This window comes from Gossypium raimondii, chromosome 7, assembly GCF_025698545.1.
Source record: "Gossypium raimondii isolate GPD5lz chromosome 7, ASM2569854v1, whole genome shotgun sequence".
In the NCBI taxonomy this organism is placed as follows: Eukaryota; Viridiplantae; Streptophyta; class Magnoliopsida; order Malvales; family Malvaceae; genus Gossypium; species Gossypium raimondii.
The window spans coordinates 14,238,286-14,382,464 of NC_068571.1; the positions used below are offsets into that span (position 1 = coordinate 14,238,286).

The 144,179-nt window shown below is 34.8% G+C and overlaps 3 protein-coding genes and 1 non-coding gene across 4 annotated transcripts; all 4 read left to right on the forward strand.

The window, feature by feature from the left end:
• The first annotated feature begins 52,894 nt into the window (after positions 1–52,894).
• LOC105763753 (uncharacterized) lies at positions 52,895–55,166 on the forward strand. The gene is made up of 3 exons (XM_012582092.1): positions 52,895–53,368; positions 53,505–53,689; positions 54,908–55,166. Exons 1-3 carry the CDS (start codon positions 52,895–52,897, stop codon positions 55,164–55,166), a joined length of 918 nt encoding a protein of 305 aa, XP_012437546.1.
• A 12,210-nt stretch (positions 55,167–67,376) lies between these two features.
• On the forward strand, positions 67,377–68,236 carry LOC105763744 (uncharacterized). The gene is made up of 2 exons (XM_012582082.1): positions 67,377–67,623; positions 67,734–68,236. Exons 1-2 carry the CDS (start codon positions 67,377–67,379, stop codon positions 68,234–68,236), a joined length of 750 nt encoding a protein of 249 aa, XP_012437536.1.
• A 21,494-nt stretch (positions 68,237–89,730) lies between these two features.
• Positions 89,731–89,836, forward strand: LOC128042734 (small nucleolar RNA R71). Its single transcript, XR_008198246.1, has one exon. It is a non-coding gene; the product is annotated as a small nucleolar RNA R71 (small nucleolar RNA).
• Positions 89,837–109,768: 19,932 nt separating this feature from the next.
• On the forward strand, positions 109,769–110,305 carry LOC128042499 (uncharacterized). The gene has a single exon (XM_052633852.1). It carries the CDS (start codon positions 109,769–109,771, stop codon positions 110,303–110,305), a length of 537 nt encoding a protein of 178 aa, XP_052489812.1.
• The last annotated feature ends 33,874 nt before the right edge of the window (positions 110,306–144,179 follow it).

The following is a 144,179-nucleotide window of genomic DNA, read 5'->3' on the forward strand; positions in this document are numbered from 1 at the left end:
ATTTAATTGATATAAATATTGATATTAATATAATAATTTATCTTACTATTTATAAGTTGAGGATAAATTATAAGTAGTTTTAGATATTATAACAAAAATAGTTTATTTAGTCAAATCTATAATAAATTATTCAAAAACTTTAATTTTTGAGTTTTTTTCATTACTCAATAATAATAATAAGTTATATTTATTGACTTTTTATTTTTATAAATTTAAATTTTATTAAAATTTAAAATGATAAATTTATAAATTTAAACATTTATCACTGACAAACTTTACATGTATATATAATTATTAGGTTGAATTATTTTTAAAATAATGAGTATTTATCATTTATGATGTATGTAATAATGGTGCTAGAGGAAAGAATTTCTTAAATTTGTTAGAAATATTATTATATGAAAATTTATTAAAATAATATCTAATTCTATTTTTGATACAAAGTAAAGTTTAAAATTCTAAAGATATTAACCATCGCTCCCCTTACATAAAGTTTGAAGTTTAGAAAATGAGAAGAAACTAAAGGTAGGTTGGGTGGTGACAAACAAACAAGTGGTGAGAGGGGTAGATACGTCAATGGCACTTTAAGCATGAGGAGGCACATGAAATTGAGTGTTGGAGGGCCCAGCAAAGTATGTGTAATACGATGGCTAAGTTGGCAAAGGCAAGTATAATTTTGCGGCTTTCTACTCTTTTGCCTTTCTTCTTTTTTGTTTTTTTTCAAGTTGCTACTCTTTTAATTTCTAAAGAAACAATTTCAAAAATAAAAATAAAAATTTAAAGAAACATAAAACCTCTTTTCCCCTTTATTTTATGGCGAAAAGACGAGAAGAAAATTCCAAAATCAGGAAAAAATAAATTCAATATATAAGGAAAAAATTATTTAAGTGTTATAAAATAAAGAGAGATGGAGAGAATAAAGAACAAAGAAGATATGAAAGCAATAGATAATGTACTTTATTGATCAAAAGGGATGATTACAATGCTTCTTCAGAGTCTCTATTTATAGGTATAAGAAGTATAAAAGAAGTAGAGATCTAACTCTAATTAGGGGTGAGCGTTCGATCGAATCGAATAAAAAAATTTCGAGTTAATCGAGTGGACAAATCATATTTTATCATCCTAATTTGATTTGAAATTTTCTCGAATCAAGTCGAGTGAGATGGAATTCGAATCGAATCAAATCAAATATTTTTGTTCGAGTTAAATTTTAAAAAATAATTTTGGGTCCTTGTAACCATTATCACCCACCGTAATAAAATTTTTCCACCGTAATCAAATTTTTTATTAACTTTCATCACCTCATAATTTATTTATTAATCTTTTATATACGGGTTAACTTCTTTGCTTGCTTAGTTGTTTCAATTATCTTGATTCTTGTCACTATGTATTTTGGAATTAAAAATATATTAAATGTAAAATGTGTTTTTTATGAAAGTTATTTTAAAGATAAAATGAGAAATTGATACCAATATAAAATTGTAACACGAATATTTTATAGCATCATTAATAATTCAATTTTAATATAAATATTCAATATGACTAAACAATTCAATAATATAAATAATATAAAATGTGAAATTTAATTTAATAATATAAATAGTAGATATAAATAAAATTATTATTATTTATGTTTAGGGATTTTTTTGAATAATTTTGATTTTTTATTTGGGAATAAAGGGTGAGAAGTAAAAGTTTAGGGAGAAAATAAAAAGTTTTGGAAAGTAAAAGTTTGAGGGAAAGTAAATAGGGGGTAAAATTTTGGAGGGAAAATATTTAAAAAATTAGGGGGGGATGGGTTTGGGGTAGATGGAAGGTGGGATGGAAAGGGAGTAAAAGTTTTAGGGGGAAAGTGGAAGGGAGTAAAAATTTTGGGAGAAAATAAAAAGTTATGAGGGTTTTTGGGAGTAAAATTTTGAGGAAAAGTAAATTGGAAAGTAAAATTTTGGTGGGAAATGGATTTTGGGTAGATGTGGGGTTGGGATGGGAGGGGAGTAAAAGTTTTGGGGGGAAAGTGTGAAGGAGTAAAAGTTTTTAGGAAAAAATAAAAAAGTTTGGGAGTTTAGGGTAAAAATGTAAAATATTATAGTTTGATATTCGATTTATTCGAATTCGAAAACTCAACTCAATTCGAACTCGAAATTTGAAAAAATTCGAGTTGACTCGAATAACTCGATTCGTTTAACTTGAAATTCGAATTTTTTTCGATTTTTTCGAGTTGAATCGAGTTTTGCTCACCTCTAATTCTAAATAACTATTGGAATTAAAATACATTAAAACTTTCACCATTGGATGTCCATTGGTAAATAATGTACCTCGTTAAAACCTTATTAGGAAAAACCATGTGGGATAAAAACCTAATGAAGGGAAAAAAGTACACAATCTATAATACGCATAATATGTTGCCTCATTAAAAACCTTACCAGGAAAACCTAATGACACAAAACCTCGATTAAGGGAAAAAGAGTGCAACGCGAATTTACTCCCCCTCATGAAAACATGACATATTTTCTCGTATTCTACGTATTCAATCTTGAATACTAATTTTTCAAATGACTATTTGAAAAGCATTTATATTACTATTCTTTTAAAAGCCATTAGTGAGGGAAATTTATATTACCATTCTTCAGGAGATTCACCAATAATCATAACAAACTTTAATCATGATTCTTTTATAAAAACACAAATAGGTATTTTGGATAATTTTATAATCCTCATTCAACTACTATTCACTAAGTCAAAATTACCACATATGTTCAAATTATTTCAATTCATATAAATGAACAATTTCTAGAATTTCAATATGCTTCTAGCATCCTAAATCCTTCAAGGATTTTAATATAAACTTTACTCTATAATGATTTATAAAAGGTTGTAACAATAACCATTAGATGCAAGTTAAATCTTTTATGAATTGTCAATTTAATAATATATCGAAAGGTTATTACATCCACCACAAAAGAATATTATATATTTTCATAATCAATGTTAGGACTTAGCGAAAAACTACATATTTTTATTTCACTTTTGCAAAACTACTTCAATTGCATCCTTACTGGCTTTATTCCTTTAGATACTTGGACTACTGGTCCAAAAACTTCACGAATTTAATTATACTTGAGTTGCGTCTTTCTATTTTGATCAATTTATTCCATATCTATGTTTCTCAATAGATTTATTCAAGATCTTCCTTTTATTTCATTATTTCAATAAAATATTGCATGCAAAATCATTGTCAACCACTTTTATTATTCGATTCCACATTTTCTCAAATTGATATAACTTATCAATATCTCTTATTTTCATTATTTTAAAATTAAGTTTCAAGTACCTGAATATCTTCTGGAGTTTTATTTATTAGTTATGTCTTGGGTCTCTTCTAGAGCATTCACCTCCATATATGACGATCTAGAAGAATTTTCATTTTGAAACCAATCAATCTATTATTTTTCTAACTGATTGTCCTACTAGGACTTTAATTCAAATTAAAATATAACTTGGTTATTCTCATTAAGTTTGTAAATACATCTAACAGCTTAACTTGTAATGAGTTATCCTTGTTGAACTTCTAGTTCAAATTACTCTCCCTAACTCATTATATGTTATTATTTCTCCCCCTAATTTCGAGAAAACTATCAAATCAAAATTGTAATCACAAATCATGTCATAATAGAATCTCCAATGCATTAAAAACATCTAATTATACAAAGAGACTTGTAATTAATATATACTTCCAACTTTCTTTAAGAATTCAGTCATCTTTATTAGTTGTGGTGGAGAAATTGGAACATATACACACATACAAAAATTCAAAGATGAGAAATAGTTAACTCTTGATAAAAAACCAATTGTAATGGGAGTATTTATAACTTATTGGCTTGATGCATAAAACACGTAAATCAAAATAATCTCATGTTGAAATAGGAAGTTTAGTTCTCATAAGTAATGGTTTACACATTAATCAGAGGCGTTCAACCAATAATTTCTCTAAATCATTATGTGCATAAATAACAAAATTTTACAAAAAATTTTAAACTCAACCAATAAAAGACCGAGATATAAACTTATCAGTATTAGCAAGATGAATTGTCTTAATTGCATGATCTGAAATTAATCACTTAAACAAGTAATCTTGCAAACGACAGGTTGCAAGTTGATAACACATACATGATTATTTTGTAGATGCATCTACCAAAATCATATAATATTAAAACCATCCACATGGTGGATGAATGAGCCCATATTCATTTCAGAAAAGCAAGACATTAAATATCAACTTTAGCTAGTGAGTTTCTAACAATCAATTTTCATTGAGAACAAGCAACAAATGAGAATTCTTTAAATTAAAGAATCTTCTAGTTCTTTAAATTAAATAATAATGTCCATATGAATTCTCAATTAATTTTCGCATCATATATGATCCAGGATGGTCTAACTGGCCACGCCAAGTAGTAAATACATTTGTATCAATAAACTTCTAGTTTACTTTAACATGCATTTCAATTGTAGTAAATTGTAACAAATTGATAACTTACTATTATTATTTTTACTTTGTATCCACAAATAAGTGCTATTGTGACATTTACTACTGGAAATGTCTAAATCAATGTGAATATTATAATGTCACTAAGTCAAGAAAATAAATATAATTTCCAAACAATTATATTGAACATTCGCTTGTGAATATGCCAAAATCTTTAAATATCTAAAAAATTTGCAACTTCAGTGCATCTGACCATAACGAGCTTTAGATAAAATTATCATATTTTATTACTCATAAATATATCTTTCAAAGTCAAATATTTTGCTTCCAACCCTTAATGGGGATGATGACAAAAGTAGATCACAAAGATTATAAAATAAATATAAATTATAAACCCAAGTCTCTCTTTTCATCCTTTCAAAATAGATATTTATAGCAATAGTGATTCATATGAAATATAATATTTTCCTCATTCGAATTTCAATATAAGATCAATTATAAACATCTTTTAAAACCAATGGGTTAACCATCACAAGATATTAATATATTAACTCTTCTAGAGTTTTCGACTAATTTTGTACTATCAAATATTGAAATAATATTTGTTTGTTTTAGTACCAAATAAGATAAATATTTTTATCTATAATGATAGAATTTATTACTATATTCTCATATCCTTTCTCAAAGAATATTAACAGAAACAAAATATTTGGGCATACGCCACATATGTGGCCAATAATCTTTCATATCATATTGTTAACATAAGTTATCTTTACCCTTTGAAGAGTTATCTTGAAAACTCTCATTGTTCTATTATTTATTACTATGTTCCCACTTTTAGTGTAACACCCCAAACTCAGCCCAGACGTTATGGCCGGATCTAGCGATGTCGCATGATAGGGTGTTGGAAAACCGTGTCATCGCGTTAAAACCATTTCCATTGAATTCCTTATCTTAATATCTTATTAGTTTCAAATTTGTGTTGCTCATCTAATCGATAGTTTCAAAACTTTATTCATTTGTGGAAGCTTTTAAAACAGATTAAATAATCGTGGGTTTAGGAAAAACATTTTGTTTCTATTGAAAACCGAGGTTTCCTACTACTAGCAGTTGTAATCCATAAGGTAAAGATAATTAAAACCCAAAAATAAAGTCTGAAAGTCCAATTACAACCCAAAAACTTAGCCAGTAAAAATAAAATAGAAATAAAACCAATTATTGTAAATATGGGTTAAAAACCATGATAGTCCAAAATCGTGGTCACTGCTAAGTCCTCCGCCGCACCGATCCGTCTAGATCTGGGGATTACTGGTGCACATTTAAACAAAAGGGGTGAGTTTTACGAAAACTCAGTGTGTAATCCTACAGAAAACAAACAATAGCAAATCACAGTGCACAATTAAAGCAGTCTTGGGCCTAAGCCCTTTTTCAATATCAATAACAGTTTGGTCCTTAGCCCATCTCAGTACAGTATCAAATATGCAGTAGGGCCTTAGCCCATCACAGTATCAATAGTAGTCATACAGTATTCAGTAATAAAGTCCTATCTAACCAACCTTTACACACCATCTTCATCCAACCCTACACTCCACGTGGGGATCAAATCAATCCACCCATCCCTACATACCAGGTAGTACCAAATGCGGCACAAAACAGTAATTTGCAGCTAAGCTGCCAGTATGTTAGGCTTAAGAGCCTTCCAGTACACTTCCTCCAAATATAATTAACCCAAACTCATGCAATGCAATATACAAGTCATGACATGTTATCTCAGGATATCAGTAAATATAACCAGTTCAGTATACAAGCATACTATCATCATGCTCAACACATATATAAATCAAACAGTCAGTTCGTACAATTAGGGGTCTAAGTGATGCTTACCGACCCTACAGTAGGTTCACAGTCAACTTGGGCGGCCTATGCAACCTTAACAATCAATTCAGTAAAAATGGGATCACACACCCATGTGGTTTGCCCTGTGGCCCACTTGGCCCAAATTGGCCTTGGCCGCGTGGTCCATTTTTAATGTAACCCATGCTAGCTAAATATTCAAATATGTTTTCACTATTTACCGATGTTCTTCAATCATGACTACCTCCATATCCTCCTCGGTGATTTTCGTCTTTTCGACCAGGGCAGAAAGATCTCACTCCCTCTGCGGGGCTATCAGAACTCTCAAATCATCTCTGAGCCCATCCTCAAAGCAGACACATCACTCATACTCAAATGCCACCACACCTCGCGCATAGCTGCTCAGTCTCTGAAACTCGGTCTCATACTCGGCCACTGTTCGATCCCCCTGTGTAAGATTCAGAAACTCCCACCTACCTGCATCCACATAACTAGCTCCGACATATTTCCCCTGGAAGGCAGTCTTAAAGAACTCCCAGGTCAGACGTTCGGGCTGAGTGCCCTCCTTAACGGTCAACCATCACTGATAAGCCTCGTCCGGCAGTAGCGAGACTACACCCTTTAATTTCTACTTAGGGGTGCAATCTAGATCATCCATGATCCTCTCCGTGGCCTTAATCCAGTACTCGACCATATTAGGGGAGACCCCGGTAACACCCCTGAAGAGCTCAGCTCCATTAGACCAGAGTCGTTCCGTAACCGACCCTCGGGCCCCAAATCCAGTATTGGGCCCAACGACCCTCTCCAAAATCTTTAGCATAGCCTGGGTCAATGTATCGTCCCCAGCCATGCTATCTTGAGACCCAGTCTTAGTAGCGGTGACACTGGCGTCTCACTTGTATCCAAATTTGGCAGGCTGCCCGATGACGTGGACTCAGCTCGAGCCCTTCCACGGCCTTTACCTTGGCCTCTAGTACCTTTTCTATGGACACCTCGTATGCTCATATCTAATCACATTTATCTGGTATTATAAGTTTTATGAATCAATTACAGTTCCAGTGTTTATTAACATATGTTTTTTGTAAAATAGTATCAGTTATTCAGAGTTCGTTTTCGTAAATCGCAGTCTCACTACAGTTTCTAGTTTCTCTACAATTTTCAGTATACACTAACTAAAATGTTTTCAGTATAATTTACTACCTATAGTAGTTTCAGAATATACTATCCATAACAGTTTTAGTTTAAAACAAATTACAGTTCAGAGTACTTACAGGATCGGGGCCGGAGACTTAGTGTACCACTTACTCAATAAAAACATTTCAAATCATTTGGAAATCAATCAATTTTTCGAAAGCCCAATTTTTATAAAACCCATAATCCACAGTCGAGTTTTGCAACCTGGCTCTGATACCATTAAATATAACACCCCAAACCCGGCCCAAACGTTATGGCCGAATCTAGCAATGTCACATGATAGGGTGTTTGAAAACTGATTTGTCGTGTTAAAACCATTTCCATTGAATTCCTTATCTTAATATCTTATTAGTTCCAAAATTGTCTTGCTCATTTAATCGATAGTTTCAAAACGTTATTTGTTTGCGGAAGCTTTTAAAATAGATTAAACAATCGCTCGTTTAGGAAAAACATTTGTTTCTTTTGGAAACTAAGGTTTCCTACTACTAGCAGTTGTAATCCATAAGGTAAAGATAATTAAAATCCAAAACTAAAGTCCGAAAGTCCAATTACAACCCAAAAACTTAGCCAGTAAAAATAGAATAGAAATAAAACCAATTATCGTAAATATAGGTTAAAAACCATGATAGTCCAAAATTGTGTCACTGCCGAGTCCTCCACCGCACCGATCCGTCTACATCTGGGGATTACCGGTGCACATTTAAACAAAAGGGGTGAGTTTATGAAAACTCAGTGTGTAATCCTACAGAAAATAAACAATAGCAAATCATAGTGAACAATTAAAGCAGTCTTGGGCCTAAGCCCTTTTTCAGTATCAATACAGTTTGGTCCTTAGCCCATCTCAGTACAGTATCAAATATGCAGTAGGGCCTTAGCCCATCATAGTATCAGTAGCAGTCATACAGTATTCAGTAATAAAGTCCTACCCAACCAGCCTCTACATACCATCTTCATCCAACCCTACACTCCACGTGGGGATCAAATCAACCCACCTATCCCTACACTTCAGGTAATACCGAATGCGGCATAAAACAGTAATTTGAGCTAAGCTACCAGTATGTTAGGCTTAAGATCCTTCCAGTACACTTCCTCCAAATATAATTAACCCAACCCTATGCAATGCAATATACAAGTCATGACATGCTATCTCAGGATATCAGTACATATAACCAGTTCAGTATACAAGTAAACTATCATCATGCTCAACACATATATAAATCAAACAGTCAGTTCGTACAATTAGGGGTCTAAGTGATGCTTACAGACCCTACAGTAGGTTCATAGTCAACTTGGGCGACCTGTGCACCCTTAACAATCAATTCAGTGAAAATGGGCCCACACGCCCATGTGGTTTGCCCGTGTGGGCCCACACGCCCGTGTGGCCCACTCAGCCCAAATTGGCCTTGGCCACGTGGTCCATTTTTAATGTAACCCATGTTAGCTAAATATTCAAATAAGTTTTCACTATTTACTTATATGCTCCTTCAAAGTTGTCTACTTGAGTCAGTGTTACTAAATGATTTATATCTTAAGCTACAAAATTCCAAATTAAGGTCCGCTTGATGTCTTTGAAACTAGACTCAAATACCTTTCTACCATAAAATTTTCAGAACTTTTGGTTTAGCCAATAAGTATAGTAAAATCTTCAATCTTACCCTTGTTCTGTTGTCTGACAGCTTCGACCTTTCTTTGCTAAAAATTAATTATCTCTTAGTACAAAATTTGGATAATGTTACCATTTTTATTGAAAATAGACTCATTAATAATTTAAACATGTAAGTTTTAACCCCTAATTATTTTTTTCCAATTTTTTATTATTTTCCAAAGTTAGAATAGGGGAACCCGAATTCATTCTAACCTTGTCTCATAAAACTTATTATATCTCACGATTTACAATTCCATTACTTACACCGTTTCTTCTATGAGAAACTAGACTTAATAAGCTTTAATTCAATGTTTTGTTCATCCTCTAATTCGATTTCCACATTTTATGGTGATTTTTCAAATTTAGCCTACTGCTGCTGTCCAAATAGCAAGCAATTTTGGCTTTTAGCCGAATCCCATTTTCTGCGTTTTGGGTACACACTTGGTTTTTTTTATGCTAAAACAGTCACCGAGCACTCAAAAGTCTATAATTGAACAAATAACACTAATTTAATCTCACATAATGTGATCCCAAATCGAACTCGTATCGAGGTTTTAACCCATAAGCGACTAAACCTTACCTTCAACCGATGAACAGTAATTCCCACACAAACTAAGACTCCGATTGGTGATTACGAGCCCTTGAATCCTCCCCTAATTGGCATATACAAAAAACTTCAGAAGAAAGTTAGCAAACAGAGGCAGATCACTTATCTAAAACTTACTGAACGATTGTTGACAAAAGTGGAGCGACACGAGGTAGAGTGGGAAAAGAAAAATCAAGAAGATGAAGGGTGAAAGAGAGCAGAAATTTGACAACAATGAAGAGAAAAACAACAAGAGGGTGGAGAGATTTTGGAGAAAGTAAAAAAAGAAAAAGAAAAAAAAGATGAATAGAATATATTTGATAACCACCCCAATCCCTTATTTCTCTCCATCAAACTCCTCACTAAATCCACTACTCAGAATTTTAGTCCGTCTCAAATTCTTCTGGACGCACGAGTAAAAATAATGCCCATGATAAGATTCGAACACAGGACCTTCTTCACACCAACACTCCACTTATCCACTTGACCAGCAAGCCCATTCTATTAATTATTTGCCAGCTTTTACTTAAAAGCCTACTGACCAAAGATAGAGCTTATTCATAAAAATACCAAAATTTGCCCAAGTCTTGGCTTGAACTTGGGACCTCCCAAACACACCTAAAACACATAACCACTAAAGCAGACAAATATTTTGTGTCACACATTCACAATACCCAAAATTAAAATTTTGGGGCGTTACATTTAGTGGTCCATGATTATATCTTTTATTTTCTTTATATTTGCATTCATTTCAGGGAATGCAATAAATCTAGTAGGATAGACTTCTAAACGCCTCCATTGATTCTTTATTTCATAATCACCATCACAAAACATGCATGGATTTCAAATCAAAATCTATCTATTCATGTTGTCATGATTAGTCTCCAATCACATCCTCAATTACAACAACAAAAATGATCTCTATATTTTCATTTTCCATAATTGTTATGTACTGCTACATTCACTTCAGGGAATAAAGCAAAACTAGTGGGAAAAATTTCATAGTTTTTCATTAATAACTTATTATTTTGCTTAGCCACTAGAAGATATGAGATAATTCGAAAATACTGTTAAAGTCATTTTCACAATATTGCTATTGTAGGAGCACATTAGATATTTCAATCATACATTCGAAAATACTGTTAAAGTCATTTTCACAATATTGCTACTTGTAGGAGCACATTAGATATTTCAATCATACAAAGGTAATAAATTCCTTCTGGGAATATATATAATACAAATACATGAGTATCTCATGTTATTTATATATATGGTTTTAATGTAAAACATATAAAGGTTTTATTCAACATATATCTTCTTGATTTGAAAAATAATATTATGTTTTATAAAATTTTGCATCATAAAGAGCTAAAATATAAGCTCTTAAAGATCTTTTACGCTTTGATGCAATATTAGCTCTTTAAGAGCATATAATCATTTTATTATATAACCTTAATGAATGCTTAATTTATTTTAAATAAAATTTTATTTATTCATATAAAAATAAAATGAATAGATATAAATAAAAGATATATTAAACGTAACAAATAATAAATTCATTTCACTAATAAATCATTGTGGTTAGATAATATATATATATTGCAACTATAAAAGTTTAAACATAAACAATTTCTAACCTCCACCTCTTATAACATAATTTCATCTCAAATTTTAAAATGATATGAAATTATCATAGACAGGTGAATATCCCAAAGTTCATGACAAGTAAGTATTTTTACTCACATGCCGCAATAATCATATATCTTAATTAAAATCAAAATTAAACCAATCAATTCTATTAAAAATGAAAAATATTTATCTCCACATAAAAATCCTAATAACTAAATGCGTGAAGGGTTTATAAATTCATAGAGATACGGATAGTGAATTATATAAATTGAACTTTTTAGTAGAAATCAAATAAAATTTCAAAAGAAGTTGATTAGATTGACTTACGTTAGTATGGATGAGAAGTAGTGATTATAAACAACATCCTTTGTTGATTCCTAAGCTTGAAGAATTGTGGCCCAGTCTCCCTTATTGATTCCTAGAATCAACCATTTAAACTTGCAATTCATAGCAACACACTGGTAAGTTCAATTGAACCTAGTGAGCAATCCATACCTGGCAACAATACAGCGTCATTAGACTGATTCTTTAAACATTCAGAAATCACATGACTTTGCTTGTGCCAAAAACACATCCGTTTAATCTTGTTGGCGTAGTCTTAACTATGTAATGATCCAATGATGATATTTTAATGGTGTACAATAACGGATGCCCAAATAAAGAAACTGATATATTTTGGTTGGTTAATTTCCGCTAATCCTTTCTTTAGTAGTTTTCCTTGCAAACACTTTTGTAGTTACTAGATGATCTCTTCAACCACGAACCATTATTAGTGCTTGCTTTGACAATTCCAGTGGGTGGATCCTTTTCTTCTATCACATGGTCAGATACCGATCTTTCGTACTGCGTCTCAAACAAAAAACTTTCTTGGATAAATCATTCATACCTTCCAAAAGCATAAAGGGATACTCTAATATTGTCCCTAACAAGAACTTGATGGATTGTCATATATAATATGACTTCCCTACAATTTGTCTACGAACTTATTATTAGCAGACCTGTAAAATCAGATTTGAATACTCGGAGCATATTGAATTTCGTAACTACAGTAGATATAAAAATGTAAGAAAAGAGCCAGGTGCAGAGCCAGCTTGCCTTTATAACTTGAACTCGCCTCATTATAACCATTAACATAGGTTAAGTCACCTTCTCATAATAGTAAATCATCTTTTTGGTGGACTCTTACAAACAGATGTGGTGTAAAATCATATTTACAAGATAGTTCTGGCAAACTTTCCTCACAACATGATGGAAGTCGAGTCCACCAATATAAATCTACGCCTAATTTGCAATTTGAGCAGTTTAGGGAGTAGGGTCGATCCCTCAGAGACTGGGTCTACTGCAAATTGTTGCTCTCTTGGCCAGATTTATGTCGGGGCAGTTTTCGTGCCCAAGATATTAGGGGGAGGATAAAATCGAAAACCTGGAACCTGAAATAAATAAATAAAACGTGTAAAAATTAAAAGTTGAAAATGAAATAATAAAAAACAGTTAAATAAATTTGAAGAAAAATTAATTAGAATAAGCTCAGCTTTAGGCACAGATTTTTCCTCGTCTTTAAACCAATCCTCAAAATTAGATGAACTCTCCTTTTCCAATAAGCTAGTTATAGCTACTAAGGACGCCTTGGACACCAACTCTTCCTTGTGTAAATTAGTTATGGAACGTCCAATAATTAACCCTTACCGATTGAACAACCACGAAACGTTCGTGATTTAGAACTCTGACAGCTTTGCATTCTAGAAGAGACTAGCTCGAACCAATGCCCTCAACCGCGTGGGACATTTAAATCCGATTACTACTTTCCTTAACGGAACCAAACAGCAATCTCCACTTGGCACGCCAATGTGTTCACAGAAAATCGATTAGAATCGATCCTTTTGGAATTCCAACTGTACGTCTAACCACACTAAATCAAGTCTCTTTTGACTTAATGTTGATCTGACTTTGTGAGTTGACAAAATCATACTCTTAATCCGGAGAAATAATAAGTATTGGAATTTAGGAGTTAATTTGCTCGGGTTCGTAACTCACGGGTCTTGACGAGGCTAATTCCGACCTAAAGTTGAAAATAGATTTAGTTGGCTAAGGTTTGGGGCATGTTGGTATTGGATAAATTAAATAAGGTAAAAATGAGTGAAAAAGATGGGTGGCGTGATTGAGTATGAGGGGTTAGAATTTTTGTGATGTATTAAAGTGGGTTAGCTACTGGGAGTGAAAAGAAAGTTTGAAAAAGGAATTGTAAATGGTCTAAGAGGTAACAAGCTGGAAAGGAATTGAAAGTAAAGGAAACTAAATACTACAAATAAATTCGTTGGTAGAGAGGAGAGAATGTATTCAAGGATAAAAGCTTGATTTCTTGCTTGATGAATAAATGAACAATGTAGCCTGTATTTATACTAGTGGCTTTACTAAATTAGGAGCCAACTAGTTATAGAAAATTAAGGCAAATATTCCATGATATACAAAAAAAATCCCAACATAATCTCCTACTAAGTCAACAAAAATTTTAGCTAATTAATCTTGGAAAATTTCTGCTTTGGCCCTCCTTCTTTGTTTCTTTCTGCAATCTAGCTCAATTGTTTCCTTTTTCTTCTATTTAGCCCCAAATTGCATCCCTGCACAAAATTCAATATAAACATGGAAAAATTAGTGGTGCACTCTCATAAATTAACCAATTTAATTACATAAAATATGTAACTTTAGCTTTTAATCAAATCCCCCTACTTAGTTCATGCTAGTCCTCGAGCATTATGCATGTATCTGCAAAAGGAAAAATTTTCTCCAAAATAGGACTTGACTACCATGGTTTGCACAATTCAACAATTGCATCTCAAATAACCTAGCCTAAGGAGTAAGTAAATATATTTCAGAATTTATTAGAGATAGACTTACCCTTCATTTTATTTTATTATTTATTTATTTTTGTACTTAGGACATTTTCGAATTTTTTTACGCGAGACATAATGACAACCCAAGCACCATGTTCCGGTTACTCAATTCGGACGTCTCTAAGCGGGTTATTTCGCCCTACTCAGAGTGAGTGAGTGCAAAGAAATTGGACAGCCACACGAACCTTTTTATGCGAGATGTGATGACAACCCAAGCACCACGTTCCGGTTACTCAGCCTGATGTACAGCCCCAATTTCTCACTCTTAACATTCGTATCAGAGGAGTATTATTATTTTTATTCTTTTTTTTGTACAGATTTGACATATGATAAAAGGTAAGCATCAAGCAAACTCATAATTCCCAAAAATTTCTTACCCACTAAGTCTAGGTTATTGAAAAGTTTCATGTGTAAAAAATTAAATAGCTAAATAGGTCAAACCATAAGTATACCATCAAAAGAAAAATTTTACCTTTTGCCGAAAACATGCAAAAATAGCGATGATAGATAAGCAAATTAGAACCAATTTATGTTTCCCTCCCCTTACTTATTTTACATTGTCCCAATGTAATTCAAAGAATAAAAGTAAAGATAAGTAGGAGAAAGAGAGAAAAAAGAAACTCCCAATGTATTTCAACATCGTGGAGGGTGGTCTCGTAGGTGTGTGAGAACGTCTGTCACTAAAGTGCTCAAAGATTTGAGTCCTTCCTCGATTCGGGTCAAACGAGAGTCGACAGAGGTTGGGGTTTCCGCTCCATACTGGTGTCTACGTCAGAACACTCTGTTCGGCCGATCTGTTCTCGTACCTGGAGGTACAAAATAAAAAGAAGAAGGGGTACCAACAAGTAACCCCATAGAATCCAAGCAGTACATATCCAAAGAGTCTGTTTTGTACGCCAAATTTAAAGAACTAAAATTGATAGTTGATGGATTCAAATTGGAGGCTAAACGGGTGATATAAGTACCCAAAATTAGTGGCCGATTCGACCGCAAAATATGCTGAAACTGTATAGCAAACCAATATCCTAAATTTACCTTTCTTCTCGAATGCATGCACCATAGAAAAAATAATTCAGTCCTAGTTAAAGAGGCAGACGCATCATTACGTCCCGAAAAATTGAAGGCAAGGAATCGGTGTATATATCGAAGTGTAGGACTATGAATTCCTATGTCCTTGCAACGTTTCAGATCGTACGAAATCTGTCTCATTTCAGTTAACAATGCTAAGGCTTCATTAGCATCAAAGTTAGGTGGTATGTCAAGAAAGGAGTCATAATAGTCATCAGTTGCTAAATAGTCCTCACAACAAATCCCAAGGCAACTTTAAACTCAGAAATAGACAGATTATAATGCACACCTAGCAAGCGAAAATTGACAGCACGGGACACGTCTATAGTGTTAGTAGAGCTGTTGAAGTAGAACGTGGAATAAAATTCAAAAACCAATTCATAATATGCAGGTTCATCAATGGCAGCAAAATCAATCCACCCAATAGCATCAAAATATTGATTAACAGATTCTTCAATTTCTAAAGAATATAATGAGAATGGGTCTACGTGCTTACATATCGGAAGAGGACGATGTTGAATTTGTTCGAATTGTGATTGGTGTGCCGGGCTCGTGAACGTAAGATACCCGTTGAATTTATTCTCTGGGGGCATGAATCCTCTTCCTTATCGAAACTGGCCACGCTCTAGTGGGCGAAAGTCAGTGTCATGTTTCGAGGATTTCTTTTTCCTCCTTCTCTTTCTTATCCTTTGCGAGTCTCCCTGGAAAAGGAGGTGGCATCACGACTGGTTTCTGAATTTTTGATTCCGATCTGACTTTTGGATCAGAAATGTGTTTTTCCCGTTCCTTGTCTTGCCCATGACTTTTGTCTGGAACTATTTCCAAAACTTTTCTGCTATGAAGAGTTATTGCACTTGCATTCTACCGAGGATTCGGCTTTGTCTGAGAAGGTAATTTACCTTGAGACTCCAAACAATTAACTGCCATCGAGAGTTTACTAACTTGATTAGTTAACTCTTGTATTGATGCGTCTGTCCTCTGTTGGTATTTTGCAGCATCGACAGTAAGTCTTTCCATAATAGCTTCTAAAGATGTGCTCGGCTTGGGTGGCGGTTGCGGTGGTTGCAGAGGTCTCGGTTGGTATGATGGATTATATCGCGGATTAGATCTGTCATTCAAGTTGGGATGATCCTTCCACCCAGGACTGTAGGTGTTGGAGAAAGGATCATAGCGTCTTTGCGGAGGTCCCAGAAAACCTCCGACAGCATCAACATGTGCCGTAGAATTTTCGTTAATGATTGGGCACAAATCCGTCGGATGTTCAGGCGTAGTACATATTCCACACAGTTGGGTCAGATTCTTCTTTTTTGTAAGCATAGATTGAACAATATTAGTAAGCTTATCCAACTTATCTTCTAAGGATGAAATGTTTACCCCATTAACTCGTCTTGTGGGTTCTGAATTCGGCCGATACTGTTGAGAATTTGCCACCGTGGTGGATATCAGTTCTCTTGCCCTTTGAGGAGTCATATTGACAAGCGCCCCTCCACTAGCAGCGTCAATCATCTTCATTTCCATAGGGAGCAAACCCTCGTAGAAATATTGAAGACGTGATTGTTAGGTCAAACCGTGTTGAGGACAACTTGCACACAGTTTTTTTATCGCTCCCAATAGTCGTAGAACGATTCACTCTCCATTTGGCGAATTCCCACTATGTCTCTCCTAAGTTCAGTTGCTCGCGATGCTGGAAAAAATCTGTGAAGAAAAACACGAGATAAGTCATCCCATGTTGTAATAGAATCGGGGGGTAAGTAAAATAACCATTCTCTTGCTGTATCAACTAAAGAAAAAGGAAAGGCCCGAAGTTTGATTTCATCTTCGGTTACTCCCTGTGGTTTCAGGCTTGAGTAGACCATGTGGAATTCTCTCAAGTGGGTATGTGGATTTTCGTTCTTCAAGCCTCGAAAAGTGGGCAAAAGGTGAATAAGTCCTGACTTCAACTCGAACGAGGTTTCTCTGGCTGGATAGTCGATGCATAACGGTGTTTGCTCATTAGTAGCAGCGGCTAGTTGACGAATGGTTCGGTTCGCCATCCTTTCTAGTTCAACGACTTCTGCTTCTTTTGTTTCAAAAAGTGGTTTGGTCTCAGGTTCGACCACTTCGACTTGTTTCCCACGCCGAATTGCCTCTACACGAATTGCTTGTCTCAACTTTTCGACGTCAGATTCTAGGATCCCTTGTCCTAGCTCAAATTCTGTTTTACTTGCACGTTCAAGAGCTTCTGTCTCTTTTCATCGTGCTCGTGCTGATTTCTCGATCTCTGGGTCGTATTCGAGATCTCCGGATGAAGATCTGGCATGAAGATGATTTAAACAATTTGTAAGTGTTGCCAGTCCCCTACAACAGCGCCAAAACTGATGGGAGTCGAGTCCACCAATATAAACCTACGCCTAATTTGCAATTTAAGCAGTATAGGGGGTAGGGTCGATTCCTTAGAGATTGGGTTTACTACAAATTGTTGCTCTCTTGACCAGATTTATGTCGGGGCAGTTGTCTTGCCCAAGATATTAGGGGGAGGATAAAATCGAAAACCTGGAACCTGAAATAAATAAATAAAACGCGTAAAAAGTAAAAGTTGAAAATGAAATAATAAAAAACAGTTAAATAAATTCGAAGAAAAATTAATTAGAATAAGCTCAACTTTAGGTACAGATTTTTCCTCGTCTTTAAACCGATCCTCGAAATTAGATGAACTCCTCTTTTCCAATAAGCTAGTTATAGCTACCAAGGACGCCTAGGACACCAACTCTTCCTTGTGTAAATTAGTTATGGAACATCCAATAACTAACCCTTACCGATCGAACAACCATGAAACGTTCGTGATTTAGAACTCTGGCAGCTTTGCGTTCTAGAAGAGCCTAGCTCGAACCAATGCCCTCAACTGCATGGGACATTTAAAACCGGTTACTACTTTCCTTGATGGAACCAAACAACAATCTCCACTTGGCACGCTAATGTGTTCACAGAAAACCGATTAGAATCGATCCTTTCGGAATTCCAACTGTACGTCTAACCACACTAAACCAAGTCTTTTTTTACTTAATGTTGATCTGACTTTGTGAGTTGACAAAATCATACTCTTAATCCGGAGAAATAATAAGTATTAGAATTTAGGAGTTAATTTGCTCGGGTTCGTAACTCACGGGTCTTGACGAGGCTAATTCTGACCTAAAGTTGAAAATAGATTTAGTTGGCTAAGGTTTGAGGCATGTTGGTATTGGATAAATTAAATAAGGTAAAAATGGGTGAAAAATATGGGTGGCGTGATTGAGTATGAGGGGCTAGAATTTTGGTGATGTATTAAAGTGGGTTAGCTACTGGGAGTGAAAAGGAAGTTTGAAAAAGGAATTGTAAATGGTCTAAGAGGTAACAAGCTGGAAAGGCATTGAAAGTAAAGGAAACTAAATACTACAAATAAATTCGTTGGTAGAGAGGAGAGAATGTATTCAAGGATAAAAGCTTGATTTCTTGCTTAATGAATAAATGAACAATGTAGCCTGTATTTATACTAGTGGCTTTACTAAATTAGGAGCCAACTAGTCATAGAAAATTAAGGAAAAATATTCCATGATATACAAAAAAAATCCCAACATAATCTCCCACTAAGTCAACAAAAATTTCAGCTAATTAATCTTGGAAAAATTCTACTTTGGCCCTCCTTTTTTGCTTCTTTCTTCAATCTAGCCCAATTGTTTCCTTTTTGTTCTATTTAGCCCCAAATTGCATCCCTGCACAAAATTCAATATAAACATGGAAAAATTAGTCGTGCACTCTCATAAATTAACCAATTTAATTACATAAAATATGTAACTTTAGCATTTAATCATAACGATAGTATTGACGGACTTTCCCCATATTTGATAGTCCTCATGGACTTCCACATAAGACAGTCATGATGGACCTCCACATATTAGGTAGTCTTGACAGCCTTCTCACATTAGATAAGTAAGCTAAAGAAGCTTAGTAAGCTCATAGTATAACATCAAACTAACTTACCTCATTGAAAATAAATATTCAAAGAGATAATTTATTAATCTTGATAACAAAATACAAATTCACAAATCACATTAGTAATTGTTCACATATTCAAATATACCATAATAACTCCCTTCTCAAAGGAGTTACTCACACCATAATTCAAATTTTCTTAATAAAGCAATCCATAAATGAAATCAAGGAATTCATTGTGATATTTTTCACTTAAGAGTACTATGATTATGCAATAACATTTTAACATATAGATAAATTGTAATTCAATTATTTTTTGGCCCGATGAACTAGTAACTTGACTCGAATACTCGGGTAACTACACCACACCAGACGCATCATAGATGTGTAACAAAGGCATTGAAGTGCAGACAAAGGCACGGTAGTGCAATCAGAGGCACCAAAGTGAAAACAGAGACACCAAAGTGAAAACAGAGGCACCGAAGTCCAATCCCATACATGCGCGCATACTAAACCTATTAACAGGTTTATTGTATCCTAAGCGTGTACTACGTTCAACCTGGCATTATGCATAAATTTGTTACGTTTATACACAATCATCTTTCGAAGGCACTTCATCATCTTCGTATATTTACAATAAATCTAATACATTCATATCAATAGTGTGAAAGCAGAAGGAATGCTATCAACAACTATTCAATCTCAAATGTACTAATTTGTAATAACCAATATCCAATAATAACAAGTGAAATTTCACATACATATATTCAACTATCTAACAAACAATTATATCATAAAAAGATATTTATATTTAAAATTACATATCAAAACACTATGAACTTAACTACGATTCACTTCCGGTTAAAACATAGAGACTACTCCGCAATTTCCCCCTTTCCTCGATTATTGTCTTTTTAACTTGGTTCTTGATATGCAAGAGCAGTGTGATGGCTGAACCTAAAGTTCCGTGAAATGGTGTTCTTCCCTTTCAATTTTTGGCTAACCCTTGTGGAAGATGATGATACTAATTTTTATTATTATTTTACTTTAGTTTTAATTTATTAAATTACCAAATTATCCTTAATCATAAACTTATAATTACATTTTAAAAGGCCACTAACCGTCCATTTATATATCTAATGGACTAATTACATCATAAGTCCTCTTTCTTTAATAATTAAGTTATCAAATCAATACAATTCAATAATTACTAAATTTTGTGTCATTCACAATTTAGTCATTTTATTCAATTAACTAACTAAACATTAAAATTTCTTTTCCAAAATTTAGTATGACTTTAATGTAACTCCATAAATATTAATTAAATAAAAAAACACAATCACACCTGTTGGAGTCGTGGTCCTGAAACTATTGTTTTTGACACCACTGAAAAATAGGATATTACACCGATGTTCTTTCTTGACTCAAATGAATCCAAAATGTACGCCAAGTAAGTGTCTATGCCTTTAACTAACAATTTTCTAGCTGGTAGAACAGAAATTATCTTATTCGCCAAACCAGTCTATATGCCAGATATTAATACTTCCTTACCCTCAGTAGTCAACAAACTCACACCTCTAGCACAACAATCCACCACGACATTATGTCTAGTCAGCTAATCGAATCCTAAGATAGCATTAAATTCATGGAAACTCAGTAACAATAAGTTTGCCAAGAAAGTGTACTCACAAACACCAACGAACAATTCTTTATCATCTTATTAACCATAGTACTCTAACCTAGAGGACCAGTCACTAACATATTCGTTTCAGAATATGCAACCTCACGACTTAGACCCTCTACAAATTTAGTACAAATATAAGAATGATTTGTTCTGGATCTACCAATACATAAATACTATTTTCTTAGAAAGAAAATTTACCTGTTATAACTTCTGGTAGATCAACATCTTCTTTTTCCTTCATTACTTATGCTCAGACAGATACTCCAGAACTTGGCTTAGTAAAACTTTTTCTTGGTGTCCCCTGCACTAATCCAGACTTTGCTACCAGTCTAGACTTGGCATCTTGTTGAAACTTTTGAGGCCCACGAACATACTACTCTCTACTTCTATCTTGGAGGGACAATCCTTAACCAGATGATCATTGTATCCGCATCCAAAGCATGCTCTAGGAGCCTCCAACATTCTCCTCCATGGCTTTTTCCACAGTGCTCATAGTTAACAATTCCCATTACTCTAGATCCACCAGAGCTCGCCATCGGAACAACTGGTCTACTAAATCCTTCATGCCTTGAACTCATAGGCTGTGAATCCTTCATGTCTTGAAATTTGTTAGAGGTGGAGGGCTAGACATTCCTTGCTTCATTCTTTCTCTTTCAAAGTTCCTATTTCTATCTCGAATAATTGTTTCCATTTTATGAGCTTTGGCTATCACATTTGTTAAACTTGTACATTCTGAAGTTACTACCATATCATGAATTTTATCTTTTAATCCCCACTCAAACTTATCACACATTTCTTTCTCTGATTGGAACATATTCTTAGCATAACGACTGAGTTTAACAAACTCTCATTCATATTCCATCATTGACATCCTTTCTTATTTAAGATACAAAAATTCTTTCTTCATTTGTTCTACATAAATTTGGTTCACGTATCTTTCTCTGAACTTCTATAGAAAGAACTCCCAATCAATCATCTCTTCAGGTGTCACGCTAGTTAATGTTTCCCACCACTGGTAGGCTTATCCTTCCAGCAACAAGATGGCATATAAGAGAATATCTTCTGGCATGCATTTCAGTTCCTTTATCACTCTGCAAACCCGATACACTCATTGCTCAACCACAGTGGGATCATCACCTTTGTCACCTAGAAATTCCTTAGCACCTCTTTTATGAATGTCCTTTATAGGATCTTCTTTAGATGGAGTTACAACCGGTACTGGTGGTGCATGTGGTACTGGGCGTACCACTTCTTGTTGCGGTTGTTGAGGTTGGGGTGCTTGAGCATTCCCATAAACTGGTCAAACATTTGCATCATCATCGTAAATAAGACATTTATGAAAGCATTACTAGCTGCTCCCGAACCATCTACAGGTGCTTACTTTGGAATAGGGGGCACATGGCTTTTAATTTATTCTTCGGTCACTTTTCTAGATCCTTCAGATATTGTTATCACACTACAAGAAAATTTAGATTAGTTTAAATCACAAGGACTATGCTAGAGGCATATCATGCATGATGGGGTGTGACACAACCTTTAGTTTTTTAAGAATTGACTCAACCTTGACTCTAATACAAAACTTATAACACGCCAAACCCGACCCAATAATTGGTTTCAAGTATGATGTGTCACAACTTAAAATTTGACTAACTTATAACAAAATATTTGGTGGAAGCTTTATAAAATTTTTACAAAGTTTTCAATATAAAATGTATGTCTGTTGATTTACTAAAGTAGGAATGTCATCATTGGCAGTTTAAAATAACATTAAAACTAATTAGCATACAAGTTCAAATAAATAACTTCATTGAACAAAATATAATAACTCAAAACAAAACATTGTAATTTGATATGGTTTTCATAAAAACATCTTTTTGTCAAAGTAGTAGTTCTTTATACAGATCATTTCCAAAATAAATTTATATGCCACTCCCACAAGTCATGCATGATACAGAACAAAGTAGTCAACTCACAACAACATCAGCACTCTGGCATAGTCCTTTTAACAAAGTCATCCTCTAGTCAACAAGCCTGAGAAGGAAAAGATAATGGAGTAAGTTCATATGAACTTAGTGAGTTCCAAAGAGAAATCATACATATCATTACTCACTATACAATTGAACTTTTTGTAGTGACTTACTTACGATAATCATAGTACACGCAATGGCATGTACAGGACACAAATAGACTTAGCACGCCAACTTACTTAACATATGGTCGTATACAGTATGCCAACTTAACACATAAGATAACCCATTTTCATGCTAGCCACGTACACAAAATTCATAATCAGAAGCATATCATACAGTCTCATTCACATACATACTTTCTCTTAACTCTTTATATCATTTTCATTTAGATTAGCATGTTTTATTGTGATCTGCCAATCTGGTTTACAATACAGTTGCCCTATCGAAGGCTACACAAGCTATCTCCTCTTCTCCATCACAACAAATTAGATCACATCTCACGTATTAGAAGCAGATGGTACTAGCTTGGGCATGAAAGATGGCGTTTGTTAGAGTATGCCCAAATACCAATCATGAGATGATTATAATTACACACTTGTTTTATCTTGTTTATTAATATAAGGCATTGCCATTATTATTTCAGTTTCTTTATGTGTATATAAATAAACTGTTTTATAATAATGTCTTGAGAATAATATGATTATTCTTAAAAGGTCCTTAGTAGAGTATTATTGTGGGCTTGGACAACAATAATACATTAAGACTAACGTTTAGTTTATTGATGACAAAGTGTTGTCATTGACTTGGGATGTCAAAATCAATACATGCGTATGTGTGTTAGAGAACAACATATTGGACCGACTAACTATGAGTATGTTTCTTGGATTATTATGTAATAGTCACAACAACCCTCAAACTTGAGATCATAATTATCCCAACATTGTGAGTCGTATATTTTGATACAACCAAATGTTCTCCGTAACTGGTTGTTCTATAAAGGTTGATGTTGGATATAACACAATCTATGTAGTGGGATATGGTTGATCAATATAGGATTTGTGCCTACTACATAATGGGAGTAATATCTTAGACCACTTGATTGAGTAAGACTAGAAATGCATGGCCATGCTCGAATAAGTTGATATGAGATATCATACTTATTTTTTTATCATAGTCTACTCAGGATATCGAGAAACATTAGATGGACTATGCAAGTGTGACTATTCCATGACTTGTGTCCATTCTAGATATAAAGGACAAAAGGATTTAATACATGAAGGGTTAATCAAAACAGGGTTAATCACAATGAGGTTATGTTGAATCATGACTTATTGTAACTTAGATAGCAATGATGCCTTGCTAGATGCCAATCATTGTTTGTAATATTAGAATCGTTCTAGTATTATTGCTAACTTTACAAGAACACACAAGGTCACACTCTATGGTTGAAATGAACGGGATCCAAATATAGTTGGTATTGTTTTTAACTGTCACATGAATTAAATTGATTATAGAATTAATTTAATTGGGTAGTTAAATATCGAACTAATTATATGTACAAGTATGTTGTACACATAATAAGAACATGGTTAAATTAATATATATAAATTTGATTCGTATAAAATTTAAGTAAACATAATTTATCGAAATCCTTGTTATAATTATTGTAATTATAATTTACGATCGAATATTATTATAATTATTGTAATTGTAATTTTTCGGTCAAGCATTATTATAATTATGGTAATTATAATTATTATATTCGATTAATTAATATAATGAATTTTGATTCATATTAAAATATCAACTATTCCCGAACTAGGAAATATAGGGTTTTTAAGAAAACCTAATATACCTGAAATAAAAAAGAGTGAGGTCTATTAGCCATTATATAGTTAATTATCTCTGAAAAGTTTAAGAGAGTTCTTGCCGTTCGTTGTCACACGAGGTGGATTACGTAGAGGCCAAAACTTTTCGTAGTGGCTTGGAATTGGCATACAATTGCTTAATAAGTTCCACAACAATTATCTTTGGTTTTCCAAATAATTAAAAGTAATCGTTCATACCTTTCTCACCCTATTTCATTCCTCACACATGGATCCCTGGATGTGATCGTCGGATTTAATTTTTTTGCTACTCCATGGGGTGTACCGGTGTTCTTATAGCGTTTACTTGATATCACATTAAGACTAAACTCAGACTGACAACATTGGACAACCATTATCCATACAAAAACCTTTCATCCATTACAAAGGAATATTACTTACGTTACACAAATTATAAAATAATGAAATTTACAACACATGGAAGTAAGAAGGAACTCACTAGAAATTCTAGCACAAATCTATAAAGCAGGTCCATTGCCTTTATGGCTTGGACCCTCGATAGCTTCTTGAGCTAAAAGAAAGATAATTATACATCTAAGATTATCAATTTATTAAATTTTAACATGCATGCAAGAATCAACAACACTTAATCTAGAATCAAGAAGTTTCCTTCCTCACACACCATTCTAACATATATGCATGCAGTACGAAAAGCTCATAAATCACTTCGATGATAACCTAATAGTTCATCAATAATTACCAGTGAATTGGTACTAACGTAGAAGTTAGCTAGATACTGTGAACCTTCACTTTGATGAAGTTTTTCTAAACTTAAGTTTTCAGAGAGTTTTAGAGGAAATCAAGAAAGAAGAAGAAAAATAAAGGTGTTTCAAAAAGACCACCGTTATCCTTATATACTTAAACAACAGAGACAAGGATTAGTGGAAAAATTAGATAATTCCACTAACACTCTTGATTCTTGTGAATAAGTGCAGTTAATAAAATTTAGGTCTTATCATCTACAATAGTCTAATTCTGTTTTAAATATATATCAACTTAACTACTCACATCACCATACACTAAAATAATAAACAAATCTAAAAAAATGCGAACTTAACAAGTTCGCCCAAAGCATTTGGGATGGGCAAATAATTAACAGAAGAGTCCGTCAAACCATAGAGCTCATCAAGCTAGGAGTTTTCCAAATGGCGAATTATACAAAAAAAATTTACTTAGCTACAATAAATACTTTACTTACTCAAATCTATCCTTAATTTACCATCTAAATTCCAAACATTAACCAAATACGGAGACTCCACTGGGTGGGCTATTACAAAAATGATCAACGGTGCATGAACTTGGTGTTGCATTCCCTCTTGCCATCCATTGAATTTGGAGGAAAACAAACGGTCAGTAGTGCATGAACTTTGTATAAGTGTGTAAGTGTGAAAATGTGGCCGACCAATGTATCTACAAAATATATAAATAGGGCTTCATTGAACTCAAAGAAAACCATTTATATCATAGAACTTTGACGCATGTAGGAAGAACACTAAAGAAAATGATTTAGACTTGATACATTTAGACACAAACAAGAACCCAACATGACACTTTAAAACATGAACACATAATAATATTATAAACAAACAATTATAAAACATATAGTGACACATGAAAATAGTTAAACATAAAACATAAAATAAGACACAAAGTATTGGGACTCAAAAGCACATGAAAATATGATGACATTAAAACATGAATAAAAACATAACATACTTAGACACAAAATAAACAAAAATACATAAATAGACACACAATACTTGCATAAAAATAAATATTAAAACAAACACTTATAAACAGTAGGAAACACAATGTTAGAATGTGACAGAAGACGTTGAGAAACAAAAGTAAAATATGAAAATATTAGCACATAAAGTATGACATAGAAACACTAAGGAGCATATTTAACAAAGAACTTAATTTTGAATGTTACATTTCATTTGGAACATGGGCTTCACACGTGGGGCCCAAATAGTTAGACTCGGACCATGGTTGGCCTCTTTAAGCCCAACGTATCTATCTCTAGATGAAATGTTAACAATGTTGATCTTCATCTTGCACTTGATCCCCTTACACTTGGGCCAATCTTCATAGATGGTGTAACAACCCGTTATCAATGGTGTCGAAAATAATGATTTTATGACCACAGTTCTGATGTACGAGTATGTAAATATTATTTACGAGGTTATTATAGGGTTGTATTAAAGTTTGGATAGGTAATTTTGATGTTTGAATAGTTAATTAATGAAAAAAGACTAAATCGTAAAAGTTGTAAAAGTTAATCGATATTGATTTTCATTAACTAAAGGGTTTAAATAGTCAAAGTGGGAGGATTTATGTCGTAATTAGACCATGATGAATGTTAATGGACCACTAAAGACTATTGTTTAATGAAATTTAAAAGATTTACTTAAGGTTAATTTGGTAATTAGGTAAATGTTTAACAGAAACAAAAGAAACAAATTATCATCTTCTTCATTTTGTTCTCTCCCACCGAAAACTCCATGGTTGATAGCTAAAGAATTTCAGCTAACTTGTGTCTTTGCATGTAAGTTCTCCGGCTATTGGTTTTTCATAAATTTTAAGTGTTTGAGAATGTATAGCTTAATCTAGCTAGACCAGGGACTATTTTGAAATACTGTCAAAGTTTTTAAAACTCACCATTAATGTTTGAAACTTTTTAGATGTTAATGCTTGAGTTTGAAGCTTGATGATGAAATAGGACTATTTTGTAAAGTGATTTTCAATACTTTTTAAGTTTAGGGATTAAATTGAAACTATGTTAAATTTAGTATAGATTTCTTGTAAAAATTTAGTACTTGAGGGCTTAATTATGGTTTTGGAAATATGGTTTTGGGCTTAATTATGAAAAATCAGCTCGTTTTAGTTTTAGGGACTAAATTGAACAAAATGCAAAACTTTAGGAAATTGTAAAAATATTAATAGGAAGTCATATGCATCAATTTGAATGTTATAATGTAATTGAGGCTAATAAATTGAAATAGAATTACTGTATAGATCAATAACTGGTAGATAATCGTGGAAAAGAGAAAATTTTAGACTAGTCCCTAATACTCCTATCTTTGTTGTTTGGCCTTGGTAAGTTCATATGATATTATCTTGTGTATTTTAGTAATGTTTTTTTTGAATTCTGTATTTTGGGGATATTGAATGTAACCTTAATTGTTGCAATTGGTACAAGGTGAGAAAATGGATTGAAATGGAAATTGTCATATTGTTATATGTAGCGAGCCCGGATGAACATAGTATAATTGACATGCCAATAGGTTAATTTCCGCACTGTACAGGATTGATATGTGATGAGATGAAGATATATGACATGTTACACTAAATATACCCGAATCCAACATTTGTTACGGATTATCGAGTTATATTTATAATGCTCCTCGTGTTTCTAGGGGAGGATGTGAAGCTTACGGGCTTAGCAGTTGGTGCCCAGGAATGTTATTGGAGGAATGTTATTGTAGGATGTTCTTTGTTGGATTAGATCGGTTCAGCATTCTGGCATGTGTTGGGTGGATAACTGCGTATCCGTATCTATTCATATTAGTTCATCGGGCTGAATTGTGATTGTAAATGAAATAATGACTTGTATTGATATGTGGTAATAATTAATTATTGAAGGACTTGAAAATGTTTCCATATTATAGATATTATATCTTGATTGGATATTAAATCAACTTGTTCACTTGGAAGATTATATTGTTTGTATGTGATGAACTCACCTCTTGATATGGTTGTAGTGATAGGGTTAATTATAGTTATTTTTTTGTTAATTTTTAACTGTGACATTAAGGTATGTCATATCATTTTTCTACCTATGAACTTACTAAGCTCGATTGAAGCTTACTCGGTGTCGTTTCCCTGTTTACTTGTAGATATCGTATTACGAAATCGGGCGATTGGATTAACTTAAAGATCACACTATCCAACTATGTTTTGCTAGACTTTGAAAGGTAATATGAGTAAATTGTATATTGACTTATGTGGTTGTAATGTATACATGTTTTTGCTTGTCTAAATGAAGTATGCTTAATGGTTAAATGGTATGGATGCTGATGGTTTAATGTGGTAAATTTGAGGTGAATTGACCTTAGTATATGATAAAATAAAATAGGTAGTTGGTATGTAACACCCCCTCACCTGGCCCGACCAACGGGCCCCGGGTACTGGATGCTACAACAACTCAAATTAATACAATAAATTACTTTGAGATATTATCACAAATAGGTTGATACTAACAATATACAATTTAAGATGTCATGCCATTAAAGAATTGGGTCCCTACATATTTGCTAATTTAACTAATTTAGTAGTGTTTACAACTCTACAAAACTTAATACAAACTCTTCCGAATTAATCCTTGAGGCGTTGCCTCTAACTATGTTCCACCTAGCTCCAAGCTAAAACCGAATTGGTCCCTCTCGTTTTTCTGGAATTTTTACTAACCCGCATATAAGCAAAAAACTTATAAGTTCGAGCAAACTTAATGAGAACCACATATATATAAAAAAAGTAAAAACAAATGTGAAACATTCAACATAGATTTTATCTCCCTGATAATCATATTTGTTATTTCTAACAACCGATGATTGGCCACTGCCCAGGAGATTTCCACAACTACGGTCTTCCTCCAAATTTCCATGTCTTCACAGCCTCAGAGCACTAGGGCTCACTATTACTACCGTGGCCCTTACCCTTACCACAATATGCCTAAAGAAGGCTACTTTACGTCTATAACTCCAGTCCTGAGAGCTCAACGAAATCCATGCCCCCTTAACTAGATTTATCCTCTGGTTTCCCTTAGGGTGGGCTTTGCTAGCCATCCATCCTTGGTATTCACTTCCTCTTAAGATAACCCGATTTGGCCTATTAAACCCTTCGGCTGACCCTTTTATCCATGTTATGTACACAACTGCGTGCTAGTGTCACATGGCTAGACCTTTCGTCTCGTAATCCGTGAGGCCTTAGGCAATCTGTTCATCCAAACTCGCCTAAGTCAGCCTTCACTCAAGTGAGGGTTCCTTAAGAACTCCTCCAAGGCATTAAATTAAAGAGCGGAAGCGATTTATGCCAAAAGAAGAACAACAAAGAATAACAGAAAGAGCGCACGCAAAGTGTTTGAGTAAATGCTCTCAATTCTCTTATTAACAAACAATAATGAAACAATAACTGGAGAGTACAACTGAGGGGGAGGCTCTCTATTTATAGTTGAGCTCCCCCAAAACCGACAGTCAAGATACATTTACATCGACGGATGAGATTAACCATATCCCTTTATTTTAAGGATTTTACAAGATATGCCATATCAAATCTAATCTAATCATTACAATATATGATTCCCTCTATCTTCTAAGATTAGTTACCATATTAGCCTATGTTGCCATGTCTTCATTATCGGGCCAACTGAGCTTTAATTTGACAGGCTTCTCTAATAGCTCTTTGAATTGTGCCAGTTCTCATGGGCCAAATGATCCCCATCTAAGCAATAGATCTCCATTGGGTGCATTTGGTGAGATGGTCATGGGCTTTGAACTGCTGCTCGTGACATTCTCCCCCACTCAGTCTCGCAACATCCTCGTTGTGACTTCCGAATGGCACTGACTTGATTCACCTCGGTCTCGTGTAAACGCCTTAGCCTTTCCCTTCCTTCGAGACTTTTCCCTTGACTTACATCGCTTCTTAACTCGAACTGTCCTACTCGTTTGTACATCTCAGCGACAAGAAGTTATATGACTCTCTTGCTCACATTCTAACTTGACTCGAACAAAATCCTCTTGATTCACCACACTTGGCTTTACTTTACCCACAGTCTCTCGGCCTTTTTGCTCATGAACTTCGAAAGGGCCCCTACATTCTTGCCAAGTACAAAAGTTAGAATGCAACACACTATCAAAGTGTTCGGAATGTACCTTTGCATTTACTCTGGTCAACTGTCCCACATGCATCATTTCTTTTTCCTTGAAGTCCGATGCACCACCCACCTCTCCCATAGGTAGAAGCCCTGTCAATGACTCGGCCAACTCTGTCGCTTCACTCAATTCGAGCCTCATTGGTCCCAGCTTCACTTTTTTCATCGCAACTTTTCCCTCTAAGTCTAATGACCAACTCACCTCTTCCTTCGGTGGAAGCCCCTCTAATGACTCACCAAGCTCAGATGTTGCCTTTCCTTTGACTACGACTTTCTTTGGATAGTTCTGCAACTCATGCGGACCACAGCACAAGAAGCACTTTACTCGCTGCTTTTTACTCCTCTTTACCCTCTTGGCTTCGGCTTTTCCCTTGCTCGAACCAAGCATCTTGGGTTCTTTGTCTGTTCCATTATTCTCTTTGATGACAAACTTTCTCGGACACTTTCGCAACCTATGCGGACCATGACACAAGAAGATCTCTATTGGCTTTTTCTCATTTTCAGCCTCCTTAGCTTCGACACCCCTTTCGCTCGAACCAAGTACCAAGGCCTTACCCACCGACTTCTCCTTAAGCGTGAATTTTTTAGACATTTCTACAACATGTGTGGACCGTCGCAAAGAAAACATTTTAGCTTGTCCCTTTTCCTTTTGGGTTTCTTCTTCCCAACTCGTGGTTTTCCATTACCACTATTGTCACCGTTGCCATTGCCATCAACAATATCTTCCTTGTGATCCATTTTACATACGTCCCTTTTCTCGGGCTTGGAAGACCCAAGCTTGTCTTTCCCTAGACCAAGCTTGACCACGGACTCAACTACTGTCATGGCTTCTGACAGCTTTTAAACACCTCTTTGTTCCACCTCTTGTCTGACCCATGGCTTCAATCCCTTCTGAAAAGCAAGCAATGCTTCTTTCTAGGTCACATTTGAAACTTGGAGCATGAGTTCCTTAAACTCTCGAACATACTCCCCCACTGTGCCCCGTTGCGTTATCCTTTACAACTTTGCCCGAGCTTCTTCCTCAGTAAATTGTAGGTAAAACTGTCCCTTCAACTCATATTGAAACTCTTGCCACGTCCCAATCTCACCTTGCCTTTTATCTGTGGTCCTGCCTCGCCACCATAAAAGCGCAATGTCAATAAGAAACATTGAAGCAATGTTTACCTTAACTGCATCATCCACGATGCCTTTGGCACGGAAGTAGTTTTCCATCCTCCACAAGAAATTATCCACATCGCATGCAGATCTTGTCCCCACAAACTCTTTTGGCTTTGGGACATCCTCATTACTGAGTGCTACACTTGACACTCCTTTCCCTGGGGCTGCTCGGTACAAGGCCAGCTCTCCCTCGAGCTCCTCTATTCTTGTGCTCAAAGCCCTCGTCGTGGCCATTATTTCCTCCTTCAAAGCCATCATCATGGCCTCGAGAGCATTGTTTCTTTCCGACAGCTTATCCCTATGTGAATTAAACAACTCGTTTACCTTATCCCTGGTGGAATCAAGAGACATCTTTACATAGTCTCTGGACTGCTCCTTCTAGTTTACTATGCAATCCTTGACCCCATCGAGTGCCTCATTTACGTCCTCCATGGATACCTCGAGTTTACCCACACATTCCTCTACTATCGATAATGTTTCCCTCAAAGATCTTCTTGCCCACCTTTGTTCGAACTCTTCTTTCAACATCCCAACGGTGCATTCGAACCAATAACTCAGATATCACTTGGTTTGAACCAACAACTCGGATACCACTTGTCATGGGGCTAGACCTTTCGTCTCGCAATTTGTGTGGCCTTAGGTGATCGTTCCTCCAAACTCCCCTAAGTCAGCCTTAACTCAAGTGAGGGTTCTTTACGAAGTCCTCCAAGGCACCAAATTGAAGAGCGGAAGCGATTTATGCCAAAAGAAGAACAACAAAGAATAACAGAAAGAGCGCACGCAAAGTGTTTGAGTAAATGCTCTCAATTATCTTATCCACAAAGAATAATGAAACAATAATTGGAGAGTACAACTGAGAGGGAGGCTCTCTATTTATAGTTGAGCTCCCCCAAAACCGACGGTCAAGATACATTTACATCGACGGACGAGATTAACTATATCCCTTTATTTTAGGGATTTTACAAGATATGCCATATCAAATCTAATCTAAGAGTCTTTACAAGATATGATTCCCTCTATCTTCTAAGATTAGTTACCATATTAGCCTAAGTTGCCATGTCTTCATTATTGGGACAACCAGGCTTAAATCTGACAGGCTTCTTCAATGGCTCTTTGAATTGGGCCAATTCTCGTGGGCCAAATGATCCCCATTTGAGCAATAGACCTACATTGGGTGCATTTGGTGCAATGGTCATGGGCTTTAAACTGCGGCTCGTGACACTAGTGTGTACTTGCCCATGCCTATTAACTTTGCATGGAATTTGTAGCTTTCCTGGTGGACTAATATATGTGTATATTACGAATACCCCTTTTTTTAGGGATTTTCTTTTCTTTCCACCGAATTTGGGTTGAGACGTAGCATTGGCTTCCCTTATTATTCTCGTGGTCTATATTCCTTGGTCACACCAACTCAATTCTTTATATGATTTATCACTCCCGTCACCTTCAAAATCCACTTTCACCTTTGACATTCTTCTTGAATTGAGGGCTTTCCAATTACAAATCCCATGTCGTTACTCATTTTATCTTGATACCATAGCATCTTTTAGCTATGGTCTTACTCATTTTAGGCCTATGGCCTTCGATCGGTCTCATGGCCTAACCATGATCTTTTTATTCACTCTCCCAGTCACATTCCATCCATTTCCCCATTTTTCATCCTATACCTTGATACTCGAACACCGTAGTGTCCCCTTCGTAAGGCCCGAAGCTTCGCACATCACGATTTGCACTTAGTAAGGCTGCATGGTGGTATCTAACAGAGTCACCCCTTTTCCTTTTCCTAACTTTGTCTAGCTCAATGTTAATCCTTGTAACACCTTAATTTAGTGGGTACAAGGTTTGACGAATAGTCCTAAGGTATTATGTTTGGTAGAGTGGTATTCGGCCAAATACATTTTTGGGGTATAAGGTGGAAAGATACAATTATGTGTTTCAATTAAAGAAAACATTATGTCAAATGGCTATGTCAATTAGAATAAAGTAATGACCAAGAGGAAGGGTATTGAGAGTGTTAGTTCACGTAAGAAGAATAATGTGCTTTAATCGTGGTCCTATGCAAGTTATGTTGCAAGATAAGCTAGTTAGGAACCAACTGAATGTAAACCGAAATAGTTAAAAGATAAAGGGTACTCAAGTGGGTGATGTGAACTGGCTTGGTGATGTTGAGTTGAATCACTTTAATTTCCCGATCGTCGACGAGAAGAGTCGTTCGTTTAGTAAAAAGATGGATTTTAGTTAACGTATAAACAAAAGTTGGTAATGGGGTTCAAATGATAGGCTAGGTTTGATATTTGATAGGCTCGGTCTAACAAAGAAATAAAGTAAATAGTTGATAGATATGATGGAATGGATAAGTGAACTCAAGCTTCAAGATCGATTTAATACTATAGTGAGTGTTGCCCCGGGACTTATATCGCTTAAGGTGGGTTAATGAAATATAGAAGATGGGCCTTGACCCATTACCTAAAGAGGTAGGAACCAAAGGTATAATTTGATAGATGAACACCACACCAAGGTTGGTGATAAGTTCAAAGAGTTCAGGTTGACGCCACTAGCAAGCTAGATAAGTCAATTCGAGACTCAAACAAAATAGAGAGGAAGAAACCTCATAAGAACAATAGTTCATTCAATAATTTGGTAAAAAGTTCCTTCAAATGTTTACAAGAAAGCTATTTATAGACACAAAGATGACTACTCAAATTCGGCATCTATGTGTTCACACTAAAGCATTAAAATTCGGTTCATGTTTGAAGATGGTGCATGAATTGGCCAAACCATCATGTTGCTTCACTTGATGCATTCATGCATACTTAGCCTTGAAGAATAGCCATAATTCTATGAATATGCAACCCTTTAATGCTCTTACATCTCCTTTGGCCGAATGAAGCTATAATGTGCCTTGAATACTTGATGATCATCTTGAATATGCATGGAGCATGCATGAAAACATCCCAATGCATGTTCCTTCATAAATACGGTCCATGAATCTTCAAATGCATGAACACTCAACAGCTCCCTCTTGCATGAATGTTCCAAATACATGTGCTTTTTTAAATGCCATCCATTGAACCTCAATTGTGCATACACCCTTCCATACTTTGCACCAAGCCGTACATGAATCTTGTATTAAATACATCTTCACATTCGACTGAACCTAGTTCATATAATATCAAGACACATTAATTAACATACTAAGATAAATTAAAAACAATTAATTATGGACTAGCTAGTATATTAAGTTCGGCTAGCTAAAACATGTGAAAACAATAATGAACTGATTTGAGCTAGGGAATTCGGTCATGAGCTGTATCAAATTGAATAAATTAAAACTAATACTTAATTTAAGTAAATGATAAAAGGGACGAGCTGAAAGTAAGCTAAATTGAGCTCAAATGAGCTAAAATAAGCTCTAGTGAGCTGGTTTGAGCCGAGTGGAGCTCAGAAAGCTAGCAATGAGCTAAGTTTAGCTTTCCCTAAGGTGCAAGGAGTCTTTAAGGAGCTTGCTCGAACTTCTCCATTAACAACGAGTTTGTTTTCTTCCCAAAATTGAGTGAATAAAGCTGAAACAGCTTCTTGAAGATGCCTAGCTCAATCTCGAGTTATTGTGCCTTTAGGAAGCTCAATGGGATCTTGGCTCGAAGTCGTTGAGCTCCCAGCCGTGCTTACATCAGTAGGTTTCTCAAAAATTGTGGACTTTTAGATAAGGCAATTGTAATAGCCCATTTTTAGAGAAATAAGAATAGTGGTTTTGGGACCACAAATTTGAAGTCAAAAAATTTATTTTATGGTTATTTTATATCCTATAGTATGATAGTAATACCGTATAAAAATTTCGTTAAGAAATTTTACCGTTTACATGCACAATTTGATAAAAAGGACTAAATCATGTAAAGTGCAAAAGTTGAGTTCTAATAGCTAAATGTATTACATAGCTATAGAACTTTAAAGTGGAAGTCCTTATATGATAATTAGATCATTTATATGTTAGTGGATGAGAATGGTTTTGCAATATTAAAATTTTGATTAATTTTAAAGGTTAATTAAGTAATTAAGTAATTAAATGATAATTAAAATGGGTAAAATGCTTTCATCTTCTTCAGAAAAACATTTCAACCAATTTTAGGAAGGAGAAACCATAGCTAGGTTCGACCATGCTTGTCTTTCTTGATTAGGTATGCATTTTTGTCCCTTCTTTAATGAGTTCTATGTTTTTAGGCTCATTGTAGCTTAATCTAGCTAGCTCGAGGACTAATTTGTGAAATTGTTAAACTATTAGGGTTTTACCATTAATTAATATACATGAGTTTTGATGTTTGATGATAGAAAATGGATGGTTGTTGTTAGATAAACAACTTTTGTTCAGAGATTTTTGATGAAATTATCAATTAGGGATTTAATTGAAAAATAGAAATTTTACATGGTGAAATTGTGAAATAAATGAAATATAGGGCATGCTAGGGACCTAATTGATATTCGAACATAGTGGGTTGTGTTGGAATTTCATGAATTTCCATTTTTATGAGCTAGGGACTAAATTGTAAAAAAATTAAAAGTATAGGGGTAAAATGATAATTTTGCTAAAATATGACTTTGGGGTTAAATTGAATGAAATATATTTTGAATTGGGTTAATTTTATCCGTATAGATCAAGATAGACCTAATACGGCTTTAGATCAGGGCAAAGAGAAAATCTTGGATTAATTGCCTTTATATCTACATATACTCGTCGAGGCAAGTTCGTGAGATTAAATTGTGATTATATGTTTTATTTTGAAATATGCATGAATTGTAAATTTTCTACATGTATACATGTTTGCATATCCAATGACGTATGACTACCGAGCCCCATTCAAACCTTAGGAATTTGTAGGATACAAATACAATAGCTCATTTTCAGTGAAATTAGAATAGTGGTTTTGGGACAACAAATTTGAGGTCAAAAATTTATTTTATTATTATTTTGTGGTCTACAACATGATAGTATTGCCGTATAAAAATTTCGTTAAGAAATTTTACCGTTTCCTTGCTCAATTTGATAAAAAGGACTAAATTGCGTAAAGTATAAAAGTTGAGTTTTAACAGCTAAAGGTATTAAATAGCTATGGAACTTTAAAGTGGAGGTCCTTATATGGTAATTGGACCATTAGTATGTTAGTGGATGATAATGGCTTGGCAATTTTGTAATTTGGATTAATTTGAAAGGTTGATTAAGTAATTAAATAATAAATGATAAGTTAAAATAAAATCAAATTTGCTATCACCCTTCTTCATCAATGTTCAACCGAATATTGAAGGGAAAGAAGCCATTTTTTTCTCATCTAGGGTTTGGCTACTTTGAAGCTCAATTGGTGAGTGATTTTTGTCCCGTTTTTAATGATTTCTATGTTTCGAGGATCATTGTAGCTTAATCTAGCTAGCCCAAGGACTAATTTGAAAAAAAATTTAAACTATTAGGGTTTTACCATTGATGTACATGCTTGAGTTTTGAAGTTGAAAAATAGAAAATGAATGGTTGTTGTTAGATAAACAACTTTTGTAAAGGAATTTTTAGTAAAATTGTGAAATAGGGACTAAGTTGAAAAATAAAAAATAATATGTGGTAAATTTGTGAATGTGAAAAATATGGGTTGCTATTAGTATGTATAGAAAGCGTCAGGGCTTAGGTAAGGGGAGAAATTGCATTAATTTTGCCAAAATTACATGTTGGACTAATTGAATGTGAAAAATTCAATTGAATTAAATTTATCCATATAGATCAAGATAGACCTTGTACGGAGTTAGATTGAGGCAAAAGAAAAATCTCAGATTAACCGCCTCTGTATCTACCTATACTCATCGAGGTAAGTTCGTATAATTAAATTGTGTAATTATATGCTTTAATTGAATTATATGTATGTGATTTGCATTACTGTCATATATTAATACCGATCACATATCTAAAGACGTACGATGATTATCAAGTCCCATTTGAACCTTAGGAATTCATAAGATACAAATGACATGTTATTAGGGTTACTGATTCTCAACTCGAGAGAGCTTATCGATATTCAGCTTGCATGAGCTTACCGATATTTAGCTCGTATGAGCTTACTGTTTACAGCTAATAAGAGCATACCGATTCAGAGCTCGTATGAGCATACATGTACAAGAATTGATGGATTACAATTCAGTACACCTTATGTGTGCTAGCCGAGTATCCAACGATATTCTAAATGGTTCAACAGGCGCAGTTCTATTACGAGATTATATGAGTTCGATACGAACTACTACATGTATTTACATGAAATACATGGAAATAATGTTACATGATACATTGATATATGAAATAGATGATACATGTTTAGGCAACTTGAATAATTGTTGAGTTCATCCATGTGTATTGGCTATTATATGTGTTTCAAAAGACTAATGTTGGTGAATATGTGCTTAGGCATTAGGCCAAATTGAGTTGGGGTATGCTATGTTACTTCCCTAAATTGTGATTAAATGGTGAGTTAAATTCTATGTTATACGAACTTACCAAGCTTAAATGCTTACTCTGTGTTATTTTTCGTGTTTTATAGTGATTCAAAAGCTCGTTCGGGTTGGAAGCTTGTCGGAGCTATACCACATTATCCATCAGCTCTTTTAGTACTCTTAGTTAGATACATTTTGGTTATAATGGCATGTATAGGTTATTTTGGCTAAATGTTGGCCTATATGTGTTTTGTTGACATTAGCCACTTATTTGGCTTGTGTTTTGGTATTTTGGTATGTGCATAATTTGCCCTATAAGGTTGATGTGTGGATTGATGTATGGTTGAATGATGAAAGGTAAAATATTAGTTGAATATGCATATTAGGTTTGTTTTAATACTTGTTGTGATTTGGTGCTATGCTATGGTAAGCAGATATGTGTGTTTGATGCTATTAAATAAGTGGTACAATTGATACCAAGTGGTAAGTTTTCGTATATAATTTACATGTTGTGTATTGATGCAACTATACATAAAAGTTGGTTGATTACTTGGTTACATGCAATTATACAATATATATGATTTTGATTAGTTTTATTATGAATATTGATAAGTTATGAAATGATTGAAATTCTATTTGTTTGTAATGTGAAATCCGGTAATACTCCATTACCTTGTTTTGGCGACGGATACGGGTTAGGGGTGTTACAACAAATGACATGTCTTTAGGGCTTACATGATTCGAGTGCTGGTCCTGAACGTCCTATTGATGACTAAGGTCTGACATGTGTTGCAGATACTTCACAACTCGTGTGAATAGCATCGTGTAGCTACATTTTGACCCTCAGCTCGTGTGAGCAGGCCCATTTCCACAGCTCATGTGAGCTAACTGATTTACAGCTCGTGTGAGCATACCAATTTATAGCTCGTGTGAGCATATCGTTTCATACTCGTGTGAGCATACATGTACAGGATTTGACGGATTATAGTTATATGAGTTAGCACACTATGTGTGAGCTATCCTGGGTATGCAACGGTATTCTAATGGTTCAACGGGCAATGTTTTGATACAAAATGGTAAGTGTTAGGTTCGAACTATTACAGGGATACATATGAATTACATGAAAATGTTGTTACATGGTATATGGAAAATATAATTGGATGATACATGTATATGAAACTTAATCAATTGTTGTACTCATCCATGATTATTGGTTTATATATGTATTTATATAACTAACATGGTTGATGTATATGTGCTTAGGCATTTGGCCAATTATGTTGGGATATCCTATGTTTACTTACTTATTATGTGACTAAATGGTATGTTATATGAACTTACTAAGCTTAAATGCTTACTCTGTGTTATTTTTTGTGTTTTATAGTGAATCGAAAGCTCGTTCAGGTTGGAAGCTTGTCAGAGCTATATCACACTATCCATCGACTCTTTCGGTACTTTCGGTTGTTTAATTTTTGTTATAATGGCATGTATAGGTATTTTTGGCTAATGTTGGCCATGTGTTTGGTTGTTGGAAATGACCATTTAGTTCGACTTGTGATATAGCACTATGATGATGATATGAGCTTAGTTTATGACATGTAAATACAAGCCTTATAATGGTTGATGAATGACTTAATATGGTTGAATGATGGAATATGAAATGATAGATGAATATGCATAATATATATGTCTTATAACTTGTTGTGAATTGGTACTTTGTTATGGAAGACATATGTGTATATTGAGGCTAGTATTTGAGTGGCATGTTTAGTACCATTTGGTATGTTTTGGTAAGTAGATTCAATGGTGTGTTTTAATGCAAACTTGGTTAGAAGTTAATGGATCATTTTGGCCAAATTGAACACATGATTTTACATGTTTAAATGTTGTCATTTGAGGTGCCTAAGGGCATATTGGTTGTATGTGATTATACCATGTTTATGAAGATAGAATATGCATGATTTTAGTTCCTTGTTATGGCTTGTATATATGTACATTTTTGGTTGTAGGTATATGTCTTATTGGGTGAGAAAAGTGGCTTGTAAAATGCCCTATTTTCATCCACACGGGCAGAGACATGGGCGTGTATCTCAGCTGTACATGACACATGGTCAGGTGGCACGACCGTGTGTCCCTTATAGCTTTCAAAGGGTTGCAAGTTAGGTTGTCACACGGCCTAGAACACGGCCTGGCATACGGGTATGTGGGTTTATTTTGAAGGGTATACGACTTGGCACACGAGCGTGTAGCTTTGCTGTGTGACCCAAGTTAGTGAGTTACATAGGCATGGACACGGGTTGGGACATGACCATATCTCCCTACTTCGAATGCCCACACGGCCTGAGACACGGCGTGTCTTTTGGCTGTGTGAACCTTGCAGTGTTAAAAATTTTCAATGTTTTCTAAAAAATTCTCTGAGTTTTCGATTTAGTCCCGACTTTTTTAACGCATATGTAGGGTCTCGAGGGCTTATATAAGGGACAATATGCATGTTTTGAATTGATTTTAATATGTTTATTGATATGATTTAAAAATTTTGAAATTTAGGTTCGTTTGATTTGAAAACTCTGGTAATGCTCCATAACCGTGTTCTGGCGACAGATATGGGTTAGGGGTGTTATAGTAATAAAGTAAAATGTGACATATGTTAAGTTCCAATAGAGACTTATATTATATTAATAGATATTCAAGATTTTGATAAGGGAGTTCTCTTTTTCATTCTTCTAGAATATTGTTATCAGGGGCTGGAGAAGCAAACAAGTATTTCTTTAAGTTGAAGATGAAATTCTGGATTATATGGATGATTCTCCATGTCAAGGTAAGATTTATGGCTTTATGTGTTATGAAATATTAGGCCTTTAAGAATGTATGAACCATAAGATGAAGAAGTATGGCTTTTTATGTAGGTTATCTGGGTTAGAAATGATGACAATGTTATTTTAAAAGAGTTTTAATAGTGATTTTATATTTTATAAGGTAGTGGTTGCTTCAATCCCTGATTGGATGCTGGATCTGAGGTTCTGCTATCTCTGGTTGTCAAGTGAGTCTGTAATTCGACTGTTGCGTTCATATTGTCCATGAGAGTGTCTATGTGAAAGGTGATTGATATATGAAACTCAAACTAGAAAAAGTATGCTAGATTATGGTGCTATTACATGAATGTTTGATGGACTCTGAATGTGTAGTTTGTAAGAAATCTGACGAGTTTAAGTAAGTGATAGAAATCCTGAAGATAAAGTATGGTTGCATCTGGATGTCTAGATTGTGTATATGTGTCTTGATTGTATGTTATACGATATATTTTGATGAGAGTGGGTCTGATCATGATGAGACTATGTCTGTCTCTGCGAAGTTGTCTAAAGGGGTCTGTCGGGGCATTAACCATGATATTTGAAAGGAAAAGTCCATGGCCATGACATCATATCATGAAAGACAATACCTGGGCTATGACATCATATGGGAAGAACTAAAGGAAGGTGATTGCCTAATGGGGTTCCCTGTGTGTCCCAGGACGATGAGGGCAAACCTTACGAAATATAAGTCTAAGTGAATCCCTATTGTAAACACGCCAGAAAAAAAGCCTGTGTGGTGATCTATGTAAAATGAAGAGTTTGTGGTGATTTACGAAAAGGAAGCCTTTGTGGTAATGAACTTGGAAGGAACGATAGTGGTAATGAACTCCGAAGGAAAAGCCCCTATTGCATATCATGTTACACCTTCGATGAGATATTCTAGTGAGCTTCCTTTGTGGCAAGCATGTTATGGAATATCTTGCATGGTCTTATGATAAGAACAAAGAAACGAGAATGCGCCAGAGCATTGGTGAATTCAAAGTATGGTTAATTAGACTTGAAGAACAAATTTGAGTAAGCGCTATATCTTGTAAATTGAAGAAGGTTATCTGTTGGTAATTATTAAAAGAAAAGGGTATTCTCTAGAAAGGATCAAATCATATAATTAAAGAATGTATCTTCTATTTATGTACGAAATCATTTTCAAAGAAATGATGGCTTCTAGTATGTATGTAAGAATAACAATATTTTGTTTGTATGGGCCTTTGGAATAGGTATGGTTAAGGAATCACAAAAGTGCAGAGTGAAGAACGTGAGTAATGTCTCCAAGATACAGAAAGTAAGGCATGATTCTAGAGTTAGGGGTGACATCTTTGGTACGAAGAATGAAATTCTGGGAAGGTATTCACTAGAGACAAGTTGAAGAACAAAGAACAATGAGATGACGAAGTGGATTACTAGATGCGAAGTACAAAATCAGTTCAGGTAAATGGGTGTTTATCTCACTAAGTTCTCATAGACTTGCCTCTTTGCATTATGCTGCATGTATGTTGATTTGGGTCTACACCAGGAGGGGCGACGCCAAGGCTACGCCTAAGAAGTGGTGTATTAGGCTTTTATGCATACAGAGCAAGTTGGCGACGTGTTCAAAGACTATAATTCTCCTTAGTAATTTAATTGTGGTATCTGTACTAAATTAGAGTTCCATTTTGGTTATCATTGTATTTATTTATGAATTAAAATGTGAGATTTTATAGTTAACTTGTCTTTATCTGTAAATTTTTTAAGTTAATGTTGTGTTTGTATTTGTGTGGTAATACCCAAGATTCGGATCCGGTTGATCAAATCGAGTTGAGGGTGTTACAATCTCCTTTTCACACTACCATCATACAGATGCATCTCATGCATTTTCTTAGATAAAATATCATGGATTATGCCTACTGAACTGAAAAGGAAGATAGTCAAAGACTTATGCAGACTTCAAACATAGTTAGCATGTAATGCCCTACCCAACGTTGCCTTGTTGATGATTTGTATGGGCTGAAAATGCAAGTTAAGATTTATGTTAAGGTAAGACTGGTTTATGGTGTATCTGTTAGCGTGATATTTGTTTAAGTTGTGCTCCATGAGTGGCGAATTGTATAATTTGTAAGTCTGTTAAGATATTCTGTTAGGGCGAAGTCAAAGTTGTAATTTTTATGTTTTGGTGTGGTCGTAGTGAGGAACCCGCCAATCAGTGTTTCTTTTGGAAAGGCTATGTGTTAAGACCTTTTGTTTATGTATGCCAGTAAAGGATTGTGGATCTGAATGTTAACCATTTGTGCACGTGTGAATTCTGTTTAGTTTAAGTGGTGTTTTAACTTGGATTTAGTTAGAAATATACCAAAGTGTTATGATTATTCTTGATGTATTATAACCTATAATGATTATGTTGGCCATGATAGAATGGAGTTAGCTTTGCATGTTAGCCACATGTTATGTTAGTCCTGAGAAAGAAAGTTGTGAGATATAAATATCAGGGAAAACCTTTATAGTGGGGATTTTTCCCTTCTCTTTTCTTTTGCTCTAATATACTTTGAAATCATTTTAAGAGGAGTTGTTTGAAGAAGAAGCAGCAAGTGATCGATGAGAAAGAAAGAGTTGGGCATGTAATAGTAGTGATAGAATAGCAACTTCATTGAGATCATTTGTGAGTATCCATACCACATAATTTCTCTCTTTGTTGTATTCTGTCTTGTGTAACCTTAAAATATGGTTGTCATAGATAGAGTCTAGGTGAGGACCTGAACTTGAAACTTTGGAATCTGTTATATGTAGTTGTTTGTGTGAGTGCGTGTATGCATCATCATGGCATGAAACATAGATGATTTACTTAGGGGTATGTACTCAGTATCCGAATAAGATGAGCCACTGGTAGGGCATGTTAATTGCAAACTAGAATGGTGTACTTAGGGGTATGTACTCGGTATCCGGATATGATTTACTTAGGGGTATGTACTTAGGGGTATGTACTCGATATCCGGATATGTGTGACCACTGGTAGGGCATGATAGTTGCTAACAAGATGGGGTTATATGATGGGCCACTTGTAGGACATGTTAGTTATTAAATAGTTTGGTGGCCACTAGCAGGGTATGTTTGTTACTAAGTAGTTGGCGTGAGTGTTAGGTTTTGGTAGGGCATGCTAGTTGCTAACCAACCTAATGTTATGAGTGCTACCTATGATAGGACATGCTAGTTGTTAACCATGGCAAAGGGCCCTATACTCATAAGAACACGTAAGTGTTCGAAATGATATGACACAAAAGATCAGTTCTGATATGTGAAATCCGAGGTTCAACCCAAGAAAGGTTATGAAAAAGTAAATTTATGTCTCTATATGTGTTATATGGTATGTTATGTATTGCAAGGAATAAGCTGATACGATATAGTGTGTGTTGTGTGATATGTATATCAGATAATAGACTAGAAAAGGCAAATGTTAAGGAAGTATATTCTAATTCTTGTTTATGCATTGAGATTGTAGTGTATTTGTTAAGAATTGATCATTAAATATTGAATCTGACCTAATAAGTTTTGAAACTAAGTATGAGTTAGCCTGAGGAGAGGTTGTGATACAAAGGTACTTATGAGAAATGACTCTGATGATAGAAAAGAATCGATTATGTTAAGTCAATAGTGAACAGTGGAGGAAATGATAAAAGTGTACGCCCAATGTTATGAAAGATTGATGCGCCAAATATATGAGTACGCCTGAAAGGTTATACACTAAAGTTAAGTGTTCTCTTATGAGATGAGAGTGTTCGCCCATATGTCTTGACGTATAAATGATAACTCTTGGAAAGAATTATATGTTATGCATTTAGACTTGGTTAATTATCTGTATTCAGGTGAATTTAGTTGCATTTTAGGATATTATATTAGTATTTTTTAAGGCATTACATTAAGGAGCTTGAACTGTGCTTAAATGTTATTATATCTTACTTTTATTTGTTTGTGGGAAGGATTTGTTTGTTGATTGAGTGGTAGGTGCAGAATGACGAAAATAGAGTAAAGGAGTGAAGGTTTGTCGTGGAAAAAGGTTAGAGAGGTTTCGAACATGAATGCTGTGATAAAGCCAGAAAGATACCAGTCAGCACTTAACCATTATTAGCCTTGTTGTACTTGTACCAGAAAAATCAGATTGAAAAAGGGAAAAAGATTATGGAATGATGGGACTAGTCCTAAAAGGAAGAGATAGAAAACCTAAAAAGAAAAACAAGTGAGGGGATATTGAAAAATTGGGAAAAAATTGGGGGACAACTGAAGAAAAAAGATCCTTGGACAAGAGTAGAGGATAATGGTGGAGAACAAGCAAAGACAAAAGGAAGAAGAAGAAGGCAGTCCCTCTTAGCCAGCTGTAGACACTGCGACGTCGAAGCTGTGGGCATTATAAGCGAAAGCTATCTTCCTAAAGTTCTTTCTTTAATTTCTTATTTGCTGTTTCGTAAACTGAATTGATGAAAACAATGTTGAATGCTATTTTGGATCGGGATGTTATTTACCAGCCCTTGAGTTAATCTCATAGGGTTGAGATTACTTGATGAAACCTTTATTTCCATTAATGGCTAAAGCCTAGATTAGTTTTAATACTGTTTCATTCAATGGTATTATTGAATTGTGTGCGTGTAATCTCTATAAATAGATGAATGTGCAACATGTTTACGAAATTAATCTAATTTTGAAAAGGTTAGGTTAGGTAAATCGAAATTGAATAATATGAGTGAGTGTTTAAATGAATACTCATAACGGGCTCTAGACATAGAGTAGTGTCTCATACGGAAGGAAGTAGAAATAAGTGTAGGAACCATACTCAAGGCCTATAGACATATAGTGCTTTAGGTGAAATAACTTAAGGTCTAGCTCTCGAACAAAGCAGACCATAATAGGATTTTCTGAGTAGTAGAATAAGATTGAACTTGCCGAGACGTAATTTGGTTAATGAGGGTAGGTTCTTAGTAATCCCAACCTTACAAATCAACATCGTAGATCCCTAATCTTTTGTCGTAGCATCTTTATTTTCACATCCTTAATTGTTTACTTGCTTGTTTTGCACATCTTATACAACATTATTCTCCTAATTGCCAGTGTATTATTATTATTGTTTTTTTACTTAACATTAATCTCATTTTACTATAATAACCTAACCATTTTATACCTATTCAATCCTTGTGGGGACGATCTCACTTATCACTTTATTACTTGATCCGACATGTATACTTGCATAATTGGCATATCATATTCACATGCGACAAGTTTTTGGCGCTATTGTCGGGGATCAAAAATTTGCTGAAATTTGGTTTTGTTATTTTACTAATTCCACTAGTTTTAGTTAACTTAGTTGTATTTAATTTCTATAGGATTGTTATTAGTGCATGAATAGAGGCATTCCTGCTAACGAAGAGTATCATTTTGACCAAGAGATCGAGAGAAGTTTAAGAAGAAGGAGAAGAGAAGTGCGTAACATGGCTAGCGACAAGAATTATCCATGAAATCCAAATGGTCAGGATGTTGATCTTCCTATTCATCGTGTGATAGATAACCGAGATAGGCCACTTCGAGAGCATGTTATGCCAATTTTGGATGACTTGAATCCAGGGATAGTCAGACCATACATACAAGCTCAACAATTTGAATTGAATCTGGTAATGTTTCAGATGTTGCAAATTGTTGGACAGTTTAGTGGGTTGCCAAATGAGGATACAAGATTGCACTTAAGACTTTTTCTAGAAGTCTGTGACTTCATTAGATAACAGGGTGTTCTTGAACACGCCTTGCAGCTTAAATTGTTTCCATAGTCCTTGTGAGATTGAGCAAGAGCGTGGCTTAATGCTTTGCCATCGGGGATAGTGGCATCATGGAATGACCTTTGTTAGAGGTTTTTGGTACGGTAGAATCTGCCAAACATGAATGCCAAGCTTAGAAATGACATCATGTCTTTTTGGAAATCAAAAGATGAAACATTGTACGAAGCTTGCGAAAGATTTAAAGAATTATTTCGGAAATGTCTGATGCATGGGTTTTAGCATTGGACTCAAATGGAGATTTTTATAATCGGTTGAATGCACATACAAGGATGGTAGTTGATACTTCTGCCAATGGTACTTTGTTAGATAAATCTTATAATAAAGCTTATGAGATTTTGGAATGAATTGCGAACAATGATTATCAATATCCTATTATGCGAATTAGGACTAGTAGGAGAACTATTGGCACCGTGGAACTCATTGCAATCACTTCGTGTAACACCCCTAACCCATTTCTATCGACGAATTAGGGTCACAAACATTACTATCAAATCAATCAATTAATCAACCATAATTAAAATGTAGGCAATTTCATTCAGATCACAGTAAAAATTACCCATACAGTCCTAAATACAAGTTTAGAGGTCCCTAAAAATAATTTAAGAACAAACAGGGGCTAATTTGAAACAATTCTAGAAGTATAGGGTGGAATATTAAAAAGCCTAAAAATAGGGGACACACGGCCATGTGGCCAGCTCGTGTGGAATACCCTAGGCCGTGTGACTTTCGAAATAGGGACACACAGCTGTGTCCTTGCCTGTGTAACTCATTGACCTGAGACACACGGCCGTGTCCCAACCCGTTTCTCTACCCATGTAACTCTTTGATTTGGGTCACACGATCATGTTGCAAGCCGTGTGGAAACTACACTTATGCAATTATTCTACATGTTTAGGGCACACGCCTGTTTGTGTTACTTGTGTGTGACACGGCCGTGTGACAGACCGTGTCCCAGGCCATGTGCACCTAAATGTACTTTAAAACTCAAGTTTACCAAATTGTGATTACTTGGGCACTAAGCAACCATTTCACCAGCTGTTAAACCTATTCAAAACACAATTAAACATGCTCAAATCATACCAAAACAACCATCTTAAGTGCCACATTTTATATCATCAAACACACAAACAAAGCAATTCAACCATTCAAACTTCTATTCATACCACATTTTCCATAATTTAACTATCTTCAACTCTTTAAGTTACCAATTTGAAGCTATGCACATATCAAAACATTAGACTAAGCTACCATACCATACAAGTGGCCAACATTTCATATTTAGCCAAATCAACATTACACCAACAAAACAATTAACAACCAAAGACCTCCTAGGTACATGCCATTACAAAATGAAATATCACCACAATTGAGCTCGGTGTTGATGTTGGATGCTAAGTCGATTGTAAGCTGAAACGTACCTAACCAGCGCATAGAAAAATAAAACTGCACAATGAGTATAAGTCAGTGGTATTTCTATAATCCAAACAATATAAGCTTGATAAATGTAATTGAAATGTAAAAATGCAACAATTAAAGCTATGTACATGTGTTTCAAATTAATAATATAATATTGCTCATTCCTTATTCACATCTACTACAATTTCCACATGTTCAAGCACATATCAATGGCATTTCATATAGCATTTGCTAATCTTAACTCATATAATAGCATGATACACTCTTTGATCAATACTTAATTTCGTTCCACAAACCGCACCTCATTTTATCATTTCATATTCATTTCTCATCTTTGCCATTTTAATCTCAAATACATAATTTATTTACTTTTCCCTATTAACACGACTTAGACTCAGACGGATACATGGATCCAACTAACACACCAGTTTGGCACCCAGTGCCTCATCGGATAAATCTGAAGTAATATCTGTGCCCAACGCTATATAAATTGACACCTAGTGTCTCATCGGTTAAACCGAAGCAAATTGGCACCCAGTGCCTCATCGACTCAAGGTTGAAGAAATCCCTGAACTCTTCTTATCTTATGGCATGCCATCTATATACAACTTAGCCTAAACAATTAATAGGGTTCCATCTCACTTTCAATTACATCCAATGTCCAATTTTCATATATACACACATAAACATATATTCAATTCAATATTCATATAACCAATGCATTCATAATTTACCGAATCAATCCATTTCAATCAAATATAAGTTCAATTCAATATAAGTACTCACCTCGAATGCTTACCATATGCAAAACTTCAAAATTCTATAATTTACAACTTAGTTCGGATTATAGAAACACAAATTGTGGATTTCGATCTATTCGACGTTGATTTTATCCTTCTCCTTTTTACTCAAGGATTCTGGTACGACATTAGTTACGAAATAAAACAATTAAAATACATTAATATTACACAATTCAATTCCACATTAATTTTCAATTTTTAAACTATATTTGCTTAAATTTCAATTTAGTCCCTAAATCGAGACTAATTTTAACCTCCATATCTAACCTCCAATTTTATACTAATTTCACTCTAAGCTAAATTTGGCTCCTTATTTTAATTATACCCATAAATTTTAAAGTTTTCACAATTTAGTCCCTATTACTCAAAATTAACATTTGGTTTCACAATTGAGTCATTTTCCATTTCTAACTTAAAATCTATCTAATTAATCCCTAATAAACTATTAAATAATAGTTACATCTAAAATCTTAAATAGTACTCAAAATTGCATTATGGGTTGGGTAACTCTAAGTATCGGATTCCAAAAATATAAAATTACAATAAAAGAGATAAATTAACTAACCAATTGAAGTTGGAAAGTTTTAAACCCTTATTGTTGTGCGTTCTTCTTTCTTTTTCTTTCTTTATTAATTTTTGCATGCAATATTTCATTCCTTTGCACTTTCTTTCTTATTTATTTTATTTTGTTTTCATTAAAATTATCATTATTATAACATATAACATATATAAATTAGATTAGCACCTAGATATATAATACATACCATTAATGTCGTCCATTATACATATATAAATGTACAATTACTACTTTACTCCCTTTAAATTATTTCAATCCATTCAACTTTTAACTCATATGCGATTTAGTCCCTGTACCTTAACAATTCCTAATTTCTCGAAATTTACTTAACACAATCTAATTCACTACTAAACTAACTTTGTAAATATTAAATAAAAAATATTTATGGGTTCATTTTACAGAAACGAAGTCCCAAATCTCATTTTTGACACCACTGACTACCGGGTCATTACACTTTGTTGATAGCCCAAGTATCTTTTTAAGCTAATATGACCAAAATAATGAAGAGACCCATTGCAATCCAGGAGATGAAATTAGCCGAACTATTGTGTGTTTATTGCGGTGAAGACCATGTGTTTAATGAATGCCCATTAAACCAAGCATCTGTATACTACATGGGTAATTTTAACCGAAATAATAACCCCTATTCCAACACCTACAATCTAGGGAAGAAGCAACATCCGAAATTTAGTTGGAATAATCAAGGTGTAGAGAATTTAAACAATGTTGCGAGACAGAATGCTAATAGTGCACCATCTGGTTATAATCATCCTATGCCGAGGCAAAATGTTCAACAAGGTCAAGCATCATCTTCTACATCCATTAAGGCCTTACTGAAGCAATATATGACCAAGAATGATGCTGTAATTCAGAGCCAAGCTGCATCCCTTAGAGCTCTTAAGAATCAAGTAGGGCAGATAGCGAATGCTTAAAATCGAGGCCACTAGGAGCATTGCCAAACGATACTGAGAATTCAAGAACACAAGGGAAGGAACAGCGTAAGGCCATCACTCTTAGAAGTGGGACACAGTTGGATGATGTTATTCAAGACACCACCATAGAAGAGAACAACTCTAGACTCAACCATAGAAAGAATTTAGAATCAACTGAAAAATATACTACACCTGAAAAGGGTAAACAGAAGAATGTTGCAACATAATCAGCTCATGTTACCAACAAAAATGCCATAACAAAACATTATCAACAACCTGAAGGACGAACACCTCTACCTTTTCCTTAGCGATTCCATAATTCTAAACAAGATGTTCAGCTCAAAAGATTTTTGGATGTTTTGAAGCAACTCCATATCAACATACCGCTAGTAGAAGCTTTGGAGCAGATTGGTACGAACCGGCTCAGTGATGTGAGTCGAGTCATTGATGTGCCCCATCGTAAAAAGAGAAGTATCGCTTGATTCTGAAATGTAGTTTGAAAGTTAGCTAAATATGGAGTAAGGTTTCAAAAATTGGTTCAAGAGAGTTAAGTTTGAAATGATATAGGTTTCGGCAAACAAGAAAATAATAAGAATGGAACGGTGTGGAGGAAATAGATCAAAATAGAGTTAAGGTCAAGAAGGAATCAGTACTAAAATAGAGTACTAACCCGATTTTTATAAGACACTTAAAGGTGATGAAAAAGGACCTTGACCCGCTAACTATAAGAGTTAGGAACCAGAGGTATCAAATGGTTGAACGGCACACTCGGGATTGAGTGATAAGTTCGAAGAAATAAGGAAGACGCCACTAGCAAGCTAGATAAGTCTACTTGAGTCTAAAATGAAATACGAGAGTTGAAAAACTCACAAAATGTATAAACATTAATCAAAGGTTCAAAAGTCCTTACAAAATGCAAATGAGCAAATATTTATAGCCTAAGCCTAAGGTAGCCGAATGGACTAAAAAGATGTTGAATGGTCAGCCAAAATTAAAGCAAAAGAGGCTGGAAATTTCCAGCAACCTTCCTAGGACGTTTTTGGAAAGCTTCATGCATGAAGAATTTAATTAGATAGCTTCTAGATGAAATCCATTCAGCTGGACATTAATTGGAGTGTTGGTGAGCTGAATGTATTGTCTTGGTTCAGCCAAAGAAGCTAAATACACCTTAATTGAGCTGCCCTGTAAAGCTGAATAGTCTTGCAATTTAAATGAGCAACTTGGGCATTTCAATGATCCTCAAGTGTGAATGGACGAATTTGAGTGGTTTCCTAGTGTGAATGCTCAAAACCGATCATCCACTCAATGTGAAAAGAACCTTATTCAATATGAACATCTTAATTTGCTTCTTTAAAAAGCTGGAAGTCCATTAAGCTTCACGAAAAGTCAGCTGGAAACAAAGGGGAACTGCTCCTTTTAATGCCGTCCCATGCATTATCCAAATGCATGTTTCTTCCTTAATTGCTTTCCTTGGTCCTTAAGCTAGCTGATTCAGCTGGAAATAACATCAAATAAATTCGGTCAGAGCTTATTAATCTTCGTTCATGCACTTATGTCGTCCCTTGTACATGTATCTGCACTAAATAAATTCAGCAAATTAATTCTCTTTTAGACACGTTAATTCAGCAACTAAAACACATTAAAATGATGCATTTAGCTAGGGAACATTAAAGCTGATAATAACTAGGACATATTAAACATAAAGAAACTAAGACACATTTAAAAACCTGTATTTAAAATGTTCAGCTAAAGACACATTTAAAATGCTGTGGCTAGACATATTAAAACAAATATTAATTAAGACTTAAATTAAACATCAACAGTAGCTAAGACAAATTAATTAAAACATGAAATTAATTTGTCTCAACTTTTAGACACATTTAAACACTTCTAATTAAAACGTCCAGAATTAAAATGCAATTTAATTATTTAAGCTGAATAAACTAATTGGCATTTATTTTATTCCAGCAACTAAATTATAGAAATTAAAGTAAGCTCAAAACGAGCAAACAAGCTCATTGAGCTAGAAACGAGCCAAATTGAGCTCAACGAGCTAGAATCGAACTAATTCAGCTTGCAAAGGATTGCAAGCAACGCTTTGAGAGCTGGTCCAAGAGTGTGCTCGGGTCATGGTCGTATCACAGATGCCCAATTATGTGAAGTTTATGAAAGATATAATGTCAAAGAAGTGCATATCGGGAGAATTTGAGATTGTTGCTCTCACTGAAGGCTGCACAACAATGTTGATGAATAAATTACGTCCAAAGTTGAAGGACCCAAGGAGTTTCACTATCTCGTGTTCAATTGGAAATCAATATATTGGAAATATATTGTGTGATTTGGGAGCAAACATAAATTTAATGCCTATGTCTGTATTCAAGAGGTTGGGAATTGGGAAAGCAAGACCTACTAAGATACGTTGTAATTGGCTGGTCGATCCTACACACATCCGGAAGGTAAAATTGAAGGTGGTAAGAATAGATCAGTTTATTTTTCCTACAGATGTCCTTATTTTAGAATGTGAAGCTGACCAGGATGTGCCAATTATTCTTGAAAGACCTTTTCTTGCTACTGGTAGGAGTTTAATTGATGTGCAGAAAGGTGAACTAACCATGATGGTAAATGATAGAACCAACAGTAGAGGAGGAGTTTGAAAAATTTTTCCACAGCAATTTTGATAGTGATGAAGACTTACTTGAGTGGGGTGACATAATAATTTTTAAGGATATTGATGAACTTATGGAAGCCAAGTAGTTTGCGGATAGACCAGGGAAGAAGTTTGAGTCCTTGGATTTATCAGATTGCTATTTTAATCCTCCTAAACCTTCTATAAAGGAACCTCCCACACTGGAGTTGAAACCTTTGCTGCAGCATTTAAAATATGCATCTTTGGGAAACAACACTTTACCTGTAGTAATTTTTGTGGAGTTGACATCCGAGTAAGTGGTCAAGTTGTTAGAAGTCCTTCAACGATCTAAGAAGGCATTAAGATAGACCCTTTCTAATATAAAAGGAATTAGCCTTGCTCTTTGTATACATAAAATTTTGTTGAAGGATTGCCATAGCAATTCTATTGAACAACAGAGAAGACTGAAGTCGATCATGGAAGAAGTTCTCAAGAAATAGATTATAAAGTGGCTTAATGCTGGCCTTATTTACCCAATTTTAAATAGCTCATGGGTGAGTCCTGTATAATGTGTACCCAAGAAAAGAGTTGTCACAATAGTGAGTAATGATAATAATGAGCTCATTCTGTCTCGCACTGTCATGGAATAGAGAGTACGCATGGACTATCGCAAGTTGAATAAGGCAACACAGAATGACCATTTTTCCCTTACCATTTATTGACCAAATGTTGGATAAATTAGCTGGGAAAGCTTTGTACTTTTTTTGGATGGTTATTCAGGATATAATAAGACTACTAAAGCTCCCAACGACCAAGAGAAGACAACTTTCACTTGTCCATATGATCTACTAAAGCTCCCAACGACCAAGAGAAGACAACTTTCACTTGTCCATATGATACTTTTGCATTTGACGAATGTGATTCGGGTTATGTAATGCCCCGACAAAATTTCAGCATTGTATGATGACAATATTCTCTGATATGGTGGAAAATTTCCTTGAAGTCTTCATGGATGATTTTTCTGTCTCTGGGAATAATTTTGAGGGCTGTTTGAGAAATCTGGAATTGGTTCTCTACCGTTGTGAAGAAACAAATCTTGTTTTGAATTGGGAAAAATGCCATTTCATGGTTCGTGAAGGTATTGTTCTAGGTCATAAGATATGGCAGCAAGGTATTCAAGTAGACAAAGCAAAAATTTAGGTGATAGAAAAATTGCCACCTCCTACGAGTGTCAAGGGTATTAGAAGTTTCTAGGTCATACGGGATTTTTTAAAATATTCATTAAGGATATCTTGAAGATAACTAAACCTTTGTGCGCCTTGTTGGAGCAAAACAGACCTTTCAATTTTGATGAACCTTGTTTGATCAGTTTCGAAGACTTGAAGAAACGATTGCTAGCAACACCAATTGTAATAGCTCTAAAATGGACACTACCTTTTGAACTCACGTATGACGTTAGCAACTATGCTGTGGGAGTAGTGTTGAGACAAAGGAAAGAGAAGTTATTTCATTAAATTTATTATGCAAGCAGGACCCTGACCGATGCACAGGTGAACTACAACACCACTGAAAAGGAGTTATTAGTTGTGGTTTTTGCATTTGATAAACTTCGATCTTATTTAGTTGGTACCAAGGTTACAGTTTACACAGACCATTTTGTTATTAAATATTTGGTGACCAAGAAAGATGCTAAGCTAAGATTAATTCGATGGATACTTCAGCTACAGGAGTTTGATTTAGAAGTTCGAGACAGAAAGGGGACTGAAAATCAAGTGGCTGATCACCTGTGAAGGTTAAAAGCTGGGAATGAAGATGTCAATGTTCAATTTATTAAGGAAGATTTCCCAAACGAGGAACTATTGGTTGCCACAGCATTACCTTGGTACGCAGATATAGTGAACTACTTAGTAAGTGGGTTGCTACCACCTGATCTCAATAGCTAAAGAAGAAAAAAAATTCTTTATGATGCAAAACATTACTATTGGGATAAACTGATCCAAGTACAAATGAAATACTCGGTTCATCCAATCCATGAACACAGTAGGGACATTAGTCAATCCAAACAACATCACAAAAAACTCATAATGTCCATATTGAGTCTTAAAAGTTGTTTTCAACACATCCGACTCCTTCACCTTCAATTGGTAATACCTAGATCTTAAATCAATGTTTGAGAACACCGTTGCACCTCGAACCTGATCAAACAAGTCATCAATTCTAGGCAAAGGATACTTATTCTTATTAGTCAACTTATTCAACTGTCCATAGTCAATTCACATCCGCATCATACCATCCTGTTTCTTCACAATAAAATAGATGCATCCCACGGAGATACACTCAGCCAAATGAACCCTCTATTCAACAATTCTTGCAATTAAATCTTCAACTCCTTGAGCTCTTATAAAACCTGTATTTTTCCTTATACACTCTTGTAAACTCGACTCCAAGGACTAATCAGTCATTTTTCCTCTTTTTTGCATTTTTCCAAAGATTGATCCATTTCTTGATCTAAATATAATAATTTTATTCAATTAACCAATTCAAGTATCATAAAATACCGAAATTCATATATTTGATCCTTAATCGCCATTTTACACTGTTACCCTTAATTTTTACTTTTTAGTCAATTTAGTCCCTAAACTCGAAACTTTCAAATTAACCACATTTAATTCAAATTCATGTTAGCTGAATTCCTACAATCCCTATATAGCCGATATGTATCACTTTTTCACAAGAATTTCATGAAATTTCACTATTTTAATGATTTAGTCCTTAAACATTAAAATCAACAAAAACCACCTTACAAAATACTCCTATTTAACTATCAAGGTTATAAATCTATCACCATACTTAAAAAACCTTACAAGTTCATCATTGGAAATTTTTAAAATATTTAATAGTTTTGAAAATAGAGATAAGGGTTAGCTAGACCTAGTTGAAATGATTTGAAAAACATAAAAATTACTCAAAACAAGCTTCAATTTCGTACCATGCAAAGGACAATCGCTTGACCGAAAGCTTGGTTTTATTCAACTATGGAGTTTAGGTTCAAAACCATGAAAATGAAGATGATGATCATTGTAACGTTTGTTTTATTCCTTTATTATCTTAACATATAAAATCTTTTAATTAAAACATTTTAAAGATATAATTTTTCTTATTTTTCCACCCACTAATCGTACATCATAATAATTAAGGTATATTTTCACTTTAAAACCTTCATTTCATACATTTATAATATTTAATACAAATAAACTTATAGCGATTAATTTTTACAACTTTTACGATTTAATCATTTTACTTAATTAATAATCTAAATGTCAAAATTTCTTAACCAAATTTCATACACTTATATAAATTAGGTCCTGATACCTCATTTTCTAAAACCACTTGACTTTAGAGACAAACCACTTGTACTTAAATATTCACTTAATCACCAAATATTATCAAATTCACTCATTGTATTTGTGGTCACGAAACCACCATTTGAAACATCATTGAAAAATAGGATGTTACAATTAGCTATCGAGTTTTTAGTATTTTATAGTGGTAGGCGCTGACTTAAATGCCCTAGACCAATAGTGAAGTTGTCGGTCATTCACGCATATGTTTCACACCAAATTAGTATAGGTAGCCTAGTCGATTTGGATCCAAAAATTATTCTGGTAACATTCATTTGATTGAACCCTTAAAAAGGCTTTTTTTGAGTTTTTTGGCAGCATTTTAATTCAATAAATATTGTATTTTAATTTAGGTTCAGTTTAAGTCTAAAGGAGGAATAGCGGGTTTTGCAAGTAGTGCTACAGTCGTGTGAAATTAAGGTATGGTTTTTAACGTATATAATTTAAATGTTGGTTAATATTTTTAATACTTAAAATGATGATTAATCTTTCTGGTCGGATTTAGTCAAATGGCTAAGTAAGTGATTTTAAGAGGACCGAATCAGGTACGTTTCGAGCCCTAGTTAAATGGCATGTTTGCATGGTTGCATGAGTGATTGAATGTTTGAATGTCTGGTATAGGTATGAATTAATATGAATTGTTTTGTGATATAATGTATGCTGGTTGTATGAGTAGCATGTATTAGAATGAAAATGAAATGTATGTTTAGGTAAAATGCTATGAAATATATTGAACGAAAGACTCCTACACACGCACTAGAAAATTTCTTATGAATGATAATGAAACTATAGCATGTTAGAATTTCACCATATTGATGGTGAAACCGAATGATTGATAAATTTTATTACCGAATCGAAGTGAATGTTATTATGTGAGCATGTAAAACATGCTATTGAAATGGGAATGTAATGGAAACATGATTTTGATTGAAATTTGTATGACATATCGAATGTGCATAGTGTGGGATCATGTGGATGACGGAGGAGTTCCGTGGAGTAATTGTAGCATGTTAAGCCCGCATATATGTTGTTTGTGTGCTGCACCAAGAGTAATGAGGAGAACAACGATTATATAACATTTATTTTAAATGGTAGTATAATTACATTACGTATAATGGTGGTCTAACCATATCAAGCATAGCTCAAAATGTATGAAGTTTGGCAGACAAGTTCTGGGGAAGTCGTGGTGTATACCGGATGGTTGGGGTAGGAATTCTTTATGCATTGCATCATGTCCATGACACACCCGAAATATAATGTTTTATGCTATATGATATGTTGAATTAATTTATAGATTGATGGTTGCATGGATAATTGAATGTTCTTACTATTTAAACTCACACTGAGCTAGTTAGCTCACCTCATAGTTTCAAACATCTCAGGTAATGATCGAGACTAGGATCGGACATGGCATACGAACATAAGACAAACTTCAGATTTATAATTTATTTTGCTTAAGTTTTACCCAAGTTTATTTGGTTTTTGGACTGTAAAGTTATTCAAATTGTGGTTTGAGTTTTATTCTTCTCTAGGGTTTTCATGCATGCATATTTGACAGATTAAATTGGTTTTATAAGCTTATTTTGATATTGTACAATACATGATACTTGGCTTAGTGTTAAAATAGGTTATAACACTTAGTTTTTCACTGTAATAAAAGATAACAAGGTTTTGCCAGGTGAAACGACAAGCAATGTGTTTTCTAAACCATGCAAATGCTAATAACATGACCTAAGGATGGTTGATTTAATTAATGAAATGTTTTCCAAAACAACAAAGGTAAACCGTGATTTTTCCTAAAAGAGAAAGTAACTAAGGTTTCCAAAGAATGGTAGGGTAGTTAGTCACATAGGTGGCTAACGTGATCTTCACAATTGTACCATAATGTCTAGCCTAAGGTTGGGAAGGTTACAGAGAGTAAGTAGTTAGAAAAAAATTGAAAGAATAACCATTAAAAACCGAATGAAATCTAAAGAAAATATCATAATAAAATACTCTTTGAGTTTTCTCTTCAAGAATTTCTTTTGGGTTTCTTTTAAAATAAGTTTTAAAAATCATTTAGATTGCCAGAATAATCTTCAAACTTCTTTTTAAGCCAAAACCCCTATTTTTGAGGTGAGATTAGAGCCGTTCAGATGTGGTTGTGAAATTTCTTAATTCTAAGGCTCTCTAGGACTTCATCACGCCACTTCACTCTTTTCCATTCTTTCTTCTCTTTTTTCTTTTTTTTACTGTTCAGTTCTGATTTTTTTTTATTTCTAATCTTTCATTTATTTACTTCCAAATCTTGAATCATCTAGAAAATGCATTCTCTCTTCTTAATACACCAAGAATCATTCAAAATTAGGATATCTCTTTAGTTCTTATTGTGCCGATTGCTTTGATCACAATAGTTTTATTATGGCTTGAGAATCAATTCTAACAAAAATTTTTGTTCTTTTGATTTCAGATTAGGATGGAGGCCTTCTCTTGGTTCAAGAATGATTTCTTCTCATCCAAGAAACCCTAGCCCACTCATGTTTGGACTCCTCTTTGGCCGCCTCTCTCTTTCCTTGATGTTTGGTTTTCTTTTTCATTCTTTTAACACTAAACTAATCTGTTTTGATTAGATCTCAACTTCGAAGCTTATTTTCATCCAAAAAATGATTCAAAGCATCTGAATATACTTAACTCTTCATTGTTCATGACTGGTCGAACTTCTTTTAATCTCTCATGTGATTTTATTCTGTTTTGATCTTTATCTTTAACTTGTTACAATAATTTGTTTTCACTTAACTGCTAACCTTGATTTGTTTGGAATTCATAAAGAATAAGTGCTTCTTTAACCAACTTGGACTCCTCCAAGAACCTTAATTTGGATTCGGTTTCATTATTTTTTTATTACTTAATTTTTGTTGCTACACTTTTAATTCTAACTTGGATTGTTTGTGTTTTAGGTTGAGTCGAACTCCAAGTTTCCTTTCATTTGTCTATAGTCCTAAGTCAAATCCTCGACCTGGACAAACCTTTGATCTTGTTTCACATGTGTCCCATCACAAACAAACCAAGTCCAACTTAATAACTAAAAGTGACAAATAAAAACAATTGATTGTGATAGAAAAAGAACAAATAAACCTAACAAGAACAAAGATCTTTAAAGAGTCTAAGTCGGATCATGAAGAGGACTTGTTCTTAGTGAATTCCAGTTGAATTAAGGCTGCCAAGTTGATAAAATGATTGATCGAGAATATATATGAATAATTGATAATGACATATGCGGAACAAGATTGTGATCTCTAGTAATTCAATGTAGCATATTAGACTAATTTCTGCACTTTAGGTGCTTGAAGGCAAGCATTTTGGGTAGGTTTTAATTATGTTTTTATAAGTTTTCATTAAGTTAATAAAATATGCAAATTAAGTCATTTATTGACCTTAGAGGCTGAATGAGGCCTAAGGGTGAGCTCATGAACTTTAAGTTTGCAAGAGACCATTAGAAGGTGTACTAAACTGATACTGATCACTATATCACAACACAAAATGCTCCATGTTGCAACATAGGGAGCATAATGGAGAAACCACAAGACTGCCTTCGATGTCGCGACACAGACCAAGGGTGTCGCGACATACCTTTGATGATATTGCAAGAGGATTATACTGACTCCTTTTTCATGACACAAGTCTTGCTGTGTCGCGACATCGACTATAGACGGAAAATAACATGAGCCAGAGGGCGTTTTGGTCTGCACAATCAAACTTAAAACTCGAGAATGTTAGCTGACCTAGGGTTAAGGATGACGATCACCTGAAGGCTATAAATAGGCTCCTTTTATTCTACTTTCGTACTATAACTAAATTAAAATATTAATTAGATCTTTCAGTGTTCAGGTTAAAATTGATCTAGCACTCGCCTCCATTAGGTATGATCCTCGGAGTACTCACCTACTCCGTTGTAACTATATTACAACTGGACCTGTATACTTGCAAATACCGCCTCAGTAATATATCTTATACTGTATTATTCATACTCTGGACATTAGCACGTCTAGAGGCAGTCCAGTTGTTGGCGTCGTTGCCAGAGAGGCAACGCCACTAGTTTGATTTTAATTTTTATACTCTCAAAAGAATAATTTGGAAATTTCCAGCTTACAGATACGATCTTTAATTTATTTAACTTACTAACTTCACTATTAGTTATTTGTTTTTCTCAGGAAATCCTTGTGCTCATTCCAAATTAGAACATAGCTATTATAAATAAAGGGGACAAGTCAACAGGAGAACGTGTGAGAGGTTTTATAGCAAATAAACTATATTTTTGAAATTTTGGAGGGAAAGGAGCAAATTTTAAAATAAGGGAAAAGAGGGAGTGGCCTGATGGAAAATTTCCCAAATTTTGAAAATCAGGTGGGGGTTTTTCGTTTTAAAAACACTACAGCTACCTCACTTTTCACTCAATTTTCACCCGAATTGAAAGATTTTTCTCTTTTGTTTCTTCCTATTTTCATAAACCAAATATCAGAGAATAGATCTAAACCTTTTCTCTCCCAAAATTCTCTTTAAAATCTCTCGAAATAATTTTTAAAGTTTGTCAAAAAGTCATCCGAATTTCTAAAAGCATTTTGATTCAAACTTCCAAATCAATGATTTGAGTTCAATTGAAGGTAATCCTCATCTCTAAACTTGTTTTTAAGTTGATTTCAATCATTATTTGAAAAATGTCCCATTAAGATGTCTCCAAGCCCATCCGAATGTTTGGAAAGTAATTTAATTGAATATTAGGCCAAATTATCAAAGTGGCCCAAATTGTAAAATATTTAAACTATAGGTCCAGATTTATTTTAATCATCATGAAAGAATTCAGCCCAAAGAGCCCATTTAATTATTTTGGTTGAGTTCCCATTAAAAGTCCACATTTAGAATTATTTTATTTTATTTTATTTTATAAGTTGTCATATTAGTTATTCCATTAGGGTTAGAAAAACTTATTTTGGGGGCCTATAAGTAGCATGGACATTCACCCTTATACACATACAATTGATTTATGCTTTTTTGAGTAAATAATAATTCTCTTTAAGTTTTTCTTCAAGAATTGCTCTTGAGTTTCTTTTAGAAGTTGTTTTAACAATCTTTCAGGTTGTGGGAATCATCTTCATTTTTCTTGCCAAGGATCTCTTCCTTGGAGGGGGAATTAGAGCCATTGAAAGGAGTTGTGGATTCTTAATGTTTTCAAGGCTTCTTAAGACATCATCTTCTCTTTTTTTTATCCTTAATTTATTGTTTCTTGCTTATTTAAGTTAGTTCTTGTTGTTTTGGCTTGTTGATTTTATTGATTTTTGTTCTAGGTTAAAGTTGCTTCAAGAAAGACGTTCTCCTATCTCGTTCCATCAAGAAACACATCAAAATTAGGAGTTTTAATCTTTTCTTGTTGTTTCAAGCATTCTTGCACAAAACAATTTGCTTGTCTTTAAAATCACTTCTTACAAATCTGTTTGTATTTTTTTACACATCTGGTTGGGGCATTTTCTTAAGGTCCAAGGATGGTTTCTTTCCATCCAAGAAACCTTAATTCGTTCTCATTTGGACTATTTACTAGTTGATTCACCTTTCTTTTGTTTTAATTTCGTTTGACTCTCCTTTGTGACAACTAATCTGTTTTCGTTATTTCTCGTTTCAGTTTACATTCGTCTAGAGATCTAGGATAAATTTGTGACTTTGACAAACTTTACGATCTGCTTCTGCCTTTATCCATATCATTTTTTATCATTTGGTATCAGATTTGGGTGTTTTAGGTGTTCATGGTTGATTTCTAAACTGATTTCCATTGCAAAACAACCTATAATCAATTTTTACCTAAAATTTTTTTATGAAAAAAATATTCTTGAGTGGGTAAATGTTTTTCAATTGATCTAAAATTTTATATACTGATTCTTGGCAGTGTATTAAAATATAAAAAAAATATTTTTGACGAAAAAAGTGAACAAAAAAACAGAGAAAAAAGAAAATATGAAAGTAAAAAAATAAAAAATATTATGTGGGTTGAATTTTTTTGCCAAAACTTTCCAGATAAGATCTATATTATTTGAGGAGGCTCCAGTTTAAATTTCGTGATTTTTGGAAATTGGGAACACCTCGAACGAAGTTTTTCAAGTTGCTTCGCAATTTTTTTTGGTTTGAGTTTCAACAATTTTCATTGGCTATTAGCCTTAGGTTTTTATTTTTTTCTTTTTATTGTTCCTATATGCATTCTAACACTTTATTGTTTCTTGTGTTAGTAGGTTAATGTAACAACCCATTTTTAGTGAAATCAGAATAGTGGTTTTGGGACCATAAAATTGAGGTTAAAAAAACTATTTTATTATTATTTTATGTTCTACAACATGATAGTATTACCGTATAAAAATTTCGTTAACAAATTTTACTGTTTACTTGCTCAATTTGATAAAAAGGACTAAATCGCGTAAAGTTTAAAAGTTGAGTTCTAATAGCTAAAGCTATTCAATAGCTATGGAACTTTAAAGTGGAGGCCCTTATATGTTAATTATACAATTGATGTACATGCTTGAGTTCTGAAGTTTGATGATAAAAAATGAATTGTGGTTGTTAGATAAACAACCTTTGTAAAGGAATTTTTAGTAAAATTGTCAAATAGAGACTAAGTTGAAAAATAGAAAATATGATGTGGTAAATTTATGAATTTGTGAAAAATATGGGCTTCTATTAGTATGTATAGAAATCTAGTAGGCTTGGGTAAGGGAAAAATTACATGAATTTCATTTTCCAAGCCTAGGGACTAAATTGCAAAGAATTAAGAGTACAATGGCAAAATGGTAATTTTTCCAAAATTACATGTACTAATTGAATGTGAAAAATATTAAATTGAGTTAAATTTATTGGTATAGATCAAGATAGACCTCATGCGAAGTTAGATCGGGGTAAAGGAAAAATCTCAAATTAATTGCCTCCGTATCTACGTATACTCGTCGAGGTAAGTTCGTTTCATTCAATTGTGTAATTATATGCTTTAATTGAATTATACTTATGTGATTTGCATTATTGTCATATATGAATACCGATCGTATATTCGAAAACATACGATGATTACCGAGTCCCGTTTGAACCTTAGGAATTTGTAGGATACAAATGACATGTCATTAGGGTTACCGATTCTCAGCTCGAGAGAGCTTACTGATATTTAGCTCGCATGAGCTTACTGATATTCAGCTCGAATGAGCTTATCATTTATAGCTCGTAAGAGTCTGTCGATTCAGAGCTCGTATGAGCATACATGTACAGGAATTGACGGATTACAATTTAGTACATCCTATGTATGCTACCCGAGTATCTAATGATATTCTAAATGGTTTAACGGGCACAGTTCTGTTACGAGATTATATGAGTTCAATACGAACTACTACAGGTACTTACATGAAATACATGGAAATAATGTTAAATGATACATTGATATAAGAAATGTATGATACATGTTTAGGCAACTTGAATAATTGTTGAGTTCATCCATGTGTATTGGCTATTATATGTGTTTCACATGATTAACATATTGGTGAATATGTGCTTAGGCATTACGCCAAATTGAGTTGGGATATGCTATGTTACTTACCTAAATTGTGATTAAATGGTAAGTTAAATTCTATGTTATACGAACTTACTAAGCTTAAATGCTTACTCTGTGTTATTTTTCATGTTTTATAGACATTCAGAAGCTCGTTCGAGTTGGAAGCTTGTCGAAGCTAGATCACACTATCCATCGGCTCTTTTGGTACTTTTAGTTGGATACTTTTGGTTATAATGGCATATATAGGTTATTTTGGCTAAATGTTGGCCTATATGTGTTTTGTTGACATTAGCCACTTATTTGGCTTGTGTTTTGGTATTTTGGTATGTGCATAATTTACCTTAAAAGGTTGATGTGTGGTTGAATGATGAAAGGTAAAATAGTAGTTGAATATGCAAATGAGGTATGTTTTAATACTTGGTGTGATTTGGTACTACGCTATGCTAAGCATATATGTGTGCTTGATGCTATTGAATAAGTGGTACAATTGATACCAAATGGTAAGTTTTGGTATATAATTTACATGCTGTGTATTGATGCAATTATACATAAAAGTTGGTTGATTACTTGGTTACATGGATAACATGGTTGAACATAATTATACTTGTCATTTGAGGTGCCTAAGGGCATATTGGTTGTATGTGAATATATCACATGTCTAAAGCTTGCTCATGCTTATTTTGGATGCTTGATTATAGCTATTGTATGTGTGCATTTTTGAGTGTAGGTTGGTGCCGAATTGGGTGAGAAATGTGCCTTGTAAAATGGCATATTTTTGTCCATACGGGTAGAGACACGAGCGTGTGTCTCAGCCATGTGTGACACACGATCAGGTGGCACGTCCGTGTGTCCCCTGTAGTTTTAAAGGGTTATAAGTCAGGCTGTTACACGGCCTGACACACGAGCGTGTGAGGATACATCGAATGGTATAGGGCCTGGCTCATGGGTGTGTGGCTTGGCCGTGTGACCTAAGTCAGTGAGTAACACGTGTAAGGGCACGGGCTGAAACACTGCCATCTATCCCTATTTTGAGTGCCCACACGGCCTAAGACATGAGCGTGTCTCTTGCATGTGTGACCCTTACAAAATTTAAAATTTGCAATGTTTTTCGAAAAATTCTACAAGTTTCTCATTTAGCCCCGACTTGTTTCTAACATGTATTTAGGGCGACTAGGGCTTGTATAGTATGTATGATTTTGATTATTTTTATTATGAATATTGATAAGTTATGAAATGATCAAAATTCTTTTTGTTTGTAATGTAAACTCCAGTAACACTCTGTAATCCTATTTTGGCGACAGATATGGGTTAAAGGTGTTACATTTATTGGTATCAGAGCTACGGTTTAGCTGATTCTCAGACTGAATGTAGTGTGTATGAGTCTAGCTACACATGCCATTATATAACCTATGATAGTGTTGTATGAGTATGCCCAAAGATCAGTCATGAGATGGTTGTAATAACATACTTGATTTATCATGTTTATTAATATAAGACGTTACCATTATTATTTCAGTTTCTTTTCTATATGTATAAATAAATTATTTTTATAATAATGTCCTGAGAATAATATGATTATTCTTAAAAGGTCCTGACTTCTTGTAACATAGGTAGCAATGATGCATTGCTAGATGCCACTCATTGTTTGTAACATTAGAATCGTTCTAGAATTACTGCTAATGTTACAAGAACCTATAGGGTCACACCCTATGGTTGAAATGAACGGAATAAAACATAGTCGGTATTGTGTTTGGTTGTCACATGAATTAAATTAATTATAGAATTAATTTAATTGGGCAATCAAATATCAAACATATTATATGTACAAGAATGTTGTATACATAACGAGAACACATTTCTATTAATATATATGAATTTGGTTCATATATAAATTTAAATAAATATAGTTTACCGAAATCTTTGTTATAATTAATGTAGTTATAATTTTCGATTAGAAAAATTATATTTATTTATTTTAATTATGATTATTATGTTCGAATAAAAATATATATATACCAATTAAAAAACCCTAAATAGATTACGTATTTTTGCTTGTGAGGTCTAGCAGCCGTCAAGCAAAGTTTTCTCCAAAATAGTTTTGGAGATTTTCTTCCGTTCATTGTCAAACTGGGTGGATTACATAGAGCTCGGAATCATAAAAGGTTGCGGCTTGGTTCGATAGTAGATTAGAGTTCTCATTGTCGAGGCGTCGCTATCTACACAGATTGAAATTACTGTAATTTCGAAACCATTATTTCACCCCGATTCGTTCCTTGCACATGGATCCATGGGTTGGATTGCCAGAATTAATTTTTTATTATTAATTTTCACTGCGCATGGGGGTACCGGCGTTCCAGCAAGTGTGATATCTCCTGATTGTTTTAAAACATGTTTTCATATAACAATGACATCCAACCGAGCTGGATTTGATGAAGTAGAGAGACATGCTCAAGCCTTCGTTCACAGAGTAGCTTCGAGCGGTACGAGGCCCGTATCTGAGGGCTGAGGAGGAGAGGCTAAGGAAGCATTTTTCCAGATGATGAATGATTGGTTCACCGAGTTTGTACGGACGAACTCGACTGCTCAACAACTTCCACCCCTCCTGTTCCCCAAGCAGTTCCCGTGATTCCTCAAAGTATGAAACTAATCTGACTGTTGATAAGATTTGTAAGTACAAGGCTGAAGAATTCTGAGCTATTATTAAAGATAATCTTGAGAGAGCTAAATTCGGGTTAGAGAATACAATCAGGGTTCTTGACGAACTATCTTGTTCACCGGTTGAATGTCTTAAGTGTGCAGTATCTCTATTAAAAGATTCGACTTATTAGTGGTGGAATACATTGACTTTTGTAGTGCCGAGAGAATAGGTCACTTGGGAATTCTTTCAAATCGAGTTCCAAAATAAATATATCAGTCAGAGGTTTTTGGATCAGAAACGTAAAGAATTTCTCGAGCTCAAGTAAGGGCGTATGACAGTGTCTAAATATGAACGAGAGTTTGTTCGATTGAGTAGATATGCTTGAGAGTGCATTCTGACTAACACTGCAATGTGTAAGCGATTTGAAGATGGATTAAACAAGGATATAAAGCTTTTAGTTGGGATCCTTGAGTTGAAAGAATTCGTTGTTTTAGTTGACAGATCACATAAAGCCGAGGAGCTGAGTAAAGAGAAAAGACACGCTGAATTTGAAATTAGAGATTCGAGTAAGAGATTGACGGGAAATTCATACCAGTTAGCATCGAAGAAATCAAAAGAACATCACTATCGTTCTACTACTTCTGTGGGATATTCTAGTAGAGACTGAGGTACCCGAAGCTCTAGCCTAAACCACAGGCTACACCTGTAGCGAGTGTGTGTAGTGTCAGAGATGCCAAACACAAATGAAAGCACTGTAACAGAGCAGGTTATGGTGAGTGTCGAGTGAAGAGCGGAGCGTGCTTCAAGTGTGGTTCTTTAGACCACTATCTTAGAGATTTCCCAAAGAAATCTGAGAAAGAGAAAGCTCAGACCATGAGACCGAGCAATACTGCTACGAGAGGTAGATCACCTCGTAATCCCAAAAATGTGAGTGGTAGTTGTGGCGTGGAAAAAGACTCTGCTATGAGATCCAAGGAACGAAAACTAGCTAGGGCTTATGTTACTCGTGCTCGCGAGGATACTTTTACTCTAGATGTTATTACCGGTACTTTCTCTATTTATGATACTGATGTAATTGCTTTGATAGATCCAGGATCAACCTATTCATATGTTTGCACGAATTTAGTATCTAGTAAAAATTTAGCTATTGAGTCCACTGAATTCGTGGTTAAAGTGTCAAACCCCCTAGGCCAGTATGTGCTAGCTGATAAAGTCTGCAAGAATTGTCCTTTGATGACTTGGGGTTACAGTTTTTTCTGGCTGATTTGATGCTATTATCGTTTGATGAATTAGATGTGATTTTGGGCATGAATTGTAGACAAAAGCTTATTGTATTAATATGTCAGAATGTTGAGATGCTTCGTATTGGATCATATAATCTGAGTCGATTGCCTATTGTGATATCAGTTATGTCAGTGTAGAAATATGTGAAAAAGGTTGTAATGCATACCTTACTTATGTATTGGATACTAAAGTGTCTGAATCGAAGCTTGAATCAGTGCTAGTGGTTTGTGAGTATTCCGATGTGTTTCCAGAGGAGTTACCTAGATTACCACCGATTAAAGAAGTCGAGTTTGTAATAGAATTTGCACTGGGAACATCTTTGATATCAATAGCACCTTAAGAATGGCTCCTACCGAGTTAAAAGAGTTGAAAGCATAGTTGCAAGAGTTGACAGATAGGGGTTTTCCTTGACCTAGTTTTTCACTTAGGGTGCACCGGTTCTGTTCGTTAAGAAAAAGGATGTATCGATGAAATTATGTATTGACTACCATCAGCTCAACAAGGTTACAATCAATAACAAATATTCGCTTTCTCAAATTGATGATTTGTTCAATCAGTTGAAAAGTGCCACAGTGTCCTCGAAGATTGATCTTCGTTTCGGTTACTATCAGCTACGAGTGAAAGATTCAGATGTGCCAAAGACTGCATCCAGAACTAGGTACGAACACTATGAATTTCTTATAATGATGTTTGGTTTACATCACGATTTTGGAGAAAGTTACAAGAAGCTCTTGGTACGCGGTTGCATTTTAGCATTGCATTTCACCCTCAAATTGATGGTCAGTCTAAGCGCATAATTCAGATTCTTGAAGAAATGCTTCGATGTTGTGTAATAGAGTTTGAAAGCAACTAGGAGAAATATTTACCGTTGGTCGAATTCGCGTATAATAACAGTTTTTAGTCGAGCATAAAAATGACACCGTATGAGGCTATGTATGGTCGCAAATGGCACACTCCATTATACTAGACCGCACTTAGTGAGAAAAAGATACATGGGGTTGATTTGATTTGCGAGACTAAAGAAAGAGTGAAAGTGATTCGAGATAGTTTGAAAGTAGTTTTAGATCGTCAGAAATCATATGTGGATCTTAAAGGTAAAGACATAGAGTTCCAAGTCGGTGATAGAGTATTTTTGAAAGTATCGCCCTAGAAGAAAGTTCTTCGATTTGGTCGCAAATGGAAACTGAGTCCGCGATTTATCGGGCTGTACGAGATTACTAAAAGAATCGGACCTATTACATACCGATTAGCTTTACCGTCAGAACTTGAAGGAATTCATAATCTCTTTCACATGTCTATGTTGTGACAATACCGATCTGACCCTTCACATGTTATCTCCTTGACGGATGTCGAGATTTAGCCTTATATGACATATAGTGAACAACCTATCAAAATTCTAGCATGAGAGGTGAAAGAATTGAGAAATAAAAACATAGCTTTAGTGAAAGTTCTCTGGAAAACGCATGGAATAGAAGAAGCCATCTGGGAACTCGAGGAAGCAATGAGAAAGCAATATACGAACCTCTTTTGTAGTAAGATTTTTGGGGACGAAAATCCCTTTAGAGGGGAGAGTTGTAACAGCTTGTTTTTAGTGAAATTGGAACAGTTGTTTTGGGACCACAAATTTGAGGTCAAAAAATTTATTTTATTATTATTTTATGGCCTATAGCATGATAGTATTACCGTATAAAAATTTCATTAAGAAATTTATCGTTTGCTTATTCAATTGGATAAAAAAGGACTAAATCGTGTAAAGTGTAAAAGTTGAGTTCTAATAGCTAAAGGTATTAAATAGCTATAGAACTTTAAATTGGAGGTCCTTATATGATAATTAGACCATTAGTATGTTAGTGGATGATAATGACTTGACAATTTTTTAATTTGGATTAATTGTAAAGGTTGATTAAGTAATTAAATAATAAACGATAAGTTAAAATAAAATCAAATTTCCTATCATCTTTTTTCATCAATGTTCAATCGAATATCGAAGGGAAAAAAGCCATTTTTTCTCATCTAGGGTTTGTCTACTTTGAAGCTTAATTGGTGAGTGATTTTTGTCCCATTTTTAATGATTTCTATGTTTTCGAGAATGTTGTAGCTTAATCTAGCTATCTCGGGGGCTAATTTGCAAAATTGTTAAACTGTTAGGGTTTTACCAATGATGTATATTCTTGAGTTTTAAATTTTGATGACAGAAAATGAATGGTTGTTGTTTGATAAACAAGTTTTGTAAAGGAATTTTTAGTAAAATTGTCAAATAGGGACTAAGTTGAAAAATAGAAAATAATATGTGGTAAATTTGTGAATTTGTTAAAAATATGGGATGCTATTATTATGTATAGAAATTGGCTAGGCTTGGGTAAGGAAAAATTGCATGAATTTCATATTTTGAGCCTAGGGACTAAATTGCAAAGAATTAAGAGTACAAGGGCAAAATGGTAATTTTCCAAAATTACATGCTGGACTAATTGAATGTGAAAAATATTAAATTGAGTTAAATTTATTCGTATAGATCAAGATAGACCTCGTGCGGAGTTAGATCAGGGCAAAGAAAAAATCTCGAATTAATCACCTCCGTATCTACGTATACTCATCGAGGTAAGTTTGTGTAATTAAATTGTGTAATTATATGCTTTAATTGAATTATATGTATGTGATTTGCATTATTGTCATATATGAATACCGATCGCATATCTGAAGATGTACAATGATTATCGAGTCCTATTTGAACCATAGGAATTCGTAGGATACAAATGACATATGATTTGGGTTACCTATTCTCAGCTTGAGAGAGCTTACCGATATTCAACTCGCATGAGGTTACTGAAGTTCAGCTCGTATGGGCTTACCGTTTATAGCTTGTAAGAGCATACCGATTCAGAGCTCGTATAAGCATACATGTACAAGAATTGACGGATTATAGTTCGGTACACCCTATGTGTGCTACTGTAACGCTTGGGTTTGTGCAAGTGTACACATTCATTATCAAGTAATAAGTAAGTATCAAGTTATCGTCTCCACATGGATTGTGCTTGTGCTAAGTCACTTAACTTGTAAAATGATATTAACAATTTTAAAAAAAGAAGAACACAATATAATTGAGAAGTGATGTCTAAATTAAATTAAATACAATGATCCCTAATGCAAGTTTTCCTAATATGCAGACTATATGAATGAAGTAGATTTTAGCAAAATTAAACACAATTTGCAACAATTATAACATAAATAAACTAGGACAATTACTTTAATTAAAATTAATTTATTATCATCATACTTAATAGTATTCGGAAAAATATTCCATGGCAACTCGATCTTTCATGAGTTTGGAAACCAAATTAGGTCCTTTCGGAATCCTTTACTTAGTAAATACACATTTTACTAATCCTTATTTAGAAAGGGTTTCTTAGCATTCGTGTGAGGTAACAAGGACGTGTTAGGATTGAAACAATTTAATCACACAAATCTAAAAACTATGCAGATAACAGAGCCTGGTTAGGGTTGTTATGCAACCTACAATTTAATTGTGTTAGGATCTAAATTGAGCATGCACACTTCAATTATGCGTCCATTCACCGTCGTCTGGTTAGGATCGCTTAGCTAATTCAGGTGCATTTCAATCACGTATGAATGAAATACAAACTTGATTTTAATTGAAAACATGATCGATTGAGACATAAACATTATAAGCATGAATCAAATAAATATTACTTAACTAAAATAATCATCCTAGATTAAATAAAATTAAGCGATCATTGTTGTAAACAAGAACAAAGAACTCATAGCAAACATCTTTAAATTAAATTAAAGAAGAGAAAGATTAAACCCAATTCATAACGGCTGTCACCCAAGACTCTGACTGACGAGGCTCCTTCGCTCCTTTCCTGATGCTCTCCAAGGTGGCCGACCAAGGGCTCTTTAGGAGGCTAATTTGCTAAAATCCTTTATGCAAGGATGGTGATAGGCGTGAGAGCTAAGAGAGTTGAGAGAATTGAGAGAGGAGAGAATGATGAGAAGTGAGGGATGATGGATGAATGAATGAGAGGGTCTTATTTATAGGTGAGGAGAGGGGGATAGTTTACTAAAAATAGGGGCGTTCATCGTTTGAAAAATCTCCCATGGTTGGTCGGCCATACATTAAGCAAATCAAGCTGATTTTTCCTTGATTTTTGGTCAGTTTGGATGCCACAACAATTCAGGATTAAGACTCGATCAAGTGCAAATCTTCAGGTAAATCTCTAATTTCTTCAATTCTTAGAGGACCTTGCATAATTAAACCAAAAGTTGGTTTATAATCAATCATGTGCAGCTGAAAATTGGGGTGACTTGGTCCCCACTTGGACAGTTTTGCAATTAGAAGAAAATCCTTAGACCTGTCAAAAATAGCAGATAGTTTAAAGGTTCAATAAATTAATTTAACAACTTTGATTAATCAATTTACTTAATTAATTAAACCCAATTTTTATTAATGAAATATTTAAAATGAATTTTAAAATATAACACTATATTTTATTATTTAATTTAATCATGCATGGCCTATTTCATAGCTTAAAAATATAATATGCTTAAATTAATATAAAATAAGCCATTTTATGCATGAAAACTATTTAATAAAACATAAAATCACATTCTAATAATTTCTATGCCCTAATCTCATATTTTCACATATTTCATTAATTTATTAAATAGTTACTTGGTTTTAACAACAATTTTAAGTAAAAAGGTGATGAATTATATAGGAAATATCCTATATATTTTTCCGTTTACACACCCCCAAACTTAAATCATTGCTCGTCCTGAGAAATGTTCATACGCAACACAAGGTCTTGCTAAGGCAAATTTTGCTAAGAGTGTAAATAGCATCAATCTTCGTCTCATAATCATGCATCAATAAATTCATGCTCATAGATCTTCTTCATTAACAAGTAACTCGTATACAAACATTTTAAAAGTTTAATTTTAAGTTTCAAGATATGCCAACATGAATCATAGTTTACATGTATGTCATAGCCATAGATAATATTCTTCATTCAACACAATTTCTCATCAATCAAGCAAAACAATCATATTTATGATCTTCATATGTTGAACTTAATACTTCCTCTCCACTAATTTAGGTGACATAATCATCAAATCAATAGGTCTTTTACAAGGTTGTAATGGGGCTAGGTTAAAGGTAGGGATTTTAAGAGATGGGACATTTCGGTTTTAAAAATCTTAACCTTTAACTTTGTCTTGGATTTCTCGAAATTCAACCTTTTTCTTCAAGTGAACCTTTGGAACACCCCTAAACTTATTTTAAACTCAAGCTCATACAATTTTTCTTTTTGAAGACAAAGCGAAATTTTCTTCGTTTTTTTTAAGCATGAGCACATACATCTTTATGAAAAATTTCCTCAAATGTTGATTCCCAAGACACTTAAGTTAATATAGGTGTACAAATTAGGATAATTTTTAAAAAAAAAATGGTAATTGGCTTATAATGTAGGGTCATTGCAAACACAGGCCTTAAAGCTCAAAATTATGGTTTCAAGGGTCTAATATAGTAAGGTGGGCTTGAAAAGGCTCAAACGACCCACAGAAAAATGGTGACTATATCATTTTAGATTTTTATGTCCCCTAGGATTTCACCTCAAGAAAGTTACTAAGTCAATTCTAAAAATATAAACCTTCATGCATGCCTGATCTCAAGAGAAACTAAGTTTTCATGGCAAACATTACCTAAGACTGAGATCATAAAAAACATTCCATTCTTCACGATAACATACAATCACTCATATAAAATCGTCATCATACTTGCATACAAGCTATCTTATTAAAAAGAATTTCTCTAGTCATTCATTTATTAAAACATTATTATGAAAGAAACGATTGAAACATACTTGAAAATTTTAAAATTTGAGCAACTTATTTGCCTTACCCTCCCTTAAAAGGAAGCAATGTCCTCATTGCAAGAACAAGTAATGAATTAAAACTCAACACCAGGTAGAGTTGTAAATAAAGAGAGGTGAGTCATTAAGACTGCTTAAATACCAAGTCTTTCCTAATAACCCAATCCTAGACATGTTTATTCCCATTGCCACAACACTTAGTCTTATCTTTCTAAAGAAGTATTTATTCATGCTTGCTATGTTTTATTTAGCAAAGATTAAATCCTAATTACTAAATAAATAAATTTCTAAAGACCTAAAAAATGATTAAAAAAATAACAAGACAAGAATCCCCCTTTTATTTTTATTACTCATTTCCCTTGTCTTCTTTAGTCCATCTCCGCTTGCATCGTCAGTATCTTCTGTCCATGTCTCAAAGATAGCATCTGGGAACTCAGGAACAAAGGTGTTAGAGATATTCTTAAAAGTATTTTGAATTGAATCATCCCTAATTTTTGCATATTTCCAGTAAGTTTGTTGTTGATTGTGCATGAACTTGCACATATCCATCAAAATTGATAGCTTCGATTTCTTTTAAGTACTTGCAAGAGTCGGCATTGGAGTCATAAATTCTGGTTCAACACTTAGCTTGACTGGTTCTTCTTCTAGCTCAACCCTTGGTTTAGTGTTTTTAGCTCCTTCAACTGGTTGAAGACTATTTGGTTCCTTATCAGATTCTCCTTCTTCAGTGTCTGTAACTGAATCAACTTCAATTTCAGTTTTATTTGTTGACTCTTCAGTTTCTGGCTCTGTTGGTTCCTCTTGCTAGCCTTGGTTCAGCTCATGCACTCTCTTTACTAACCTATCAAGATCATGACTTGTAATGCACCCTTGAACGTACTGCCCCTTCAGATTTATTTGTGTTTTAACATGGGCCCTTAAGCAAAGTGAAGTAATTAATGATGGGAAATAAGCACTTCATGTCTTCTTTTTAGCACAATCATGAATCTCCTTGAGGATAATTTTCCCAGCATTAATGGAATTTTTTGTCAAACTTGCATATAACAAGAGCATTTGTTCCATCGAGATGGTGGAACTATGTGAGATAGGCATAAAACTGTAGCGAACAAAATAGAACCATACCTTCGCTATTGGTTTTAAGTATTCTCTTCGAAAAGAATGGCTTCCATACTTTCTTATAATCCACTGGGATCCCGGATTTGTCACAACATCAAGCACTTGTTGAAGAAAATCCCAGTTGATATTGTTCATCATTGGGTAGTACTCATCTTCCTCAACATCAGGTAAATTAAACAAATAATTGATGGATTTAGAAGTAAGAGATACCTTTTTCTTTCGAATGATGACTTCAGTAGCATCTTGTGTAGTCAAACTAGCATAGAATTCTTGAACTAGTTCATCATCGGGAAGTGAACGAGCATCACAGAATCCTTCCCACTTGAGAGAATTGATTATCTTTCTAATTGGCACAGGGACAACCATCACATCATTGCTCTTCAGGTTAAAACCTTTTTCCGACATCATAGGTTGATGCTTGAAGATTGAATCAAATCGCTCTTTCACTTATTCATCGATTAAAATCGAATTTTTAAGAGTAGTCTTTGACAATCTAATTCTCTTGCAAGACATGATATTTTCCCAAAAATTTGACAAAGTTTCTGCTTACAGAGGCAGAAGAGAAATCAGCAAGAGAGGGTGTAACTTACTTCGGCAAACCTTACGACAGTGAAGGAGTTACGGCGGCGGCAGCAATGGTGGTATGCAACGGCAGCGTCGATGCTCTGACGATTCTCTTGCGGCGGCAGTAATTAGTTTTCACAAAAGAAAAGAAAGAGGCTAGGGATTTCTTTCGGGATTTGAGGCTTGTGGTGCAAAAAGAGAGATTTTAAGAAATTTTAGGGTGTAAGCATATTGCTTTGAGGGATATGAAAATTAGTAGAATGAAGAGGGCTTTATATAGGGAAAAATTAGGGCAACATGTAGCAGAAATTTAGCTACATTAAAGTTACTTGGGCGGCAAGTAATGGGTGTGACAGCAAGGGTAAATTTTTTTCACTCCTTTTTGTTGCCTTGGGCCTCAAACTCAGACTGTATCCTAAAAGAAAACTGATTAGTACTTGGGCCAAACTTGACCCCCTTTATTAACATAAAAAATTGAAATTAAATAAATTAAACTAGAAAAAACATTTTGAAACTTAATTAGAAAATTTCTTCTTAACAAATTTACATTAAATTAATTCCCAGGAAAGGTTGGAGGGGTCACAACAGTCCCGCTTAAGTTCCAATCTCCTTAGACAGAATTTATTTATTTTCAAGACAAGTTTATGAAAAATCAAGGGTCTGTTAATTTGAACGAGGATTCAACTCGCTCAACTTCACCATCCCAGTAGTGTTTGAGACATTAACCATTGACTTTAAATGTATCTCCATAATTATCGTACAATTCAATAGCTCCATAAGGATAAACTTGGTGGATGATATAAGGTCCTTTCCATCGGGATTTTAGCTTCCCAGGAAATAACTTTAGCCTTGAACTAAACAACAACACCTTCTGACCTTCTTTAAACTTGCGAGGTTGTATATGACTATCATGCCATCTCTTTGATCTTCCTTTACACATTTTGGCATTCTCAAAGGAAAACAACCTCAGCTCTTCCAACTCATCAAGTTGTAACTTCCTTCTCTCACGGGCTTGCTTAAGATCAAAGTTCAACTGCTTCAAAGCCCAGTGAGCTTTATTCTCAAATTCTAATGGCAAATGACATGCCTTTCCAAAGATTAACCGGTAAGGAGTTATTCCTAACGGAGTCTTAAATGTTGTTCGGTAGGCCTATAATGCATCATCGAGCCTTCAAGACCAATCTTTTCTGTTAGGGCGTACTACCTTTTCAAGGATACCTTTGATTTCACGATTCACTCTTTCAACTTGTCCATTAGACTGAGGGTGATAGGCAGTAGCAATCTTGTGTTTCACATCATATTTGTCAAGCAACCACTTAAGCCATTTGTTTACAAAGTGAGATCCTTCATCACTAATAATATCTCTTGGTGTCCCAAATCGTGTGAACACATGCTTATGTAGGAATCGCATGACTACCTTAGCATCATTTGTAGGGTATGCTTCAGCTTCAACCCACTTGGATACATAGTCCATAGCAACTAAGATGTATTTGTTCCCATATGAAGAAGGAAACGGGCCTAAGAAGTTAATGCCCCATACATTGAACAATTCAATCTCCAAAATGTTTGTCAAGGGCATATCATTCCTCCTTGATATATTTCCTGTCCTTTGGCATTTATCACAGTTCTTCACATAAGCACAAGCATCTTTAAATAGTGTAGGCCAAAAGAAACCTACTTGCAAAATCTTTGCTGCAGTACGTGAACCACCAAAGTGTCCCCCACTTGGAGATGAATGACAATGATATAATATCTTGGCAATCTCACTTTCAGCTACACACTTTCAGACTATATTATTTGCACACTGTTTATACAAAAACGGATCCTCCCAAAAATAATACTGACTATCATGAAAGAATTTCTTCCTTTGTTGGTATGTCATTTCTCGAGGAATTATTCCACATGAAAGATAATTGGAAAAATCAACAAACCAGGGTATTTCATGAATGCGACTTACCTGAAATAAGTGCTCATCTGGGAAATTCTCATTGATAGGCAAACCAGTCTGGGTTACCTTATCTTGCTTAAATCTTGACAGATGGTCAGCTACTTGATTTTCAACACCTTTTCTATCTTGTATCTCAATGTCAAATTCTTGGAGTAAAAGTATCCAACGAATTAGCCTTGGTTTTGCATCTTTCTTCGTGAGCAAGTATTTAATGGTCACATGGTCAATAAATACTGTAACTTTGGTACCTATAAGATATAAACGAAATTTGCCAAAAGCAAAAACACTAGCAAATAGTTCCATTTTAGTTACCGTATAATTGAGTTGGGCTCCCGTCAAGGTTCTACTTGCATGGTGAATGGGGTGGAATACTTTATTTCTTCTTTGACCCATCACAGCTCTAACAGCATAATCACTTGCATCGCACATCAACTCAAAGGGTGAGTTCCAATCAGGTGTAACAATTATTGGGGTTGTAATTAATCGATTTTTTAGAGTTTCAAAAGCTTCCAAACATGCTTTTTTGAAATTGAACACTGTATCTTTCTCTAAAAACAGACACAGCGGCTTAGAAATTTTTGAGAAATCCTTGATAAACCTTCGGTAAAAATCGATATGGCCCAAGAAACTTCTGACTCCTTTCACATTAATTGGGGTCGGTAATCTTTCAATTACGTCCACCTTTTCTTTATCAACTTCAATTCCTTTCTTTGAGATCTTATGACCTAAGACAATCCTTTCCTTGACCATAAAATGACATTTTTCCCAAATAAGGACAAGATTCATCTCTTCACATCTCTTCAGTACCTTAGCCAAATTACTCAAACAGATATCATAAGTGTTACCAAAAACAAAAAAAATCATCCATGAAAACCTTGAAGAAATTTTCGACCATATCAGTAAATATTGCCATCATGCTCGTTGAAAAGTTGCAGGTGCCTTGCATAAACCAAAAGGCATTCGCCTAAAAGCAAACGTACCATATGGACAAGTAAAGGTTGTTTTATATTTGTCCTCCGGGGCTACAACTATTTGGTTATATCCCAAATAGCCATTTAAAAAACAATAGAATTTGTTACCTGCTAGTCGATCTAACATCTGATCCATAAAAGGTAACGAAAAATGGTCCTTCTTAGTGGCCTTGTTCAGCCTTCTGTAATCAATACAGATTATCCAATCGGTAATGATTCTTGTTGGAATTAACTCGTTATGTTCATTTTCAACAATCGTGATTCCACCTTTCTTCGGCACACACTACACCGGACTTACCCACGAACTATCTAAAATAGGATAGATGATTCCAGCATCTAACCATTTGATCACTTCCTTTCTCACAACTTCTTTCATAATAGGATTGAGCCTCATTTGCCCATCAAATCGAGTTCTTTCACCTTTTTCTAAAATAAATTTGTGCATGCAAAATGAAGGGCTTATACCTCGAATATGAGCTATGGTCCAACCAATTGCTTTCTTAAATTTCTTTCGTTAGTTCTGCTCAAATAATCACAGGTATAGTAGAATAATCACCTAAATACACGTATTTCAAATGGGAAGGAAGTACCTTTAGTTTGAGTTTAAGTGGTTCTTCAATTGACAACTTGGGTTGCACAAATTCTTTGACTTTCAACTTTAACGGTTCAAACTGTGTGGATTGAATATAATTTCTCGAATTGGCTTCCATCAAAGCCATGTTTTCTTCACCTTCTTCATCTTTGAAAGGGTCAAGATCTAAAGCTTTCTCCAATGGATCTTCTTCAAAATTGCTTTCCAAAGAAACCAAGGTTTCTATCTCTTCCATAACTAAACACTCCTCTGTCGGGTCGGGAAATTTCATTGCTTTAAGAATGTTAAAAGTTATCTGATCGTCTTGAACTCGCATGGTGAGTTCACCTTTCTACACATCAATTAACATTCTTCCCGTGGCTAGGAAAGGTCTCTCAAGGATAATTGGTACTTTCTTATCTGCTTCAAAATCTAAAATAATGAAATCAGTAGAAAAAAGAAATTTATCGACTATTACCAAAACATCATTGATCTTTCCTTTGGGATATGCTAAAGATCGATCCGCTAGCTGAAGCGTCATAGTTGTAGGTCTTACTTTACCTATCCCTAACATCTTGAAAATAGACTTAGGCATTAAGTTGATACTCGCTCCTAAGTGACACAAAGCTTTACCACAATAAGATTCACCAATGTTATAAGGTATAGTAAAGCTTCCTGGGTCTTTCAATTTCGGTGGCAATTTGTTCTACAGGAATGCACTGCACTCCTTTGTCAAAGCAATAGTCTCATACTCACTCAGTCGTGTCTTCTTAGACAGTATATCCTTCATAAACTTCACATAATTCAGCATTTGTTCTAAAGCCTCCACCAACAGAATATTGACGTGTAACTGCTTCAAAACATCCAAAAACTTCTTGAATTGCAGCTCCTGTTTCTACTTGTGTTGTTGTAATCTTTGCGGATATGGAGGTGGTGGAACTTTCGGTTGAACCGGACAAATTTTTTGAGTAGGTAAATCTACTTCCAAAGAAGATGTTAAAATATCTGAAGTCACTAAGTTAGGATTTACCTTGTTAGACTTTGTAGATTCTGATTCCTTTGGTGTAGGAACTTCAACAGCTGGTTGACTTTCCTCCTTTTTAATATTCTCATCATCGACATCAATCAATCGGGGTTCCAGAGTCTTTCCACTTCGCAGTGCCACTGCCTTGATATGTTCTTTACCCAAATTTCTTGGATTCTCAGTATTGCTCGGCAAGGTTCCTTACGGTCTATTACGAAGTTCCGTAGCTAACTGACCTATTTGGTTTTCCAAATTTTTCAGTGTTGCTACTTGTCTTTGGATCAAAGAGTCATTTTTTGCCATGTACGCTTTCAACAAGTTCTCCAAACTATTTGATGACTCAGCTTGAGGTGGTTTTGGAGCTTGTTGATTAAACCCTTGAGACTAATTGGGTCTTTGCTGCAATGAGTTGTTGTTTGGTCCATTTCCTTGGTTGCTCCAAGAAAAGTTAGGATGATTACGCCATGAAGGATTGTAAAAGTTGGACTGGAGTCCTTTTTAACTCTTATTTTGATATTGGTTCCCCACATAGTACACTGACTCGAGATTTGATAGACAATTCTAAAAGGAATGACCTTTCCCACAGTACACACAAGAAACTACTTCAAACGGAATTGGTGGTTGAGCTACAAAATTATTACTACTATTAGCGGTTAACTATTTTAACATAGAGGAAATAGACGATACCTGAGCTGATATCGAAGTGAAAGAGTCAACTTTATGAACTCCAGCTACTCATCTTCCTGAAGCTGTTCGATTTGTTGGCCATTGAAAGTTATTACTCGTGACCCTCTCGATGATCTCATAAGCCTCTGTTAGAGTATGCCCAAAGAACAATCATGAGATGGTTGTAATAACATACTGGATTTATCATGTTTATTAATATAAGGCGTTACCATTATTATTTCAGTTTCTTTTCTGTGTGTATAAATAAACTGTTTTATAATAATATCTTGAGAATAATATGATTATTATTAAAAGGTCCTTAGTCAAGTATTATTGTTGGCTAGGACAACAATAATGCATTAAGACTAACATGTAGTTGATTGATGATAAAGAGTTGTCATTGATATCGAATGTCAAAATCGATGCATGAATATGTGTGTTAGAGAACAACATATTGGACTGACCCATTATGAGTATGTTTCTTGGACTATTATGTAATTGTCACAACATTACTCATAGTGATTAATATGTATATGATTCACAGACTTGAGATCATCATAATCCCAACATCGTGAGTTGTATATTTTGATATAGCCAAACGTACGCCGTAACTGGTTGTCTATAAAGGCTGATGTTGGATATCCTACGATCTGTGTAGAGGGATATGGCTAATCGATATAGGATAAGTCCCTCCTACATAATGAGAGTAATATCTTAGGCCACTTGATTGAGTGAGACTAGAAATGCATGACCATGCTCAAATAAGCTGATATGAGATGTCATACTTATTTGTATATCATAGTCTACTTAAGATATCAAGGAACATGGAATGGATTATGGAAGTGTGACTATTCCATGACTTGTGTCCAATCTAGAGGTAAAGGACTTAAGGATTATTGCATGAAAGTTTAATCATAAAAAGCTTATGTTGAATCATGATTTATTGTGACTTAGGTAGCAACGATGCATTGCTAGGTTCCACTCATTGTTTGGAACATTGGAATCATTCTAGTATTACAGCTAACGTTACAAGAACCTACAGGGTCACACCTTATAGTTGAAATGAACGGAATAAAACATAGTTCGTATTGTGTTTGGTTGTTCCTTGAATTAAATTAATTATAGAATTAATTTAATTGGGTAATCAAATATCGAATACATTATATGTACAAGGTTGTTGTACGCATAATGAGAACATGAATTTGGTTCGTATATAAATTCAAATAAATATATAGTTTACCGAAATAATTATTACAATTAATGTAATTATAACTTTTGGTTTAAAAACATTGTTATATTTATTTAATTTCTAGAAACCCTAAAAATATATATAAAATCCTGTTTTTCCGTTACTTGGTGGGTCTAGCAGCCATCAAAGTAAAGTTTTTTCCAAAACAGTTTTGGGGATTCCTTCCGTTCATTATCAACTGGGTGGATTACGTAGAGGCTGGAGTCACGATAGATCAAATTAATCATTCTCGAGGCGTCGCTATCTACTTAGAATAAAGATTCGTTAATTTTGAAACCTTTATTTCACCCCGATTCATTCCTTACACATGGATCCATGGTTAGAATCGCCGGATGTTTTATTTTTTCTGCTGCGCCGTAGGGGTGCTGGCGTTCCAACAGTGGTATTAGAGCCACTTGTGTGATACGAACTCGAGTTTAAATACTTGGGTGATGGAATTGTATGATATGCATACTTTAATTTTATTACGTTTCTGACTATTTAAATCATTTAAGAATAACCAGATAACCGTTCCTTTTGACAATGGATTAAATGTTAATCATGGTGTTATGGCCTATTCGGTTTTATGTTATTACTGTTAAGTGTTAACAGATCTATAATGGTGCGACGGTAGTGCTTACAATTTCCAGTAAGAGTGAACTGGTTAGTGGAACAATGGTTGGTCTGGCCTAAAACCTCAAGGATTAAAATCCCGAAAACACGATTCTATTGATAAAAGTTATCAAATCGTGAGGTTTCATTTGACTAGGGTATGCGCTTCCTTCGACCGCCTCAGACCCCATCTTCTTAAAGTATATTTTATAATAAATTAAACTTGGTGGCCATAAAGTTGAAAGGATATGTTATAATTCACCTTAACAAAACGTTTAATTATGTATGCTATTTTTGACATGTACGGTGTTTGAAATACATAGTTATAGCCCGATGACCCATTTGATAAAATGTTGTAATTTTATAAATATGGCCTGCGTGTCGTGCATTACTACTATTCTCTCTTATTTCTCTTCTCATCTTACTCCCTCGTATGTAAAATGTGTTTCTGCATATTGTAATTTGCATGAGTTACTGTGGGCTAAGACGAGAAGGAAGATGGGCCAACTAGTGTGGATCGATAGCTTGTGAAACGGCTTACACCTTTAGGTTTCCTTTTGGTTCTCCCATTGGCTTGGGTTGCACCAGCTTAGTTTATGGGCTATAACTATTGCATTTATTTATTACTTTATTTATTCATGTATGAGATGCTATGGATGTCTAAAGCATGCCGAATTTTAAATATGTTAAAATTTGATAATAATAACCACATTAATTGGTGAGATCAATTAAATAGCTAAATGGACTAAAGTAAACCATAATTGCTGAGATGGAACAACCTTAACAAAATCACTCTATTAAAATATTAAGTCAATATAGCCTTCTAATTTTTCCCTCGTTAAGGCCTCGATCAATACTGTGTAGGTTCTGCTAAAGCGAAGTACTAGTATTTATCTTGGTTAAACGCGAAGAATAAATAAGTGATATTCGCTGGTTAAAATTGGTTAATGACTTAACTAGGTTATTCTAATAGGATTAGAAACCTAGAGGTAAGTAATTTGGATAAATCATAAGATGATTAGAACAAGAGCTGTTCACCAAACTTTAGGAGTTACATATGATGTAATTAGAAAGTGTTGCTTACCTAGATAACCATAATCTTGAGAGTAAAGCCAAAGCTGACTTAAGAGGAGGTGAAATATGGATCCTTATCCCACTTGAAATACTTTTCGAGAAAGTTTTTCCGAAACTAATATATGAGGGTTATTAATTTTGTAATAAAATAGTGGGAACATCATTTAATAAAGTCCTTTTAATGATGGATATAAACTTGGTAAATTTACACACGCATATTTTATTGTTGTAGATATATTATGGCTGCAAAGACTAATACACTCTCATTGTGATCGGTCCTTGAGAAGGACAAATTGAATGGTTTCAATTTTCTTGACTGGTTCCGTAACTTGAGGATTGTCCTCAAACAAGAACGAAAATTATATGTCATTGAACAACCGCTTCCTAATGAACCACCCGCTAATGCCTTGAAGGCTGATAGAGATGCTTACAAGAAGCATCTCGATGACATGGTAGACGTTGGATGTCTTATACTTGCCACTATGAATCCTGAGCTTCAGAAGCAACATAAGAACGTGGTTGTTTATGAAATGATTGAGCACCTGAAAGAACTTTATCAGGGGCAAGCATGGCAAGAGAGGTTTGATATCTCTAAGGCCTTATTCCAGTGTAAGCTGGCTAAAGGAAGCCCAGTAGGACCTCATGTCCTTAAGATAATTGGCTATATTGAAAGCCTGTCTAAGCTTGGGTTTCCATTGAGCCAAGAGTTAGCCACTGATGTTATTCTGCAATCGTTGCCGGATAGCTACAGCCAGTTTGTCTTCAATTTCAATATGAATGAAATTAACAAGACTCTGCCATAGTTGCTCAATATGTTACGAACTGCTGAAGGCAACATGAAAAAGGTTGGACCCAAGCCCATACTGATTGTCCATAATAATAAAGGCAAGGGAAAGGCCAAAGTTCAGACAAAGCCCAACGGCAAAGGTAGGCCTAAGCCTGGAAAAGTAAAGGCTGCATTGAAACCTAAAGGTGGGGTGGCTAAGGAAGGAAACTGCTTTCATTGTGGTGTGACTGGACATTGGAATCGCAACTGCCCTATCTATCATGAGGAAGTCAAGAAGGCCAAAATAAGCGAAACGTCTGCTTTAGGTATTTATGTTATTGATATTAATTTATCAACTAGTACTTTATGGGTATTAGATACTGGTTGTGGTTCTCACATTTGTACTTCTGTAAAGGCACTACAAAGGAGTAGGACTTTGGCTAGAGGAGATGTGGACCTGCGAGTTGGAAATGGACCAAAAGTTGCTGCATTAGCTGTGGGAACATATAATTTATCTTTGCCTAGTGGACTTGGTTTATAGTTAGAGGATTTTTATTATGTGCCCAGTTTGACAAAAAACATTATTTAAATTTCTTGTTTAGACAAAATTGGTTTTGAGATAATTATTAAGAATAATTGTTGTTCCTTTTATCTCAATAATGTTTTCTATGGTTCAACACAATTGATCTATATTTTAGATCAAATGAATCTCATTTACAACATAAATACTAAAAGATCGAAAATAAATGACTCAAATGAAACTTATTTATGGCATTGTCGTTTGGGCCACATAAGTGAGGAACACATATCCAAGCTCCATAAAGATGGTCTCTTGGATTCATTTGTTTTTGAACAATTTGAAGTATGTGAATCTTGCTTATTGGGAAAATGACTAAATCTCCTTTTACTGGTAAAAGTGAACAAGCTAGTGATTTATTAGGCTTAATACATTCTGATGTATGTGGGCCAATAAATACACAGGCTAGAGGTGGATTTCACTACTTCATTACTTTCACTGATGGTTTTAGTAGATATGGGTATGTCTATCTCATCCGCCATAAGTCTGAGTCCCTTGAAAAGTTCAAGGAATTCAAAAATGAAGTACAAAATGAACTAGGCAAAACTATCAAGACACTTCGATCTGATCGAGGTGGAGAGTATTTGAGCTTAGAGTTTGATGATCTTTTGAAGGAATGTGGGATTGTCTCACAACTTACTATTCCTGGTACTCCTCAATGGAATGGAGTTTCTGAGAGAAGATATCAAACTTTGTTAGACATGGTTCGATCCATGATGAGTCATGCTGATCTGTCGACTTCCTTTTGAGGGCATGTACTTGAGACAGTTGCTTTCACACTAAATCGTGTTCCATCTAGATCAGTTCAAAAGAAACCATATGAGATGTGGACTGGGAAACGTCCCAGTATGTCTTTTATGAAAATTTGGGGTCGCGAAGCTTATGTTAAACATCAGACGTTTACTAAGCTTGAACCCAAATCTGAAAAGTGTGTTTTTGTGGGGTATCCGAAAAAAACCAAAGAATATTATTTCTTTAATCCCACTGGGAAGAAAATACTTGTTGCTCAGACTGGTGTCTTTCTAGAGAGAGAATTTGTTTTTAGAAAAAGAAGTGGGAAAAAGATTGAACTTGAAGAAATTCGAGAATCACAAAATACCACTAAACTAGAGATAGAACAACAGAAAAATTCCACAAGAAATTGAGGAACAAGTAACTACTGTAGAAACACAACCACCACGTAGATCTTTAAGAGAATGCCAAGCACTTGAGGGATATGGATTTCTCATTACAATGCATGGTGACGTTCTTCTTATAGATCAAGATGAGCCTAGGACTTATCGAGAAGTGGTGACGAGCCCAGACTCTGAGAAATGGCTTGAGGCCATGAGATCTGAGATGGATTCCATGTATGATAACCAAGTATGGACTTTGGTTGACCCACCCGAAGGGGTTAAACCCATAGGGTGCAAGTGGGTTTTCAAAAAGAAAACCGACATGGATGGGAATGTACAAACATACAAGGGGCGATTAGTCGCTAAAGGTTTTCGCCAAGTTTATGGTGTTGACTCTAATGAAACCTTTTCTCCTGTAGCTATGTTTAAATCCATCAGGATCTTGTCACTATAGTTGTATTTCATGACTATGAAATCTAGTAGATGGACGTCAAAACAGCTTTCGTTAACGGGAAACTTGAAGAGGATGTGTACATGACATAACCTGAAGGTTTTGTCAATCCAAAGGATGCTAGAAAGATATGTAAGCTACAAAGATCCATTTATGGATTAAAGCAAGTTTCTCGAAGTTGGAATCTTCGTTTTAGCGATGCAATCAAAGAGTTTCGTTTTATCAAAAATGAAGATGAGCCATGTGTTTACAAGAAAGTTAGTGGGAGTACTATAACATTCTTGGTACTGTATGTGGATGACATACTTATCATAGGAAATGACATACCTACCTTGCAGTCTATTAAGACTTGGTTAGGAAGTTGTTTTTCTATTAAGGACTTGGGCGAAGCCACTTACATCTTAGGAGTGAAGATCTATAGAGATAGATCAAGATGACTACTAGGTCTAAGGCAAAGTACATACATAGATAAAGTACTGAAAATTTTCAGTATGGAAGAATCTAAGAGAGGATTCCTACCTATGAGACATGGTATTTCACTCTCGAAGGAAATCTGTGTTTCAACTCCACAAGAGAGAGAACGCATGAGTAAAATTCCATATGCTTCCGCTATTGGATCTATCATGTATGCCATGTTATGTACCCGTCCAGATGTCTCATATACCTTAAGTATGATGAGCAGGTACCAAGTAGATCCCGGTGAAGGTCACTGGACCACAGTCAAGAATATCCTTAAGTACTTAAGAAGAACTAACGATACGTTCCTAATATATGGAGGTGAGGAAGAGTTAAATGTAAAAGGTTACACTGATGCCAGCTTCCAAACCGACAAGGATGATTCTCGATCACAATCAGGTTTTGCGTTTTGTCTTAATGGTGGTGCTGTGAGCTGGAAGAGTTCAAAGCAAAGTACAATAGCTGATTCTACAACAGAGGCCGAGTATATTGTAGCCAGTGAGGCAGCAAAGGAGGCGGTTTGGATCAAAGGGTTCATTACTGGACTAGGGGTTGTGCCTAGCATATCAGATGCTATAAAACTCTAATGTGATAACAATGGAGCCATTGCACAAGCTAAAGAACCTAGATCTCACTAGCGATCCAAACATATACTTAGGCGTTACCATCTTATTGGAGAGATTATCGATCGAGGGGATGTAGAGATATGCAGAGTACCTACAAATGATAACATTGTTGATCCCCTGACCAAGCCTCTGACATAACAGAAGCACGATCGTCACACTAAGTCGCCTTGGTATTAGATATATAAGTGATTGGTCTTAGTGCTAGTGGGAGAATATTAGAGTATGCCCAAAGATCAATCATGAGATGGTTGTAATAACATACTTCATTTATCATGTTTATTAATATAAGGCGTTGCCATTATTTTTTCAGTTTCTTTTCTGTGTGTATAAATAAACTGTTTTATAATAATATCCTGAGAATAATATGATTACTTAAAAGGTCCTTAGTCAAGTATTATTGTTAGCTAGGACAACAATAATGCATTAAGACTAACATGTAGTTGATTGATGATAAAGAGTTGTCATTGATATGGAATGTCAAAATCGATGCATGAATATGTGTGTTAGAGAACAATATATTGGACTGACCCATTATGAGTATGTTTCTTGGATTATTATGTAATTGTCACAACATTACTCATAGTGATTAATATGTATATGATCCTCAGACTTGAGATCATAATAATCCCAACATCGTGAGTAGTAAATTTTGATACAGCCAAACGTACATCGTAACTGGTTGTTCTATAAAGGCTGATGTTGGATATACCATGATCTGTGTAGAGGGATATGTTTGATCGATATAGGATAAGTCCCTCCTACATAATGGGAGTAATATCTTATGCCACTTGATTGAGTGAGACTAGAAATGCATGGTCATGCTCAAATAAGCTGATATGAGATGTCATACTTATTTGTATATCATAGTCTACTTAAGATATCAAGGAACATGGAATGGACTATGCAAGTGTGACTATTCCATGACTTGTGTCCAATCCAGAGATAAAGGACTTAAGGATTATTGCATGAAAGGTTAATCATAAAAATGTTATGTCGAATCATGATTTCTTGTGACATAGGTAGCAATGATGCATTGCTAGGTGCTACTCATTGTTTGTAAAATTGGAATCGTTCTAGTATTACTGCTAACGTTACAAGAACCTACAGGGTCACACCCTATAGTTGAAATGAACGGAATAAAACATAGTTGGTATTGTGTTTGGTTGTCGCTTGAATTAAGTTAATTATATAATTAATTTAATTGGGTAATCAAATATCAAATACAATATATGTAGAAGGTTGTTGTACGCATAATGAGAACATGAATTTGATTCGTATATAAATTCAAATAAATATATAGTTTACCGAAATTATTATTATAATTAATGTAATTATAATTTTCAGTTTAAAAACATTGTTATATTTATTTAATTTCTAGAAACCCTAAAAATATATATAAAATCCTGTTTTTTCTTTGCTTGGTGGGTCTAGCAACCGTCGAAGCAAAGTCTTTTCCAAAACAGTTTTGGGGATTCCTTCCTTTCATTGTCAACTGGTTGGATTATGTAGAGGCCAGAGTCACGATAGATTGTGGCTTGGTTCGATAGTAGATCAGATTACTCGTTGCCGAGGTGTCGCTGTCTACTCAGAATAAAGATTTAGTAATTTCAAAACCTTTATTTCACCCCGATTCATTCCTCACACATGGATCCATGGTTAGGATCACCAGATGTTTTATTTTTTCTATGTGTCGTAGGGGTGTCGGCATTCCAACAGCCTCATTATAAGACTTAGGTAAAATTACACCATTCGCGGAAGCATCTACCATCAATCTTGTATGTGCATTGAGACCATTATAGAATGTCTCTAACTGGATACAATGAGGAATCCCATGATGAGGACACTTACAAAGTAACTCCATGAATCAGCCCAAGCCTCATACAATGACTCGTCATCTAGTTGCTGGAAAGTTGTGATCTCGTTCCTCAACATAGCATTTTTGCTACGTGGGAAATACTTAACCAAAAATCTCTCTGCTAATTCTTGCCATGTAGATATGAAACTTGGTGGCAATGAATTGAGCCATGCTCGTGCTCGATCTTGCAACAAGTATAGAAATAACTTCAACCTCGGTGCATCTTCAATCACATCGGCTATCTCGAATGAATCACTCACCTTCATAAACAATCGAAGGTGGAGATGTGGACCATTTGTAGCATTTGAAACATTACTGGTTTTAGTTGAAACTGGGTTGCCTCAATATCTGGCCTTCTAATTCTTGGGTTTAACTCACTGAAAAGTGGCACAACATATTGTCTGATGCATTGATCCCTATCTTCAGCAATGAGGATGGGATTTCGTACATAATCAGCTTCATTACCTTGGTCTTGATTCTAATTTCCAAGATCCATCTCGACTTGTCTTTGAGCTGTTCGTTCACAACCTCTTCGTCTGAAAGTTCCCTCAATTTCAGGGTCGACATGGAGTAAATCGATGATTTGATCTATGCTCATAAACACCCGAGAAGAAAATCACAAAAATTAAAAAGAATAAGTTAGTAATGTTAGAAATAAATCAAATTGACAATAAATAATTTCACGAAAAAAATGACTATGGCAACAATTGACAATCCCTGGGAACAATGCCACAAAGTTGAAACACTCAGTTTTGTGCAAGTGTACACAATCATTATCAAGTAATAAGTAAGTATCGAGTTATCGTCTCCACAGGGATTGTGCTTGTGCTAAGTCACTTAACTTGTTAAATTATATTAACAATTTAAAAAAAAAAAAGAAAAACACAATATAGTTGAGAAGTGGTGTCTAAATTAAATTAAATGCAATGATCCCTAATGCAAGTTTTCCTAAGTATGCAGACTATATGAATGAAGTAGATTTTAGCAAAATTAAACACAATTTGCAACAATTATAACATAAATAAACTAGGATAATTACTTTAATTAAACTTAATTTATTATCATCATACTTAATAATATTCAGAAAAATATTCCATGGCAACTCGATCTTTCATGAGTTTGGAAACCAAATCAGGTCCATTCAGAATCCTTTACTTAGTAAATACGCATTTTACTGATTCTTATTTACTAAGGGTTTCTTAGTATTCGTGTGAGGTAACAGGGACGTGTTAGGTTTGAAACAATTTAATCACACAAATCTAAAAACTATGCAGATAACAGAGCCTCGGTAGGGTTGTTATTCAACCTACAATTTAATCGGGTTAGGATCTAAATTGAGCATGTACACTTCAATTATGCGTCCATTAGTCGTCATTTGGTTAGGATCGCTCAGCTAATTCAGGTGCATTTCAATCACGTATGAACGAAATAGAGACTTGATTTTAATTGAAAACATGATCGATTGAGGCACAAACATTATAAGCATGAATCAAATAAATATTATTTAATTAAAATAATCATCCTAGCTTAAATAAAATTAACCTATCATTGTTGTAAACAAGAACAAAGAACTCAAGCAAACATCTTTAAATTAAATTAAATAAGAGAAAGATTAAACTCAATTCAGAATGGTTGTCACCCAAGACTCTGACTGACGAAGCTCCTTCACTCTTTTGCTTTGCTCCTTTGCTGATGGCTCTCCAAGGTGGCCGACCAAGGGATCTTTAAGAGGCTAATTTGCTAAAATCCTTTATGCAAGGATGTTGATAGGCGTGAGAGGTAAGAGAGTTGAGAGAATTGAGAGAGGAAAGAATGATGAGAAGTGAGGGATGATGAATGACTGAATGAGAGGTCTTATTTATAGGTGAGGAGAGGGGGATAATTTACTAAAAATAGGGGTGTTCATCCTTTGAAAAATCTCCGATGGTTGGCCGACCATACATCAAGCAAATCAAGCTGATTTTTCCTTGATTTTTGGTCAATTTGGATGCCACAACAATTCAGGACTGAGACTCAGTCAAGTGCAAATTTTTAGGTAAATCTCTAATTTCTTCAATTCTTCTAGGTCCTTGTATAATTAAACCAAAAGTTGGTTTATAATCAGCCATGGGCAACCAAAAATTGGGTTGACTTGGTCCCCACTTGGATGGTTTTGTAATTAGAAGAAAATCCTTAGACCTGTCAAAAATAGTAGATAGTTTAGAGGACCAATAAATCAATTTAACGACTTTGATTAATCAATTTACTTAATTAATTAAACCCAATTTTTGTTAATGAAATATTTAAAATGAATTATTAAAATATAACATTATATTTTATTTTTAATTTAATCATGCATGGCCCACTTCATAGCTTAAAAATATAATATGCTTAAATGAATATAAAATAAGCCATTTTATGCATGAAAACTATATAATAAAACATAAAATCACATTTTAATAATTTCTATGTCGTAATTTCATATTTTCGCATATTTCATCAATTTATTAAACAATTACTTGGTTTAAACAACAATTTTAAGTAAAAGGTGATGAATTATATAGGAAAAATCCTATATATTTTTCCGTTTACAGCTACCCGAGTATCCAATGATATTCTAAATGGTTCAATGGGCACAGTTCTATTACGAGATTATATTAGTTCGATAGGAACTACTACAGGTATTTACATGAAATACATGTAAATAATGTTACATGATATATTGATATATGAAATGGATGATACATGTTTAGGCAACTTGAAAAATTTTTGAGTTCATCCATGTGTATTGGCTATTATATGTGTTTCACATGACTAACATTTTGGTGAATATGTGCTTAGGCATTAGGCCAAATTGAGTTGGGGTATGCTATGTTACTTACCTAAATTATGATTAAATGGTAAGTTAAATTCTATGCTATATGAACTTACTCAGCCTAAATGCTTACTCTGTGTTATTTTTCATGTTTTATAGAGATTCAGAAGCTCATTCGGGTTGCAAGCTGGTTGGAGCTATATCACACTATCCATCGGCTCTTTTGGTACTTTTAGCTGGATACATTTTGGTTATAATGACATGTATAGGTTATTTTGGCTAAATGTTGGCTTATATGTGTTTTATTGACATTAGCCACTTATCTGGCTTGTGTTTTGGTATATGCATAATTTTCCCTATAAGGTTGATGTGTGAATTGATTTGTGGTTGAATGATGAAAGGTAAATTAGTAGTTGACTTTTCATATGAGGTATGTTTTAATACTTGGTATGATTTTGTGCTATGCTATGGTAAGCATATATGTGTGTTTGATGTTACTGAATAAGTGGTACAATTGATACCAAATGTTAAGTTTTGGTATATAATTTACATGTTGTGTACTGATGCAATTATACATAAAACTTGGTTGATTACTTACATGGATAACATGGTTGAACATGATTATACTTGTCATTTGAAGTGCCTATGGGCATATTGGTTGTATGTGAATATATAACATGTTTAAAGCTTGCTCATGCTTGTTTTGGATGCTTGATTATAGCTAGTGTATATGTGCATTTTTGGGTGTAGGTTGGTGATACGGCCGTGGCTAAGGAGTCAACTAAGGATGCCAACGAGCCCTTGATGCTTCCAACGGGTCCTATAACCCGTGCTCGAGCTAAAAGATTTAAGGAAGGAATTTCGGCATTCATCAATGGAATTTGGTGCAATATCGTGGCTGGACAACTTGAGATCAATGAACCGAGCAAACCATGCAATATACTTCAAGTTCAACTAGCTCAAATTTAGCTCGAGAAGCTCACTTTTAGTTTGTTGATTTGTTGGAATAAATAAATTTAGTTGCTGATTAGTTAAATAATTAATTAGTTTAAGGTTAATTAAAAATCTAGACATATTAAATATTGATATGTTTTATTTTTAATGTATGTTCTTAATATGTCCAAGTTTATTACATGAATTAATGGTGTCCTAAGTCCACCAAATTAATGATTAAATAATTAAGTTGTCCAATTCTTGAACATGTTTTTAATTTGTCCTAGGGGTCGCCGAATTTAATGCATGGATTTTTAGTGTTAATTGCTACCATATTAATGTGTCTAAATTGCATTTAATTTGTTGAATGAATTTGCTGCAGTACACTAAATTGGGACGTCCTAGGTGCATGAAAAACTTAAAGAAGATGTGCTGACTTTTGAAGACTCCAAAGTGACCATTCACTAAAGTTTGCCAATTTTTCAAGATGACTATTCGGCAATTGTCTTTCTGATTTCTTTTCCCAAGTGACTTTTCACTAGTTAAATTCCTTTCACATCTTTGAAGCTATTCGGTTCTAAGTGTTCACACAATAGGGACTCTTCAAGACCGAATGTTCACACATGGAGGTCGTTCGTTTCAAGGTTTTCACATTACAAAAGGCTAATCAAGAGCTCCTTAATTGCTGGTCACTTTTCAGCAATAGTTGCATTATAAATGAGCTCATTAAGCATGTTAAATGAATCAAGTCACGCCATGCACATCTCCAAGTTTCCAAGTCCAATGTTTGCTCTAGAAGCGCCCATTCAAGCTCCCATTCTATGAATCTTATTCACTAATTAAATAGATTCATTTACTTAGTTTTTAAGAATTGGTGGCTATTAAACTAGCCTAGTCATTTGCCTATAAATTGTGTTGATTTTATTTTGTAAGGAACTTTTGAACATTATCGAATTGCTGTCAAATTGTTGAGAGAACTCTTCTCTTAAATTTCGTCCAAAAACTTCGTTGACTTATCTAATTAGTTAGTTGCGTCAACCCGTTTTTGTTCAACCGAATCACAATATCGTGTGGCGTTCACTCTAAAATATACCAAGGTTCCTCTCTATTATAGATAGTGGGTCGAGGTTTTCCAATCCATCTTCTATCAACTTAAGAACCTATAAGTTTTGGGTCAATCTTCAAACGAAGTATTGGTTCACTCTTGTTCTCAAGTTATCATTCTAAATTCAAACACCGAGTTTCCTTTTCTATCATAGCCGAACCTCATACAAATAATTAGCCTTCTTTCATAAACCTATCCTTTGACACCCATAAACCCTATTTAGCCCATATCCGACTTCAATTCAAACTCCAACGATTCTTCTTTGTTTTAACGATCGGGCAACTATATAACTCTGAATAATCAACGAGGCCGGGGCGTATCAGTTGGTGTCAAATTGGATGAGAAATGTGCTTGTAAATGACCTCCTTTCGTCCACATGGGTAGAGTCACGAGCGTGTGTCTCAGCCGTGTGTGACACATGGTCGTGTGTCCCCTGTAGTTTTTAAAGGTTACAAGTGAGGCTGTTACACGGCCTAGCACACAGGCTGACACACGGGAATGTGAGGATACTTGAAAGGGTACATTGGCTGGCACACGGGTGTGTGGCTTGCCCATGTGACCCAAGTCAGTGAGTTACATGGGTAAGGACACGGGTTGGGACACGGCTGTGTGTCCTTAGATTGAATGCCCATATGACCTAAGACACGAGCGTGTCTCTTGGCCGTGTGAGTCACACCGCTGTGTGACCCCTACAACTTTGAAAATTTGCAATGTTTTTGATTTTGTCCCGACTTGTGTCTAACGCATATTTAGGGCCTCTAGGGCTCGTGTAAGGGACAGTAGGTATGATTTTGAGTAGTTTTATTATGAATATTAATAAGTTATGAAATGATCAAAATTCTATTTGTTTGTAATGTAAACTCTGATAATACTCTATAACCCTATTTTGGCGACGGATATGAGTTAGGGTTGTTATAGTTAAAGCCGTTGCACATTCCTTCCTCAATGCAACAAAAACCGTTGGTGTCTAGCCACTTTTGGACTCCTATTGCCGTTAGGATATTTGCTAGCTAGATTTTTTAACATTCTGATTGATTGTAATAAATACTCCTAAAGGAATCACAAGATTAATTCTTACCTCATTGAGAATTTGATTTTTATTTCTAAGTGCAGAACAGTGAGGTTTGTTTAGTTTTTCTTTTCTTGAGTGTTGTGTTCTTTTCAAACTTTCATAATGATTCGCGATACTATGATTGGAAAGTTGCAAAGGCAAATACAGGAACCATTAGACAAGGGGAGATGGTCAAATGAAAAGAGGAGTACAATTGATCTCTCACCTATTGTGAAATGTTATTGGTGTAGGTAAAAAGATCATAAGGGTTTCCGATATAGAATTAAATATCCAAATAGAAAGAATAAGATTGGGTTATCACCTTTTGTGCAATGTTATTGGTGTAGTTCAAAAGATCATAAGGTTTTCAATGTCGAATTAAATATCCAACAAGAGAAGTAAGTAAGACTTTGTACCTTTAGTTGATTCTTACTTTAGTGGAAAAGAGATATGTGATAGCGAACTTTGTGAACCGAAAAAATATGATAGTGAGAATTTTTTCCTCGAATCTATGGAGTTATATGAGATAGAAATGTCATGTTCTCCTACTGAGATGTATTGTACTAAATTGAATATTCATAATACTTGTGAGGGGATATGGGATGTGAGGAAAAATCATGTGAAAAAACCTAGAGAAAAGAGGCCTTGAGTGATAAAAGTCTACTTAGTGGTCTAAATTTGGTGAGTAAAAGTCCATATGAGGTAAAATTGAAGAGTTTTCACGAGAAAAAAAATATGAAAAGAAAGAAAATACCCATACAAAAGTGATGAATGATTATGTTTTAACTTACCCTAACTCAATTTTGTTTAGTGGTGTTTCTTTATTGCAGGACTTCATGGATCCATTAACGAACTCTCGATTATATTACTCTACCATCGATAGCCGATTTTACTTGTAGGAAAGAGATAAGTTGAATATTGATAATTCCCACAAGTGCTACAAGGTAAGAAAGGTAAATAAACATTAAAATTTGATTTAAGAAGGCATACCTTAAATGTTTTTGATAAGTATGCTACTGGTTTTGTTTGTAAAATATTTCGTTACAACATGCTTTCTCGTTGGTCAAATTTCATTAAACCTTGGTCTGACAGTTCAACTGATTTTATGGGTTTATCTAAATTTGTAAAGGTTAAAAATAGTAATTTGTTGCATTAAATAAGTTTTTTAAAGCATTTTACATATTTTCTCTTACAACAAAATTTTCTATCTTGACCTTTTACGATGATTTTTTACAGAATAATATTAAACTTCTTGATTTTTATAATTATGTGAAATTCTTAACTCATCGTTGGAAATTCTTATGGATGACCGTGCATATTAAAATAAAGTTACAGGTTATTTTTTACTTGAAGACTCATGTACCTAACACTTCTTTGTTTAGTGTTGATACCTTACTTTTAAAGGAGACATACATGATCGAAGTTGATTTGAAGAATCAAAATAATGTCTTTGAACTTGGAGATAGTTTTTGCGCACAAGAAACTTAGGTAAGTATTTTTTTTCATTTTTTCATTTTTTATTCCAATCCTTTTTCTTTTTGTGCAGCTAAAGATTTGGGGACAAATCTTCGTGAGGAAGGGGGAATGATACGAGTAGCTCGGTCCAATTCAAAAGCCATAATAAAGATAGGCCTTTCCAAGCACTCAAGCAGATCAATGACAATGCCTATCAAATAAATCTGCTCGGTGAGTACAATATAAGTTCTACTTTTAATATTGTTGATTTATCTCCCTTTGATGTTTCAGATTCGAGGACGAATCTTTTTGAGGAAGAGGGAAATGATGCGAGTCTAAAGGCCCAAAATAAGGCTCATGAACGTGATGGGCTCAAATTTCCTCATGGCCCAATAACAAAGGCCGTAGATGCACACACGATCAAAAAAGGAAATCAAGATTCACTTTCTTGTTTTAAAGAAAATCCAAAAACCAAATTTTGGTCCAATTTTGCTGTTTTGGACAATTTCAAGAATCAAGAAAATTAAGATTCCAAATCTTTGAAATCTTGGTCCAAGAAATAGAATCTTACAACCAAGGTGCATTGAATTTCATGTACGAGCTTGAACGAGCCAATTTCTAGAGCAAACAGATCCCAAGACCAAGTTCTTGAAAAATGGCCCATTAAGATGTCTCTAACCCATCCTGATGTCTGGGAAGTAGTTTAATTGAATATCATACCAAATTATCAAAGTGGCCCAAATTGTAAAATATTTAAACTATAGGTCCAAATTTATTTTAATAGGTGGATCATCATGTAAGAATTCAACACAAAGAGCCTATTTAATTCCTTTGGCTAAATTCTCATTAAAAGTCCACACCTAGAATTATTTTTCTTTTTTTATTTGATGAGTTGTCATGTTAGTTATTCCACTAGGGTTAGGAAAACTTATTTTGGAGGCCTATAAGTGGCATGGACGCTCACTCTTATACACATACTGTGATAGCCCGACATAGGGCCTAATCGGAATAGTGGTTTCGTAACCACAAATCTGAAGTGAAATAGTTTAATTTTATAAATTTTTATTAGTTACTGATTGATTGAAATATTGTGTGAAAATATGGATAGGAAATTTTAATGCTTTAGTGCTTAATTGAATTTTAGGACTAAATTGAGAAAAATGCAAAGTGTGTCTAATTAGTGATTAAATGACTTAATTGAATTATTGCATGAAATTGGAAGTGTTTATGTGGCAATTAGACCATAAATTAGTGTTATGGACACAAAAGGGTATTTCTAGAAAAATATCTAAGTAATGGGTCAAGGGCATTTTTGTCCAAATTGAATAAAAGACAAAATAAAGATGAAAACAAGTGTTCATCTTCTTAAAATCAGACGTTTGCTGCCAAAAAATTCATGTCACCATAGCTAGGGTTCTTGAACTTCCTAAGCTCAATTGTAAGTGATTTCTTGCCCGCTTTTGATTATTTTCGTATTTTTATGCTTATTGAAGCTTGAATTTCATGTTTCTACCATTTAATTTAAATGAAATTGAAGTTTAAAATTGACCCATTCATGATATAATTGTAATTTGATTAGTGATGTTAGATAATGAATGTTTGAAGTGTTAATTACAAGTTTTACTAGATGAATTTTGATGAAAATGTTGAAAAGGGCTAAATTGTGAAAGATGGTAAAGTGTGCATAAAGTTGTGATTTTGTGAAATTGAGGGCTGTTATGAGCATGAAATATGATTTAGTGAAGTTTGAAATTTAAAAATTTAGTGAATTTTATTTTTACGAGTTTAGGGACAAAAGTGGAATTTTTGAAAAGTTATGGGGAAAAATGTAAATGTGTCAAAATGTTGTGTATGAATTGTATTTGAATGGAATATTGATAAAATGTATTAAATTGTGTTAATATAGATCAAGAAAGAAGAAATAGTGCAAGTGATCGGGGAAAAGAGAAAGTTATCGACTAAATTACAAAAATAGTCGTTTTGCATCCGAGGTAAGTTATATGTAAATAATAGTTATATTTGTATAAATTGTGAATTATATTTGATATGTGAATTAATATTGAATGTGGAAGGAAAATTGTTCATGAATTATTCAAGTGATAAAGTGTTGAAAATAAAGTGTTAAGTGTAAATTCCGGTTGAACTTAGGAATAGAATTGGATACAAGTGACATGTCACTAGAGACCGATGTTACAAGTTAAACAGTGTTACAGTGAGTCCCGGTCTTGGGTGATCTAGCATGTGTTGCGAGACACTGACGGCTTGTGTGAGCGAGCCCGTGGACATTTCGGTGTTATTGATCGGTGGTAGCTTGGCTACATTTCGATTGGTAGCCGGCTACATATCGCTGGTAACCGGCTACATATCGATGTGGCACTTATGTGCTAAATCTCTACGTATCCGTGTATATTCCAACTGCTCAACGGGATTAATAATGAATTAAAGTGAATATGAAATGTTAAGTGTGAAAATGTATATGCAAGTGAATTGGTAAGATTGTGCATGTGTAAGTGATTGAAATTGCTAAGAAATGTTTTGATTAGTTATATGTTAAAAGTGTTAATTATTAAATGAGTAATTATTGTTTACATGTAACTTACTAAGCTATTTATAGCTTACACATCTCTTTCTTTCCTTTGTTTTATAGTGATTTGAACTTGATCGAATAGTGGACCGTCGAGTCGTATCACACTATCATAGCCATCTCGGTATTATGTGCTTTTCAAAATGTTTAAACTATGGCATGTATAGAGTCTTAATCATTTTGAGCATGTTCAAATGATATGGCTAAGATTAGCTATTGAAATGGTTAGTAAAGATTATGTTTTGGTATTATGTATGTGGAAATGGTAACTAATTCAAAGAAGCAGTTTCTTTGACAGCAGCAGTGACGTGAATGTGAAAATCACCATAAATAGTAGAAATGGAATTAGAGAGTGAATTATATATAGAATTAAATATTATCAAGTCTATTTTTACATGGAAGAAACAGTGTAGGAAAAGGAATTTTATAGTTTGAGATATTTGAATTTTAGTGAGACAGGGTCAGAATGGTTTTGAAGTCCCTGTTCTGACTTTAGAAAATCATTATAAATTGTACAGAAAGAATTATAGGTCATAATTTATATGTATAGATTCCTTAGTGAGTCTATTTTCAAAAGAAATAGACTATAACCTTATATGAATTCTGTACAATGAGATAATTGATTTTTAGTGGAAAGAGGTCAGATCTGTCGAGCTGTGAAACAGGGGATACTTTAATGAATAAACTGTACTAATTGGCTAAGTAAAAAATTCTGAAAATTATATGGTAGGTTGGAATATGAGTCTAGTTTTAGGAAAAATTTACGGATTTAAATTTCGAGTTCTGTAACTCGAGCTATAATTAAATTAGTGACAGTCGCGCAGGTGAACAATCTTGTTATGAACAGTGAATTTAATTTTAAAAGCAAATTTTTATGCTCTGGATTGGTAAGTTAAATTGGATAACATCGCGTACTCGATTCCGGCGACGGTCTCTGGTAAGGGGTGTTACACATACAATTGATTTATGTTTTTTTTTTGAGTTAATAAAAACTCTCTTTGAGTTTTTCTTCAAGAATTACTCTTGAGTTTCTTTTAGAAGTTGTTTTAACAATCTTTCAGGTTGTGGGAATCATCTTCAAGCTTTTTCTTGCCAAGATCTCTTTCTTGGAGGTGGAATTAGAGCCGTTGAAAGGAGTTGTGGATTCTTAATGTTTTCAAGGCTTCTTAGGATGTCATCTTCTCTTTTTTGTCCTTAAAATATCGTTTCTTGCTTATTTAAGTTAGTTATTGTTGTTTTGGCTTGCTGATTTTATGGATTTTCGTTTTGGGTCAAAGGTGCTTCAAGAAAGACGTTCTCCTATCTTGTTCGATCAAGAAACACATCAAAATTAGGAGTTTTAATCTTTCCTTATTGTTTCAAGCATTCTTGCACAAAACATTTTGTTTTTCTTTAAAATCACTTTTAACAAATCTGTTTGTATTTTTTTTACAGATCTAGTTGGGGCATTTTCTTGAGGTCCAAGGATGGTTTCTTTCCATCCAAGAAACCCTAATTCATTCTCATTTGGACTCGTTACCATTCAGTTTATCTTTTTTTTGTTTTAATTTTGTTTCATTCTCTTTTGTGACAACTAATCTATTTTGGTTATTTCTCGATTCAATTTACATTCATCCAGAGCTCTAGGATAAATTTAAGACTTTGGCAAACTTTACGATCCGCTTTTGTATTCATCCACATCATTCTTTATCATAAAGTGATTATAATGGATATTCAACTTTAATTTCTTCTTTCTTGAACTTGAAGATTAACAATGGTGGATCTTTAATTTTGAGTTGGAATCCAAATATTAATGCATGTCTAAGATCAAAATAGGTCTAGTAAGAGGTTTTTAATATTAAACCAAAAGATCAAACACGTTTTATGGATTAATTTTGAGAAATTCAAATTTGATCAAGAACATGAATGATTTTCTCGAAAATTATGAAACGAATTAAATGATGAAATTAACACTTAGAATACATGTTATTGGACTGGGAATGAAGATTAGAAGTGGTTCGAGGTGCTGAAAAGGGAGTTTAGTTGAGGAATTTCATATTTTGGCTTAGTTGTGCAACATCGGTAAAGTAGTTTAGAGTAATTATTTAGATTCATATTCTTATATCACTTTTTGTGTTTCTTATTGCTATTGTTAGTTTTTAATGCATACTTTTTCTTTGTTAAAACTCCACATCAAGAGGAGGAACACCTAAATCAGAATTGAAGCTTAAACTTGCTTGTTTCAACACATTTTTTTCTTAAAAACCTAAGTTTGGAGGTCAGTGATATTAAGGGAATTTGGTAAATTGGTCTGATTATGTGTTAAATTAAAGGTTTAATTGGTGTTATTAATGACTTAATTGCATATTGGATGGTTGAATTTGCAAAAATAGGTTTTATTTTATAAAAGAGAAAATGACAATTGGTTTGGTAAGTTGTGTATTATGCTTTTAGCATGATTAAATTGTATGGAATAAATTGATATTTGGAGCATGAATTGTTGATTTATTAAACATTTGATAAAGGTGTTCTAATTGGTATATGAATATTGGGAAAATGATATTTACTATGCTTAATTTTATTGATGTTAAAATTGCTTAGCAACATGCTTTTACTTGCATTTTAACATCCTAAATTAAGTGATTAAACAACGGATTTTATGCCTTGTATGTATGATTATATTGGCAATGTTGCATGGTGGATCCATTGGATATAGTTAGCATGCCATAGAATTTGTGAGTACTCACCATTATTTGTGATATTGGGAGCATATGGGTCTTAGTGGACTGATTTGTTTGGACTAGATAAGGAAGTGTTGAGCTTGAGTCTCCACTCATAGGGTTATTTGTTTGGAGTAGATAACGGAGCATGTGGCTTCGGCCCGATCAATTCAGAGGACTGTATTTGATTTGTGGGAGTTCGATGATCCATTTATCCAATGTATGATCACACGTTTACTTATTGCCATGGATGTATTATGCTAATATAATTGATTGATTGTGCCAATATAATTGAATGTTTATATGGTAAAAGATGATTTTACATGCCATGGAAAAAATGATTCTTAATTCTTGAAATAGTATGTGATGTTATGGTGAAATGTTAACATGCTATGACTAAAAATTTAATGCTTAATTGCTTTGATTTATGTATGATTGGGTGCAAATTACTTGATTTTTTACTATAATTCACTGAACTTTTTAAGCTCACACCTTGAAATTTTGTGCGAAGAATTCTCGGGTGTAAGGAGTTGAGAAGCGAGTGCAAGGGCGATCTAAGTATAAGGCTCGATAATGGCTTAAGAAATTTACTTTAGAGACTATAGAGGGGCATTGTGATGCTTTTGAGATTAGTGTTATTTTTCTTGTAATGGACATTAGACATTAAATTTTGGATTTTAATTTTGGTGATTTTATAATTTCTTTAATACATGATTTTATGTCTAATTGATGTTTGATTTATGGTATGTTGATGAGTGTTCGTACGGTTGTAACAGCCTGTTTTTCAGTGGTGTCGAAAATAGTGATTTCGAGTCCACCAAATTCGACGAGTAAGTTCGTAAATATTATTATTTAATATTTACGATTCAAATGTGATTTTAAAAAGATATTTTTAATTGATAATTTATGTTATTTAAGCGATTTATTAAGTTTAAGTGGTAAAACCCTAAGGTCAAGTGGTTTTACAAAATGAGGTATCGAGACCTCGTTTCTCTAAACCAAGTTATAAATATTTTTATAAATATTTACGGAGTGTCATTAAGGTGGTATTAAAGTTTCATTGAAAAATTTTAACGTTTTGATAGTTAATTAATTAAAAAGGACTAAATCATAAATTATGTAAAATTTGATCACTATTTGATTTGAGTGATTCAGTCGTTTATTGAATAAAGGAAAGGGGACTTAAATGGTAATTAGAGCATTTAAGAATTTAGTGGACGGTCTTGGGCAACTGAAAACATGAAAATTGGATGATTATTAAATGGACAAAATAGTAATTTTATAATTAAATTAAATAAAATAAAAAAATAAAAGTTAATATCATCAGTTTCATGTCTTCTTCACCGAAATGGGAAAGAAGGAAAACTCCATGGAAGCTTCAAGCTTTGGCCATGTCTCATTTTATGCATGTAAGTCCGTTTTAGTCCCGTTTCTAATGATTTTTATGTTTTTGAGATCGTCGCAACTAGGTCCAGCTAACCCGTATCTTTGATTTTGAAACTGTTAAGGATTTTGAATGTTTTCATTGATGAATCTAGTGCTTTTTATGTTAAATGATGAATTTGAAATATTAGTTGTTATTTAAAAGTATTTTGTTAAGTGATTTTTGATAAATTTATCTGTTAGGGACTAAATTGCTAAAATACTAAAAGTACAATGATTTGATGTGAAATTTTTTAAGAAATGGGCTGAAACGGAGATTTTGAATATTTTGATAGTGTAAAATTTCAATAAAATGGTTAATTTGCATGTTTTAAGCTCAGAGACTAAATTGAATAAAAGTAAAAAATTTAGGGCAATTTTGAAAATGTCAAAAATAACTAAATTGCATAAATTACATTGTTTTACTATCTAAATTAATAGATTGAATGAAATTATTAATTTAGATCAAGATCGAGTGGAAAGTTGAGAAAAATAGAAAATTACCAAAATGCCCCTATACTTTGTCATTTCTACAATTTAGCCAGGTAAGTTCGTACGTTTAAATAGTGTTTTAAATTGTTGTTTTAAATGATATCATGTTATATTATCATATCATGTCCCGATAGAAAAATTCAACAAAGTATTGATGCCCATCGAATATGAAAAGGGATGGTTTCGACATCAAATATGAAAAGGGATGGTGACGACCATCGAATATGAAAAGGGATGGAGACGACCATCGAATATAAAAAAGGATGGCTTTGACCATCATTTAGCACACTTGTGTGAGCTCCGATAAGGGTTCTAATTGACTTCACTATGACAAATATGGAAAGCTATGATGTAACAATGATCAAAGTATGAATATTCATGACTTTGAAAGGTGTGATTTAAGTGATGTTATGTTTATTTACCATATCTTACCATGTGATGATATTGTTAAGTTATGTGTTTAATCACTAGCTTGTGACTATGGTAAATGTTATGCTTATGTCTTTTGTGTTATGCAAATGAAATGGTAAGTGTTCAAGATGAACCAAGACATGTGTGTATGAAACTTATTGAAATGGTGATACATGGAAAACATGATATGCTATGAATGATGATAAATCCAATTTGATCATGCTCAAGTATAATGGTTATCTATGTTAAGTTCACATGAATTATATTCAATCATGCTAACATGTGTTGTTGGTGGTGCTTAGGCTTGTGCCAAGTTTATGATTGAATTATATCATGTTTAATCTTAAAGAAATACATTAAAATGGTAAGTGCTCGATTGGTAATGTGCTTATGACCATGAAGAGGTGGAATAAATCAAAGTATGTAATTTCTTATGCAATGGTTAATTATGTAGTTGATTCCAAAAGAGCTATGTTTAAACGCACTAGCTTGTAGTCATGGTTGATGTTATGCTTATAACTTGTGTGTTATGCATATGAAACGGGTGAGGAAAAGTAATGAAATGGTAAATTCATAGTTGAAATGAAATTTGAAGAAAATAGAGTAACGAGTTTGAATGATGTATTATATGTGAGAAATTTACGTATGTTATGGATGAATATACCTATATCATGGATAAATACACTAAGTCGGGAATTGATAATGTGGTTTAGGTTTATGATAAGCTTTGGAATAGAATGAATAGAGAGTAAATTAAAAGTGTATAATCTTATAGAAAGATTGTTGATTATCTAGTAAGTCCCATAAAATCCTATCACGTTATGAATGATAAATATATGCGACATTAGTGAACTTACTCATTTGTGAGTTGTTGATCATATCGATTTATGAATATTATGGCATTCGCATAGATTTATATTTATTCTATAAATTTTATTATTGAAATGAAATATTATGCTTAAAGTTTATACGAACTTACTAAGCATACATTGTTTACGTAGTTATTTTCGTTTACTTTACAAATTATTGGAAGCTCGATAGAGTTGGAAGCTAGTCGAAGATCCACCACACCATCCATCAATTTTATCGGTAGATTTTGATGCTTTGGTCTTTGTTATAATGGCATGTATAGGTGGACTATGTCTAATGTTTAGTTGATGATATTGGCATGTAATATTGCTATGAATTTGTGAAACCTATGTTATTTTGATGCTTAATGTTTGGTTTTTATATGATCAAATTGATGTATGATTTGTGTCCAAAGTGATAATTGTTGGCATGGTTGCAAAATGATCATTTAGAGCATGATTTTATAAGTGATTTAGTCAAGTATAAATGGTTGAATAATGACCTATTTGGTATGTTTGAGTGTGAATTTGTCTTGTGGTCAATTATGGTATAACTTGATATGAAATTAAGCTAAATATATCTATGGATGAGTTATGGTCATATATATATCTATGAAATTAACCTATTTCGACGACCGATACAGGTCAGGGGTGTTACAACGGTGGTTGATAACACGATGTATGAAGCATGTATTTTATACTAACAATGTGTAATTGAAGCTCACCGCAGAGTGGATTGGTTGCGACTAAGGTATGTAGCTTGTGTGAATTAATTGATATTTGCTAAGCGTGTAGTTGGGTGTTAAATTTTGATTAATTGTTGCATATTTATTGTAAATAAATTAAATTAGAGATGTGTGGATGTTTATGATATTTAATTGTAACTATTTCAAGTTTAATGGGGTAATTAAAATGATTTTTTGACAAAATTGGTGCATTGGTTTGCACACGTGCGTATGATTTTTTGTCACACAAGCATGAGGGTTTTTGGGGGTTTGACATTTGGTTTTTGTTATCTAGTATTCTATTTTGCTTAATTTATAATTTAATTTGGTTTTTGGATTAGATTAATTACCTTTAATGATAGGGAAACTGGGTAATATTTTAGGATTAGACTTGTAAATGTTAATATTTGGTAGAAACAATTTTAATTTTTAATTTGCAAAATGTACTAAAAGTTTGTAAAAGTTACAATTTAGTCCCTAATAATAAAACTTGAAATAGAAATAGTAAATTTTCCTTGCTATCTCTGTTTTCTTTTCCTTTATGTTACGTAGGTATGCATGCTTTGTACGTTTTACCATGCAAAACCCTTTGTTTTGTTTTTGTATGAGTTTTCATTAATGGCTTTTCTCAGTTGACTTTTCTACGATTATTAAACATCGTTCTTTAAGCTTAGTAGGGTGCAATGTTTACCCTTTTTTTTGCGATTCCAGTTGATTTTCTAGTTCTTTTCTTTTATTAAAATGGTTCTTGTTTAGTTGTTTTATAGTTCTACTGTATTTTGTTTCTCTTCTTTACCTCTATTTGTATTTACCTGGCTGGATTTGGAGTTTTCCGTTGTCTTTTCTTTCGGGCTGAGGGTGCCATTTCGCAGCACCCTTTGGTTTTCAAGTGAGTTTTTAGTGAGCTTTGGTTTCGGTCAAGGTTTGTTGTTTCGTGCATTTTCTTTTCTTGATTCTTTTCACCGTTTCTTGGTCTTGTTCATCTTTTGCTACCTTTGGTCTTTCGGGTTATCGCCTTATTTTCTTGGTTTCTGGTTACTTTGGTGCTACTGTGTTTTTTGGTTGTTGTAGGTTTATATTTCATTGCGTTCTCTTCCCTAAGTGGTGCCTTCGTTCTGCTTGGATTGGCGCGTGCTCTTCATTCTTTTCTTGGCGTGTATGTGGGTGCAAAAATGGTAGAGGAAATCAATAACCTATTGGAGAAGCCAATGTTCTCTGAATCGTGATGGATTCGGGATAATGATAAGTAAACGAAAGAGTTTTTGGGGTTTTTGTTGGGAGCTAAATGCAGCGAACCCCATAAGAGTTGCTTTTCAAAAGCTATTGGATTGTGTAACTCCATCTACGGCTGCGGCTCATCAAAAATGCCTATAACGAATGACTCGTGAAGCTCCAGGAAAAACAAAATGTAAAAGAAAAAGAATAAAAGGGAATAATGGTGATAATTGTGATGAAAGCCCGATTCAAACTGTCCATAGGAAACTAGCTGATAGTTTATCACTTGGCAAGGCGGTGGCTGGCGACCAGCCCCGCTTAGAGCAATGAGGCTATTTTTTGGAATTGCCATGGGCTTGGGAATCCTGCGATAGTTTGTGAACTCAAGCAACTCCTTGTTACTGTCCCGGATATTTTCTTTTTATGTGAAACTATAATACATTCTAATTGTTTCTCTCGAATTTGGACTATATGCAAAATGAAGGGGTGTTTTGCTATTAGTGCAGAAGGGAAAAGTGGGGGCCTGGCGATGATTTGGAGGAGGGGTGCAAAAATTATTCTAAATACCATATTGACTCTTTGGTTAGATTGGACGAGAGTGAGGTGCTTCAGTTCACCAAATTTTATGGTCAAGTCAATCCAAATTTAAGGAAACATTCGTGGGACATGCTTAGGGGGTGGAAAGCACGGTTAAGGAAGGGTAGATTGTAGGGGGCGATTTCAACGCTATTCTCAACAATGCTGAAAATGAAGGAGGGCATAGAAAGCCTAGAAACTCAATGGACATTTTGTGAAATTTTGGAGGATCTATTGTTGGTGGACGTAAAAACTAGCAACAGTTGGTTTACTTGGACCAATAACAGAGAAGGGCCCGACTTAGTTAAGGAGAGACTGGATAGATTTCTTATTTCTGAGGATATTGTTGAAAAAATGGCGTTTCTCACTATTAAGGTTATGCGCCAATCCAGGTCTAAACTTGAGGCAATTATTATGAACACGTTAGGCAGCAAGATGGGTGAGAATTGCAGTGATCCCAGATGTTGGTTAAAAAATGATGTTTGCTGGGCTAAGAAGCAGGAGGCTAGGGATATCATCACTCGCATTTGGACTAACAAGGAGAGTAATATTTTGGATAAGATGGAAAATGTTCATGAGGAGCTAGGTCCGTGGCAACATCAATGTTATAAAAGAATGAAAAATAAAATTAACGAGTTGGAAAAGAACATTTGTACTTTTATGGATGGCCCTAACAGCGAGAGGTCGACCACTCTCCTTAAGTTTGCTCGTGGTATGTTAGGTCATTTGTATACGGTGGATGAGAGTTAATGGGCACAACAGACTGAGATCCAATGGCTTAGGGAAGGTGATAGGAATACCCGTTACTTCCATGTGCGGGCCACTGGTCGGAAGAAAAAGAATAGTATTGTTAAAAGATTCTCATGGGACGTGGCACGAAGATAAGAAAGAGATTTGCAACATTGCGTGGAGCTATTTAAATGACCTTTTCAAGACCACTGCCACTTCGTACGGGGATGTTGATTTGCATTTAATTCCTGAGTGCATCACTGATACCATGAACAGTAGCTTGAATAGAGAATTCACCGATGAGGAAATTTTGGTAGCTTTCAAACATATGGACCCCCACAAAGACTTGGGGATTGATGGGCTTTTGGGGAGTTTCTTTAAAGAGCATTGGTTGACCGTGGGTAATGATGTTTTAATGCTGTTTCATGATATCCTTAAAGGCAACAAAGATATTGCGTGTATTAATGAAACTTTACGTCTTATGATTCCTAAAATTAAGAACCCTTGTGAGATGACTAACTTCCGTCTGGTAAGTCATTGCAGGGTCATTTATAAGATCATTTCCAAGGTCCTGGCTAATCGGCTCAAAGACATTCTCCCCTATTGCTTTAGCTAAAATCAGAGCGCCTTCGTTCTGGGTCGGATGATCCACAGCAACGTTTTAATTGCCCATGAGCTCATGCACTACCTTGGTAGGTCGAAACATGGTCCTAATAAGGGCTTTGTGGTCAAGCTCAATATAAGCAAAGCATATGACCGAGTGGAATGGAGCTTCATTGAGAAAGTGTTGATAAAGATGGGCTTCTCTATAGATTGGGTTAAGAAAATCATGAATTGTGTTTGTTCGATTCGATATAGAGTTAAATGAAATATGACTCTTACGGACATTATTATCCCAGAAAGGGTTCTCCGATAAGGGGACCCTTTATCCCTTTATCTTTTTCTCTTTTGCATGGATGTTTTTTCGTGCATGTTGATTAATGCCCAAGAGACTAATAAGGTTAAAGGAATCTGTGCAAGTAAGGATGGTCCTAGAATTAACCAGCTATTGTTTGTTGACGATCCTCTTTTATTTGTTAGGAATCAACGAAGCGAAGTGGAAGCCTTTACGCAAATCCTGGATACTTTTGAAAAGATGTCTGGACAAAGCATTAACTTTGAAAAGTCAATGGTATACTTTAGTCCTAACACCCTAATGCCCCATCGCATGAATTTTGGTGGATTACTCAAGATGAAGGTGGTTACCAAGCTCGATGGCTACCTCGGTCTTCCCATTCCTATTAGAAAGAAGAAATCTAGTGTCTTTAAGAGTATTTTGGACTGCACTACTGCTAGTAGAATTAACTGCTGGTTGAAGCGCTTATTGCCTAATGGTGGCAAGGAAATTTTTCTCAAGTCGATTCATCAATCGATCCCTACATATGCTTTTTTAGTGTTTCTAGGCCCTAAGGGAGTTCTCAAGGAGCTTCAGTCTATGATTAGTCGAATGTGGTGGGGGAGCAGATAAGAACAGGGGTTGGAATATGATGTCCTGGGATCAGATGTGTTATCCAAATGGTATGGGGGTCTTGGATTCAAGGACTTACGACTTTTTAACGTGGCTCTATTGGGTCAGCAAGTGTGGCACCTCATCAACTGCAAGGACACTTTATGTTATAGTTTTTTAAGTGCTAAATACTTTCCTAACGGTGATGTTTTTAATCCTAAAAGCATGGATAAGCCTTCTTACACGTGCCAGAGCATCGCCAAGGCTGCTAGTGCTTTGTGTGAGGGTTTCAGTTGGAATGTAGGCAATGGCAGAAGTATTAAGATCTGGCATGATAACTAAGGTCTTGAAGGGCTGTTAGGTGATTCCATTGGTCTCAATAAAAGGTTGGTCCATGAGAATAAGGTGTGCGAGTTGTTTAACGAGGGGAAGGATGGCTAGAACGAAAAAAGCGTTCTTGAGCTCTATGGTGAAAATGTGAGGGATCAAATCTATAAAATTCCCATTCTCCATAATGTTCCTAACAATCAACGTATTTGGTTCCATAATCCACATGGCTTCTTTTCCTCTAAGTCTGCATACTCGTGGTTGATACTCAAGAATGTTGTGTATGGCCCCCACCGAATTTTTTGGATAATCACGTGGAAGTTGAAAACCCTTCCGAAAATACGTATTTTTTGCTGGAGACTAGGTCAGGATATCCTTCCCACGTATGAAAAATTTCCAAGATTCACAGCGGTGTTAACAGTACATGTTCGAGATGCGGTAAAGATTGGGAAACTCTTATTCATGCGATGAAAGAGTGTCCAACAGCTCGTGTGGTGCTTGCGTATAGTGGTCTTAACAACAAGCTGCTTGATGGGAATTCCTCTCGGTGTATCATTGGATTGAAGATGTGGCTAGAGTGTTGGACAAAAAGGTAGTCTCTGACTTTATTACTGTCTTATGGAACATCTGGAGCAGTAGAAATAATTTTATTTTTTAGGGTATTGATGAAGAAGCCAAAGTGATTTGGGAGAGAGCTGTGTCCTTGAGCCATGACTTCCAGATCTTTAACTTGTTGGAGAAACCTATGCTGCCTAGGATGGTTATGGAGAAAGTTTGGAGGAAACCCTCACAGGGTGTGGTTAAGATAAATTTCAACGCCATTGTTGCTGGAAAGACAACGAGCTACGGACTTTTGGCAAGGGACTCTGATGGTTTTGTTCTAGGAGGTAGTGTGGGTGTTTTGGAGAAAGACTTGCAAATTTATTGGGGGGAGCTGCAAGCACTGGAAGAAAGCATTAAGTCCACCTGCTCCAATAATTGGACTAAACTGGAATTTGAGTCTGACTGTGTGAGCCTGGTTAACCGTTTCAATAAGAGGAATTATGACTTAACTTCTGTTAGAGTCTTTTTTATTTTTTCAAAATTAATTGGGCTCCTAGATGTTGTAATAAAATTGCAGACCATATTTGTAAATTGGCTATGGATAAGAATTGTACTCTGGATTTTAATGTGGATTATCCATTAGGTATCCATGAGTTAGTCTTAAAAGACGCAATAAATTGATGTTAACCCTTGGGTATTTTTTTATCGAAAAAATTAGACATAGTAAATGAACTTAAATTAAGTTGAAATTTTTAGGGCTTGTATAATTTGACTAAGAGAAGGTCGGTAACTATTTAGAAATAAAATCAGGATAGTTTAACCTTAGATGGTAAGATAACAAAAATACCCTTAAGTTTAAATACTTAGAGAGCCTTAGACTAGAGAGGCCACAGATGTCATCGCAGGTACTTTCACGCTATATCTTTTCCTCTTCTAGCTTTAGTTGATTCGGGTGCTATGAGATCGTTTGTTCTGAGTGATGTATATAGATAGTTAGGTTGGGTGTTACAATTAAGAGCCCTCTAGATGATAGTGTAGTGGTGGATCATGTTTACCATCATTGTCCTCGAATGTTTCAAGGACAATTATTTCCTATGGATCTTTTAGAATTGTTATTCTGGGGGTTCAATGTTATCCTTGGGATAGATTGGTTGACCGAGCATCGAGTGATGGTTGATTGTGAGGCGAAGATGGTGACTTTATGTTGCGCGGATGGTTCTGAAGTTGTTGTTGTTGGAGAGAAGTTTGAGTTGCTTTGAAATGTGGTTTATTTGCTTAGAGCTGAGAAGTTGGTCTGAAAAGGTTGCGAAGCATTTCTAGCTTATATCTTGAATGCTGGTAGTAAGGAATTGAGGTTGGATGAGATTTGAGCTATTTGTGATTGTTTGGATATGTTTCCTGAGGAGTTGCCTGGTTTACCGTCAGATAGAGAAGTTGAGTTCGGTATTGAGCTCTATCTCGGTATAACTCTGGTGTCGATTGTGCTCTATCGCATGGCACCTAAGGAATTGAAAGAGTTGAAGCTTTAGCTACAAAATTTGTTGGACCGGGGTTTCATTTGACCGAGTGTGTCATCGTGGGGAGCTCTAGTTCTGTTTGTAAAGAAGAAGGATGGGACTTTGAGGCTGTGCATTGATTATCACCGGCTGAATAAGTTGACCATTAAGAATAAGTATCCACTTCCGAGGATCAATGATTTGTTTGACTACCTTCGAGGAGCCTCAGTTTTTCTGAAGATTGATTTGAGGTCTGGGCACTATCAGTTAAAGGTGAAGGATGTGGATGTTATAAAGAATACTTTTAGGACTCATTATGGGCATTTTAATTTATGGACATGATGAACCGTGTATTCCATTCCTATCTGGATCGGTTCATTGTATTTTTCATAGATGATATTTTGGTGTATTCTTGATTAGAGGATAAAGCATGATGAGCATTTGAGAGTGGTTCTTCAAGTTTTATGGGAGAAACAGTTGTATGATAAGTTGAGCAAGTGTGAGTTTTGGCTTCGTGAGGTGGTTTTTCTTGGTCATGTTGTTTCAGCCAAGAGTATTTAGGTTGATTCGAAGAAGGTTGAGGCGATCTTGGATTGAAAGTCACCGAGGATTGTGTCTGAAGTTAGGAGTTTCTTGAGCTTAGCTAGTTACAATCATCATTTCGTTAAGGGTTTTTCGAGTATTACTGTTCCATTGACGAAGTTGCTCTGCTTTTGAGTGGATTGATAAGAGGCAAAAGAGTTTTAAGAAGATGAAGTAGATTTTGAATGAAGCGCCTATATTGACACAATCAAAATCTAGTAAGGAGTATGTTGTTTTCAGTAATGCTTTTTACACAGGGTTGGGTTGTGTGCTAATGTGGGAAGGAAAGGTAGTTGCTTTTGCGTCGAGGCAGTTAAGACCGTTTAAGTGTAACTATCCGACTCATGATCTAGAGTTGGCTGTTATAGTGTTTGTACTCAAGATTTGGCGTCACTACCTGTACGGTGAGAGGTGTGTGATTTACACCGATCACAAGAGTCTTAAGTATCTCCTTATCCAGAAGGAGTTGAACTTGAGACAGAGGCATCGAATTGAGTTGCTAAAGGACTATAAATGTGTGATTGAGTATCATCTGGGAAAGGTTAATGTTGTCGCTGATGCCTTGAGTCTCAAGTCTTTAGTTGATCTAAGGTAAATGTTCGTGAAGTTTTTGATTTCTAAGGATGGTGGTTTCTTGCTTGAACTTTAGGTGAAGTCGACCCTTGTGCAGTAGATTCGAGAGAGACAACCGTTTGATAAGAGTTTGGCGCGTCTTATTCGTTTGGTTGAGTTGGGTGTTCTTGATATTTTGATCTCAATTTTGATGGTGTTCTTTGTTTCAGAGGTCAGATGTATGTTTCGATGGACGAGGATCTGAGAAACTTGATTCTTATCGAGGCTCATAGTAGTCCATGTGCTATGCTAGGGTTGAAGAAGGACGAAGATGATTTTGTTGCTAGAAATTTTGTTTGTTAAAGGGTTAAAGCTAAGAATCAACATTCGTCTGGGTTACTTCAGCCGATCAGGATTCTAGAGTGGATATAGGAGCGGATCATGATAGATTTGTTTTGGGTTTTCTGTTGACTCCATCTTGGAAGGATTCAGTTTGGGTGATAGTAGAGCAGTTTACGAAGTGTGCGCATTTCTTGCCTGTGCGTATGACCTTCAGTTTGCAATTGTTGGTCGAGTTTTACATTAGGGAGATTTTCATATTGATGGAGTTCTAGTTTCTATCATATCAGATTGAGATCCATGGTTTACGTCGAGATTCTAGATGATGTTGCATGAGGCTTTGGGCTCGAACCTTCACTTCAGTATAGCATATCATCCACAGTCAAATGGTCAGTCTGAGAGAGTGATCTAGATTCTCAAGGATATGCCTCGGAGTTGTTCTATTGATTTTGGTGGTAATTGGGATCGTTATTTGCTGTTGTTTGAGTTCACGTACAACAACAATTATCAAAAGAGTATTCAGATGGCTCTGTTTTAGGCATTTTATGGTAGGAAGTGTAGGACTCCACTATGTTGGTCTGACATGGAGGAGAAGAGGAATTTGGGTTTTGATTTGGTTCGTGAGATTGAGGATAAGTCGAAACTTATCTGTGAGCAGTTGAAGGTTGCTTTAGATAGGCAGAAAGCTTATGCTGACTTTAGATGTCGAGATATTGTATTTTAGATTAGTGATAAGGTATTTTTGTAGCTTTCTCCTTGGAAGAAAGTTTTGAGGTTCTGGCGGAAGGGTAAGCTCAGTCCGAGGTTCATTAGCCCTTACGAGGTTATTGAGCGGATTAGACCGGTTTCTTATCATCTTCTACTGCCGCCTAAGCTTGAGTACATTCATGATGTCTTCCATGTTTCCATGCTACGGAAGTATAGATTGGGTCCTTCCAATGTTTCATGTTGAGGAGATAGAGGTTTGATCTGACCTTTCATATGAAGAGGAACCCGTTGCGATCGTAGACTGTGAGGTCAAGGTGCTATGTAATAAGACGGTTCCATTGGTTGAAGTTTTGTGGGGCAACCACAAGACTAAGGAAGCCACTTGGGAGTCAGAAGATATCATGAAGCGTTAGTATCCTACCTATTCGATTTAGGTAAATTTTAAGGACGAAATTCTTTTAAGAGGGAGAGAGTTGTAAGGCCCCAAAAATAGGTCTAGTTTCGGGTAAGTTTACTAGGTTCCGAGTGAAATTAGGAATTAATCGAATTAATTAGTGATTTATATTCTGAATTAGTTAGCTCAATTTTATCTAAAAATTGGTAAAAAACATTCCAGAAAATAAAAAATTTTTAGAAAAATTAAATTTATGGTTTTAAATAATTTTTGGGTAAAAATAAATATTTTAGGTTAAATTGGAATTTAAAAATAATTTAAAATGGGGTTTAATTGGATGATTTAAAATATTAATGAAATAGGACTAATTTGAAAAACAAGGGAAATGTGTGAGAGGTTTTATAGCAAATTAACCATATTTTCGGAATATTGGAGGGAAAATAGCAAATAGTAAAACAAGGGAAAAGGGGGAGTGGCGTGATGGCAAATTCCCCAAATTTTGAAAATCAGGTGGGGGGTTTTTCGTTTTAAAAACTCTACAACTACCTCAATTTTCACTCATTTTTCACCAGAATTGAGAGCTTTTTCTCTTGTTTTTTTTTTTTGCTTCTTTTCATAAATCAAATATAAGAGGATAGATCTAAACCTTTTCTCTCCCAAAATTCTCTCTAAAATCTCTTGAAATAATTTTCAAAGTTGGGAAAGAAGTCATCTGAATTTCTTCAAGCATTTGGATTCAAACTTCCAAATCAATGGTTTTAGTTCAATTGAAGGTAATCCTCATCTCTAATCTTGTTTTCAAGTTGATTTCAATAATTATTTGTTAATTAAAGTGATTGTAATGGATATTCAACTTTAATTTCTTCTTTCTTGAACTTGAGGATCAACAATGGTGGATTTTTAATTTTGATTTAGAATAAAAATATTAAAGGATGTCTAAGCTCAAAATAGGTCTAATAAGAGGTTGTTACCAAAAGATCAAACATGTTTTATGGATCAATTTTGAGAACTTCGAATTTGATCAAGAACATGGATGATTTTTTTGGAAAATTACGAAACGGATTAAATGATGAAATTAATACTTAGTTTACATGTTATTAGACTAGGAAAGAAGTTTAGAACTGCTTTAAGGTGCTAAAAAGGGAGTTTAGTTAAGGAATTTCATATTTCGGCTTAGTTGTGCAACATCGGTAAGGTAGTTTATAGTAATGATTTAGGTTCGTATACTTTATCAAATTTCGTGTTTCTTATTGCTACTGTTAGCTTGTAATGCATACTTTATCTCTGTTAAAGCTCCACATTAAGAGGAAGAACGTGCAAATTAGATTTGAAGCTCAAACTTGCTTGTTTCAACACATTTTTGCTTGAAAAGCTAAGTGTGGAGGTTAGTGATATTAAGGGCAATTTGGTAAATTGGCCTGATTATGTGTTAAATTAAAGGTTTAATTGGTGTTAATAATTACTTAATTGCATATTGGATGGTTGGATTTGCAAAAATAGGTTTTATTTTATAAAATAGCAAAAGGACAATTGGTTTGGTAACTTGTGTATTATGCTTTTAGCATTATTAAATTGTCTGGAATAAGTTGATATTTGGAGCATGAATTGTTGATTTATTAAACATTTGATAAAGTTGTTCTAATTGGTATATGAATATTGGGAAAATGATATTTGCTATCCTTAATTTTATTGATGTTAAAATTCCTTAGCAACATGCTTTTACTTGCATTTTAACCCCCTAAATTAAGTGATTAAACAATAGATTTTATGCCTTGTATGTGTGATTATATTGGCAACATTGCATGGTGGATCCATTGGATATAGTTGGCATGCCATAGGATTTGTGAGTACTCACTATTATTTGTGATATTGTGATCATATGGCTCTTAGTGTACTGATTTGTTTGGAGTAGATAATGGAATGTTGAGCTTAAGTCTCCACTCATTGGGTTATTTGAGGCGCTATAAGGGAGCGTGTGGCTTTGACTTGGACAATTTGACGGACTGTATTTTATTTGTGGGAGTTGGCAGATCCATTTATCCAATGTATATTCACGCATTTACTTATTGTCATGGATGTATTATGCCAATATAATTGATTGATTGTGCCAATATAATTGAATATTTATCTGTTAAAAGATGATTTTACATGCTATGGAAAAAATTATTCTTAATTCTGGAAATAGCATGTGATGCTATAGTGAAATGTTAACATGTTGTGACTGAAAATTTAATGCTTAATTGCCTTGTATATTCATGATTGGGGGAAAATTACTTGATGTTTTAACTATCATTCACTGAGCTTTTGAAGCTCACACCCTCGCATTTCATGCAGAGAATTCCCAGGCGTAAGGAGTCGAAAAGTGAGTGCAAGGGCGATCCAAGAACACGGCTCAGTAATGGCTTAAGAAATTTAGTTTAGAGACTATATAGGGGCATTGGGATGCTTTTGGGACTAGTGTTATTTTACTTGTAATGGACATTAAATTTTAGACTATAATTTTTTGTTATTTTATAATTGCTCTAATACATGATTTTATATCTAATTGATGTTTGATTTATGGTGTGTTGATGAGTGTTCGTACGGTGGTTGATAACACGGTGTATGAAGCATGTATTTTATACTAACAATGTTTAATTGAAGCTCACCATAGAGTGGATTGCTTAGGACTAAGGTATGTAGCTTGTTTGAATTAATTGGTGTTTCCTAACCGAGTACTTGGGTGTTAAATTTTGATTAATTGTTGCATATTTGTTGTAAAGAAATTAAATTTGAGATGTGTGGATGTTTATGATAAATAATTGTAGCTATTTCAAGTTTAATGGGTAAGTAAAATCTATAAAATCGGGTAATTAAAACAAAAGTTTGAGAAAATAGGTGGAGTGGTTTGCACACGAGCGTCTGGGTTTTTAAGGGTTTGATTTTTAGTTTTGTAATCTAGTATTTTAATTTGCTTGGTTTATAATTTAGTCCTAAAACTTGATTAGATTAATTAAAGCCTTTAATGAAAGGGAAATTTGGTAATATTTTTAGGATTAGACTTGTAATTGTTAACATTTGGTAAATACACTCTTAATTTTAATTTGGAAAATGTACTAAAAGTTTGTAAAAGTTATGATTTAGTTCCTAATAATAAAACTTGAATTATACAAAGTAAATGAACTCAAACTAAGCTGAAAATTTTAAGGCTTGCATAATTTGACTAAAAGAAGGTCGATAACTATTTAGAAATAAAATCTGGATAGTTTAACCCTATTTGGTAAAATAACCAAAATACCCTTAGCTTTAAATACTTGGAAAATGTTTAAAAAGTGGTTCACAAATTGCTTCTGTATTAATAAATGATTGTTAATTAGTAAAAAATAAGGTGTTATAAGGTTGGGGTGTGCGTCAGGTAGTCTTTAGCTGGATTGTCGCTTCGGTGGCTAATGTAATGCTTCAAATTCAAGTCGGTCCGTCCTAGTTGGGTTTTGGGTGTCACACAGAAATATATCGAGACATGTCAAGTCCAGAATGGAGCAAATGTGAAGAAGGCTTTGGAGAAGCTTGTGAGGGAGAGTGATACGAACCCAAGCCCAAGGGAGGCCTTTGAGAGCTCGCAAGCCCAAGATGATGTCCAAGCCATCTTCCCTCTTCCTACGGGTCCAATAACCCGTTCTAGAGCCCAAAAACTCAAGCAGGCCTTGGCAATACTTCTTTCACAAGCTTGGGCCGAATGTGAAGCAAAGGCCTAAGGAGAAGAAGTTTTAAGCCCATATAACTTATTCTTAGTGATAATTAAAACTTAAATCCGTTTTGGTATTTTGGGCCTATTTAAATTCGTTTTTTTTGTTGATTGTTTTGGGCCTAATTAATTAAAGTATTTAGTGTTTCTATATTTTAAATTAAGTCATAAGCATGTTTAGGTTATTACATATTTATTATTATGTTTTAAATGTGTTTTCATTATATATTTAATAAGGTGTTAATATGCCTTCACTATTACATAGATTTCGTGTGTTTAATTTATCCTAGATTGTGAACTAATTTGGGTTTTAATGTGTCCTAGGAAAGCTTTAAAGTGGACGGTTGCAAGGGGGGAGTATGTGACCATTCGGCCACCATCATAATCACCCATTCATGCATTTCCAAGATGACCATTCAAGTGGACAGCACAAGGGCCGAATCATACAAAGTACTCAAGGAACATTCAAGGTGGTGCATGTTCTTCCATAATTACATTCCATGAATCCTATGAGCCCATTCGAGTTTCTAGGTGACCATTCATGATACAAAGTCTTTCATGGCCGAATTTGACCTTTGGAATTGTGACCATTCAGCCATACAAAGCATCCATCCGTCCAAGGCATTAAAATCAAGTCTTTTGGCCATTAAGCTACACCAAGGTGCATGGATGAACATCAAGCTTCAAGTTGTCTTCTTGGGTTCATCAAAGGTCCTTCTAGAAGCCATTAATATCCAAGCTATCCATGTATCATCTTTAAGACGTTTGACCATTCATGTACTCATCTTGGCCTATATATTTTCTACCATTTGACTTGTTTAAGGTTAATGAACAATTTATATTTTTGAGAATTAAAGTTCTTCCTTTGTTCTTATTCTGGCTTTGTGAGACTTATCAAGCTAGCTTGTGGCATCTTCCAAGTCTACTTCCATCTTGATAACGTTGGTTCTTACCTTCCATAGGTAACGGGTCACGTTCTTTAACACCACCACCCCCTCTTTCCAATTTCTTTGCAATCTATGCCAACATAAGAAACGGGTCTGACTCTTTAGTCTGGGTTCTTTCTTCGTCTAAGTCTTAGTTCGTATCAATTTGGTATCAGAGCAGGTTCGGGATTTCAAAAAAAAAAGAAAAGAAAAGAAGAGAAATTCGAAAAAAAAAGAGTCTGGAGACCCATCAATAGAAATTTTTCCAAAATCATCATCTATACCCTCCAATAGCCTTTCGGGTGAAATTGGACGCTATCAAAAAAAAATTGACCCTATCAAAAAAAAATTTGACCTAAAATTCCAATTTTACCCCTGCACCCCGAAAACCTTAAAACCCTCCCAGAATTCTGTAAACATCATTTTGAGTCAATCCTGAGAAGATAAAAAAAAATATATATAATATTTTCTTAATATACCCAAAATACCCTTCCTTCTTTTTCTTCCAAACGACACAACCGATGCTTCAAAGCAGTTCGATATAGTAAACAGAGCCTCGGTAAGAACTTGGCAAAAGAACTTTCGAGAGGAAAAAGGCAAGAGGGGTGAGATCATTCGAGTGAATAAAAGCCAAAATAGAGAGTTAAACACGAGTGGAGTGAAATCAAAAAAAAAATTCTTTCTGAGTGACTAGTGAGTTTTTGTTGTGAGGTGATATTCTACAAAAAAAAATGTCTCGAAGTCCAATGCGAGAAGGAAACAATATGGGAGATGCTCCTCCAAATCTTCAAATGCAAGCAATGATAAGAGAAATGCAAAGAATGTTGCGAGAAGAATTAGAGCCAATTCATGAAAGGCTCGAGCAAGTCGAAGAGTGTTCACAACGTGGCCGATCTCCTCCTGAATTAAGGCGAGGCCGAGAACCAATTAGGCCCCGACGAAATGCTTTCTATGATCACCCAGATCAAGCAAGTGATCAGGAGTCTATTTTAGAAGAACGGCCGCAAGATCGTAGACACCGTCCCCATCACGTCCGTGATCGAGTGGATGATAACTTAAACAACATCAAGTTGTCTATTCCACCCTTTCAAGGGAGAACTGATCCAGAATCATACTTAGATTGGGAGCGCAAGGTCGATTTAATCTTCGAATGTCATAACTACTCGGAGAACAAAAAGGTGAAGCTTGCCGCAATCGAGTTCAGCGATTATGCTAGCATTTGGTGGGATCAACTTACCACCAATCGAAGAAGAAATGGAGAACGCCAGTCTCTAGTTGAAATGAAATGAAGGCTATAATGCGAGGCTTTTCATTCCGTCCCATTATCATCGGGACCTCTTTCAAAAGTTGCAAAACTTGACGCAAGGGTCCAATAACGTGGAGGATTATTACAAGGAAATGGAGATGGCCATGATAAGGGCTAACGTAGATGAAGACCGTGAAGCCACCATGGCAAGGTTCTTGGCTGGTCTTAACCGAGACATAGCGAACGTTGTTGAACTCCAACATTATGTGGAACTTGTTGACATGGTCCACATGGCTATGAAGGTGGAACGTCAACTAAGACGAAAAGGCCCGATGCGAAGTAATCCTATTTCCCATTCCACGAACAAATGGGGCCAAAACACCTTTAGAAAGGATCCAACCCCACGATCCAAAGAAGTGTCTGCTTCAAACAAGCCCACTCTATGCGTTGGTGATTCGAGCAAAGGCAAGGCTGTGGAGTCCAACCAAAATCGAGCTCGCGATGTCAAGTGCTTTAAGTGCTTGGGACGAGGGCACTTTGCAAACCAATGCCCCAATCGGAGAACTATGTTACTTCTTGAGAATGGAGAAGTCGAATCTGAAACTGATTCGGAAGATGTTTCCAAAAATGATGTTGTTGAAGAGGAGGACGAGGAAAATTTAGAATATGCTGTTGAAGGAGAGGCCCTTGTTGTCAAACGGAGCCTCAATACACAAACCATCCCAGAGGAACTCCAAAGAGAAAACATCTTCCACACTAGATGCCATATTTACAACGAAGTTTGTAGTGTGATAATAGATGGCGGGAGTTGTACAAATGTTTCGAGCACGTTGTTGATTGAGAAACTTCAGCTTGCCACCACAAAGCATCCAAAGCCATACAAACTTCAATGGCTCAACGATGGTGGCGAGATTAAGGTGACCAAGCAAGTAACACTTGCCTTTCCGATCAGGAAGTATATCGATAAAGTTCTATGTGACGTGGTCCCGATGCACGCAAGTCACCTACTTTTGGGAAGGCCATGGCAATTTGATAGGCGAGTTACTCATGACGGATATACGAATCGGTACTCTTTCCGGTTCCAAGGGAGAAACATCACTTTGGCACCCTTACGCCAAAACAAGTATTAGAAGATCAAATTAAATTGCGTGAGTCTTTTGAAAAGATAAGTTTGTTGATTGTAAAAAAGAAAAATAAAGAGAAAAAGAAAATGAGATGAGTAAAGAAAAGAAAGAGTATGAAAATGAAGGAGAAAGTAGTAAAAATACAAAAGAGTGAGAGTGGAAAAATGAGTGTGTTTGCAAAATCAAAAGATATTCGGAGGGCCTTATGCTTAAAGCAGCCTATTCTAGTACTCTTGTACAAAGAAGGTTTGCTTAACACTAATGATTTAAATGATTCTACGCCTTTGTCATTGTTTCGTTATTACAGGAATTCAAGGGCGTGTTTCAAAGAAATGCCTAGTGGGTTGCCACCCATTCGAGGCATTGAGCACCAAATTGACTTCATACCGGGAGCCACTTTGCCTAACCGACCAGCGTATCGAAGTAACCCTAAAGAAACAAAGGAGTTACAAAAACAGGTAAAAGAATTGATGGAAAAAGGATTTGTTAGGGAAAGTTTGAGTCCATCTTATTGTTCTGTACTTTTGGTTCCAAAAAGGATGGAACTTGGAGAATGTGTGTAGATTGCCGTGCAATTAACCAAATTATCATCAAGTATAGGCATCCCATTCCCCGCCTTGACGACATGCTAGACGAACTTAGTGGAGCCACAATTTTCTCTAAAATTGATCTTCGAAGTGGCTACCATCAAATAAGGATGCGAGAAGGTGACGAATGGAAAACGGCTTTCAAAACCAAGCAAGGTTTGTACGAATGGTTGGTAATGCCATTCGGTCTTACAAATGCTCCAAGTACTTTTATGCGCTTAATGAATCATGTCTTGAGATCCTTCATTGGTAAATGTTGTGTAGTTTATTTTGATGACATCTTGATTTATAGTCAATCGTTAGATGATCATGTTTTGCATTTGAGGCAAATTCTGGATGTGTTGCAAAAAGAAAAATTGTATGCCAATTTGAAGAAATGTGCTTTTTGTACTAATGAGATTGTGTTTTTAGGATATGTTGTAAGTGCTGCAGGTTTGCACGTCGATCCTGAAAAGATCCGTGCAATTAAGGAATGGCCACACCCAACAAATGTAAGTCAAGTTCGAAGTTTTCATGGGTTAGCAAGTTTTTATCAAAGGTTCGTACCCAATTTCATCACGCTAGCAGCTCCTTTGACAGGTATTATTAAGAAGAATTTATCGTTCAAGTGGGGTAAGGAGCAAGAACAATCATTTAATTTGATTAAAGAAGCTTTGACTAATGCACCTGTTTTATCTTTGCCTAACTTTGCTAAAACTTTTGAGTTAGAGTGTGATGCTTCAGGTGTAGGCATAGGTGCTATTTTGACCCAAGATGGTAAGCCCATTGCTTATTTTAGCGAGAAACTAAATGGGGCTACATTGAATTATCCTGTGTATGATAAGGAGATGTATGCGCTTATAAGGGCTTTAGAGGCGTGGCAAGACTATCTTTGGCCAAAGGAGTTTGTGATACACTGCGACCACGAAGCCTTGAAACATTTGAAATGTCAGCATAAACTCAACAAAAGACACGCCAAGTGGGTTGAATTTTTAGAATCCTTCCCTTATGTTATTCGGTATAAGAAAGGTAAGGAAAATATTGTTGCCGATGCTTTGTCACGAGGGTATGCATTATTTGGTATTCTTGAATCTAAATTACTTAGTTTTGAACATTTAAAAGAATTGTATGTGAATGATGCTGATTTTTGTGAAGTATATGTAGCTTGCGAAAAAGGAGCTTATGACAAGTTTTATAGACAAGATGGATTTTTGTTTAAGGAAAACAAGCTATGCGTGCCCCAAGGGTCAATGCGAGAATTGTTGATAAGAGAGGCGCATTGTGGCGGCCTTATGGGACATTTTGGGATATCTAAGACCTTAAGTATACTTCAGGAGAATTTTTATTGGCCCAAAATGAAGCAAGGTGTTGAGAAGATCTGTGCCAATTGTTTGGAATGCCGAAAGGCAAAGTCCAAAGTCCAACCCTATGGGCTTTACATGCCACTTCCTATTCCCGAACATCCTTGGGAAGACATATCGATGGATTTCGTCCTTGGTCTTCCATGATCCAAAAGTGGCAAAGACTCAATTTTTGTTGTAGTAGATAGATTTTCAAAAATGACACATTTTATTCCCTGCACTAAGACTAACGATGCTTCTTTTGTTGCTTCCTTGTTTTTTAGGGAAGTGGTGCGTTTACATGGAGTGCCTAAGTCTATAGTGCCAGATCGTGATGCCAAATTCTTGAGCCATTTTTGGAGGACGTTGTGGGCTAAACTAGGCACCAAGTTGCTATTTTCGACAACATGCCACCCCCAAACAGATGGACAAACCGAGGTGGTGAATCGAGTTTTGTCGACCTTTTGCGTGCCATTATTAAGAAGAATTTGAAGTCGTGGGAAGATTGTATTCCCCATGTGGAGTTTGCCTACAATCGAGCTGTGCAGTCCACTACCCAGCACACACCTTTTGAAGTCGTCTATGGGTTCAATCCTTTAACTCCACTTGATTTACTTCCTTTACCAAATAATAAGTTTGTTCATGCAGATGGCAAGAAGAAAGCAGAGTTTGTTAAGGAGTTACACAAAAAGGTGAAAGAGCATATCAAGCGCCAAAGCGATGTTACGCTCAAAAAGCTAACAAAGGTCGAAAAAGAATCGTGTTTGAACCGGAGATTGGGTGCGGATACATATGAGGAAGGAAAGATTTCCTACTCAACGACGGTCCAAGTTGATGCCTCGAGGAGATGGGCCCTTCCAAGTTCTAAAACACTTGAATGATAATTCGTATCAAATAGACCTCCCAGGTGAGTTTAATGTGAGTGCTACTTTTAATGTAGCTGATTTATCTCCTTTTGATGCAGATGTCGATTTGGGGACAAATCGCTTCCAAGAAGGGGGGAATGATACGAACCCAAGCCCAAGGGAGGCCTTTGAGAGCTCGCAAGCCCAAGATGATGTCCAAGCCATCTTCCCTCTTCCTACGGGTCCAATAACCCGTTCTAGAGCCCAAAAACTCAAGCAGGCCTTGGCAATACTTCTTTGACAAGCTTGGGCCGAATGTGAAGCAAAGGCCTAAGGAGAAGAAGTTTTAAGCCCATATAATTTATTCTTAGTGATAATTAAAACTTAAATCCGTTTTGGTATTTTGGGCTTATTTAAATTCATTTTTTTGTTGATTGTTTTGGGCCTAATTAATTAAAGTATTTAGTGTTCTATATTTTAAATTAAGCCATAAGCATGTTTAGGTTATTACATATTTATTAGTATGTTTTAAATGTGTTTTCATTATATATTTAATAAGGTGTTAATATGCCTTCACTATTACATAGATTTCGTGTGTTTAATTTATCCTAGATTGTGAACTAATTTGGGTTTTAATGTGTCCTAGGAAAGCTTTAAAGTGGACGGTTGCAAGGGGGGAGTATGTGACCATTCGGCCACCATCATAATCACCCATTCATGCATTTCCAAGATTACCATTCAAGTGGACAGCACAAGGGCCGAATCATACAAAGTACTCAAGGAACATTCAAGGTGGTGCATGTTCTTCCATAATTACATTCCATGAATCCTATGAGCCCATTCGAGTTTCTAGGTGACCATTCATGATACAAAGTCTTTCATGGCGAATTTGACCTTTGGAATTGTGACCATTCGCCATACAAAGCATCCATCCGTCCAAGGCATTAAAATCAAGTCTTTTGGCCATTAAGCTACTCCAAGGTGCATGGATGAACATCAAGCTTCAAGTTGTCTTCTTGGGTTCATCAAAGGTCCTTCTAGAAGCCATTAATGTCCAAGCTATCCATGTATCATCTTTAAGACGTTTGACCATTCATGTACTCATCTTGGCCTATATATTTTCGGCCATTTAGACTGTTTAAGGTTAATGAACAATTTATATTTTTTGAGAATTAAAGTTCTTCCTTTGTTCTTATTCTGGCTTTGTGAGACTTATCAAGCTAGCTTGTGGCGTCTTCCAAGTCTACTTCCATCTTGATAATGTTGGTTCTTACCTTCCATAGGTAACGGGTCACGTTCCTTAACACCACCACCCCCTCTTTCCAATTTCTTTGCAATCCTTGCAAACATAAGAAACGGGTCTGACTCTTTAGTCTGGGTTCTTTCTTCGGCTAAGTCTTAGTTTGTATCAGAGAGGAACTCTTCTAGACTATTACTTGCTCCAGCAACCAGAAGTATACCCAAATAAGTTGAACGAGACAACAATAGGAGAAAGCATAGAGTTAGTGGGGGAAATGATGAATAAATCGAAGAATCAGACAAGTATAGAACTTATTGTTCCAACAATTTCGAGTTCTTACAATAAGGCTGGACACAAGAACAGCATAACACAAACCAACTAATAGAGACAATGGTAGTCGTGGCTGATCTAGTGGAATAATGCCTATCGATTCAGGGGTCCAAGGAGCACAATTAAGAGGAATCAATAGTCCCAGCTGATATAGGAGAACCAACGATTATTAATGCTAGAAATAAGCCAACTCCGAGGAGAAAACCTAGTTCTTTCCAAGACAATAACAATCATATTAATATACTCTTAGAAAGGAATCGAGACGTGTCAAGTCCAGGATGGAGCAAAGGGGAAGATGCCTTTGGAGAAGCTTGTGAGGGAGAGGAACTCCTTGATACGATCTCGGTTTAGTAGTTGAGCCCGAGTCGTTTAGTTCCCGATCGTAAATGAAGAAGTAGATTAGACGAGAAGAAGTTAGAAAATATTTGTGTTCAAAGAAGTAAGATAAGTTCGTGCAAAGTTGGATGTGGATTTGGTTTAAGTCGAAATGGTATGAATAGAATGGACGAGTTCGGTTTAGGATAATTAAAAAATGGTCTTTGGTTTTGGATACGTTTTGGTATTTGGGAATTGGTATGAAACGGTAAGGGATTTGAAACGAAATGGTAATGGATTTGGTACGAAAATGGAAATGGTTCAAAAGGCCAAGAGTGAACCAACACTAAAGAAAAGTGTCGACCGAAACTTATAGAACACGAATGAATTGGAAATGGTTGAAAAGGACCTTGACCCAATACTTAGGAAAGTATGAACCAAAGGTATCAAAGGTGAACGCATACACTCGGGTTTAGGGAGTGATAAGTTCGAAAAGACTCGGAAAGACGCCACTAAAAGCTTAGATAAGTCTTACGGGTCTCGAACAAAATTTGAGAGAAAATGCCTCACAAATTTGGCGACAATTCGATAATTAAAATGTCAAAAGTCCTTTACAAAGTGAAAATTCAGCTATTTATAATAATCACCTAAGCTAGCCGAATGGTCACTTACATTACTTAAAAATTAAGCAAATGAATCACTTAAATGGACTAGCTAGATTCTATTTGAACTTGGAGCTCAATAGTCACCTTCTAGATGGATAATTGAACTTGGAACTTGAGTGAATAAATGGCGTGACTACATTCGGTTGATGTGCTTAAAGGAGCTCATTTAATTGGCAACCATTGCTGAAAAATTACCAGCAATTAAGGAGATGTCGAATAGTCACTTTGAGTGTGAAAACCAAGTTTTGAAGAGTCCTTGAATATGAACACCTTGAACCGAACAGCCATGATGTATCCAAAGATGTGTAAGCAATAAATTAATTTGAATGGTCACCTAGGAAACTTCAAACAACAGCCAACTTCATTTTCCCATTCATGCATGTGCCGTCCCTTCATGTACCTTCTTTTAATCCATTCATGCACCAAGGACGTCCAAATGTGATGTACCTACAACAAAATTTATTCAATAAATCAAATACATTTTAAACACATTAATTTGGTAGCAAATGACACAAAAATTATGCACATTAAATTCGCCACCTTAGGACATAATGAAAACATGTAATAAAATTGACACATTAAAACATGCATAAAAAACATATTAATGAGTGTAGAAATTAAGACAAATTAATAACATATAATTATAACTCAATTAACATGCATAATTAAATTTGTCCGATTTTAAACCAAATAAAATGAATATTAATTGAGTGTAATAATCTAATTAAATGACTCAAATAATTTATTTCACTACTATAATAAGGTCTTAATGAAATTGAGCTAGTTTGAGCTCATTGAGCTTGAAAGGAGCTGAAAAGCGAGCTAAATGAAGCTCCACAAAATAAGATTGAGCTACGTCCGACTTGCAAACACAACGAGCCTCGCTTGTAGGTCAAGCAATGGTTGTTCCCAAGGGCGGTCATATCATCCCTCCTCTTTAGAGCGATTTGTCCCCAAATCGGACCACTTGCTCATGAAAAAACTTCTATTAACAAAGCCCCTTGGTTGTTGAATTTGACAAACTTATGCCCAAAGAACCTGAAATTCATGAATAGAATAAAAAAGCACCGGTTAGTTACTTGCCCTCCTCTTTAGGGCAATGCTGCTTCAGGGTGTCACCTACACAATAAAGAGAATTATGAATGACACAATGAACTAAAAACTTGCAAACTCTTTCCAAATTTTCAATCATAATTGGAACAAATAGGCTATTGTCGAATTCAAGAATATAGATAAGCCTTACCTTTCCACATTGATTTTCCAAATTCATCAAGGAACTAGACATGGGAAATAATTCTACGAATATGGACAGTTCATTCAAATAAACACATATCCCACAACACACTCTATCAAATGGATTCGAAGACTCATGAATCAAACAATTAAATCGATTTGTCAAATCTTCACCATGGAAAATCCCATCCAATGGACGAATGGATTTTAACGAATAACCACAAATCAACAAAAGTCTTTTAAAAAATATGTGAAAAAATATTAATCGGCCAAAAGAAACAAGATCACTTAGTCGAATCAAGTTTTGCAAATTTAAACTTAGTAGTGGCCAATAATCTTCCACTTCTTCATCAAACTTGTCATATTCACGAATGTCATCACCTTTTGAACAAGATAGAGATGTTTTTAGTTCTTCAGAAACCAAACCTTGTCTATCCTTGAGATTATGGATTTGAGGATCGGTTTTACCGTATTCTCGCAATATGAACCTTCTCTCCTCAGGAATATAATGTAATCGTAATTCCTTGCTTGGTTTAACCTGAAAATATGAAGAGACATGAAGACAATGATTAATCAAAACATTTTTCTTTCTCTCACTCAAATTTTTTTCACTTTCTTTTTCTTTGATCTTGTTTTTCTCACAATCTCGATTCTTTTCTTTTGAATCATTTGTCTTTTCTTTTTCACTCTCTCTCAATTTCTTTTTTTGTTCTTTCAAATCCTCCAAGGATTGCTTTATGCGTTGTTGATCGTCCATCACTTGTTGTGGAGACAATGGGGCCAAAGTGACGTTTTTTCCTTTGTGCTTGAACAAGTATTGGTTAGAAAACCCATCATGCTTGACTCGCTGATCAAACTGCCACGGCCTCCCAAGCAGTAAGTGGCCCGCATGCATAGGTACAACGTCGCACAAAATCTCGTCTTGGTATTTTCCAATTGAAAAGGGAATCATTGCTTGTTTGGTTACCTTAAGTTCGACTCCTTCATTGAGCCGTTGTAACTTGTAAGGACTCGGTTGCTTGAGGGTCGGATTAGACAACTTCTCGATCATAAGTGTGCTTGCAACACTTGTGCAACTCCCGCCATCGATTACAACGCTACAAACCTTTCCATGAACATAACATCGGGTATGAAACAAATTCTCGCGTTGGGTTTCACCTATAGAGCTTTGCGCACTAAGACTTCTTTTTACAACGAGCATTTCGCCTTCAACAGCAAACTCTACTTCTTCTTCATTTTCAGATGGATGTTGAACTTCTTCTTCGTTTTTGTCTACTTCATCCTCCGATTCAATCTCACCATTGGGAAGCATGATCATTTACGATTTGGGCATTGGCTTGCGATGTGCCCTCTCCCTTGGCACTTAAAACACTTAATATCACGTGTTCGGGATTGAGTATTTTCAATGGCCTTACCTTTGCTAGATTTGGCCATAGACTTGTTGGACTTCATGGGCACCGCAGTTTCTTTTGATTGATTCGTTGAAACATTCTTACTTGTCCCTTGGTTCCATTTGGATGCATTCGAAGAGGAATAACCTCGTACGGCTCCTTTCATCTTGAGTTGCTTTTCGACTTTGATCGCCATGTGAACCATATCGACGATCTCCACGTAGTGTTGCAACTCAACTATGTTGGCTATTTCACGGTTAAGTCCGGCTAAGAAACGAGCCATAGTTGCCTCTCGATCTTCCTCCACATCCGCTCGAATCATGGCAACTTCCATCTCCTTGAAGTAATCCTCCACGCTTCTCGTCCCTTGTGTAAGATTTTGAAGTTTTTGGTACAACTCCCGGTGGTAGTACGAAGGGATAAAACATCGTCGCATTACGACCTTCATCTCGGACCATGTTTGGATAGGGCGCTCGCCATTTCGCCTTCGGCTAGTTGTAAGTTGGTCCCACCACACCATTGCGTAGTCCGAAAATTTGATAGCAGCCAACTTAACTTTCTTGGTCTCAGAATAGTTATGGCATTCAAATATAAGCTCGATCTTTTTCTCCCACTCGAGATAAGCTTCGGGATCTGATCGGCCTTGGAATGAAGGGATTGACAACTTAATGCTTTTCAAGTCATCATCGAACCTCTCTCGATTTCGTTGTCCTCGATTGTGTATGCCTCTTCGTTGGACATTCGCATTGGACCCTCGATCACTTTCGTGTTCATTCGACTAGGAAGATTCATCATCGACATCAGATTGCCGTCCTCAATTTCTCGGAGGGCTTAAAGGAGTTCTCCTTCGTTGGGCTCTTCCTTCCACACGATCAAGTCTATCTTGAATTGGTTCTAACTTTTGATCGAACTCCACCTCGCGTAGCAATGCTTGCAAATTCAAGTCCGGCACATTCCGAACAGGTTGCCTTTCCGCCATGTTTATTGTAGGGCTTCTTGATATATGAAATTATAACCTCACAACAAAAACTCACAAGTCACTCAAAAAGAAAATAATTCGACACTCCACTCGTGTTTACACTCTTTAATGGCTTTTCTTCTCTCTAATATTCTCACAACACTCGTGCCTTTTTCCACTCAATTTCCTCTCGTGATTTCGTAAGCGACTCGTCATGACCTTATCGTAGTTCAATGGGTCGGCTTCAAATGGCTTTACAAGGATTTGATGTTAGGTTACGGGTAGGCTAAAAGAAACAAGAAAGGCTTTAGGCTAAGTGTGGCTTAGAAGATGAATAGAAGAGAATGGCAAACTTACAAACTCGAAACACTTTTTTTTTTATATATCGAATTTTTTTTTCAGTAGCGTGAAATTTCACTAAGAGGGATATAAAAGAGTGTAGAATGTGATTTTGGAATTTTTTTTTACGGATCTTTCACGTTCTTTTCGTCCGCACCTAAACCGTATGCAATTTTTTTCTTCTTTTTTTTTCTTTCGAATTTTTTTTTCAAAATTTTTTTTACGTACCTATTTCAAAATGTCTTCGAGTGCTCGTACTTCTCATTTTAACCAGCTCTGATACCAAATGATACGATCTCAGTTTAGTAGTTGAGCCCGAGTCGTTTAGTTCCCGATCGTAAACGAAGAAGTAGATTAGACGAGAAGAAGTTAGAAAATATTTGTGTTCAAAGAAGTAAGATAAGTTCGTGCAAAGTTGGATGTGGATTTGGTTTAAGTCGAAATGGTATGAATAGAATGGACGAGTTCGGTTTAGGATAATTAAGAAATGGTCTTTGGTTTTGGATACGTTTTGGTATTTGGGAATTGGTATGAAACGGTAAGGGATTTGAAACGAAATGGTAATGGATTTGGTACGAAAATGGAAATGGTTCAAAAAGGCCAAGAGTGAACCAACACTAAAGAAAAGTGTCGACCAGAAACTTATAGGACCTGAATGAATTACAAATGGTTGAAAAGGACCTTGACCCAATACTTAGGAAAGTATGAACCAAAGGTATCAAAGGTGAACGCCACACTCGGGTTTAGGGAGTGATAAGTTCAGAAAAGACTCGGAAAGACGCCACTAAAAGCTTAGATAAGTCTTACGGGTCTCGAACGAAATTTGAGAGAAAATGCCTCACAAATTTGGCAGCAATTCGATAATTAAAATGTCAAAAGTCCTTTAAAAAGTGAAAATTCAGCTATTTATAATAATCACCTAAGCTAGCCGAATGGTCACTTACATTACTTAAAAATTAAGCAAATGAATCACTTAAATGGACTAGCTAGATTCGGTTGAACTTGGAGCTCAATAGTCACCTTCTAGATGGATAATTGAACTTGAAACTTGAGTGAATAAATGGCGGACTACATTCGGTTGATGTGCTTAAAGGAGCTCATTTAATTGGCAACCATTGCTGAAAAATTACCAGCAATTAAGGAGATGTCGAATAGTCACTTTGAGTGTGAAAACCAAGTTTTGAAGAGTCCTTGAATATGAACACCTTGAACCGAACAGCCATGATGTATCCAAAGAATGTGTAAGCAATAAATTAATTTGAATGGTCACCTAGGAAACTTCAAACAATGACCAACTTCATTTTCCCATTCATGCATGTGCCGTCCCCTTCATGTACCTTCTTTTAATTCATTCATGCACCAAGGACGTCCAAATGTGATGTACCTACAAAAAAATTTATTCAATAAATCAAATACATTTTAAACACATTAATTTGGTAGCAAATGACACAAAAATTATGCACATTAAATTCGCCACCTTAGGACATAATGAAAACATGTAATAAAATTGACACATTAAAACATGCATAAAAACATATTAATGAGTCAGTAGAAATTAAGACAAATTAATAACATATAATTATAACTCAATTAACATGCATAATTAAATTTGTCCACATTTTAAACCAAATAAAAATGAATATTAATTGATTTGTAATAATCTAATTAAATGACTCAAATAATTTATTTCAGCTACTATAATAAGGTCTTAATGAAATTAAGCTAGTTCGAGCTCATTGAGCTTGAAAGGAGCTGAAAATGAGCTAAATGAAGCTCCACAAAATAAGATTGAGCTACGTCCAGCTTGCAAACACAACGAGCCTCGCTTGTAGGCTGAAGCAATGGCCGTTCCCAAGGGCGGGTCGTATCACTCCTAGACTGTTACTCACTCTAGCAACTAGAAGAATACCTAGATAAGTTGAATGAGACAACAACATGAGAAGGCATAGAGTTAGTGGGGGAAATAACGAATGAACTGAAGAATGAAACAAGTATGGAACTTATCATTCCTACAATTTTGAGTTCTTACGATAAGGCTGGAACACAAGAACAACACAACGTAGACCAACTAATAGAGACAATGGTAGTCATCACTGATCTAGTGGCAGAATGCCTGTTAATTCTGGGATTCATGGAGCACAATAAAGAGGAGTAAATAATCCCAGCTGATAAGCCTGAAATGACTATTCTTTGCATGTCTTTAGTTTTGAATCAGGCACTCTAGAAATTCGATGGTCTAGGAATTTTTCAAATACTGAACAGAGCTGGACAAATATATATTGACAGGACCTACGATCACATAGTAAGCCCCAATCGAGTTGGTCAACTAATGAGAACAAGAGTCAAGCTGCGGGCATCTTGTAATGTTTGGTTATTACAAGGGCAAGTCAGTAACATTATCTGTACACAAATCGACAAATGCACAAGGCTTCAAATTAAGAATCCAGGTAAGGTGGTTCAAAATTCTTTTCGAATCGTCACCTCGAGTAATCCTAAAAGGTTATTCCTCATTGATGTGATGGGTGGGAACACAGTGATTGACAAGTATGAACCATCATTCTTACCCTTCTTACAAAGCAAGAATGCTAAGCGCAAATGAAAATGGTTGTGTGGTTATGTAATTCTTCAAATTATTAATAGTTATTATTTGTGGAAAGAATTGTTGGTTTTTAAGGGAGGCCGAAAAGGCAAGTTTAAGGAGAGAGATAATCACAGCCGAATAGAATGACACGATGGGTGTTGGACTAATACCGATAGAGATTATTTGTAGGGAGCACCGTAGTGCATATTGACTCAGTTGGCAGATGAGTCCAGCAGCAAGACCTAACCTTTTAATGTAAAAACTCCTATTAATTGTACAAACTTGTATGTTTCGCTAACCAATTCATTAAATATTACAAGTAGATCAAATATCGAGTGACTAGACACTTGGAAGCACTCTAAAGTGCGACAATTTAGGAAACTGTATCAACGTCGTTACACAGATAGTTCGTGTCGTAACACATGGGATTATAGCAAAGAATTAACAAAATCATATCGATGTCGCAACACCACTATCCTGTGTCACGACGTGGTAGACAGTTTGGTAGACAGTTTCCCAAGAATTTGAAAAATGCAAGGTGTGTTGAAACATCGTACCCCGATGTCGCGACACCACTATCCTATGTCGCGACATGGTAGACTATTTTCCAGGAATTTGAAAATGCAAGGTGTGTTGCGACATCGTACCTCGATGTCGCGACCTCAGCAATCCGCAAGGGATGTCGTGACACTAAACCCCTTTGTCACGACATCGCTGCAATTTTCTGCAGGGTCAACCTGACCTGTAACGCCCTAAAATTTGGGCCTAGAAGTATTGAGCCTTGAGCAAGGGAATAGTTTGGAAACTATGTACAAAGTATATGTCTGCTTAGGTGGTTATGTGTTTTGGGTGTGTTCGGGAGGTCCCAAGTTCAAGCCAGGACTTTGGCAAATTTGGGCATTTTTAGTAAAAAGGCCCCTTTAAAGTTATAAACTTTAAATTGGGGTTTTTATTTATTTTGTTTGATATAAACTGATAGTTGTAGAATAAGACAAGTTTTCAAAAGGTAACCATTTTCAAAGACACCACGTTTTCGCAATAAATGAGATTTTGGAAAATTTATAATGTTTTAAAAGTGATTAGTTTTTAATGATGCACGCTTGGAAATGAACAACCCGATTTGGAATCACTGTTTAATAACAAAATGATTAATTGATTTTAATGATTTCAACAACAATAAGTTTTATGCTAAACACCTCAATGTGACACCGTCAGATTCGACCATAACTCTTAGGCCGGGTTTGGGGTGTTACATTTATTGGAATCAGAGCCGAGTTGCAAAACTCGGCTGTGTAATGGGTTTTCAAATTTTTGGATTTCAAAAGGTTGTTTTTGAATATGTGAAGTATTTTGAGATACTTCTTTTGAAAAGTGTAGCACACCGAGTCTCTGGCGCCAAATCCGTAAGTTTTCTGAATACTTTTGTCTGTTTAGAAATTGAAATGCGGTAAGTTAGGAAGTACTGTGACTACTTTAGAAATTAGACCATATCACTCTAGATAGAGCAAACTGAAACTATAGGGGACTGGAACTGTAGTAAAACTTCGATCTGCATAAAACTGTTAGTGTTGTTTAAACGCGAATAGACAATGGGCACAAGAGATATGCGCGAACGTGGTTCAAGAGGCTGTAGGAATGTTTTGAAATCAGAGTGCACAGCGGGAGTGTAGTGGTGAAGTCTGTGCGGTTCGACTATCTTGTTAGTTTGAAATTTCGAGGACAAAATTTCTTTAAGAGGGTAGAATTGTAACGCCCCAGAATTTGGGCCTAGAAGTATTGGGCCTTGAGCAAGGGAATGGTTTGGAAACTGTGTACAAAATATCTGTATACTTAGGTGGTTATGTGTTTTGGGTGTGTTTGGGAGGTCCGAAGTTCAAGCCAGGACTTGGGCAAATTTGGGTATTTTTATGTAAAAAGACCTCTTTAAAGTTAAAAACTTTAAATTGGGGTTTTTATTTATTTATTTTAATTTAAACTGATAGTTATAGAATAAGACAGGTTTTCAAAAGGTAATCGTTTTCAAAGACACCACGTTTTCGTAATAAATGAAATTTTGGAAAATTTATAACATTTTAAAAGTGATTAGTTTTTAATGATACACGTTTGGAAATGAACAACTTGTTTTGGAATCACCGTCTAATAACAAAATGATTAATTGATTTTAAAGATTTAAACAACAACAAGTTTTACACTAAACACCTCAATGTGACACTGCCAGATTCGGCCATAACTCCTAGGCCAGGTTTGAGGTATTACACGACCTAATTGTGCAACCAGACTTTTTAACGCTTAAAATAACCATATTTTAACTTCAAAATTCATGGTTTTAAGTATAAAACCCCCTTTTATATTAGTCAAACCTAATTTTAAGCACTCTAACTCTTCTAAACCTCTCTAAGACCTCTAATTCCCAAACCCCCTTTTCCATCAAAAACTTGGGTTTTCAATCCTTCACTCCCAATTCTAAAGGCCACATTGGAGGGAAACATCATCAATCGATCGAAGCGGAGGCACATATGAATTCAAAAGATTAAGGTTAAGGGTTCTAGACTTCCTTTTTATTGATCCATTAAATATATTGATTATTTTGTTTGAAGATTTTAGTAAATATGCCTCCTAGAAAGCTTTAAAAGTAGATTGTACAGGAATCATCAACGGTTTCAAACCCCTTAAAATTTCAAAATCAAAATGCTGAAAAATACTGTCTTGAACTTCAAGGAAAAACTTTTAATCAAGAAAGGGGATTCAAACCAAAAATGGTTCTTTGCAAAGAAATTTGGTCGCTAGTTCGGTATCATAGATAGGAACGCTTCTGCGTAACCCCAAAAAAGAATGTTGTAATTCCTTTAGTCCAAGAGTTTTATGATGCTCTTAGGGATGAAGAAACAGGGAGACCCAATAGTGTTCGCTGGAATACAGTAATGTGAGAGGTAAGGATGTTCCATTTGACTCCAAAACTATCTGCGAATTTTACAATGCTCCTTATTATGAAACTGATTTCCTAGAAAACAAAGATTTAAATCAATTTGAAGATTTGAAATGGAGAGCATCATAAAATACTTAACTTAGAATCGTGGTGAATGGAATATCTAGCCATATATAGGAATTCCGACCAATTTTAATTAGGAAGCCAAGATGTGGATGCAATTAATCTTTACTAGGATAGCACCCACATTAAATGTGTCTAATGTAAATACTTTTAGATCTATCTTGTTATATGGTATTTTATAGAAAAAACAAATATGTATCAAAGAATGGATTTATTAAAATATGAAGTGTTGTGTTGGTGGCTAGAAGGTCAGGATTTTCTTTCCCCATCTAGTGACGACACTTTGTTGAAGAGTAAAGGTACCTGTGAAAGATAACGAGGAATTTATGTGGCCAACAAAGAATGTGATTGGTGATTCTTTGTACACTCAGTATGTGGAACTCAACCAAAAATAGATTATGGATTGGAATCAAAGAAGAAAGGAAAAGATGAATGTTCCTCTGTCACTCAAAAGAAAAGAAATGATGAGAGCAAGAAAAATGAGTGGAAGCACAAATGCAAAGCTTAATGGCATGATTAGATGGATACAGGAGACAAGACCTGTGCTTCAGAAATTTGCAAGAATAAATGGGTTGTGAGCACCTAATTATCCTCTAGATATGTTTAGCTCGATACTTACTCAACATGTGGGGAGTTGATTCTGAGGATGAAGGTACTGACAAGGAGTACCCCGGGACAGAAGATGAATATAAAGCGACATTTTAGCTGCAATATTAATGCCAATAGGACCTGTCATTCGCAACCCAAGCCTACAATCACATTTCAAATTTAGGAGCTCCCATCAAGAATATAACTTCGAAAAGGGCAAGGCACCTATGGAGCAAAGGCGTTCCCGTCCTCTTGCTGATTCAAAGGAGGATCGGATTTTATTTTTGTTTTGATACTTTTAAATGACATGTATTAATTTTTGGATAATTTTAATTTAACTTTGTAGGAGTAGGATTAATAGTAGGTTGTTAGTTTTGTTTCGTTTAGGTTTTCCACATAGGAACCCAACACAAAGGAGACACAAACAATTCGAGGCTTACATGGTCTAAGTAGGAAGCACCCACCATTAGCAGTCGGAACGATCACGATCAATTGGGTAACCTCTTTTCTTATATTTTTATAGGCTACACATTGAAGACAATGTATCAACTAAAGTGTGGGGGGTAACATAGAAAATTTGTTTTCAATTTCTATGTTTTTTTTTGGTTTTTCTTGTCTTTAGTGTGCTTGATCTTGTAGAAATACAAGTGATTAGTTAGAAGCATGTACATAGGTTGCTTGTGTTTATAAATAAATTTGGCATGATGATAGGTGATTTTAATTTTTTTATTATTAAACTACTAAGTTCTATATGTTACACTATAAATAGACATTAAGTAATCAACTATACCAAATGATATAGAAAATACAAGGACACGAGCATGCTAGTATGAATGATAAATGGTTGACCTTGAGTTTGTTTGATTCATTAAATTTGTGCATATTGAGATATTAAGGGATGACCTAAGCCGTTGTTTGGAAAACATCAAGAGCCAAAAAGCCGACCTATTTGTATTTCACCTTTAGTACTGACTTTTCAGCCTTTGACACTTCTTGATGAACCTTATTACAAAATGGAGCTTGAAACTTTGATTTGTATTTATCCTTTTTCCTTGGTCTTGCACTACACGGCTATAGAGTTTGGCCATATGTATTGAGGGTTAAGTAGATACATCACGATAGATTTTGTAAAAATAGAGTGAAATAGGAAAGATTGGTGTGATATAGGGAACTATAGGTTAGCCTAAAAAGTGCAAAACTAAAGAAAATTTCAAAAGAAATCAATACTAGTAGAAGAAGTTTGTGAAAAGCAAAAACAATTCATGAGTGTGAAAAACTTGAAAAAGAAAAGTCAGAAAGTCACAAAATTGAGAAAAACTCATTCATTAGTGTACAAAAAAACTCGTAGGTTAGTCGTAATTACTATGTTATGCTATGCTTTCCTATGTAGAGAAATATGGAAGGCGAGAGAAGGAGAAATAAGGTAGTGAGCAGGTAAGGGTCACTAAGTGGGAAAAATAGGGATCAATACGATGTGCCAAACTATTTTCATGTTTATAACTCTTTTGATGCTTATAGTTTTTAAACTCCATACATGTCCTAAGCCTCAGAACATTACAAGTCGAAAAATCCTATGTGACCTAAATATCCTTATGCATGAATGGACATTATATTAAGCAATCGCATAAATGACTATTTGTATTTTACTCGAATAATCAAATTACTTGTATGATTTATTGATGGATCCTTACAAGTGAGACCCTTAATACTTGTTTACTTTTGTAACATACTGTAACGCGTAGGTTTGTGCAAGTGTGCATAGTTATTATCAAGTAATAAGTAACTATCGGGTTATCGTCTCCACATGGATTGTAGTTGTGCTAAGTCACTTAATTTGTAAAATTATATTAACAAGTTGGTAAATAAAAACACAATATAGTTGAGAAGTGGTGATTAAAATATATTAAACTAAATGCAATGATCCGTAATGCAAATTATCCTAAGTATACAACTATATGAATGAAATAGATTTTAGTAAAATTAAACACAATGTTGCAACAATTATAACATAAATAAAATAAGACAATTACTTTAATTAAACACAATTTATTATCAACATTCTTCATAACATTCGGAAAAACATTCCATGGCAACTCGATCTTTCATGAGTTTGGAAACCACATTAGGTCCTTTCGGAATCCTTTACTTAGTAAATACAAATTTTACTAATCCTTATTTACTAAGGGTTTCTTAATATTCATGTGAAGTAACACGGACATGTCAGGTTTGAAAAAATTTTATCACACAAATCTAAAAACTATGCAGATAACAGAGTTTGGTCAGAGTTGTTATGCAACCTACAATTTAATCGGGTCAGGATCTAAATTGAGCATGCACATTTCAATTATGTGTCCATTAGCTGAGCGATCCTGAACAGACGACAGCTAAGAATGGCACAAACATGATCGATTGGGGCACAAACATTATAAGCACGAATCAAATAAATATTATTTAATCAAAGCAATCATCCTAGCTTAAATAAAATTAAGCTAACATTGTTGTAAACAAGAACAAAGAACACATAGCAAACATCTTTAGATTAAATTAAAGAAAAGAAAGATTAAAACCAATTCAGAGTGGCTGTCACCCAAGACTTTGACTAACAAGCTCCTTCGGTTCTTTGCTTTGCTCCTTTGCTGATGGTTCTCCAAGGTGGCCGACCAAGGGTTCTTTAAGGGGCTAATTTTGCTAAAATTCCTTATGCAAGGATGATGATAGGGGGAAAGATAGCTAAGAGAGTTGAGAGAGGAGAGAATGATGAATGAGTGAGGGATGATTGAAAAAGTGAGAAATGAGCTCTTATTTATAGGTGAGGCAAGGGAGCTTAGTTTGCTAAAAATAAGAGTGTCCATCTTTTGAAACTTCTTCCAAGGATGCGGACCATGAATTGAGGAAATGTCACTGATTCTGCTTGATTCTTGGTCAATTTGAGTGCTACCACAACTCAGGACTAAGACTCGGTCACCAACAAATCTTCAAGAAAATCTCTGATTTCTTTAACTCTTAAAGGACCTTGTGTAATTAAACCAAAAATTGATTTATGATCAGCCATGTGTAGCCGAAAATTGGGTTGACTTGGTCCCCAATTTGGACAGTTTTGCAATTAGAAGAAAACTCTCAAACCTGTCCAAAAATAGTAGATAGTTTAGAGGACTAAATAATATAATTTTAACCACTTCAATTAATTAATTTACTTAAATAATTAAAACCCAATTTATTAATGAAATATTTAAAATGAATTATTAAATATAAATTTATATTTTATTATTTAATTTAATCATGCATGACCCATTTTATTGCTTAAAAATATAATATACTCAAACTAATATAAAATAAGCCATTTTATGCATGAAAACTATATAATAAAGCATAAAATCTCATTTTAATAATTTTCTTGTCCTATTTTCATATTTTCACATATTTCATTAATTTATTAAACAATTACTTGGTTTTAACAACAAATTTAAGTAAAAAGGTGATGAATTATATAGGAAAAATCCTATATATTTTTCAGTTTACACACCCCCAAACTTAAATCAATGCTCGTCTCGAGTAATGTTTATACACAACAATCTTCTTTGTATGCCAACATGAATTTTGCTAAGAGTGTAAGTCGCATCAATCTTCGTCTCATAATCATGCAGCAATTAATTCATGCTCATAGATCTTCTTTATTAACAAGTAACTCATATACAAACATTTTTAAAATTTTATTTTATGTTTCAAGATATGCCAACATGAATCATAGTTTGCATGTATGTCACAGCCATAGATAATATTATTCATTCAACACAATTTCTCATCAATCAAGCAAAACAATCATAAGGCTTATTTATGATCTTCATATGTTGAACTTAATACTTTCTCTCCACTAATGTAGGTGACATAATTATGAAATCAATAGGTCTTTTACAAGGTTGTAATGGGGCTCGGTTAAAGGTAGGGATTTTAAGAGATGGAACATTTCGATTTCAAAATCTTAACCTTTAACTAGTCTTGGATTTCTCGAAATTTACCCTTTTTTTCAAATGAAACTTTGGAACTCCGCCAAACTTATTTTCAACTCATACTCATATATTTTCTTTTTGTAGACTGAGCAAACTTTTCTTCACTTTGTCTCTTTTTTTTAAGCATGACCACATACATCTTTTGAAAATTTCTCTCAAACGTTAATTACCAAGATAACTTCAGTTAAGGCTGTGCACAAAATTAGGATAACTTCAAAAGAAGAGATACATCTTGTAATGTAGGTTTATTACAATGAACATGCCTTTAAGCTCAAAATTATAGTTTCAAGGGCCTAATATAATAAGGTGGGCTTGAAAAGGCTCAAACAATCCATAGAAACATGGTACCTATATCATTTTAGATTTTTATGTCTCCTAGGATTTCGCTTCAAGAAAGTTACTAAGTCAATTCTAAAGATATAAACCTTCATGCATGTCTAATCTCAAGAGAAACTAAGTTTTCATGGCAAACATTACCTAAGAATAGGATCATAAAAACATTCCATTCTTCATGATAACATACAATCACCCAGATAAAATCATCATTCATGCTTGCATACAAGACATCTTATTAAAAATAATTTCTCTAAACATTCATTTATTAAAACATACTTATGAAAGAAATGATTTGAAACATAGTTGAAAATTTTAAAATTTTGAGCAATTGCCTTACCCCCTTTAAAAAGAAGCAATGTTCTCATTGCAAGAACAAAGTAATGAACGAAAACTGAACACCAGGTAGGGTTGTAAAGAAAGAGTGGCGAGTCAATAAGACTACTTAAATACCCGAGTCTTTTCTCATAACCCAATCTTAGACATTTTCATTCCCATTACCACATCACTTAGTCTTTTTCTTTCTAAAGAAGTATTTATTCATGCTTGCTATGTTTTATTTTGCAGAAATTAAATTCTAATTACTAAAGAAATAAATTCCTAAAAACAATTAAATAAATAACAAGATAAGAATCCTCCATTTTATTTTTCTGACTCATTCCCTTTGTCAGATTGCATCTTCAGTATCTTCCGTCCATGTCTCAAAGATAGCATCTAGGAACTCAGGAACAACAGTGTTAGAGATATCCTTAAAAGTATTTTGAATTGAATCATCCCTAATTTTTTCATATTTCCAGTAAGTTTGTTGTTGTTTGTGCATGAACTTGCACATGTCCATCATAAATGACAACTCTGATTTCTTTGAAGTACTTGCAGGAGTCGATATTGGAGTTGTAAATTCTGGTTCAACACTTAGCTTGACCGGTTCTTCTACTAGCTCAACCCTAGGTTCAGGGTTTTCAGCTCTTTTAGATGGTTGATGACTATTTAGTTCCTTATCAGATTCTTCTTCTTGATGTCATCAGAATCGAATCATTTCGATTTCAGCTTTTATTTGTTGACTCTTCGATTTCTGGCTCAGTTGGTTCCTCTTGCTCGCCTTGATTCGATTCATGCACTCTCTCTACTAACCTTTCAAGATCATGACTTGTAATGTACCCTTGGACATATTCCCCCCTCAGATTTGCTTGTGTTTTAACACAATCATGAATCTCTTTGAGGATAATTTTCCTAACATTAATGGACTTTTCTGTAAAAATTGCATATAACAACAGCATTCGTTCCATCGAGATGGTGGAACTACGTGAGATAGGCATAAAACTATAGCGAATGAAATAAAACCATACATTTGCTACTAGTTTTAAGTATTCTCTTCGACAAGAATGGCTCCCATACTTTCTTATAATCCATTGCGATCCCGGATTTATCACAACATCAAGCACTTGTTGAAGAAAATCTCAATTGATATTGTTCATCATAGGGTAGTACTCATCTTCTTCAACATCAGGTAAATTAAACAAATCATTAATGGACTTAGAACTAAGAGGTACCTTTTCTTTTCGAACGATGACTTCAGTAGCATCTTGTGTAGTCAAACTAGCATAGAATTCTTGAACTAGTTCATCATTGAGAAGTGAACGAGCATCACCTAATCGTTCCCATTTAAGAGCATTGATTATCTTTCTAATTGGCACAGGAACAACCATCACATTATTGCTTTTCAAGTTAAAAACTTTTTCCAGCATCATAGGTTGACGCTTGAAAATTGAATCAAATCACTATTTCACTTCTTCATCGATCACAATCGAGTTTTCAGGAGTAGTCTTTGAAGATCTAGTTCTTTTACGACACATGGTATCCTTTCTTGATAAATCGACAAAGTTTCTACTTACAGGGGTAGAAGAGAAATTGACAAAAGAGGGTAGAACTTGCTTCAACAAACCTTGTGATGGCGAGGAATTTATGGCGGCGACGACAACGTGCGATAGTAATGGTGGTTTGCGGCAATGATAATGGCTATGTGCGGTGGTGACATCAATGCTCTAGTGATTCTCTTGTGACGGTACTAGGTGGTCTCGGCAAAAGAAAAGAAAAGGACTAAGGGTTTCTTTCAGGATTTGAGGCTAGCGGCACAAGAAGGAGATTTGGGATTTT

Coding starts and splice junctions, on each gene's coding strand:
- LOC105763744 (XM_012582082.1), top strand. CDS start 67,377: ATGTGTAAGCGATTTGAAGATGGATTAAACAAGGATATAAAGCTTTTA. Junction 67,624..67,733: donor TACTTCTGTGGGATATTCTA/GTAGAGACTGAG, acceptor GTAACAGAGCAG/GTTATGGTGAGTGTCGAGTG.
- LOC128042499 (XM_052633852.1), top strand. CDS start 109,769: ATGTTGATTAATGCCCAAGAGACTAATAAGGTTAAAGGAATCTGTGCA.
- LOC105763753 (XM_012582092.1), top strand. CDS start 52,895: ATGCCCAATTATGTGAAGTTTATGAAAGATATAATGTCAAAGAAGTGC. Junction 53,369..53,504: donor AAGGTGAACTAACCATGATG/GTAAATGATAGA, acceptor GAAGCCAAGTAG/TTTGCGGATAGACCAGGGAA. Junction 53,690..54,907: donor TTTGTGGAGTTGACATCCGA/GTAAGTGGTCAA, acceptor TTATGCAAGCAG/GACCCTGACCGATGCACAGG.